This window comes from Scyliorhinus torazame, chromosome 12, assembly GCF_047496885.1.
Source record: "Scyliorhinus torazame isolate Kashiwa2021f chromosome 12, sScyTor2.1, whole genome shotgun sequence".
NCBI classification, from domain to species: domain Eukaryota; kingdom Metazoa; phylum Chordata; class Chondrichthyes; order Carcharhiniformes; family Scyliorhinidae; genus Scyliorhinus; species Scyliorhinus torazame.
The window spans coordinates 70,804,556-70,948,734 of record NC_092718.1 but is presented as its reverse complement, the minus strand read 5'-3'; the positions used below and the strand labels follow the sequence as shown (position 1 = coordinate 70,948,734).

General features: G+C 50.3%; 1 protein-coding gene across 2 annotated transcripts; it reads left to right on the top strand.

Moving 5' to 3' along the window:
* Positions 1-68,574: 68,574 nt before the first annotated feature.
* LOC140386471 (TYRO protein tyrosine kinase-binding protein-like) lies at positions 68,575-134,684 on the top strand. Of its 2 annotated transcripts, none has more exons than XM_072468843.1 (5): positions 68,575-68,734; positions 84,292-84,312; positions 89,680-89,811; positions 114,582-114,640; positions 134,592-134,684. In XM_072468843.1, exons 1-5 carry the CDS (start codon positions 68,668-68,670, stop codon positions 134,649-134,651), a joined length of 339 nt encoding a protein of 112 aa, XP_072324944.1. In that variant the 5' UTR covers positions 68,575-68,667; the 3' UTR covers positions 134,652-134,684. The 2 variants fall into 2 exon arrangements, with proteins under 2 accessions (XP_072324944.1, XP_072324945.1); XM_072468844.1 differs by lacking the exon at positions 134,592-134,684 and adding an exon at positions 123,267-130,439.
* The last annotated feature ends 9,495 nt before the right edge of the window (positions 134,685-144,179 follow it).

The following is a 144,179-nucleotide window of genomic DNA, read 5'->3' as shown; positions in this document are numbered from 1 at the left end:
CAGTTTTGCTAATAATAATAATCTTTATTGTCACAATTAGGCTTACATTAACACTGCAATGAAGTTACTGTGAAAAGCCCCTAGTCGCCACATTCCGGCACCTGTTCGGGTACACAGAGGGAGAATTCAGAATGTCCAGTTCACCGAACAGCACATCTTTCGGAATTTGTGGGTGGAAACCAGAGCACCCGGAGGAACCCACTCAGACACGGGGATTCCCGCTTGGGTCACTGTCTGCGGAGTCTGCACGTTCTCCCCGTGTCTGTATGGGTTTCCTCCGGGTGCTCCGGTTTTCTCCCACAAGTCCCGAAAGACGTTCTGTTAGGTGAATTGGACATTCTGAATTCTCCCTCAATGAATCCGAACAGGCGCCGGAATGTGGCGACTAGGGGCTTTTCACAATAACGACATTGCAGTGTTAAAGTAAGCCTACTTGTGACAATAATAAAGATTATTATTATTAGACTGCTAGGGCAGTAATTGGCTGGGCTGGATTTGCCCTGTTTCTTGTGCCCAGGACACACCTGGGCAATTTCCCACATTGCCGGGTGAATTCCAGTGTTGTAGCGGTGCTGGAACAGTTTTGCTAGGGGGGCAGCAGGTTCTGGAGCACAAGTTTTCAGTGATATTGCTGGAATATTGTCTAGGACAATATCCTTTGCAGCATCCAGCGCCTTCAGCCGTTTCTTGGTATCAGGTGGAGTAAATTGTATTGGCTGAATAGTGACATAGGTGATGATGGGGACCTCCGGAGGAGACCGAGATGGATCGTCCACTCGGCACTTCTGGATGAAGATTGTTGCAAACTCTTCAGCCTAGTCTTTTGCACGGACTGTGCATCAGTGTGTGCACCTGCGTATGTGTGTCTGCATCTGTGCATCTGTGATGAGTCTTTGGGAGCATCTGTGTATGAGTGTGCGTCCGCATATATGTGTGTGTGTATCTGCGTCTGTGTGTGTGCATCTGTGATGAGTCTTTGGGGGCATCTGTGTATGAGTGTGCGTCCGCATATATGTGTGTGTGTATCTGCGTCTGTGTGTGTGCATCTGTGTGTGGGAGTGTGTGTGCCTCACTCTGTGCTGAGTGAGTGCATGTTTGTGTGTACAACAATGTTTGCGTGTCCCTCAGTGTGAGTTTCCCTCAGTGTGCGTGTCGGTGAGTGTGCATGTGCATCAGGGTATGTGTCTCTCAGTATGTGTGTCCCTGAGAGTGTGCGTGTCCCTCAGTGTGCGTGTCCCTCAGTGTGCATGTCCCTCAGTGTGTGTGTCTCTCAGTGTGTGTCCCTCAGTGTGTGTCTCTCACTGTGTGTCCCTCAGTGTGTGACCCTTATCGTGTGTGTCTCTCAGTGTGTGTCTCTCAGTGTGGGAGTGTGTGTGCCTCACTCTGTGCTGAGTGAGTGCATGTTTGCGTGTACAACAATGTTTGCGTGTTCCCAGTGTGAGTTTCCCTCAGTGTGCGTGTCGGTGAGTGTGCGTGTGCATCAGGGTATGTGTCTCTCAGTATGTGTGTCCCTGAGAGTGTGCGTGTCCCTCAGTGTGCAAGTCCCTCAGTGTGCGTGTCTCTCAGTGTCTGTGTCCCTCAGTGTGTGACCCTTATCGTGTGTGTCTCTCAGTGTCCGGGGCCCTCAGTGTGTGTGTTCCCCAGTGTGTGTGCCCCTCCGTGTTCGGGTCCCCCAGTGTGCGTGTCTCTCACTATGCGTGTTCCTCAGTGTGCATGTCTCACAGTGTGTGTGTCTCTCAGTGTGTGTGTGTCTCAGTGTGTGTCCATCAGTGTGCATGTCTCTCAGTGTGTGTGTCTCTCAGTGTGTGTGTGTCTCAGTGTGTGTGTCTCAGTGTGTATCTCTCAGTGTGTGTCTCTCAGTGTGTGTCCCTCAGTGTGTGTCTCTCAGTGCATGTCCATCAATGTGCATGTCTCTCAGTGTGTGTGTCTCTCAGTGTGTGTGTGTCTCAGTGTGTGTCTCTCAGTGTGTGTCTCTCAGTGTGTGTGTCTCTCAGTGTGTGTCCATCAGTGTGCATGTCTCTCAGTGTGTGTGTCTCTCAGTGTGTGTGTGTCTCAGTGTGTGTGTCTCAGTGTGTGTGTCTCAGTGTGTGTCTCTCAGTGTGTGTGTCTCAGTGTGTGTCTCTCAGTGTGTGTCTCTCAGTGTGTGTGTGTCTCAGTGCGTGTCCCTCAGTGCGTGTCCCTCAGTGTGTGTCTCTCAGTGTGTGTGTCTCTCAGTGTGTGTGTCTCTCAGTGTGCGTGTGTCTCAGTATGTGTCTCTCAGTGAGTGTGTCTCTCAGTGTGTGTGTCTCAGTGTGTGTCTCTCAGTGTGTGTGTCTCAGTGTGTGTCTCTCAGTGTGTGTCTCTCAGTGTGTGTCTCTCAGTGTGTGTGTCTCAGTGTGTGTCTCTCAGTGTGTGTCACTCAGTGTGTGTGTCTCTCAGTGTGTGTCTCTCAGTGCGTGTCACTCAGTGTGTGTGTCTCTCAGTGTGTGTGTCTCTCGGTGTGTGTATCTCTCAGTGTGTGTCCCTCAGTGTGTGTGTCTCTCAGTGCGTGTCTCAGTGTGTCCCTCAGTGTGTGTCCCTCAGTGTGTGTGTCTCTCAGTGCGTGTCTCAGTGTGTCCCTCAGTGTGTGTCCATCAGTGTGTGTGTCTCTCAGTGCGTGTCTCAGTGTGTCTCTCAGTGTGTGTGTCCCTCAGTGTGTGTCCCTCAGTGTGTGTGTCTCTCAGTGTGTGTGTCCCTCAGTGCGTGTCTCTCAGTGCGTGTCCCACAGTGCGTGTCCCTCAGTGTGTGTGTCCCTCAGTGTGTGTCCCTCAGTGTGTGTGTCTCTCAGTGTGTGTGTCCCTCAGTGTGTGTCCCTCAGTGTGTGTGTCTCTCAGTGTGCGTGTCCCTCAGTGCGTGTCTCTCAGTGCGTGTCCCACAGTGTGTGTGTCTCTCAGTGTGTGTCTCTCAGTGTGTGTCCCTCAGTGTGTGTCTCTCACTGTGTGTCCCTCAGTGTGTGTGTCTCTCAGTGTGTGTCTCTCAGTGTGTGTCCCTCAGTGTGTGTGTCTCTCAGTGTGTGTCCCTCAGTGTGTGTCTCTCACTGTGTGTCCCTCAGTGTGTGACCCTTATCGTGTGTGTCTCTCAGTGTGTGTCCCTCAGTGTGCAAGTCCCTCAGTGTGCGTGTCTCTCAGTGTCTGTGTCCCTCAGTGTGTGACCCTTATCGTGTGTGTCTCTCAGTGTCCGGGGCCCTCAGTGTGTGTGTTCCCCAGTGTGTGTGCCCCTCCGTGTTCGGGTCCCCCAGTGTGCGTGTCTCTCACTATGCGTGTTCCTCAGTGTGCATGTCTCACAGTGTGTGTGTCTCTCAGTGTGTGTGTGTCTCAGTGTGTGTCCATCAGTGTGCATGTCTCTCAGTGTGTGTGTCTCTCAGTGTGTGTGTGTCTCAGTGTGTGTGTCTCAGTGTGTGTCTCTCAGTGTGTGTCCCTCAGTGTGTGTCTCTCAGTGCATGTCCATCAATGTGCATGTCTCTCAGTGTGTGTGTCTCTCAGTGTGTGTGTGTCTCAGTGTGTGTCTCTCAGTGTGTGTCTCTCAGTGTGTGTCTCTCAGTGTGTGTGTCTCTCAGTGTGTGTGTCTCTCAGTGCGTGTCTCTCAGTGTGTGTCCCTCAGTGTGCATGTCTCTCAGTGTGCGTGTCTCTCAGTGTGCGTGTCCCTCAGTGTGTGTGTCTCTCAGTGCGTGTCCCTCAGTGCGTGTCCCTCAGTGCGTGTCCCTCAGTGTGTGTCTCTCAGTGTGTGTGTCTCTCAGTGTGTGTGTCTCAGTGTGCGTGTCCCTCAGTGTGTGTCTCTCAGTGAGTGTGTCTCTCAGTGTGTGTGTCTCAGTGTGTGTCTCTCAGTGCGTGTCCCTCAGTGTGTGTGTCTCTCAGTGTGTGTGTCTCTCGGAGTGTGTATCTCTCAGTGTGTGTCCCTCAGTGTGTGTGTCTCTCAGTGCGTGTCTCAGTGTGTCCCTCAGTGTGTGTCCATCAGTGTGTGTGTCTCTCAGTGCGTGTCTCAGTGTGTCTCTCAGTGTGTGTGTCCCTCAGTGTGTGTCCCTCAGTGTGTGTGTCTCTCAGTGTGTGTGTCCCTCAGTGCGTGTCTCTCAGTGCGTGTCCCACAGTGTGTGTGTCTCTCAGTGTGTGTCTCTCAGTGTGTGTCCCTCAGTGTGTGTGTCTCTCAGTGTGTGTGTCCCTCAGTGTGTGTCTCTCAGTGCGTGTCCCACAGTGTGTGTGTCTCTCAGTGTGTGTCTCAGTGGGTGTCTCTCAGTGCGTGTCCCACAGTGTGTGTGTCTCTCAGAGTGTCTCTCAGTGTGTGTCTCAGTGTGTGTCTCAGTGTGTGTGTCTCAGTGTGTGTATCTCAGTGTGTGTCTCTCAGTGTGTCTCCCAGTGTGTGTGTCTCAGTGTGTGTCTCTCAGTGTGTATCTCAGTGTGTGTCTCTCAGTGTGTGTCTCTCAGTGTGTGTGTCTCTCAGTGTGTGTCTCTCAGTGCGTGTCCCTCAGTGTGTGTGTCTCTCAGTGCGTGTGTCTCTCAGTGGGTGTGTCTCAGTGTGTGTCCCTCAGTGCGTGTGTCTCTCAGTGTGTGTCTCTCAGTGCATGTCCCTCAGTGTGTGTGTCTCTCAGTGCGTGTGTCTCTCAGTGGGTGTGTCTCAGTGCGTGTCCCTCAGTGTGTGTGTCTCTCAGTGTGTGTGTCTCAGTGTGTGTCCCTCAGTGTGTGTGTCTCTCAGTGAGTGTGTCTCAGTACGTGTCCCTCAGTGGGTGTGTCTCTCAGTGGGTGTCTCTCAGTGTGTGTCTCTCAGTGTGTGTGTCACTCAGTGTGTGTCTCTCAGTGTGTGTCTCTCAGACTGCAAGTCTCTCAGTGTGTGTGTCTCTCAGTGTGTGTCTCTCAGTGTGTGTGTCCCTCAGTGTGTGTGTCTCTCAGTGCGTGTCCCTCAGTGTGTGTGTCTCTCAGTGCGAGTGTCTCAGTGTGTGTCTCTCAGTGTGTGTCTCTCAGTGTGTGTGTCACTCAGTGTGTGTCTCTCAGTGTGTGTCTCTCAGTCTGCATGTCTCTCAGTGTGTGTCTCTCAGTGTGTGTCCCTCAGTGTGTGTGTCTCTCAGTGCTTGTCCCTCAGTGTGTGTGTCTCTCAGTGCATGTCCCTAAGTGTGTGTGTCTCTCAGTGTGTGTGTCTCTCAGTGTGTGTCCCTAAGTGTGAGTGTCTCTCAGTGAGTGTGTCCCTTAGTGTGTGTGTCTCTCAGTGTGTGTGTCTCTCAGTGCGTGTCTCTCAGTGTGTGTGTCTCTCAGTGTGTGTGTGTCTCAGTGTGTGTGTCTCTCAGTGCGTGTCTCTGTGTGTGTGTGTGTCTCTCAGTGCGTGTCCCTCAGTGTGTGTGTCACTCAGTGTGTGTGTCTCTCAGTGTGTGTGTCCCTCAGTGTGTGTGTCTCTCAGTGTGTGTCTCTCAGTATGTGCGTCCCTCAGTGTTTGGGTCCCTAAGTTTGCGGGTCCCCCAGTGTGCATGTCTCTCAGTGTGTGTCTCAGTGTGTGTCCCTCTCGGTGTGTGTATCTCTCAGTGTGTGTCCCTCATGGTGCGTGTCTCTCAGTGTGTGTCTTAGTGTGTGACCCTTTCGGTGTTTGTATCTCTCAGTGTGTGTCCCTCAGTGTGTGTGTCTCTCAGTGTGCGTGTCTCTCAGTGTGTGTGTCTCTCAGTGTGTCCCTCAGTGTGTGTGTCCCTCAGTGTGTGTGTCTCTCTGTGCGTGTGTCTCTCTGTGCGTGTGTCCCTAAGTGTGAGAGTCCCTCAGTGTGCGAGTCCCTCAGTGTACGTGTCTCTCAGTGTGTGTGTCTCTCAGTGTGTGTCCCTCAGTGTGTTTCTCTCAGAGTGTGTGTCACTAAGTGTGGGTCTCCCTCAGTGTGTATCTCCCTCAGTGCGTGTGTCTCTCAGTGTGTGTGTCTCTCAATGCGTGTGTCTCTCTGTGCGTGTGTCTCTCAGTGTGTATTCCTCAGTCTGTGTCTCTCAGTGTGTGTCCATCAGTGTGTGTGTCTTTCAGTGTGTGTGTCTCAGTGTGTGTCTCTCAGTGTGTGTGTCTCTCAGTCTGTGCCTCTCAGTGCGTGTCCCTCAGTGTGTGTGTCTCTCAGTGTGTGTCTCTCAGTGTGTGTCTCTCAGTGTGTGTCTCTCTGTGCGTGTGTCTCTCAATGTGTGTGTTCCTCAGTCTGTCTCTCAGTGCGTGTTCCTCAGTGTGTGTGTCTCTCAGTGTGTGTGTCTCTCAGTGTGTGTGTCTCTCTGTGCGTGTGTCTCTCAGTGTGTGTTCCTCAGTCTGTGTCTCTCAGTGCGTGTTCCTCAGTGTGTGTGTCTCTCAGTGTGTGTGTCTCTCAGTGTGCATGTCTCTCAGTGTGTGTGTCCCTCAGTGTGTGTCCCTCAGTGTGTGTCTCTCAGTGCGTGTCCCACAGTGTGTGTGTCTCTCAGTGTGTGTCTCTCAGTGTGTGTCTCTCAGTGTGTGTGTCTCTCAGTGTGTGTGTCTCAGTGCGTGTCCCTCAGTGCGTGTCCCTCAGTGTGTGTCTCTCAGTGTGTGTGTCTCTCAGTGTGTGAGTCTCAGTGTGTGTGTCTCAGTGTGTGTGTCTCTCAGTGTGTGTGTCTCAGTGTGTGTCTCTCAGTGCGTGTCTCTCAGTGTGTGTCTCTCAGTGCGTGTCCCTCAGTGTGTGTGTCTCTCAGTGTGTGTGTCTCTCGGTGTGTGTATCTCTCAGTGTGTGTCCCTCAGTGTGTGTGTCTCTCAGTGCGTGTCTCAGTGTGTCTCTCAGTGTGTGTGTCCCTCAGTGTGTGTCCCTCAGTGTGTGTGTCTCTCAGTGCATGTCTCAGTGTGTCTCTCAGTGTGTATGTCCCTCAGTGTGTGTGTCCCTCAGTGTGTGTGTCTCTCAGTGTGTGTGTCCCTCAGTGTGTGTCTCTCAGTGCGTGTCCCACAGTGTGTGTGTCTCTCAGTGTGTGTCTCTCAGTGTGTGTCCCTCAGTGTGTGTGTCTCTCAGTGTGTGTGTCCCTCAGTGTGTGTCTCTCAGCGTGTGTCCCACAGTGTGTGTGTCTCTCAGTGTGTGTCTCAGTGTGTGTCTTTCAGTGCGTGTCCCACAGTGTGTGTGTCTCTCAGTGTGTGTCTCAGTGTGTGTCTCAGTGTGTGTCTCAGTGTGTGTGTCTCAGTGTGTGTATCTCAGTGTGTGTCTCTCAGTGTGTCTCCCAGTGTGTGTCTCTCAGTGCGTGTCCCTCAGTGTGTGTGTCTCTCAGTGCGTGTGTCTCTCAGTGGGTGTGTCTCAGTGTGTGTCCCTCAGTGCGTGTGTCTCTCAGTGTGTGTCTCTCAGTGCGTGTCCCTCAGTGTGTGTGTCTCTCAGTGCGTGTGTCTCTCAGTGGGTGTGTCTCAGTGCGTGTCCCTCAGTGTGTGTGTCTCTCAGTGTGTGTGTCTCAGTGTGTGTCCCTCAGTGTGTGTGTCTCTCAGTGTGTGTGTCTCAGTACGTGTCCCTCAGTGTGTGTGTCTGTCAGTGTGTGTCTCTCAGTGTGTGTGTCTCAGTGTGTGTCTCTCAGTGTGTGTGTCTCTCAGTGTGTGTGTCACTCAGTGTGTGTCTCTCAGTGTGTGTCTCTCAGTCTGCATGTCTCTCAGTGCGTGTGTCTCTCAGTGTGTGTCTCTCAGTGTGTGTGTCCCTCAGTGTGTGTGTCTCTCAGTGCGTGTCCCTCAGTGTCTGTGTCTCTCAGTGCGTGTGTCTCAGTGTGTGTCTCTCAGTGTGTGTCCCTCAGTGTGTGTGTCTCTCAGTGTGCGTGTCTCTCAGTGTGTGTGTCTCTCAGTGTGTCCCTCAGTGTGTGTGTGTCTCTGTGCGTGTGTCTCTCTGTGCGTGTGTCCCTAAGTGTGAGAGTCCCTCAGTGTGCGAGTCCCTCAGTGTACGTGTCTCTCAGTGTGTGTGTCTCTCAGTGTGTGTCCCTCAGTGTGTTTCTCTCAGTGTGTGTGTCACTAAGTGTGTGTCTCCCTCAGTGTGTATCTCCCTCAGTGCGTGTATCTCTCAGTGTGTGTGTCTCTCAATGTGTGTGTCTCTCTGTGCGTGTGTCTCTCAGTGTTTGTTCCTCAGTCTGTGTCTCTCAGTGTGTGTCCATCAGTGTGTGTGTCTTTCAGTGTGTGTGTCTCAGTGTGTGTCTCTCAGTGTGTGTGTCTCTCAGTGTGTGCCTCTCAGTGCGTGTCCCTCAGTGTGTGTGTCTCTCAGTGTGTGTCTCTCAGTGTGTGTCCCAGTGTGTGTCTCTCTGTGCGTGTGTCTCTCAATGTGTGTGTTCCTCAGTCTGTCTCTCAGTGCGTGTTCCTCAGTGTGTGTGTCTCTCAGTGTGTGTGTCTCTCAGTGTGTGTGTCTCTCTGTGCGTGTGTCTCTCAGTGTGTGTTCCTCAGTCTGTGTCTCTCAGTGCGTGTTCCTCAGTGTGTGTGTCTCTCAGTGTGTGTGTCTCTCAGTGTGCATGTCTCTCAGTGTGTGTGTCTCTCAGTGTGTGTCTCTCAGTGTGCGTGTCTCTCAGTGTGTGTGTCTCTCAGTGCGTGTGTCTCAGTGCGTGTCCCTCAGTGCGTGTCCCTCAGTGTGTGTCTCTCAGTGTGTGTGTCTCTCAGTGTGTGAGTCTCAGTGTGTGTGTCTCAGTGTGTGTGTCTCTCAGTGTGTGTGTCTCTCAGTGTGTGAGTCTCAGTGTGTGTGTCTCAGTGTGTGTGTCTCTCAGTGTGTGTCTCTCAGTGTGTGTCTCTCAGTGCGTGTCCCTCAGTGTGTGTGTCTCTCAGTGTGTGTGTCTCTCGGTGTGTGTATCTCTCAGTGTGTGTCCCTCAGTGTGTGTTTCTCTTAGTGCGTGTCTCAGTGTGTCTCTCAGTGTGTGTGTCCCTCAGTGTGTGTCCCTCAGTGTGTGTGTCTCTCAGTGCATGTCTCAGTGTGTCTCTCAGTGTGTATGTCCCTCAGTGTGTGTCCCTCAGTGTGTGTGTCTCTCAGTGCATGTCTCAGTGTGTCTCTCAGTGTGTATGTCCCTCAGTGTGTGTCCCTCAGTGTGTGTGTCTCTCAGTGTGTGTGTCCCTCAGTGTGTGTCCCTCAGTGTGTGTCTCCCAGTGCGTGTCCCACAGTGTGTGTGTCTCTCAGTGTGTGTCTCTCAGTGCGTGTCTCTCAGTGTGTGTCCCTCAGTGTGTGTGTCTCTCAGTGTGTGTGTCCCTCAGTGTGTGTCTCTCAGCGTGTGTCCCACAGTGTGTGTGTCTCTCAGTGTGTGTCTCAGTGTGTGTCTCTCAGTGCGTGTCCCACAGTGTGTGTGTCTCTCAGTGTGTCTCTCAGTGTGTGTCTCAGTGTGTGTCTCAGTGTGTGTGTCTCAGTGTGTGTATCTCAGTGTGTGTCTCTCAGTGTGTCTCCCTGTGTGTGTCTCTCAGTGCGTGTCCCTCAGTGTGTGTGTCCCTCAGTGTGTGTGTCTCTCAGTGCGTGTGTCTCTCAGTGGGTGTGTCTCAGTGTGTGTCCCTCAGTGCGCGTGTCTCTCAGTGTGTGTCTCTCAGTGCGTGTCCCTCAGTGTGTGTGTCTCTCAGTGCGTGTGTCTCTCAGTGGGTGTGTCTCAGTGCGTGTCCCTCAGTGTGTGTGTCTCTCAGTGTGTGTGTCTCAGTGTGTGTCCCTCAGTGTGTGTGTCTCTCAGTGTGTGTGTCTCAGTACGTGTCCCTCAGTGTGTGTGTCTCTCAGTGTGTGTCTCTCAGTGCGTGTTCCTCAGTGTGTGTGTCTCTCAGTGTGTGTGTCTCTCTGTGCGTGTGTCTCTCAGTGTGTGTTCCTCAGTCTGTGTCTCTCAGTGCGTGTTCCTCAGTGTGTGTGTCTCTCAGTGTGTGTGTCTCTCAGTGTGCATGTCTATCTGTGTGTGTGTCTCTCAGTGTGTGTGTGTCTCAGTGTGTGTCTCTCAGTGTGTGTCTCTCAGTGTGTGTATATCTCAGTGTGTGTGTCTTTCAGTGTGTGTGTCTCTCTGTGCGTGTGTCTCTCAGTGTGTGTTCCTCAGTCTGTGTCTCTCAGTGCGTGTTCCTCAGTGTGTGTGTCTCTCAATGTGTGTGTCTCTCAGTGTGCATGTCTCTCAGTGTGTGTGTCTCTCAGTGTGTGTGTGTCTCAGTGTGTGTCCATCAGTGTGCATGACTCTCAGTGTGTGTGTCTCTCAGTGTGTGTCTCTCAGTGTGTGTGTCTCTCAGTGCGTGTGTCTCAGTGCGTGTCCCTCAGTGCGTGTCCCTCAGTGTGTGTCTCTCAGTGTGTGTGTCTCACAGTGTGTGTGTCTCACAGTGTGTGAGTCTCAGTGTGTGTGTCTCTCAGTGTGTGTGTCTCAGTGTGTGTGTCTCTCAGTGTGTGTCTCTCAGTGCGTGTCCCTCAGTGTGTGTGTCTCTCAGTGTGTGTGTCTCTCGGTGTGTGTATCTCTCAGTGTGTGTCCCTCAGTGTGTGTGTCTCTCAGTGCGTGTCTCAGTGTGTCTCTCAGTGTGTGTGTCTCTCAGTGTGTGTGTGTCTCAGTGTGTGTCTCTCAGTGTGTGTATATCTCAGTGTGTGTGTCTTTCAGTGTGTGTGTCTCTCTGTGCGTGTGTCTCTCAGTGTGTGTTCCTCAGTGTGTGTGTCCCTCAGTGTGTGTCCCTCAGTGTGTGTGTCTCTCAGTGCATGTCTCAGTGTGTCTCTCAGTGTGTATGTCCCTCAGTGTGTGTCCCTCAGTGTGTGTGTCTCTCAGTGTGTGTGTCCCTAGTGTGTGTCTCTCAGTGCGTGTCCCACAGTGTGTGTGTCTCTCAGTGTGTGTCTCTCAGTGTGTGTCTCTCAGTGTGTGTCCCTCAGTGTGTGTGTCTCTCAGTGTTTGTGTCCCTCAGTGTGTGTCTCTCAGCGTGTGTCCCACAGTGTGTGTGTCTCTCAGTGTGTGTCTCAGTGTGTGTCTCTCAGTGCGTGTCCCAAAGTGTGTGTGTCTCTCAGTTTGTCTCTCAGTGTGTGTCTCAGTGTGTGTCTCAGTGTGTGTGTCTCAGTGTGTATATCACAGTGTGTGTCTCTCAGTGTGTCTCTTCCAGTGTGTGTCTCTCAGTGCGTGTCCCTCAGTGTGTGTGTCTCTCAGTGCGTGTGTCTCTCAGTGGGTGTGTCTCAGTGTGTGTCCCTCAGTGCGTGTGTCTCTCAGTGTGTGACTCTCAGTGCGTGTCCCTCAGTGTGTGTGTCTCTCAGTGCGTGTGTCTCTCAGTGGGTGTGTCTCAGTGCGTGTCCCTCAGTGTGTGTGTCTCTCAGTGTGTGTGTCTCAGTGTGTGTCCCTCAGTGTGTGTGTCTCTCAGTGTGTGTGTCTCAGTACGTGTCCCTCAGTGTGTGTGTCTCTCAGTGTGTGTCTCTCAGTGTGTGTGTCTCAGTGTGTGTCTTTCAGTGTGTGTCTCTCAGTGTGTGTGTCACTCAGTGTGTGTCTCTCAGTGTGTGTCTCTCAGTCTGCATGTCTCTCAGTGTGTGTGTCTCTCAGTGTGTGTCTCTCAGTGTGTGTGTCCCTCAGTGTGTGTGTCTCTCAGTGCATGTCCCTCAGTGTGTGTGTCTCTCAGTGCGTGTGTCTCAGTGTGTGTCTCTCAGTGTGTGTCTCTCAGTGTGTGTGTCTCTCAGTGTGTGTGTCTCAGTACGTGTCCCTCAGTGTGTGTGCCTCTCAGTGTGTGTCTCTCAGTGTGTGTGTCTCAGTGTGTGTCTTTCAGTGTGTGTCTCTCAGTGTGTGTCTCTCAGTCTGCATGTCTCTCAGTGTGTATCTCTCAGTCTGCATGTCTCTCAGTGTGTGTGTCTCTCAGTGTGTGTCTCTCAGTGTGTGTGTCCCTCAGTGTGTGTGTCTCTCAGTGCGTGTCCCTCAGTGTGTGTGTCTCTCAGTGCGTGTGTCTCAGTGTGTGTCTCTCAGTGTGTGTCTCTCAGTGTGTGTATATCTCAGTGTGTGTGTCTTTCAGTGTGTATATCTCTCAGTGTGTGTGTCAGTGTGTGTCCCTCAGTGTGTGTCTATCAGTGTGTGTGTCTCTCTGTGTGTGTGTCTCTCTGTGTGTGTGTCTCTCAGTGTGTGTGCCCCTCAGTGTGTGTGTCTCTCAGTGTGTGTGTCTCTCAGTGTGTGTGTATCTCTCAGTGTGTCTCTCAGTGTGTGTCCCTCAGTGTGTGTCGCTTAGTGTGTGTCTATCAGTGTGTGTGTCTCTGTGTGTGTGTGTCTCTCAGTGTGTGTGTCTCTCAGTGTGTGTCTCTCTGTGTCTCTCAGTGTGTGGCCCTCAGTGTTTGTCTCTCAGTGTGTGTGTCCCTCAGTGCGTGTCCCTCAGAGTGTGTCTCTCAGTATGCATGTCTCTCAGTGTGTCCCTCAGTGTGCCTGTCTCTCATTGTGTATGTCTCTCATTGTATATGTCTCTCAGTATGCGTGTCTCTCATCGTGTGTGTCTCCCAGTGTGTGCCTCCCAGTGTGTGTCTCCCAGTGTGTGTCTCTCAGTATGTGTGTCTCTCAGTATGTGTGTCTCTGTGTGCCTGTCTCTTTGTGTATGTCTTTCATTGTATATGTCTCTCAGTGTGTGTCTCTCAATGTGTGTCTCTCAGTTTGCGTGCCTCTGTGTGTGACTCTCAGTGTGTGTGTCCCTCAGTGTGTGTCCCTCAGAATGTGTCCCTCAGAGTGTGTCTCTCAGTGTGTGTGTCTCTCAGAGTGTGTCTCTCAGTGTGTGTGTCTCTCAGTTTGTGTCCCTCAGTGTGTGTGTCCCTCAATGTGTTTCCCTCAGTGTGTGTCTTTCAGTGTGCCTGTCTCTCATTGTGTGTCTCTCAGTATGCGTGTCTCTCAGTGTCCCTCAGTGTGCCTGTCTCTCATTGTGTATGTCTCATTGTGTATGTCTCTCAGTATGCGTGTCTCTCAGTGTGTGTCCCTCAGTGTGCCTGTCTCTCATTGTGTATGTCTCATTGTGTATGTCTCTCAGTATGCGTGTCTCTCAGTGTGTGTCCCTCAGTGTGCCTGTCTCTCATTGTGTATGTCTCATTGTGTATGTCTCTCAGTATGCGTGTCTCTCAGTGTGTGTCCCTCAGTGTGCCTGTCTCTCATTGTGAATGTCAATCAGTGTGTGTCCCTCAGTATGTGTGTCTCTCAGTTTGTGTGTCCCCTGTGTGTGTTTTCCTCTGTGCATGTCCCTCAATGTGCATGTCCCTCAGTGTGCATCTGTCAGTGTGTGAATCCCTCAGTGTGTGTGAGTCTGTGTGTCTCACTCTGTGTTTCTGTGCCACATGGGATTGTGTGTCAGTAGTTGTGTACAGTCCACACTGAGGTTAATAGAGAATGATACATCTTTCCCACCCCACCATTGTGGACGTGTTGTCAATCTGGATGCCTGGATTGCAATCTGGTAATTGGAGACAAGGGAAACACCAATGTTTGAGGAGACTCCTCATTGCATCCACACCTTCTGGCCTTTCCAATGAAACCTGTGAAGAGGGAAGAAAGAACATTCGGAGAATGTCATTCAGTCACGGAACTTGTCAACCATGCCAGGTTATTATTTGTGAAAGGGGATTGAATGCGCAAGAACGGTCCCTCAATACAATGAATGCTTGTTGACTTTCATCGCTCACCACCTGTGTGAACACCTTATAACAACATATTGATAGTTATCAAGATCTGAAATCTATTTATAACTGGATTCCATCACATGTCAACTCACAACTCATCACTGCCAGTTAACCCTCAGGTCAACGTTTCAGTGGCAAGGTTTCAACAGCATTCATAACACGCGGAAACAACCCCGATGGGCTGTGTAACTGCATAATTGCCAGGGTACACAAAACAGGGTTAGATACTGAACTCCCTCTACACTGTCCCCAGCAAAGAGTCCCAGGACAGGTACAGCACGGGGTTAGATACAGAGTAAAGCTCCCTCGACACTGTTCCCTTCAAAAACTCCCAGGGCAAGTACAGCACAGGGTTAGATACAGAGTAAAGCTCCCTCAACACTGTCCCCATCAAACACTCCCAGGACAGGTACAGCACGGGGATAGATACAGAGTAAAGCTCCCTCCACACTGTCCCCATCGAACACTCCCAGGACAGGTACAGCACGGGGTTAGATACAGAGTAAAGCTCCCTCTACACCATCCCCATCAAACACTCCCAGGACATGTACAGCACGGGGTTAGATACAGAGTAAAGCTCCCTCCACACTGTCCCTATCAAACACTCTCAGGACAGGTACAGCACAGGGCTAGATACAGAGTAAAGCTCCCTCTACACTGTCCCCATCAAACACTCCCAGGACAGGTACAGCACGGGGCTAGATACCGAGTAAAGCTCCCACCACACTGTCCCCACCTAACACTGGCAGGACAGGTACAGCACGGGACTAGATACAGAGTAAAGCTCCCTCTACACTGTCCCCACCTAACACTCCCAGGATAGGTACAGCACGGGGTTAGATACAGAGTAAAGCTCCCTCTACTCTGTCCCCACCTAACACTCCCAGGACAGGTACAGCACGGGGTTAGATACAGAGTAAAGCTCCTTCTGCACTGTCGCCATCAAACACTCCCAGGACAGGTACAGCACGGGGTTAGATACAGAGTAAAGCTCCCTCTACACTGTCCCCATTAAACTCTCCCAGGACAGGAACAGCACGGGGTTAGATACAGAGTAAAGCTCCCTCTACACTGTCCCCATTAAACTCTCCCAGGACAGGTACAGCACGGGGTTAGATACAGAGTAAAGCTCCCTCTACACTGTCGCCATCAAACACTCCCAGGACAGGTACAGCACGGGGTTAGATACAGAGTAAAGCTCCCTCTGCACTGTCGCCATCAAACACTCCCAGGACAGGTACAGCACGGGGTTAGATACAGAGTAAAGCTCCCTCCACACTGTCCCCATTAACACTCCCAGGACAGGTACAGCACGGGGTTAGATACAGAGTCACGCTCCCTCTACACTGTCCCCATCAAACACTCCCAGGACAGGTACAGCACGGGGTTAGATACAGAGTAAAGCTCCCTCTACACTGTCCCCATTAACACTCCCAGGACAGGTACAGCATGGGGCTAGATACAGAGTCACGCTCCCTCTACACAGTCCCCATCAAACACTCCCAGGACAGGTACAGCACGGGGCTAGATACCGAGTAAAGCTCCCACCACACTGTCCCCACCTAACACTGGCAGGACAGGTACAGCACGGGACTAGATACAGAGTAAAGCTCCCTCTACACTGTCCCCACCTAACACTCCCAGGATAGGTACAGCACGGGGTTAGATACAGAGTAAAGCTCCCTCTACTCTGTCCCCACCTAACACTCCCAGGACAGGTACAGCACGGGGTTAGATACAGAGTAAAGCTCCTTCTGCACTGTCGCCATCAAACACTCCCAGGACAGGTACAGCACGGGGTTAGATACAGAGTAAAGCTCCCTCTACACTGTCCCCATTAAACTCTCCCAGGACAGGAACAGCACGGGGTTAGATACAGAGTAAAGCTCCCTCTACACTGTCGCCATCAAACACTCCCAGGACAGGTACAGCACGGGGTTAGATACAGAGTAAAGCTCCCTCTGCACTGTCGCCATCAAACACTCCCAGGACAGGTACAGCACGGGGTTAGATACAGAGTAAAGCTCCCTCCACACTGTCCCCATTAACACTCCCAGGACAGGTACAGCACGGGGTTAGATACAGAGTCACGCTCCCTCTACACTGTCCCCATCAAACACTCCCAGGACAGGTACAGCACGGGGTTAGATACAGAGTAAAGCTCCCTCTACACTGTCCCCATTAACACTCCCAGGACAGGTACAGCATGGGGCTAGATACAGAGTCACGCTCCCTCTACACAGTCCCCATCAAACACTCCCAGGACAGGTACAGCACGGGGCTAGATACCGAGTAAAGCTCCCACCACACTGTCCCCACCTAACACTGGCAGGACAGGTACAGCACGGGACTAGATACAGAGTAAAGCTCCCTCTACACTGTCCCCACCTAACACTCCCAGGATAGGTACAGCACGGGGTTAGATACAGAGTAAAGCTCCCTCTACTCTGTCCCCACCTAACACTCCCAGGACAGGTACAGCACGGGGTTAGATACAGAGTAAAGCTCCTTCTGCACTGTCGCCATCAAACACTCCCAGGACAGGTACAGCACGGGGTTAGATACAGAGTAAAGCTCCCTCTACACTGTCCCCATTAAACTCTCCCAGGACAGGGACAGCACGGGGTTAGATACAGAGTAAAGCTCCCTCTACACTGTCCCCATTAAACTCTCCCAGGACAGGTACAGCACGGGGTTAGATACAGAGTAAAGCTCCCTCTACACTGTCGCCATCAAACACTCCCAGGACAGGTACAGCACGGGGTTAGATACAGAGTAAAGCTCCCTCTGCACTGTCGCCATCAAACACTCCCAGGACAGGTACAGCACGGGGTTAGATACAGAGTAAAGCTCCCTCCACACTGTCCCCATTAACACTCCCAGGACAGGTACAGCACGGGGTTAGATACAGAGTCACGCTCCCTCTACACTGTCCCCATCAAACACTCCCAGGACAGGTATAGCACGGGGTTAGATACAGAGTAAAGCTCCCTCTACACTGTCCCCATTAACACTCCCAGGACAGGTACAGCATGGGGCTAGATATAGAGTCACGCTCCCTCTACACAGTCCCCATCAAACACTCCCAGGGCAGGTACAGCACGGGGTTAGATACAGAGTAAAGCTCCCTCTACACTGTCCCCATCAAACACTCCCAGGACAGCTACAGCACGGGGTTAGATACAGAGTAAAGCTCCCTCTGCACTGTCCCCATCAAACACTCCCAGGACAGGTACAGCATGGGGTTAGATACAGAGTAAAGCTCCTTCTACACTGTCGCCATCAAACACTCCCAGGACAGGTACAGCACGGGGTTAGATACAGAGTAAAGCTCCCTCTACACTGCCCCCATCAAACTCTCCCAGGCAGGTACAGCACGGGGTTAGATACAGAGTAAAGCTCCCTCTGCACTGTCGCCATCAAACACTCCCAGGACAGGTACAGCACGGGGTTAGATACAGAGTAAAGCTCCTTCTACACTGTCGCCATCAAACACTCCCAGGACAGGTACAGCACGGGGTTAGATACAGAGTAAAGCTCCCTCAACACTGTCCCCATCAAACACTCCCAGGACAGGTACAGCACGGGGATAGATACAGAGTAAAGCTCCCTCAACACTGTCCCCATCAAACACTCCCAGGACAGGTACAGCACGGGGATAGATACAGAGTAAAGCTCCCTCCACACTGTCCCCATCGAACACTCCCAGGACAGGTACAGCACGGGGTTAGATACAGAGTAAAGCTCCCTCTACACCATCCCCATCAAACACTCCCAGGACATGTACAGCACGGGGTTAGATACAGAGTAAAGCTCCCTCCACACTGTCCCTATCAAACACTCTCAGGACAGGTACAGCACAGGGCTAGATACAGAGTAAAGCTCCCTCTACACTGTCCCCATCAAACACTCCCAGGACAGGTACAGCACGGGGCTAGATACCGAGTAAAGCTCCCACCACACTGTCCCCACCTAACACTGGCAGGACAGGTACAGCACGGGACTAGATACAGAGTAAAGCTCCCTCTACACTGTCCCCACCTAACACTCCCAGGATAGGTACAGCACGGGGTTAGATACAGAGTAAAGCTCCCTCTACTCTGTCCCCACCTAACACTCCCAGGACAGGTACAGCACGGGGTTAGATACAGAGTAAAGCTCCTTCTGCACTGTCGCCATCAAACACTCCCAGGACAGGTACAGCACGGGGTTAGATACAGAGTAAAGCTCCTTCTACACTGTCGCCATCAAACACTCCCAGGACAGGTACAGCACGGGGTTAGATACAGAGTAAAGCTCCCTCTACACTGTCCCCATCAAACACTCCCAGGACAGGTACAGCACGGGGTTAGATACAGAGTAAAGCTCCTTCTACACTGTCGCCATCAAACACTCCCAGGCAGGTACAGCACGGGGTTAGATACAGAGTAAAGCTCCCTCTACACTGTCCCCATCAAACACTCCCAGGACAGGTACAGCACGGGGTTAGATACAGAGTAAAGCTCCTTCTACACTGTCGCCATCAAACACTCCCAGGACAGGTACAGCACGGGGTTAGATACAGAGTAAAGCTCCCTCTGCACTGTCCCCATCAAACATTCCCAGGACAGGTACAGCATGGGGATGAAACCCCCTCTCCCCCTTTCTCCCGCTTTGCCTCTGGCTGTCCTGTGCACCCTGTCAGATGACCCCCGGAGGCCTCTCCGTGTTGACGTGGGTGTGTTGATTTGTTGGCGCCGGACACTGAGTCTGCGGAGGTCAGGTTGAGCACAGTCTGCCTGTTGGGTTTGACATGGAGAAATCAATGTGTTTATCTGAGGCGGGTTAGTTTTGGCCAATTTGACTGCCCTGATGACGCACCGGCTGGGCTCGCGGCTGAGCAACCCGGGAGTCAGTCAGCATTGCGGAGACAGCGCGCAGGCGCGTCACCTCTCCCGCCATTCCCCCCGACCCAGAGCACAGCTGCTGCTTAGCAACCAAGCACAGAGCGCAAGTCACCGTTTAGCTTCTCCTCGCCTGCAATGCGTACAACAGGTTTACCAGGCGGAGCAGGAAAATTTTAATTTTACACGGCGAGTTGTTGTGATTTGATCTCTCACTTGGCTGACGCTGCTGTTTCTCCGAAAGTAAAGTTTAAAATCTGACAGTTTGTTCAGGAGATGTCACTCCCCTCGCCACCGCCGCCCCACCTGCTGGGCCCAATCTCTCAGAAACTCCCCCAAACCCAGCCCAGAAGCCTCGACTGAGCCAACGTCCTCATCAATCACCTCGGTGGCTGCCTCGGGGGATGGGTACTGGGCCTCCGAGATCAAGAGGGCGTCAGTTCACACCTGAAAACTTGCACTTGAGCACAAGGCCCTTTGCAGGAATGTTAATCAGACAGAAACTGTCACTGAGTCGCATAGAATCATAGAAGTTGCAGTGCTGAAGGAGGCCATTCGGCCCATCGGGTCTGCACCGGCCTTTAAAAGAGCACCCTACTTATGCTTATGCACCACCCTATCCCTGCAGCCCAGTAACCCCACCTAACCTTTTTGGACATTACGAGGCAATTTAGCATGGCCAATCCACCTAACCTGCACATCTTTGGACTGTGGGAGGAAACTAGAGTACCCGGAGGAAACCCCACACAGGCACCCGAGGTCGGTATCAAACCTGAGTCTCTGGCGCTGTGAGGCAGCCGTGCTAACCACTGTGCCACCATGCAGCCCTCACATCAGGTGAAAGTCAAGGACTGGTGACCCAGGTCGAAGAGGTTGGGTTGAAGGAGCGCCTTGAAGAACGAAAACCAGAGGGAGACAGAGAGGGGACGAGGGCATTCGGGAAGGCACAGGTGACAGGGATAGGCAGGATTGTAGGGGCTGGAGGAGGTTACAGATATGGATGGTCTTAGGGGCTGGAGGAGGTTACAGAGATAGAGGGCTGTAGTAGTTGGAAGAAGTTACAGAGACAGGGAGGGTTGTAGGGGCTGGAGGAGGTTACAGAGATGGGGAGGTTTGTTGGGGTTGAGGAAGTAACACAGATAGGGAGGATTGTATGGCCTGGAGGAGGTTTCAGGGTTAGGGAGTGTTGAAGTCGCTGGAGAAGGTTACAGAGGTGGAGGCCGTTGTAGGGCTGGAGGAGGTTACAGAGATAGAGAGGGTTGTAGGCCCCCATCAAACACTCCCAGGACAGGTACAGCACAGGGTTAGATACAGAGTAAAGCTCCCTCTACACTGTCCCCATCAAACACTCCCAGGACAGGTACAGCACGGGGTTAGATACAGAGTAAAGTTCCCTCTACACTGTCCTCATCATACACTCCCAGGACAGGTACAGCACGGGGTTAGATACAGAGTAAAGCTCCCTCTACACTGTCCCCATTAACACTCCCAGGACAGGTACAGCACGGGGTTAGATACAGAGTCACGCTCCCTCTACACTGTCCCTATCAAACACTCCCAGGACAGGTACAGCACAGGGTTAGATACAGAGTAAAGCTCCTTCTACACTGTCGCCATCAAACACTCCCAGGACAGGTACAGCATGGGGTTAGATACAGAGTAAAGCTCCTTCTACACTGTCCCCATCAAACACTCCCAGGACAGGTACAGCACGGGGTTAGATACAGAGTAAAGCTCCCTCTGCACTGTCCCCATCAAACACTCCCAGGACAGGTACAGCATGGGGTTAGATACAGAGTAAAGCTCCTTCAACACTGTCGCCATCAAACACTCCCAGGACAGGTACAGCACGGGGTTAGATACAGAGTAAAGCTCCTTCTACACTGTCGCCATCAAACACTCCCAGGACAGGTACAGCATGGGGTTAGATACAGAGTAAAGCTCCTTCTACACTGTCGCCATCAAACACTCCCAGGCAGGTACAGCATGGGGATGAAACCCCCTCTCCCCCTTTCTCCCGCTTTGCCTGTGGCTGTCCTGTGCACCCTGTCAGATGACCCCCGGAGGCCTCTCTGTGTTGACGTGGGTGTGTTGATTTGTTGGCGCCGGACACTGAGTCTGCGGAGGTCAGGTTGAGCACAGTCTGCCTGTTGGGTTTGACATGGAGAAATCAATGTGTTTATCTGAGGCGGGTTAGTTTTGGCCAATTTGACTGCCCTGGTGACGCACCGGCTGGGCTCGCGGCTGAGCAACCCGGGAGTCAGTCAGCATTGCGGAGACAGCGCGCAGGCGCGTCACCTCTCCCGCCATTCCCCCCGACCCAGAGCACAGCTGCTGCTTAGCAACCAAGCACAGAGCGCAAGTCACCGTTTAGCTTCTCCTCGCCTGCAATGCGTACAACAGGTTTACCAGGCGGAGCAGGAAAATTTTAATTTTACACGGCGAGTTGTTGTGATTTGATCTCTCACTTGGCTGACGCTGCTATTTCTCCGAAAGTAAGGTTTAAAATCTGACAGTTTGTTCAGGAGATGTCACTCCCCTCGCCACCGCCGCCCCACCTGCTGGGTCCAATCTCTCAGAAACTCCCCCAAACCCAGCCCAGAAGCCTCGACTGAGCCAACGTCCTCATCAATCACCTCGGTGGCTGCCTCGGGGGATGGGTCCTGGGCCTCCGAGATCAAGAGGGCGTCAGTTCACACCTGAAAACTTGCACTTGAGCACAAGGCCCTTTGCAGGAATGTTAATCAGACAGAAACTGTCACTGAGTCGCATAGAATCATAGAAGTTGCAGTGCTGAAGGAGGCCATTCGGCCCATCGGGTCTGCACCGGCCTTTGGAAAGAGCACCCTACTTATGCTTATGCACCACCCTATCCCTGCAGCCCAGTAACCCCACCTAACCTTTTTGGACATTACGAGGCAATTTAGCATGGCCAATCCACCTAACCTGCACATCTTTGGACTGTGGGAGGAAACTAGAGTACCCGGAGGAAACCCCACACAGGCACCCGAGGTCGGTATCAAACCTGAGTCTCTGGCGCTGTGAGGCAGCCGTGCTAACCACTGTGCCACCATGCAGCCCTCACATCAGGTGAAAGTCAAGGACTGGTGACCCAGGTCGAAGAGGTTGGGTTGAAGGAGCGCCTTGAAGAATGAAAACCAGAGGGAGACAGAGAGGGGACGAGGGCATTCGGGAAGGCACAGGTGACAGGGATAGGCAGGATTGTAGGGGCTGGAGGAGGTTACAGATATGGATGGTCTTAGGGGCTGGAGGAGGTTACAGAGATAGAGGGCTGTAGTAGTTGGAAGAAGTTACAGAGACAGGGAGGGTTGTAGGGGCTGGAGGAGGTTACAGAGATGGGGAGGTTTGTTGGGGTTGAGGAAGTAACACAGATAGGGAGGATTGTATGGCCTGGAGGAGGTTTCAGGGTTAGGGAGTGTTGAAGGCGCTGGAGAAGGTTACAGAGGTGGAGGCCGTTGTAGGGCTGGAGGAGGTTACAGAGATAGAGAGGGTTGTAGGCCCCCATCAAACACTCCCAGGACAGGTACAGCACAGGGTTAGATACAGAGTCACGCTCCCTCTACACTGTCCCCATCAAACACTCCCAGGACAGGTACAGCACGGGGTTAGATACAGAGTAAAGCTCCCTCTACACTGTCCCCATTAACACTCCCAGGACAGGTACAGCACGGGGTTAGATACAGAGTCACGCTCCCTCTACACTGTCCCCATCAAACACTCCCAGGACAGGTATAGCACGGGGTTAGATACAGAGTAAAGCTCCCTCTACACTGTCCCCATTAACACTCCCAGGACAGGTACAGCACGGGGCTAGATACAGAGTCACGCTCCCTCTACACAGTCCCCATCAAACACTCCCAGGGCAGGTACAGCACGGGGTTAGATACAGAGTAAAGCTCCCTCTACACTGTCCCCATCAAACACACCCAGGACAGGTACAGCACGGGGTTAGATACTGAGTAAAGCTCCTTCTACACTGTCCCCATCAAACTCTCCCAGGCAGGTACAGCACAGGGTTAGATACAGAGTAAAGATCCCTCTACACTGTCCCCATCAAACACACCCAGGACAGGTACAGCACGGGGTTAGATACAGAGTAAAGCTCCTTCTACACTGTCCCCATCAAACACTCCCAGGCAGGTACAGCATGGGGATGAAACCCCCTCTCCCCCTTTCTCCCGCTTTGCCTCTGGCTGTCCTGTGCACCCTGTCAGATGACCCCCGGAGGCCTCTCTGTGTTGACGTGGGTGTGTTGATTTGTTGGCGCCGGACACTGAGTCTGCGGAGGTCAGGTTGAGCACAGTCTGCCTGTTGGGTTTGACATGGAGAAATCAATGTGTTTATCTGAGGCGGGTTAGTTTTGGCCAATTTGACTGCCCTGATGACGCACCGGCTGGGCTCGCGGCTGAGCAACCCGGGAGTCAGTCAGCATTGCGGAGACAGCGCGCAGGCGCATCACCTCTCCCGCCATTCCCCCCGACCCAGAGCACAGCTGCTGCTTAGCAACCAAGCACAGAGCGCAAGTCACCGTTTAGCTTCTCCTCGCCTGCAATGCGTACAACAGGTTTACCAGGCGGAGCAGGAAAATTTTAATTTTACACGGCGAGTTGTTGTGATTTGATCTCTCACTTGGCTGACGCTGCTGTTTCTCCGAAAGTAAAGTTTAAAATCTGACAGTTTGTTCAGGAGATGTCACTCCCCTCGCCACCGCCGCCCCACCTGCTGGGCCCAATCTCTCAGAAACTCCCCCAAACCCAGCCCAGAAGCCTCGACTGAGCCAACGTCCTCATCAATCACCTCGGTGGCTGCCTCGGGGGATGGGTCCTGGGCCTCCGAGATCAAGAGGGCTTCAGTTCACACTGAAAACTTGCACTTGAGCACAAGGCCCTTTGCAGGAATGTTAATCAGACAGAAACTGTCACTGAGTCGCATAGAATCATAGAAAAATAGGGAGAGATAGACAGAGAAGGGCGGAGAGGATTCGGGGCTGGAGGAGGCTACAGAGACAGGGAGGGTTGTAGGGTCTGGAGGAGGTTACACAGACAGGGAGGGTTGTAGGGTCTGGAGGAGGTTACACAGACAGGGAGGGTTGTAGGGTCTGGAGGAGTTTGCAGAGACGGAGGGTTGTAGGGTCTGGAGGAGGTTACACAGACAGGGAGGGTTGTAGGGTCTGGAGGAGGTTGCAGAGACGGAGGGTTGTAGGGTCTGGAGGAGTTTACACAGACAGGGAGGGTTGTAGGGTCTGGAGGAGTTTACACAGACAGGGAGGGTTGTAGGGTCTGGAGGAGTTTACACAGATAGGGAGGGTTGTAGGGTCTGGAGGCGGTTGCAGAGACAGGGAAGTTTGTAGGGGCTGGAGGATGTTACAGAGATAGGGAGGGTTGAAGGGACTAGAGGTGTTACAGAGATAGGAAGATTTGGAGGGGCCGGAGTAGGTTACAGAGATAGGGAGAGTTGTAGGCACTGGAGGAGGTTACAGAGATAGGGAGGGTTGTAGGGGTTGGAGGAGGTTACAGAGATGGGGAGGGTTGGAGGAGGTGACAGAGATAGGGAGGGTTGTAGGGATGGGGAGGTTACAGAGATAGGGAGGTTTGTTGGGGCTGGAGCAGGCTACAGAGATAGGGAGGGTTGTAGGGGCTGGAGGAGGTTAAGACGACTGAGGATTGTAGGGGCTGGTGGAGGTTTTAGAGATAGGGAGGGTTGTAGGGGCTGGAGGAGGTTACGGCGACAGGGAAGATTGTAGGGGCTGGAGGAGGTTACGGCGACCGGGTGGATTGTAGGGGCTGGAGGAGGTTTCAAAGATAGGGAGGGTTGTCGGGGCTGGAGTAGGTTACAGATATAGGGAGGGTTGTATGGGCTGGAGGCGGATGCAAAGATAGTGATACCAACCAAGGGGGAGTTGAAAACTGAGATAGAAGCGTTCATGGCCCGGAAATCAATGAAGGCTATTGAATGACAGGAGGTGGCGGGTGAAATTTATCAATCCGTTGAGTTCAGCGTTTCATCCCTCAATCAGAGTCTGTACAACCACAGAGAGATCGTGAAAATATAAGAATGATGTTTTGGTTTTAACGCAACTGTCAGGTGTCACTTTTTCTTGATTCATATGTGCGATGTGTGCATCACTGACTAGGCCCAGTATTTATTATTCATCCCTAATTGTCCCTCGAGAAGGTGGAGGGTGAGCGACCTTCTTGAACGGCTGAATTTCCCAGTGGCTGAGCCAGTTCAGTTTGTGGTCAATGGTAACCCCCTGGATGTGGATGGTGGGGAGATTCATAGATTCATAGAATTTACAGTGCAGAAGGAGGCCATTCAGCCCATCGAGTCTGCACCGGCTCTTGGAAAGAGCACCCTACCCAAAGTCAACACCTCCACCCTATCCCCATAACCCAGTAACCCCACCCAACACTAAGGGCAATTTTGGACACTAAGGGCAATTTATCACAGCCAATCCACCTAACCGGCACATCTTTGGACTGTGGGAGGAAACTGGAGCACCCGGAGGAAACCCACGCACACACGGGGAGGACGTGCAGACTCCGCACAGACAGTGACCCAAGCCGGGATCGAACCTGGGACCCTGGAGCTGTGAATCAATTGTGCTATCCACAATGCTACCATGCTGCCCTCGATTCAGCGATGGTAATGACATTGAATGTCAAGGGGCGATGGTTAGATCCCCTCATTTGCACAGATGTGCTGGGCTCCATCATTGAGGATGGGGATATTTGTGGAGCCTCCCCCTCCAGTGAGTTGTTTAATTGCCCACCACCATTGACAACTAGATGTGGCAGGACTGCAGAGCTTAGATCTGACGTGTTTGTTGTGGGATCACTTAGCTCTGTCTACTACTTGCTGCTTATGCTGTTTGACACACAATTAGTCCTGTGTTGAAGGCTCACCAGATTGGCTCTTCATTTTTTGCTTTGTTTGGTGCTGCTCCTGGCATGCCCTCCTGCACTCTTCATTGAAAGTGTGTTGTCTCTGTCATGCAGTCACTGGGCTAGCAGGCCAGAGTATAGTGGTCCAGAGCCTTTTGCCTGGGGACCCGGGTTCGAATCCCACCCCAGCAGGTGGTGCAATTTGAATTCAATCAAATCTGGAATGAAAAATCTAACGATGAGCATGCAACCATTGTCGATTGTCGTAAAAACCCACCTGCCAGCTGGTCTGGCCGATATGTTTATTAGCTGAGGCACAGCTGAGGAACAATGTGATAGCACTGGAAAGGGTGCAGGGGAGACTTACCAGAATGTTTTCTGGGCTGGAGAGTTTTAGTTATTGTTACGACACCCTTTCCATTCTAGCCCTCACTTGACCCGGATTCACAACACAGGTGAATTAACCAATAAATCTTCGAAAAATACCCAAAGTCTTTGGCCCCTTGGGTGCACATTAATTACAGTCACCAGGTTTGTAAAAGTAAACACAATTACCATTTATTTACTACAAGAACTACAATGAAATATACAGTAACTACTATAACATTTCTAGTTCCCCACTTTAACTCCCCCCCCCCTTACATTCACACACAACAGCTGAACACAGAGGGGGAAGAAAGGTGTAAAAAAAAACATAAGTAAAAGGGAAGGGTCTTTCCAGCACCTTACTCCTCTTCAAACATTGTTTTAAGTTCGAGGGTTTTAGATTCATTCAGGCCTTGGTAGTTTCAGAAGCACAGAACTCACAGCCTTTCTAGAAAGAGAGAGCAGGTTCTGGTCTTTGTTTGCAGTCTGGATTGGTTTTCCTGTAGATTCATTCATTCAGGTTCTCTACAACTTCAGAAATACAGGTTTTGAGGAGAAAACATGGAGTAGAGAGAGCAAGTGGGAGCTTTTTGCTGTGTGTCTAGGACTCAACTGCTCCCTCAGGTCTCGGAGAAGCATCACACTGGATCCAATCACCACCTGTTAGCGGGCAGAGCACAGCTTTTTGGTCAATTCATTGGCTACCTGCCAATCAATCAAACTGAGTCCCACCCCATCTCTCTCTCTGATGCCAAAAAGTCTGAAGCTCTTGGTCAAACTAGCAGAGACTAGCAGAGTGTTCTCTCCTGTAACTTCTGAATTCCTCATTCACTGTGCTGCTTGGCCTGACTTGGAGATACATGTCCATTAATCATGCGTGGATCAAAAATGATAATTGCAATAAATAAAAGAAAGGGGATAATGGAATTGACAGGAAGGATTCTTACATAGTGAAGAGAGATTTGATAGACTGGGATTGTTTTCCTTGGAGCAGAGGGTGGACATGATTGAGATGTATAAAATTATGAGGGACATTGATAGAGTTAACACGAAGAAACTCTTCCCCTTGGTGGTGGGGTCAATGACCAAAGGGCATAGATTTAAAGTGAGGGGCAGGGGGTGGAGAGGGGATGTTAAGAAAACATTTACACCCAGAGGATGGTGGGAGTTTGGAACTCGCTGCCTGAAAGGGAGGTGGAGGAAGAAACCCTCATAAAATGGAAGAAGTATTTAGATGTGCACTTGGCAATGCCAAGGCCTACAAGGCTATGGGCCAAGTGCTGGAAAATTAGATTAGAATAGTTAGGTGGTTGTTTATGACTGGCACAGATGTGATGGGCTGGAGGACCTTTTCTGTGCTGTAGACCTGGTTTAGCTCAGTGGGCTAGACAGCTGGTTTGTGATTCAGAACGAGGCCAGCAGCGTGGGTTCAATTCCCGTACCAGCTGAGAATTCTGAATTCTCCCTCCGTGTACCCGAACAGGCGCTGGATTGTGGCGACTAGGGGCTTTGCACAGTAACTTCATTGCAGTATTAATGTAAGCCGACTTGTGACAATAAAGGTTATTTATTTATTGATTTTACCTCTATGACTCTATTACACATGACTCCAAATCCCACAGTGCTGTGGCTGACTCCTCACAGCCCCTCTCTGAAATAGCCGAGCGAGACACTGAACATTTGTTGGCCCAGCCGGCGATACCCACTTCGAACGAATGATAAAGTCGGAGCTCTGATTGAAATCTGTCTTGGCTATCCTAATCTGTTTGACTTTGCATTGTAGGAACGAGGGGGGATAGTTACTGAACACAGGAGCACAGGACTTCAGTAATAGCTTTTTAAGATATGGACAATTTAAATGCTTATCCCAAAAAAGGAACACATGCAATTAGAAATACCTTACAAAATAACCCCAAAATACTTTATCAAAGGTAGACAATGGACACTCCCATGGCAACAGCCCATAAAGAGCCATCAAATATTAAACACAGGGAATAGTAACCAATAGCTATAAATATATTTTCCTTTCAAGAGACGTACAATCCACACTGTCCTGGAACGAATCTACGCTGACGTGGCTTTTCCAAAGGGAGATTTAAAGCACTTGTTTCTCTCAGGACAAATATTCTCCTGGTACCAAGCAGAGTTTCTGTTCATAGGCTTTCACAGCTTATTAACGGTCTCCAAAATCCAGGAGGTGTTTTTTAATGCGACCTCCCGCACAGCAACTCCCTACAACAGAAAATCTTCTTGCCAGAAATATCCTCCTCTCCCACTTCACTTTAATCTTCCATTGTCCTTCAAATATCCCCTTTTGAAAACTCAGGTTCCCAAACATTCATCTCTCTCATTTTCCCCATTTTGCCTCTATATTGGGTCAATAAAATGTTAAACTCCTGCCCCCTTTAACTCTCCTGAATCTCATGTACAACGCAAATATTATTGGTGTGATGAATGTTTGAAATTGGTGTAGTATTTTATATCTGTTGCAATACTGTTAAAGAACCTAGCTTAAGGTATCCAGACTGTGTCTGTTAAAGATGTAATTAAGAGTTCATAAAGGTTGAGGTCGCGATTAATTTTAACCATTTACTTGGCTACAAAGAGATGCCGAATGGAACTTTGTTCAGATTCTGGAAATTTACATGGGCGGCACGGTGATGCAGTGGATAGCACTGCTGCCTCCTGGGGCCAAGGACCCGGGTTCGATCCTGGCCATGAGTCACTATCCGTGTGGAGTTTGCACATTCTCCCCATGTCTGCATCGGTCTCACCCCCACAATCCAAAGATGTGCAGGGTAGGTGGATTTGCCACACATATTGCTATTTTTTTTAAAATCTGGAATTTTACTGGAGAGCAGATAATTTCAGACATTGTGTTTAGTCCCAGCTAAGCAGTCATGCAACATAGTGGGATACAGCTGAGAGGAGCCAGGTCTGTAGCAAGCAGTTTTGGCTGTAGTATTCTTTTAGTCTGACAGGGACAGAAGGATTTGCAGGCTGTTCCTGGAAAGTTGTCTCTCTACTCTGCTGAAAGAAAATCTCTACACAATAGTACAGTAAATATCCCTGTGTGTGCTAACTTTATTTACCAGTGCCTTTTGACCTATAATGGGCTTTGATTGGAAATAGAGAAGGAAGATGGTAGTGGCTAAAGGGAGGGATTCTCCGGTCACACAGCAGCGTGTTTCTCAGCTGCGCGCCATTCGTTGCCGGCGGGATTCTTGCTTCCCACTGCTTATCAATAGGATTTCCCATTGTAGCCATCCCACGCTGTCGGGAAACCCAAGGGCGGGGGTGCGCTGGCGGCAGGAACAGAGATCCCGAACGGCTGGACAATTCCAGCCAAAATGTTTTCCTTTTTTTAAAGAACTTATTAATGTTAATTGTAGACCTGTTTTTCTGCGATGTTAATGTGGCTACTCCTGTGTTAATAATAAGATCTGTTTTAATATCAAAGAACCCAATACACCCGGGCGAAGAATCTTGGGTGGGATTCGCCGACCCCCCCGCCGGGTCGGAGAATCGGCGGGGGGCGGCGTGAATCCCGCCCCCGCTGGCTGCCGAATTCTCCAGTGCCGGGGCTTTGGCGGGGGCGGGAATCACGCTGCGCCAGTCGGCAGCTGCTGGCAGCCGCGCACCCGGCGATTCTCCGGCCCGTGATGGGCCGAGTGGCCGTCCGTTTTAGGCCGGTCCTGCCGGTGTAAATTAGACCTGGTACCTACCGGCGGGACCTAGCTCTGCGGGTGGTCTCCGGGGTCCTTGGGGGGTTGCAGGGGGATCTGGCCCTGGGGGGTGGCCCCACGGTGGCCTGGCCCGCGATCGGGGCCTACCGATCCGCGGGCAGGCCTGTGCCGTGGGGGCACTCTTTCCCTCCGCACTGGCTGCTGTGGACCTCCGTCTTGGCCGGTGCGGCGACGAACCCCCCTACGCATCTGCTGGGACGACGCCAGCACACGCTGGCGCTCCCGTGCATCCGCCAACTCGCACCGGCCGGCGGAGGCCCTTTGGCGCCGGTTGGCGTGGCGCCAAGCCCCTTCCGCACCAGTTTGCGCGGCGCCAACCCCGCCGCCGGCAGCCTAGCCCCTGAAGGTGTGGAGGATTCCGCACCTTCCGGGCGGCCCGAAGCCGGAGTGGTTCACGCCACACCTCGGCGCCGGGACCGCCCGCCTCGCCGGGTAGGGGAGAATCCCGCCCCCTGTTCTAAAAGTTTTACAAATTGAAAAAATGTCAGGGTCCAGTCCAGCTCCAAACATAAACTGGAGTCTCGTACGAGTATCGTAACATTTGTCAACTTTCACCTCCCTTGAGATGAAACAGCTACATTTTGATTTAAAATATTCTCCCCAAAGACAAATTGCCACTGTGTTTACTTGTCAGTTAAAACCCACCATAGAGGGATATCTAAGCCAGAGATCGGAGAGTACTATATTTAGCTTTCGCATTTCTATTAGAAATCTAGTGCTAGGAAACAGATAGTTAACAGTAACTTTGAAATTTAAAAAAAAATATTCAAAAAAAACCAAAACATTTTAATTTTAATTTGAATGAATTGACGCAATGTGAGTTAGAGGGGTGCTGTGCTCGGACTGTGAGATGTGGCAGGTCCGGGAGGCTTCCAGCGTCCCGGATGGCTTCATCTGCAGAAAGTGCACCCAACTGGAGCTCCGCACAGACCGCATGGTTCGGTTGGAGCAGCAATTGGATGCACTTAGGAGCATGCAGGTGGCGGAAAGCGTCATAGATCGCAGTTATGTAAATCTGGTCACACCCAAGGTGCAGGCAGAGAAATGGGTGACCACCAGAAAGGGCAGGCAGTCAGTGCAGGAATCCCCTGTGGTTGTCCCCCTCTCGAACAGATATACCCCTTTGGATACTGTCGGGGGGGGATAGCCTATCAGGGGAAAACAGCAGCAGCCAGAGCAGTGGCACCACGGCTGGCTCTGATGTTCAGAAGGGAGGGTCAAAGCGCAGAAGAGTAATAGTAATAGGGGACTCTATAGTCAGGGGCACAGATAGGCGCTTCTGTGGACGTGAAAGAGACTCCAGGATGGTATGTTGCCTCCCTGGTGCCAGGGTCCAGGATGTCTCCGAACGGGTAGAGGGCATCCTGAGGGGGGAGGGCAAACAGGCAGAGGTCGTTGTACATATTGGTACTAACGACATAGGCAGGAAGGGGCATGAGGTCCTGCAGCAGGAGTTCAGGGAGCTAGGCAGAAAGTTAAAAGACAGGACCTCGAGGGTCGTAATCTCGGGATTACTCCCTGTGCCACGTGCCAGTGAGGCTAGAAATAGGAAGATAGAGCAGCTAAACACGTGGCTAAACAGCTGGTGTAGGAGGGAGGGTTTCCATTATCTGGACCACTGGGAGCTCTTCCGGGGCAGGTGTGACCTGTATAAGAAGGACGGGTTGCATCTAAACCGGAGAGGCATAAATATCCTGGCCGCGAGGTTTGCTAGTGTCACACGGGAGGGTTTAAACTAGTATGGCAGGGGGGTGGGCACGGGAGCAATAGGTCAGAAGGTGAGAGCATTGAGGGAGAACTAGGGAATAGGGACAGTGTGGCTCTGAGGCAGAGCAGACAGGGAGAAGTTGCTGAACACAGCGGGTCTGGTGGCCTGAAGTGCATATGTTTTAATGCAAGAAGTATTACGAGTAAGGCAGATGAACTTAGAGCTTGGATTAGTACTTGGAACTATGATGTTGTTGCCATTACAGAGACCTGGTTGAGGGAAGGGCAGGATTGGCAGCTAAACGTTCCAGGATTTAGATGTTTCAGGCGGGATAGAGGGGGATGTAAAAGGGGAGGCGGAGTTGTGCTACTGGTTCGGGAGAATATCACAGCTGTACTGCGAGAGGACACCTCAGAGGGCAGTGAGGCTATATGGGTAGAGATCAGGAATAAGAAGGGTGCAGTCACAATGTTGGGGGTTTACTACAGGCCTCCCAACAGCCAGCGGGAGATAGAGGAGCAGATAGGTAGACAGATTTTGGAAAAGAGTAAAAACAACAGGGTTGTGGTGATGGGAGACTTCAACTTCCCCAATATTGACTGGGACTCACTTAGTGCCAGGGGCTTAGACAGGGCGGAGTTTGTAAGGAGCATCCAGGAGGGCTTCTTAAAACAATATGTAGACAGTCCAACTAGGGAAGGGGCGGTACTGTACCTGGTATTGGGGAATGAGCCCGGCCAGGTGGTAGATGTTTCAGTAGGGGAGCATTTTGGTAACAGTGACCACAATTCAGTAAGTTTTAAAGTACTGGTGGACAAGGATAAGAGTGGTCCTAGGATGAATGTGCTAAATTGGGGCAAGGCTAATTATAACAATATTAGGCGGGAACTGAAGAACATAGATTGGGGGCGGATGTTTGAGGGCAAATCAACATCTGACATGTGGGAGGCTTTCAAGTGGCAGTTGACAGGAATTCAGGACCGGCATGTTCCTGTGAGGAAGAAGGATAAATACGGCAATTTTCAGGAACCTTGGATGACGAGAGATATTGTAGGCCTCGTCAAAAAGAAAAAGGAGGCATTTGTCAGGGCTAAAAGGCTGGGAACAGACGAAGCCTGCGTGGAATATAAGGAAAGTAGGAAGGAACTTAAGCAAGGAGTCAGGAGGGCTAGAAGGGGTCACGAAAAGTCATTGGCAAATAGGGTTAAGGAAAATCCCAAGGCTTTTTACACGTACATAAAAAGCAAGAGGGTAGCCAGGGAAAGGGTTGGCCCACTGAAGGATAGGCAAGGGAATCTATATGTGGAGCCAGAGGAAATGGGCGAGGTACTAAATGAATACTTTGCATCAGTATTCACCAAAGAGAAGAAATTGGTAGATGTTGAGTCTGGAGAAGGGTGTGTAGATAGCCTGGGTCACATTGAGATCCAAAAAGACGAGGTGTTGGGTGTCTTAAAAAATATTAAGGTAGATAAGTCCCCAGGGTCTGATGGGATCTACCCCAGAATACTGAAGGAGGCTGGAGAGGAAATTGCTGAGGCCTTGACAGAAATCTTTGGATCCTCGCTGTCTTCACGGAATGTCCCGGAGGACTGGAGAATAGCCAATGTTGTTCCTCTGTTTAAGAAGGGTAGCAAGGATAATCCCGGGAACTACAGGCCGGTGAGCCTTACTTCAGTGGTAGGGAAATTACTGGAGAGAATTCTTCGAGACAGGATCTACTCCCATTTGGAAGCAAATGGACGTATTAGTGAGAGGCAGCACGGTTTTGTGACGGGGAGGTCGTGTCTCACTAACTTGATAGAGTTTTTCGAGGAGGTCACTAAGATGATTGATGCAGGTAGGGCAGTGGATGTTATCTATATGGACTTCAGTAAGGCCTTTGACAAGGTCTCTCATGGTAGACTAGTACAAAAGGTGAAGTCACACAGGATCAGGGGTGAGCTGGCAAGGTGGATACAGAACTGGCTAGGCCATAGATGGCAGAGAGTAGCAATGGAAGGATGCTTTTCTCATTGGAGGGCTGTGACCAGTGGTGTTCCACAGGGATCAGTGCTGGGACCTTTGCTCTTTGTAGTATATATAAATGATTTGGAGGAAAATGTAACTGGTCTGATTAGTAAGTTTGCAGACGACACAAAGGTTGGTGGAATTGCGGATAACGATGAGGACTGTCGGAGGATACAGCAGGATTTAGATTGTTTGGAGACTTGGGCGGAGAGATGGCAGATGGAGTTTAATCCGGACAAATGTGAGGTAATGCATTTTGGAAGGTCTAATGCAGGTAGGGAATATACAGTGAATGGTAGAACCCTCAAGAGTATTGAAAGCCAAAGAGATCTAGGAGTACAGGTCCACAGGTCATTGAAAGGGGCAACACAGGTGGAGAAGGTAGTCAAGAAGGCATACGGCATGCTTGCCTTCATTGGCCGGGGCATTGAGTATAAGAATTGGCAAGTCATGTTGCAGCTGTATAGAACCTTAGTTAGGCCACACTTGGAGTATAGTGTTCAATTCTGGTCGCCACACTACCAGAAGGATGTGGAGGCTTTAGAGAGGGTGCAGAAGAGATTTACCAGAATGTTGCCTGGTATGGAGGGCATTAGCTATGAGGAGCGGTTGAATAAACTCGGTTTGTTCTCACTGGAACGAAGGAGGTTGAGGGGAGACCTGATAGAGGTATACAAAATTATGAGGGGCATAGACAGAGTGGATAGTCAGAGGCTTTTCCCCAGGGTAGAGGGGTCAATTACTAGGGGGCATAGGTTTAAGGTGCGAGGGGCAAGGTTTAGAGTAGATGTACGAGGCAAGTTTTTTACGCAGAGGGTAGTGGGTGCCTGGAACTCGCTACTGGAGGAGGTAGTGGAAGCAGGGACGATAGTGACATTTAAGGGGCATCTTGACAAATACATGAATAGGATGGGAATAGAGGGATACGGACCCAGGAAGTGTAGAAGATTGTAGTTTAGTCGGGCAGCATGGTCGGCACGGGCTTGGAGGGCCGAAGGGCCTGTTCCTGTGCTGTACATTTCTTTGTTCTTTGTTGTAGGGCCTCATTGCAAAATGCAAGAAGATTACACATCTGGCCTTTCACCTCCAGCCTTTCACCTCAAGCCATTCATCCTTTAGATTCCACAGACTATCTGACTCCAAGAACCTGTCCTTTTATGAACACACACACACACAAATCTTCACCCTGAGCGACACAGAACAAGTACCTAAAAATTACTCCAGAAAAATGAATCCAGAGCCACTCTGGATATGATTCATTTGAAATTACAGGAAAGACAGGTTGGGTTGGAGGATGAGAAACAGAGGGGGAGGTACAGAGGGTTAGGCAACATTCATCTGAAACTGACATTCTCTCTGATTGTGGGAATCTGTCAGGTCACACTGACCCACCTCAGGCAAAAATAAAATTGTTGTCCTGAAGGCAGAGGCTCAGCGGGTAGGTCCTCTATCACGGTCTGGGCAGCACGGTAGCACAGTGGTTGGCACTTTTGCTTCACAGGGCCAGGTGCAATTCCCGGCTTGGGTCACTGTCTGTGTGGAGTCTGCACATTCTCCCCGTGCCTGCGTGGGTTTCCTCCGGGGGCTCCGTATTCCTCCCACAAGTCCCCCAAAACGTTGTGTTGTTAGGTAATTCGGACATTCTGAATTCTCCCTCTGTGTACCCAAACAGGAGCCAGAATTGGCGACTTGGGGATTTTTACAATAACTTAATTGTAGTGTTAATGTAAGCCTACTTGTGGCAATAATAAAGATTATTATATTATAAAGCAAACGATCACCAGTCAGAGTCCAGGGTGTAGAGAAACCAACTGATTCTCAACTGAAAATATACTGCTGGGGGACCTCACTGTCAGAGGGTCAGAGCTGAGTGAGTGCTGAAATGTCAGAGGGTCAGTACTGAGGGAGTGCTGCACTGTCAGAGGGTCAGTACTGAGGGAGTGCTGAAATGTCAGAGGGTCAGTACTGAGGGAGTGCTGCAGTGTCGGAGGGTCAGTACTGAGGGAGTGCTGCACTGTCAGAGGGTCAGTACTGAGGGAGCGCTGCACTGTCTGAGGGTCAGCACCGAGGAAGTGCTGTACTGTCAGAAGGTAAGTACTGATGTATTGCTGCACTGTCAGGGGCAGTACTGTGGGCGTGCTGCACTGTTGGAGGGTTAGTACTGAGGGAGCGGTCCATTATCAGAGGGTCAGTATTAAGGGAGTGCTGCACTCAGAGGGTCAGTACTGAGTGCTGCATGGTCAGAGGGTCAGTACTGAGGGAGCGCTGCCCTGTTAGAGGGGCAGTACTGAGGGAGTGCTGCACTGTCAGAGTGTCAGTACTGAGGGAGTGCTGCACTCTCAGAGGGTCAGTACTGAGGGAATGTTGCACTTTTGGAGGGTCAGTACTGAGGGAATGTTGCACTTTTGGAGGGTCAGTACTGAGGGAGTGCTGCACTGTTGGAAGGTCAGTACTGAGGGAGTGCTGCACTGTTGGAGGGTCAGTACTGAGGGCGTGCTGTTCTGTTGGAGGGTCAGTATTGAGGGAGTGCTGCACTGTTGGAGGGTCAGTACTGAGGGAGTGCTGCACTGTCAGAGGGTCAGTACTGAGGGCGTGCTGTTCTGTTGGAGGGTCAGTACTGAGGGAGTGCTGCACTGTTGGAGGGTCAGTACTGAGGGCGTGCTGTTCTGTTGGAGGGTCAGTATTGAGGGAGTGCTGCACTGTTGGAGGGTCAGTACTGAGGGAGTGCCGCACTGTCAGAGGGTCAGTACTGAGGGAGTGCTGCACTGTTGGAGGGTCAGTACTGAGGGAGTGCTGCACTGTTGGAGGGTCAGTACTGAGGGAGCGCTGCACTGTCAGAGGGTCAGTACTGAGGGAGTGCTGTACTGTTAGAGTGTCAGTACTGAGGGAGTGCTGCACTGTTGGAGGGTCAGTACTGAGGGAGCGCTGCACTGTCAGAGGGTCAGTACTGAGGGAGTGCTGCACTGTCAGAGGGTCAGTACTGAGGGAGCGCTGCACTGTCAGAGGGTCAGTACTGAGGGAGTGCTGCACTGTGAGAGGGTCAGTACTGAGGGAGCGCTGCACTGTCAGAGGGTCAGTACTGAGGGAGTGCTGCACTGTCAGAGGGTCAGTACTGAGGGAGTGCTGCACTGTTGGAGAGTGTACTTAAAGCACCGTACCGCCTGGCGCCTGAATTTTAAGATTTTAAGTTTGTTTTGGTTTCCATTCTCTATCCAGCCAGGAGTGCAGTGTCTTGAAGTGAATGAACATTACTTTGAACCTGGCATCATGTGGATCTGAGCAAAGCTGACCTCATAGAATCAAAGAATTTACAGTGTAGGAGAAGGCAATTCGGCCCATCAAGTCTGCACCGGTCCTTGGAAAGAGCACCCTACTTAAGCCCACGCCTCCACCCTATTCCCGTAATCCAGTAACCCCATCCAACTGTTTGAACATTAAGGGGCAATTTAGCGTGGCAAATCCACCTAACCTGCACATCTTTGGACTTTGGCATGTAGGAGACAATCAGAGCACCCGGAATAAACCCACACAGACATGGGGAGAAAGTACAAACTCCACATAGATAGTCACTCTCATCGGTTGTGGCAAAGCTTAAACGACATAATGGGCTACAAACCAAAGCTGAGTAGAATCTCCAGCAGCAGCGCACCCCTCCCCAATGAACTCAATGCATTCTATGCTCAGTTCGAGCAGGAAACCATCAACCCATTGTCAACTGCCCCAGCAGCCTCGGACATACCCATATCTACCGTCACAACCTCTGAAGTCAGATCGGCCTTCTTGAGAGTGAACCCTCGGAAAGCGATGGGACCTGATGGGGTCCCTGGTCGTGCACTCAAGATCTGCGTGGACCATCTGGCGGGTGTGTACACGGATATCTCCAACCTCTCTCTACTCCGTTCCGAAGTTTCTACCTGCCTCAGGAATACCACCATCATAACAGTGCCAAAGAAGAACTAGGCAACGTACCTCAATGACTACCATCTGGTGGCCTTGACATCTATCATTATGAAGTGCTTTGAGAAGTTGGTTATGAGACACATCAACTGCATACTCCCAGAATGCCTTAATCCACTGCAATTCGCATACCGCCACAACCAATCCACAGACGCAATCTCCCTGGCCCTGCACTCATCCCTGGAGCATCTCGACAACAAAGGATCCTACGTCAGTCTCCTATTCATTGACTACAGCTCTGCCTTCAACACCATAATCCCAGCCAAGCTCATATCCAAACTCCAAAACATAAGACTCAGCTCCTCATAGAATTTACAGTGCAGAAGGAGGCCATTAGGCCCATCGAGTCTGCACCGGCTCTTGGAAAGAACACCCTTCCCAACCGCACACCCTACCCCCATAACCCAGTTACCCCACCCAAGACTAAGGGCAATTTTGGGCACTGGGGCAATTTAGCATGGCCAGTCCACCTAACCTGCACATCTTTGGACTGTGGGAGGAAACCGGAGCACCCGGAGGAAACCCACGCACACACGGGGAGAACGTGCAGACTCCGTACAGACAGTGACTGTGAAGCAATTGTGCTAATCACTATGCTACCGTGCTACCGTGCTCCTCGACTTCCTGATCCATAGACCGTAATCAGCAAGGATAAATGATAGACCTCAATACTGGGATCCAGCAAGCCCCTTAGTATGTTTCTATACATACACGACTTTGTCAAAATTTGGCTCCAACTCTATCGACAAGTTCTGATGACATGACCATAGTAGGTTGGATCTCAAACAATGATGAGTCAGAATATAGTAGGGAGATAGAGAATCTAGTGGAGTGGGGTAAAGACAACAATGTCTCTCTCAAGGGGCGGCATGGTTGGGCAGTGGTTAGCACTTCTGCCTCACGGCACCAAGGACCCGGGTTTGATCCCGGCCCCGGGTCACTGTCCGTGTGGAGTTGGCAAATCCTCCTGTGTCAGCATGGATCTCACCCCCACAACAAAAGGAGATTACAATGGGATGAGAGAAAAAGGTTGACTGGGAGCAAAGACTTTATGATGAAACAGTTGAGGAACAGTGGAGAACCTTCCAAGTGATTTTTCACAGTGCTCAGCAAAGGTTTATACCAACAAAAAGGAAGGACGGTAGAAAGAGGGAAAATCGACCGTGGATATCTAAGGAAATAAGGGAGAGTATCAAATTGAAGGAAAAAGCATACAAAGTGGCAAAGATTAGTGGGAGACTAGAGGACTGGGAAATCTTTAGGGGCAACAGAAAGCTACTAAAATAGCTATAAAGAAGAGTAAGATAGATTATGAGAGTAAACTTGCTCAGAATATAAAAACAGACAGTAAAAGTTTCTACAAATATATAAAACAAAAAAGAGTGGCTAAGGTAAATATTGGCCCTTTAGAGGATGAGAAAGGAGATTTAATAATGGGAGATGAGGAAATAGCTGAGGAACTGAACAGGTTTTTTGGGTCGGTCTTCACAGTGGAACACACAAATAACATGCCAGTGACTAATGGAAATGAGGCTATGACAGCTGAGGACCTTGAGATGTTTGTTATCACTAAGGAAGTAGTGATGGGTAAGCTAATGGGGCTAAAGGTAGACAAGTCTCCTGGCCCTGATGGAATGCATCCCAGAGTGCTCAAAGAGATGGCTAGGGAAATTGCAAATGCACTAGTGATAATTTACCAAAATGCACTACACTCTGGGGTGGTCCCGGCAGATTGGAAATTAGCAAACGTGACACCACTGTTTAAAAAAGGAGGTCGGCAGAAACTATAGGCCAGTTATCTTGACTTCGGCAGTAGGGAAGATGCTGGAATCTATCATCAAGGAAGAAATAGCGAGGCATCTGGATGGAAATTGTCCCATCGGGCAGACGCAGCATGGGTTCATAAAGGGCAGGTCGTCCCTAACTAATTTAGTGGAATTTTTTGAGGGCATTACCAGTGTGGTAGATAACGGGGAGCCAATGGATGTGGTATATCTGGATTTCCAGAAAGCTTTTGACAAGGTGCCACACAAAAGATTGCTGCATAAGATAAAGATGCATGGCATTAAGGGTAAAGTAGTAGCATGGACAGAGGATTGGTTAATTAATAGAAAGCAAAGAGTGGGGATTAATATTGTTTCTCTGGTTGGCATTCAATAGCTAGTGGTGTCCCTCAGGGTTCAGTGTTGGGCCCACAATTGTTCACAATTTACATAGATGATTTGGAGTTGGGGACCAAGTGCAATGTGTCCAAGTTTGCAGACGACATTAAGATGAGTGGTAAAGCAAAAAGTGCAGACGATACCAGAAGTCTGCAGAGGGATTTAGACAGGTTAAGTGAATGGGCTAGGGTCTGGCAGATGGAATACAATGTTGACAAATGTGAGGTTATCCATTTTGGTTGGAATAATAGCACAAGGGATTATTATTTAAATGATAAAATATTAAAACATGCCGCTGTGCAGAGAGACCTGGGTGTGCTAGTGCATGAGTCGCAAAAAATTAGTTTATCGGTGCAACAGGTGATTAAGAAGGCAAATGGAATTTTGTCCTTCATTGCTAGACGGATGGAGTTTAAGACTAGGGAGGTTATGCTACAATTGTATAAGGTGTTAATGAGGCCACACCTGGAGTATTGTGTTCAGTTTTGGTCTCCTTACCTGAGAAAGGGCATACTGGCACTGGAGGGTGTGCAGAGGAGATTCACTAGGTTAATCCCAGAGTTGAAGGGGTTGGATTATGAGGAGAGGTTGAGTAGATTGGGACTGTACTCATTGGAATTTAGAAGGATGCGGGGAGATCTTATAGAAACTTATAAAATTATGAAGGAAATAGATAGGATAGATGTGGGCAGCTGTTCCCACTGGCGGGTGAAAGCAGAACTAGGGGACATAGCCTCAAAATAAGGGGAAGTAGATTTAGGACTGAGCTTAGGAGGAACTTCTTCACCCAAAGGGTTGTGAATCTATGGAATTCCTTGCCCATGAAGCAGTTGAGGCTCCTTCATTAAATGTTTTAAAGATAAAGATAGATAGTTTTTTGAAGAATAAAGGGATTAAGGGTTATGGAGTTTGGGCTGGAAAGTGGACCTGAGTCCAAAAAAGATCAGCCATGATCTCATTGAATGGCGGAGCAGGCTCGAGGGGCTTGATGGCCTACTGCTCCTAGTTCTTATGTTCTAACCCAAAGATGTGCAGGGTAGGTGGATTGGCCATGCTAAATTGCCCCTTAATTGGAAAAAAAAGTGAACCGGGTACTCTAAATTTATTTAAAAAAACAATCTCTTAATGTCAGCAAAACTAAGGAGCTTGTCGTTGACTTGAGGAAGCAAAGTATTGTACACACCCCTGTCAGCATCAACGGGGCCGGGGTGGAGATGGTTAGCAGTTTCAATCACCACCAATCTGTCCTGGTCCACCCACGTTGACGCCACGACCAAATAAATCACAACAGCGCCTACACCTCCTCAGGAAACTAAGAAAATTCGGCATGTCCCCATTGACTCTTACCAACTTTTACAGATGCACCATAGAAAGCATCCTATCAGGCTGCATCACAGCCTGGTATGGCAACTGCTCGGCCGAAGAACGTAAGAAACTACAGAGAGTTGTGAACACAGCCCAGTCCATCACACGAACCTGCCTCCCATCCATTGACTCAGTCTACACCTCCCGCTGCTTTTGGAAAGCGGGCAGCATAATCAAAGATCCCACCCACCTGGCTTATTCGCTCTTCCAACTTCTTCCATTGGGCAGGAGATACAAAAGCCTGAGAACATGCACTAACAGATTCAAAAACAGCTTCTTCCCTGCTTTTATCATACTTCTGAATGACCCTCTGATGGACTGATCTGATCCCGTCACACATCTTCTCTACTGAGTACATAGAACATACAGTACAGAAGGAGGCCATTCGGCCCATTGAGTCTGCACCGACCCACTTAAGCCCTCACTTCCACCCTACCCCCGTAATCCAATAACCCCTCCTAACCTTTTTGGACACTGAGGGCAATTTATCACGGCCAATCCACCTAACCTGCACGTCTTTGGACTGTGGGAGGAAACCGGAGCACCCGGAGGAAACCCACGCCGACACGGGGAGAACGTGCAAACTCCACACAGACAGTGACCCAGCGGGGAATCGAACCTGGGACCCTGGCGCTGTGAAGCCACAGTGCTAACCACTATGCTACTATGATGCCCAAAATCAGTAGTACTACACTCCTGTATTGTTCACCCGATGCCCATGTCTATGTTTTAACGTTGTGTTTTCATGTGTGGAACTAACAGCCTGGACTGTAGGCAGAACAATACTTTTAACTGTACATGTGACAATAAACCAATGCAATCCAATCCACCCGAGGTCAGAATTGAACTCGGGAGCTGTGAGGCAGCAGTGGTAACCATTGTGCCACCGTGACACCCAGAAGTGCTGAAAATTTCTGACACACTGGGCAGGAACATAGATGCTCCTATTTTGACTCGGCACAGGCATTAACAGTTCGGTCAATGTCGACAAATGCAGATCAGAGGCTGGGAATCCTGCAGCGAGTAACTCACCTCCTGACTCCACAAAACCTGCCCACCATCTACAAGGCACAAGTCAGGATTGTGATGGAATACCCACTTGCCTGGATGGGTGCAGGAACTCACTAAAGGCATCTTAGACAGCATCTTCCAAACCCAAGAGCCCGAGACCCTGGAAGTTTCCTCCCAAGCCACACGCCGTCCTGGCTCGGAAATATATTGGCTGTTCCTTCACTGTCACTGGGACAAAATCCTGGAATTCCCACCTTAGCAGCGCTGTGGGTGTACCTACACCAATGGATTGCAGTGGTTCAAGAAGGGAGATCACCACCACCTTCTATTTTGCTAATAGCTATGGGCAATAAATGCTGGAGCAGCACGGTAGCACAAGTGGATAGCACTGTGGCTTCACAGCGCCAGGGTCCCAGGTTCGATTCCCCGTTGGGTCACTGTCTGTGTGGAGTTTGCACGTTCTCCCCATGTCTGCGTGGGTTTCTTCCGGGTGCTCCGGTTTCCTCCCACAGTCCAAAGACGTGCAGGTTAGGTGGATTGGCCATGATAAATTGCCCTTAGTGACCAAAGAGGGGTTATTGGGTTACGGGGACAGGGTGGAAGTGAGGGCTTAAGTGGGTCGGTGCAGACTCGATGGGCCGAATGGCCTCCTGACAGCTGCCTGAATCCACAATCATAGGGTCACATGAATGAGTGAATAGAGATAAGTAAATGTCCACTTCAAGCTTTTTGAAAATGTTTCGATTTTCTCGCGAACATATTGCTTCCCTGCAGTGTGAGCTCAGGTCCTCAAACCAAACCCAATATGAACCAATCCCGTCGTCTGGACCACAAAGAACTGAACAAAACCTGTCCATTGGTCAATAAGGAATAACATCAAAGGGCTCGGTGGGGATTTGTACCCGGGACGTCTCACAAATTCAGGAAGCACAAACTCCAAAGCGAGAATCCTACCCCAGACCAACGAGCCAGCGCAAGGAAAGGTTTGAAACAAAATATATTTTCATTGCCACCCAAAGCCGATAGGTGTCTGAGGGATAAGTGGAAAATGCTGGGAAAACTCAGGAAGTTAGGCAGCATTTGTGGACAGGGAAACAAAGCTAAACTTTCACCTCCGTGGCCTTCCATTGGAGCCGGGAAAGGTTGGAAATGCAGAAAATTAGAAGCAAGTGAAATCCTGGAGTGGGAAACATTACAACGGGAAAGGGCTCTAATAGGGTGGAAGTCAGGAGAGATTAAATGTGGAAAGACTTTACGGTTTTCGGCCTCAGAGAGAGATTAACATCAAATCAGAGAGTGATTACACCACAGAATGAGGCCATTCGGACCGTCCTGTCTATGCCAGCTCTCGATAAGAGCAATGGAAGAAAGAAAGAAACAAAAGCTGAGTCTGGAGGAGTTGTCAATGGCAGATTGATCGACAACTGCCGCTCAAAAACAAAGAATAAATGGAAACAAGATTCAAACCCAAATCTGCGATGAAAAGGGAAACAAAATGGGGGCAGCATTTACAATGTGAAACTGTTGAACTCAATCTGAAAGCTGCAAAGGACACAGTGGAAAGATGCGCTGCTGTTCCTCGAGCGTATGCTGAATGTGGTAGTCACCACTGTTGTATGTATCACATACAAGCTGTAATACGGTAAGGCTCCTGTACTACAGATACGGGGGTAGATCCCTGCCTGCTGGCTCCGCCCAGTAGGCGGAGTATAAATGTGTGTGCTCACAGAGTTGCAGCCATTTCGGCAGCAGCTGCAGGAGGCAACACATCTCTGCTTAACAAAGCCTCGATTACTCTCTACTCTCATCTCGTCGTAATTAATAGTGCATCAATTTATTAAGCAGAGATTTTACAACGATTGACCTCCGCATCAAGCCGGATCGCCTGCAGCTGCACCCTCGAGCAGACAACGCCAAGTCGGCCTTCGCACATTGGCTGGCTTGCTTTGAAGCCTACATTGGATCTGCGACAGAACCACCCTCAGAGGCACAGAAGCTCCAGATCCTGTATACGCGGCTGAGCTCCGATATCTTTCCCCTCATCCCGGACGCGCCTCCCTATGCCGAGGCCATGGCGCTACTGAAAGAGAACTACGTCAGGCACCTCCTGTCCAAATGGGATCACCTCCCCGGTGAGGCTGTGGAAGATTTCTGGGGTGCCCTGCACGCCCTGGCGAGGGACTGCGATTGCCAAGCCGTTTCGGCCGTTGAACATTCCGAACTCCTAACTAGGGACGCTTTCGTTACGGGCGTACATCTGCCAGTGCCTCTTAGAAGGGGCTACCCTCGACCTCGCGGCAACCAGGAAACTCGCGATCTCACTAACGGTCGCCTCCCGTAATGTACAAGCGTACGCCCCTGACAGCTCGGCGGACCCCCTCCTGGACATCGTGGACCCCACCAGCGAACACCCCATCGTGGACCCCACCAGCGACCGTCCCCAGCCAACCCCAAGCCTGCGCTGCGCGGCAGGCAGCCAACCCCGGGGGACCCAAGTGCTATTTCTGCGGACAGACAAAGCACCCCCGGCAGCGCTGCCCGGCGCGGAGGGCACTCTGCAAGGCCTGCGGGAAGAAAGGACATTTCGCTGCTGTGTGTCAGGCCCGCTCGATCGCCGCTGTAACCAGGACCATTGTTCCTGCACCCACCACATGCGACCCGTGGGCGCCGCCATTTTCACCCCCGCAACCCACCTGCGGTCCGTGGGAGCTGCCATCTTCCTCGCCTCAGACCACGTGCAGCCCGTGGGTGCCGCCATCTTCCTTGCCTCAGACCACGTGCAGCCCGTGGGCGCCGCCATCTTGCTTGCCTCAGGGCACATGCGGTCCATGGGCTCCGCCATCTTCCCCCCATCAGGCCTCGTGCGGCCCGTGGGCGCCGCCATCTTTAACGGCGCCTGCCATGTGCGCCCCGTGGGCGCCGCCATCTTCCCCGCCTCAGGACCCCTGCTCGTCGGGCACCTCATCGGGCCGCTCATCGCCTGCCGACCAGCCAACACCAGGTACAGCTCGCCTCCATCACGATCGACCAGTCCCGGCCGCACAACCTCGCAACCGCGACAACGACGGTGAAGGTCGATGGGCACAAGACATCATGCCTTCTTGACTCCGGGAGCACAGAGAGCTTCATCCACCCCGATACGGTAAGGTGCTGTTCCCTCGCGGTACACCCCATTAACCAGAGAATCTCCCTGGCCTCCGGATCCCACTCCGTGGCGATCCGGGGGTATTGCACAGCCACCCTCACCATCCAGGGCGTAGAGTTCAGCGGCTTCCGGCTCTACGTCCTCCCCAACCTCTGCGCTGCCTTGCTACTCGGCCTGGACTTCCAGTGCAACCTCCAAAGTCTAACCCTGAAATTTGGCGGACCCCTACCACCCCTTACTGTGTGCGGCCTCGCGACCCTTAAGGTCGACTCGCCTTCTCTGTTGGCAAACCTCATCCCGGATTGCAAACCCGTCGCCACCAGGAGCAGACAGTATAGTGCCCAGGACAGGACCTTCATCAGATCCGAGGTCCAGCGGCTGCTGCGGGAAGGCATTATCGAAGCCAGCAACAGCCTCTGGAGAGCCCAAGTGGTAGTTGTGAAAACCGGGGAGAAAAACAGGATGGTCGATGACTACAGTCAGACCATCAATCGGTACACACAGCTCGACGCGTTACCCCCTCCCACGTATATCCGATATGGTCAATTAGATTGCACAGTACCGGGTCTTCTCGACAGTAGACCTGAAATCTGCCTACCACCAGCTCCCCATTCGCAAGGCCGCCCATACACCGCGTTTGAAGCGGACGGCCCCCCTTTACCACTTCCTTAGGGTTCCCTTCGGTGTCACTAATGGGGTCTCGGTCTTCCAACGGGAGATGGACTGAATGGTTGACCGGTACGGACTGCGGGCCACCTTCCCGTACCTGGATAACATCACCATCTGTGTCCATGACCAGCAGGACCACAACGCTAACATTTCCAAATTCCTCCACACCGCCAAACTCCTCAACCTAACCTACAACAAAGAGAAGTGCGTGTTCAGCACCAACCGCTTAGCCATCCTCGGCTATGTGGTGCAAAATGGAGTTCTTGGGCCCGACCCCGATCGCATGCGCCCCCTCATGGAACTCCCCCTCCCCCACTTCCCCAAGGCCCTCAACCATGCCTGGGGTTCTTCTCATACTACGCCCACTGGGTCCCTAACTATGCGGACAAGGCCCGCCCACTCTTTCACTCCACTGTTTTCCCCCTGACGGCCGAGGCTCACCAGGCCTTCAACCGTATCAAGGCCGACATCGCCAAGGCCGCGATGCACGCGGTCGATGAGACGCTCCCCTTCCAAGTCGAGAGCGATGCATCAGACGTCGCTCTGGCCGCCACCCTCAACCAGGCAGGCAGGCCCGTGGCATTCTTTTCACGCACCCTCCATGCCTCCGAAATTCGGCACTCCTCCATCGAGAAGGAGGTGCAAGCCATTGTGGGAGCTGTGTAGTATTGGAGGCATTACCTGGCTGGCAGGAGATTCACTCTCCTCACTGACCAACGGTCGGTTGCCTTGATGTTTAATAACACACAGCGGGGCAAGATCAAAAATGATAAAATCTTGAGGTGGAGGATCGAGCTCTCCACCTACAATTACGAGATTTTGTATCGCCTCGGTAAGCTCAACGAGCCCCCCGATGTCCTATCCCGAGGTACGTGTGCCAGCGCACAAGTGGACCGACTCTGGACCCTACACGACGCTCTCTGTCACCCAGCGGTCATCAGGTTCCTACAATTCATAAAGACCTGCAATCTGCCCTACTCCATTGAGGCGGTCAGGGCTATCACCAGAGACTGCCAGGTCTGCGCGGAGTGCAAACCGCACTTCTACCGGCCAGACCGTGCGCATCTAGTGAAGGCCTCCCACCCCTTTGAACGCCCCAGCATGGATTTCAAAGGGCCCCTCCCCTCCACAGACTGAAACACGTACTTCTTTAACGTGGTTGACGAATACTCCAGATTCCCCTTCGCCGTCCAATGCCCCGATATGATGTCTGCCACAAGGCGGACCCGTTGGCTGAGAGGGTACAGCTACTCCATGCAAACCCACAGTACGCCTACGTGGCATAACCTGACGGCCGCCAAGACACAGTCTCCCTCAGGGACCTGGCACCAGCTGGGTCTCCCCCCCACCCCCCCCCCCCCCTCTGCCCCGGCACCACCCTTCCTCCCCCGAGCTCCAGCCCCCGCTCCAGGATGATGCATCCTCCCATTGGTTCCACCCGGGGATGAAGATGAGGTCTACACGCTCCCGGAGTCACCGGCGACTGAGCCGACGCCTGCATCGCCACTGGGACTGTGGCGCTCACAACAGAGGATCAAGGCACCCGATCCGCTGAATTTGTGAACTTTCCCCACAATATTAACCTTAAAATGCATGTAAATAGTTTTCCACCACCCCCGCTGGACTCTTTTTCAACAGGGGGTGAATGTGGTAGTCACCACTGTTTTATATATCACATACAAGATGTAATACAGTAAGGCTCCTGTAATACAGGTAAGGGGGTAGATATCTTGCCTGCTGGCTCTGCCCAGTAGGTGGAGTATAAATGTGTGTGCTCACCGAGCTGCAGCCATTTTGGCAGCAGCTGCAGGAGGCTACACATCTCTGCTCAATAAAGCCTTGATTACACTCTACTCTCGTCTCGTCGTAATTTGGGGCAGCACGGTAGCATTGTGGATAGCACAGTTGCTTCACCGCTCCAGGGTCCCAGGTTCGATTCCGGCTTGGGTCACTGTCTGTGCGGAGTCTGCACATCCTCCCCGTGTTTGCGTGGGTTTCCTCCGGGTGCTCCGGTTTCCTCCCACAGTCCAAAGATGTGCAGGTTAGGTGGATTGGCCATGATAAATTGCCCTTAGTGTCCAAAATTGCCATTATTGTTGGGTGGAGGTGTTGACCTTGGGTAGGGTGCTCCTTCCAAGAGCCAGTGCAGACTCAATGGGCCGAATGGCCTCCTTCTGCACTGTAAATTCTATGATTCTATGATAATTGATAGTGCATCACTGAGCTTCCTTCGAACACTGCAGGAGGCCAAGGGCCGGGAGTTCAGTGTTCAGATCCAGCTCTCCAGTCAGTTCAATTCTCCACTTTGGATCAGGATAATCAATTCCATCCCAACAATCTCCTGCTCAGACGCTATCTGTCTGAATACATTTTAACTCATCAAAGTCTCTGGCACTTTGACACTTGCTGCCCAGCAATTGGTTTCAGTCCTGTCTGACATTCCTGAGCCTTTCATTCCCTATTCAGTAGAATGTCAAAGTGCAGGAAATGACTCACACTCTGCTAATTGTAACTCCTGGTATACGAGTAAATGGGAAGGAAAGTGAAGTTTTCCAGCTGTCAGCCCTCTTGCTGTCTCAGGCAGGATTAAAATTGTTTTTTGGAGATCAATCATCTCAGCTTCAGGACATCACTGCAGGAGTTCCTCAGGGTAGTGTCCTGGGCCCAGCCAACTGCCGCTGCTTCATCAATGACCTCCTTCCATCATCAGGTCAGAAGTATGGATGGTCTCTGATGACTGCACAATATTCAGCATCATTCGTGACTCCACAGGTACTGAAACAGCCCATGTCGGAATGCAGCATGACATGGAGAATGTTGAGGCTTGGGCAGACAAGAGGCAAGTAACATTCACACCACACAAGTGTCAGGCAATGAGCAACTCAAACAAGAGAAAATGTAACCACCACCCTTTGACATTCAATGTCATGACAATCGCTGAACCCCCCCCACTATCAACATGCTGGGAGTTACCATTGACCAGAAACTGAATTGGACTAGTCATAAAACCCTGTGGCTACAAGAGTGGGTCAGAGGCCTGGAATTCTGTGACAAGAAACATGGGGCTAAGTGGTGACGCCGTCGTAAACGGCAGAGCGTTTTACAATGGCGTCATCTGGCCGCTAGGAGCAGCGATCCCCCAACCCACAGGGGGCCAGCTCCATCTGCCGATACGTGCCCCAGCATTGCTGGCGTGGGTCCGCGCATGCTCGCCACGGCCGGAGCATGCGTGTGGGTTGCCGTTTCCGCGCCGTCCCCCACGCAACATGATGGAGCCCTACATGGGCCCGGCACGGAGGAACATAGCACCCCGCCCCCCTCCCGGAATTAACCGCTGATTTGTTATGTTGTAGGTGTAACATAAGCGGCTTCCTTGTGGTGCATTTGACAAAGGAAGGTTCAGACGTGGAGATAACTTCAACACATTTATTAAACTATTTACACTTCTATTACTCGGGTTCAACACTACTGCTAATCCTACTATAGCTACCCAGACTGACTAACCAGTTGCTGCAATCCACGTGGTGGGTGTAATATTGAATCAACTCTGTCTCTGTACTCACTGACTGTCTCCACTGGAAAGACGCAGATCATGTGTGTGGTGTCCTTTATATATGGGCTGGTGTAATGCCCCCCTGTGGTCGTGTCACCTCTGTGTGTATTGTGAATGTCTATTGGTCGTGTCCTAGCTACTTGATCTAATAGTTGAGTGTGTGCGTGTGATGTTTCTAGTGCTCCCTCTAATGTCTAGCTAGCCTACATGTATTTACAGTGATGCACATCACCACAACTGCCTGCCGATCGGTAGCCCCCAATCGCGGGCCTGGCCACCGTGGAGGCCCCCCCTGAAGTTGGATCCCCCCTCCCCCCACCAGGACGGCCCCTGCAGCCAGAATGCCAAGGTCCCGCCGGGTAGGACCACACGCGGACGACGTCGGCAGGACTCGGCCGAACTCGGCGGGCACTCGGCCCATCGAGCACGGAGAATCGCCGGCGAGGGGGGCCGCGTTCAGTGGCCCCTGACCGGCGCCAACGCGACCACGGGCGCGCCATTGGCACCGATTCTCCGGCGAGAATCGACAGCCCGGCATCGGAGCGGCGCCGTGGGATTTGCACCCCCCCCCTCCCCCCGACGATTCTCCGACCCGATGCGGGATCAGAGAATCCTGCCCCCTATCTCCTGGCTCCCCAAAGCCTGTCCACCATCTACAAGGAGAGTGTGATGAAATACCTAGCAGTTGTCTGGGTGAGTACAGCTCCAACAATACTCAAGAAGCTCGACTGATTTGCACCCGTTCCACAAGCATTCCCTTATTCCACCAGCGACACACAGTCGCAAAAGTGTGAATCATTGACAAACTGTACTGCAGGAACTTACCAAGACTCCTTCGACAAAAGCTTCCTCACCCAAGACCAATACATTATCAATTGAAAGTTTCCCTCCAAGTATCTCACCACACTGACTTGGAAATATATCGGCGTCCCTTCACTGTCGCTGGGTCAAAATCCTGGAGCCCCAACAGGGCTGTGAGTGCATCTGCGCCAAAAGGACTGACGAGTTTGAAGAAGGCAGGTCACCACCATCTTCTCAAGGGCAATTAGTGATGGACTATAAATGTTGGCCTAGCCAGCGACGTCCACATCCCATGAATGAATAAAATGAAACACACAACCATCTGCCTGGACCTGCAAACGTGGAAACTCCTGAATTAGTGAATCGGGATGAAGTGGACATCCTCTTTCATAGTCAATACTTCTAAAAATGACTCGGTTTTTCAGCGAGCATGATGTGCTAGTAGATTCCCTGCAGGATGAGCTCAGGTTCTCAAACCAAACGGCACGTGAACCAATCCCGTAATCGGCACCGGAAAGAAATGAACAAAAATTGTTGCTTGACCAACAAGTCTAGTTCCGTGCAGCTTGGGAGGATTCCAGTGGTTTACCACACTTCCTGGTTCTAATTCAGTTGATCTGAACATAGATTTTAAGACCAGTTCCCTTTTAGACAAAAACAGAACCAAGCCATTCTTAAACTAGGGGAAGGGCCATGTGTACTTGGGACATTCATCCGGTCTCTCTCTCTCTCTCACTTCCAATGGACTATATAGGTTTTTACCTACAATTTGCCTTGTGCCATGGTCACCCGTTACGCAGAGTAGTTTAATAATTCCGGATTTTACTAATTTGATTTGAACTCCACCAGATATCGTGGTGGGGATTTGGACCCCAGTCCCCAGATCACTAACCGGGCCCACTGGATGGCTGACCCAGTGAGAACACCCCTGCACCAATATCTCCCCGTGTGTCAGGCAGAGGTACCAGCTCAATATTGTCAGTAAATAGATTTTATGCTGGTCTGACCCCGAGGCTGGGTGACGGTTCACCTTCCTCACTGTTGATCCAAACGCAAATCCGCTGCTGATTGGAATTTCTCCATGAATCAGTCCAGCCCCGGTGGTGACAGCACTCCCACCCTCATCCGAATGGAATTACATGACATGCGGTGTGAGGAGTTGCAATAATTATCCACATTGTGGGAATGTGCGACATGTGGTTAAGCTCAGGGGTGATGGTGTTCCAGCTAGAATAAAAGGTCATGTGTCAGCCCCTACACCCCTCCCTATCGCCGAGACCTGCTCAAGCCCCTATACCCCTCTCTATCTCTGTAATCTCCTCCAGCCCCTATGACCCTCCCTATCTCTGTAATGTCCTCCAGCCCCATAACCCTCCCTATCTCTAACCTCCTCCAGCCTCTACACCCCCCTATCTCTGTAACCTCCTCCAGCCCCCATAACCCTCCCTATCTCTGTAACGTCCTCTAGCCCCTACAACCCTCCCTATCTCTGTAACGTCCTCTAGCCCCTACAACCCTCCCTATCTCTCTAACCTCCTCCAGCCTCTACACCCCCCCTATCTCTGTAACGTCCTCTAGCCTCTACAACCCTCCCTATCTCTCTAACCTCCTCCAGCCTCTACACCCCCCCTATCTCTGTAACGTCCTCTAGCCCCTACAACCCTCCCTATCTCTCTAACCTCCTCCAGCCTCTACAACCCCCCCTATCTCGGTAACCTCCTCCAGCCTCTACAACCCTCCCTATCTCTGTAACCTCCTCCAGCCTCCTATAACCCTCCCTATCTCTGTAACCTCCTCCAGCCTCTACAACCTTCCCTATCTCTGTAATCTCATCCAGCTCCTTACACCCCTCCCTGCCTCTGTAACCGAACAGTTTGAGAACAGACCAGTCCGCCAGATTAATGAGCCCCCCCCCCCACCCCCACCCCCCCCCTACCGCTGGATTGTAATTTTTATAGTCTTGACAGGGCTGGATGTGTTTCCTCTTTATAATGATAATAATCTTTATTGTCACAAGAAGGCTTACATTAACACTGCAATGAAGTTAATGAGAAAAGCCTCAGTCGCCACACTCCGGCACCTGTTCGGGTACGCAGAGGGAGAATTCAGAATGTCCAAATTACCTACCAGCATGTCTTTTGGGACTTGTGGGAGGAAACTCACGCAGACACAGGGAGAACATGCAGACTCCGCACAGACAGTGACCCAAGCCGGGAATCGAACCTGGGATCCTGGCGCTGTGAAGCAACAGTGGTAACCACTGTGCTATCGTGATGCCCTTCTTGCAAGGGAAGCTAGAACTAGGGGCTCACTGTTTAAAAATAAGGGGTTGTGAGTCCATAGAATTAACCATAGATTTCCTACAATGCAGAAGGAGGCTATTCGGCCCATCGCCTCTGCACCGACCCTCTGAAAGAGCGTCCATTCCCCCGTCCTATTCCCATAACCCCATAGATATCTCTGGAACTCTCTTCATCAAAAGGCAGTGGAAGCAGAGTCTGTGAGTATTTTTAAGGCTGAGCTGGATAGATTCTTGATTGGCGAGGGGGGCGGGAATGAAAGGTGATCGGGAGAAGGCAGGAACGCAGAGTTGGGTTACAATCAGGTCAGCCAATGACCTTATTGAATGGGGGAGACAGAAGTGAGGCCCCTCCTGCTCCTAATTCATATGTCCGCATACCTCGTCAGCGTGCCTGATTCACGGAATTGTGGCGGGGCAGGAGGAGGCCATTCGGCCCTTTATCTCTGACATTGTGCCGTTCCCAGCCTTATCCCCCCGTACCCCTGCACATTGTTCCTATTGAATGTCCTCTCGAATGTCTCGATTGAAATGGCCTCCACCACACCCCCAGGTCTAGTGTTTCAGACCCCAACCACTCGCTGTGTGAAAAGGTTTATTCCCACATCACATTTGCTTCTTTTAAGAATCATTTTAAATCGGTGCCCTCTCGTCCTTGATCCTTTGAACATCTTTATCGAATCCCCTCTCAGCCTCCTTCTCTCCAAGGAGGACACAACCAACCTCTCCAATCTATCTTCATAACTGAAGTTTCTCATTTCCGGAACCATTCTTGTAAACCTACTCTGAACTCTCCCCAATGTGTACACATCCTTTCTAGAGTGTGGAGCCCAGAACTGTGCACAATATTCCAGCTGAGGTCTAACTAGTGTCTTGTATAAACTCAGCGTAATCTCCTTGCTCCTGTACCAATCCTATTAACTCACATGACCCTGGCTTTATCCTACTCCAAACCCATTGAGGCAGCATTGCCCAGGCTCTGGCCGACGTGCCACTGACCCAGAGGGGGGTGATGCAGTCACTGGCTGTTGTGGCATCGACCCAGACGGAGATGGCACAGTCACAAGGTGATGTTGCACAGTCCCAGAGAGAGGTAGTCCACTTCCTGTGCTCTACTGACGCGAGCATTGAGACCTTGGTCGAGACGGGAGCGGCCTCCAGGACTGGCAGCACCAGGTGGTGGGGGAGCCTCAGAGGTTAGCCCCGCTTGCACCCCCAACCCATGGAATAGCTTGGGGGCCATTGGGCACCTTGAGCGAGCAGGAGGTGACGGGGCCTGAGTCAGTGACTCCCGTAGGCAAGATGTATCTGATAGCATGCAGAACTGGGTCGCGCCACGCCACCTGGGACACCTGAGCATCAGTGGGGCTCATCCAGGCCCGTCCACACCAGAAGAAAGGGCCAAAGGGGACCCAGGTCACAGAATGGGAATTGCAGCAGGCCGCCTCCACACCTGATGTACCGTCTGGAGTTCCACCCAGACGTAGCATTAGGGCCTCTAAGATTAGAATGATTAGACATCAGTTAAGTTGGCATGGGTGCAGCACACAGTATAGTGTTAGGGGCTAGGGGACAAACCTGGAAATATGTTCACCATTGCACAATAAACACCTGTTCACAATATTTCAACCTGCCCCGATGCTCTGTCAAAAGGGTGTGAGGGATGGGCTGGGCTGGGATGGCTGCAGAGGGCGCGTTGGGGGCGGGAGGGAGATGGACAGATGTTGGGGGTGGACATGGGCCTGAGACACCAGTTCAGCCAGCGCACACTGGTCCGGTGCCCCACCACCATCCATCTCCACCCCGCCACCCCCCCTTCACTGTCCCTACCTTTGCCACCCGAAGGGCTTGATGGGGCAGTGTGATGGAATGGCCAGATCCCATGCAGGGATTACTCAGGTGTACGGTGGCAAGTGCTACCGTGTCAGCAGTCAGACATTGTCAAATGGTTCGTAGCACCAGAGCTCATCGCAGAGCGGGCTGTCTTCATCCCACGGACCACACACTCTGTTACTGCCAACCCAGGGCCCACACTCTGTAGTGAGGCAGGTAGGTAGGAATCATGGAGAGGGTAGCAAGGGGGGAGGGGTGGCACAAGGAGGGTAATCAAGGTAGGTGGTGGTTACCTAGGGTGGGGTGTTGGGGGTGGATGCCTGTACCAGGAGGGGGAGTGGCGGAGGTGGCACAGGGAGGGTGTTCATGGGAGGGTGTATATGGCTGGAGGGGGGAGGGGGGATGAGTTATCCATGCCATTGGCCACCCCCGTAGTTGGTGAACCTGAAGGTGATTTGAGTGTCCCGTACACGTCGACCCTGGCGCACACTTTGTGCACCCTTCTGTGCCTGCCCTGGCCCCATGCCCTGCCCATCCTCACCCTCTTCCATGTCCTCCTCAACAGACGAGGCCTGGCGTTCATCCGCCTCCTCCAGCCCGTCATCCCTCTGCTGTGTGAAGTTGTGTAGGACGGAGCAGGACACCACTATACTGGAGGGCACCTCCAGAGCGGCCCAGACACCTGAAGATGTCAGGAACTGCCAAGTGTGCCAGGATGAAGGCATTGTGCACACTGCCTGGGTATCGGGTGCAGGCGTGCATGATGTGCATCTCATGGTCACACACCAGCTGCACATTCATAGACTGAAATCTCTTTTGGTTTGTGAAGACCGGCCTGTCAGGGGCCATTGCTCGTAGGGTGACATGAATCCTGTTGATCACCTGGTACATCTCAGCGATGATGGGGAACCCCGCTGTCAGGGCTTCCTGTTAGTCTCGGTCCACATCGAATTTGGTGAACTGTGCCGCCCAGGCGTCTAGGGCCTCTGTGATGGCACAGATGCACCTGTGCAACGATGTCTGTGAGATCCCAGCCGGGTACCCACGAAGCGCCTGGAAGGACCCCCTGGCATAAAAGCTCAGGGTGACGTCACTTTGATGGTCACCGTGAACGGGTATCCTCCTCCATATGCCCACAGTGCCAGGTGCGCCATGATCCGGCAGATATGCCGCACTGTCCTCCTGATCAGCTGGAGTCTTTGATGGTATGCCCGGTCCGGCAGGTCCTTGAATGACAGGCGCTGATGGTACACTCGGGGCCTCATGCGGTGCCTCATTCCCACCACCTCCTCGGCCTTTTAGGCAGCTGGCTCTCCATCCTCACCGGCTGCCTCCAGTTCCTCTGGGACAGGCTCCACTGTGGCAGGTTCATGTTTTTTAAGGGGGAGGTGTGATGAAATTTCAGATGTATATTATCATAGGTATTTGCTGCTGTAAGTGTTAAAAGCCTGGGCTAGTGAGTGTGTGACACTGCTGCAATCATATGTTTGCCCATGTTTGAAACAATTCCTAGTTTGAAAGGCAAGTGTATTTTGGGAGTGAGGGGAGCAATTAAACCTCATAAAAAACTTAGGCTAATGCAAGTTTTTTTGATTAAGGGAATTGGATTAAGGTGCTTCCCTGTGGAGTTGATTAGATTTCAACTTGGAAGAATGATGACATTGCTGGGTGAAGCTAAGGCATCACGCATTTTTGCAGAACGCACTTTAGCTCTGATCTGAATGCAGTTGTGACCAGGGGCGTCATTCTCCGACCCCCCGCCGGGTCGGAGAATGGCCGTTGGCCGCCGTGAATCCCGCCCCCGCCGAAGTCTCCGCTCCCGGAGATTGGGCGGGGGCGGGAATCCGGCCGCGCCGGTTGGCGGGACCCCCTGCTGGATTCTCCGGCCCGGATGGGCCGAAGTCCCTCCCAGGAATTGCCTGTCCCGCCGACGTAAATCAAACCTGGTATTTACTGGCGGGACCAGGCGGCGTGGGCGGGCTCCGGGGTCCTGGGGGGGGGGGCGGGGCGACCTGACCCCGGGGGGTGCCCCCACGGTGGCCTGGCCCGCGATCGGGGCCCACCGATCCGCGGGCGGGCCTGTGCCGTGGGGGCACACTTTCCCTTCCGCCTCCGCCACGGCCTCCACCATGGCGGAGGCGGAAGAGACTCTCCCCACTGCGCATGCGCGGGAAACTGACTGCGGCTGCTGACGCTCCCGCGCATGCGCTGGGAAACTGACAGCGGCTGCGGCCGCTCCCGCGCATGCGCCGCATTTCCGCGCCAGCTGGCGGGGAAACAAACGCCATTTCCGCCAGCTGGCGGGGCGGAAATCCCTCCGGCGTCGGCCTAGCCCCTCAATGTTGGGTCTAGGCCGCCAAAGATGCGGAGCCTTCCGCACCTTTGGGCCAGCGCGATGCCCGTCTGATTGGCGCCGGCTTTGGCGCCAGTCGGCGGGCATCCTGCCGTTGGGGGAGAATTTCGCCCCAGAAGTCAAGCAGTTTTCTCTCAGTGCAGTTCAGTTAGAGGAGATTAACATACTTTAGAGCAGTGTAGAATTGTCTGAGAACCAGGGGAGCTGAGACAAGATGAAAAACATTTTCTGAAGAAATACAAGCAGAGTTTATTCTTGGGTCTGGCAGGGGTCAGATCTTGTCTTCAAAGCCATGTCAAAAAATCTTTGTCTCAGGCAAGTATGTCTGAGTGCCAATGGTTTAATAGTGAATTGAGAGCTGAGGTGATTTTTTTCCCCTAGTTGTTTGAGTGGGGATAAAGGCACCATTAAATGTTATTGTGTCACTGTATTGATAAGCATTGTTTAATCGGTAATTGTCAGCTATTTTCTGGTGTGATGATAAAAATATATTAATACTGTGTGAGTAATAAAGTTTGTTTTAATAAACCATATCCCTATTTCTTCATGAAATTACTCCTGAAGCGAGGTATCCTTTCCTCGATGTCTTGCAAAATTAAAATAATATATTGGGGTTTCTGTCTGGTATCCAAGTCACTGTTGGGCTCTGGTCCGGAATCATAATACGAGAGATAGAGAGAGAGCAAGTGGGAGGGTAGGAGGGTAGACAGAGAGGGAGACAGAAAGGGAGACAGAGAGGGAGGCAGAGAGGGAGGCAGAGAAGGAGGGACAAAGCAGTAAGTGGACAGGTTTAGAGAAAGGCAGGGAGAAATAGTAATTAAGAAAGAGATAGAGAAACAAAATGAGGGACAGAGAGGAACAATGAGAGTCAAATTCACAGCAACTCGATTTCCTCAGAGTGTCTCTGTCGCTGTCGTTGTGTCTCGGAGTCTTAGTGCCAGTGTCTCAGTGGCTCGGTGTTTTGGTGTCTTGGTGTACAATTGGCTCGGTATTCCCTGTGTCTTGGTGTATCCTGTGTCTTGGTGTACATTTGTCTCAGTGTTCCCTGCGTCTTGGTGTACAATTGTCTCGGTGTTCCCTGTGTCTTGGTGTACAATTGTCTCGGTGTTCCCTGTGTCTTGGCATTCCCTGTGTCTTGGTGTACTCTGTTTCTTGGTGTACAATTGTCTCGGTGTTCCCTATGTCTTGGTGTACCCTGTGTCTTGGTCTACAATTGTCTTGGTGTTCCCTGTGTCTTGGTGTTCCCTGTGTCTTGGTGTTCCCTGTGTCTCGGTGTTCCCTGTGTCTCGGTGTCTCTGGTGTACCCCGTGTCTCGGTGTCTCGGTGTCCTGGTGTATCCCATGTCTCGGTGTCCTGGTATACCCCATGTCTCGGTGTCCTGGTGTACCCCGTGTCTCGGTGACTCGATGTCCTGGTGTACCCCGTGTCTCGGTGTCCTGGTGTACCCCGTGTCTCAGTGTCTCGGTGTCCTGGTGTACCTGTGTCTCAGTGTCTCGGTGTCCTGGTGTACCCCATATCTCAGTGTCCTGGTGTACCCCATATCTCAGTGTCCTGGTGTACCCCGTGTCTCGGTGTCTCGATGTCCTGGTGTACCCCGTGTCTCGGTGTCCTGGTGTACCTGTGTCTCAGTGTCTCGGTGTCCTGGTGTACCCCGTGTCTCGGTGTTTCGATGTCCTGGTGTACCCCGTGTCTCGGTGTCCTGGTGTACCTGTGTCTCGGTGTCTCGATGTCCTGGCGTACCCCATGTCTCAGTGTCTCGGTGTCCTGGTGTACCTGTGTCTCGGCGTCTCGGTGTCCTGGCGTACCCCATGTCTCGGTGTCTCAGTGTCCTGGTGTACCCCATGTCTCGGTGTCTCGGTGTCCTGGTGTACCCCATGTCTCGGTGTCCTGGTGTACCCCGTATCTCGGTGTCCTGGTGTACCCTATGTCCCTGTGTCTCGGTGTCCTGGTGTATCTGTATCTCGGTATCTCGACGTCCTGCTATACCCAGTGTCTCAGTGTCCTGGTGTACCCTATGTTTCAGTGTCTCGGTGTCCTGGTGTAACCCGTGTTTCAGTGTCTCAGTGTCCTGGTGTACCCCGTGTCTCGGTGTCTCGGTGTCCTGGTGTACCCCATGTCTCGGTGTCCTGGCGTACCCCATATCTCGGTGTCCTGGTGTACCCTATGTCCCTGTGTCTCGGTGTCCTGGTGTATCTGTATCTCGGTATCTCGATGTCCGGCTATACCCAGTGTCTCAGTGTCCTGGTGTACCCTATGTTTCAGTGTCTCGGTGTCCTGGTGTAACCCGTGTTTCAGTGTCTCAGTGTCCTGGTGTACCCCGTGTCTCGGTGTCTCGGTGTCCTGGTGTACGACGTGTCTCGGTGTCTCGGTGTCCTGGTGTACCTGTGTCTCAGTGTCTCGGTGTCCTGGTGTACCCCGTGTCTCAGTGTCCTGGTGTACCCCGTGTCTCGGTGTCTCGGTGTCCTGGTGTACCCTGTGTCCCAGTGTCTCGGTGTCCTGGTGTACCTGTGTCTCAGTGTCTCGGTGTCCTGGTGTACCCCGTGTCTCAGTGTCCTGGTGTACCCCGTGTCTCGGTGTCTCGGTGTCCTGGTGTACCCCGTGTCTCGGTGTCCTGGTGTACCCCATGTCTCAGTGTCTCGGTGTCCTGGTGTACCCCGTGTCTCAGTGTCCTGGTGTACCCCGTGTCTCGGTGTCTCGGTGTCCTGGTGTACCCCGTGTCTCGGTGTCCTGGTGTACCCCATGTCTCAGTGTCTCGGTGTCCTGGTGTACGCCGTGTCTCGGTGTCCTGGTGTACCCCGTGTCTCGGTGTCCTGGTGTACCCCGTGTCTCAGTGTCCTGGTGTACCCCATGTCTCAGTGTCTCAGTGTCCTGATGTACCCCGTGTCTCAGTGTCCTGTTGTACCTGTATCTCGGTGTCTCGGTGTCCTGGTGTACCGAGTGTCTCGGTGTCCTGGTGTACCCCGTGTCTCGGTTTCCTGGTGTACCTGTATCTCGATGTCTCGGTGTCCTGGTGTACCCAATGTCTCGGTGTCCTGGTGTACCCCGTGTCTCAGTGTCCTGGTGTACCTGTATCTCGGTGTCCTGGTGTACCCAGTGTCTCGGTGTCCTGGTGTACCTGTATCTCGGTGTCTCTGTGTCCTGGTGTACCTGTATCTTGGTGTCTCAGTGTCCTGGTGTAACCTTTGACTCTGTCTCTCTGTTTCTCAGTTGTATTATTACTCTCATTTTGTTTTCCCTGCACTCTGGACACTTGACCACAAACACTTCTGCCGGAATGGGTAAGGCTGCGTCAATAATACTTTCTGATAGTGAGGAACTTCCTCATGTCAGTGACTCAGTTCGAGTTTCAGACCGGAGCCTCACAGAACTCAGATAAAACATTGCTCTCTCCTGCTTCCCGTTTCCCCACCAGACTCACTTCCAAATAATCTCAGGGGTTTCAGGACCCCGGCGTCACATATCTCAGATCGAATAGCATGATGCAGATGTTTGGACATCCCACTGTGCTGACCCTCTCCCTGTTTCTCTTCAGTATGCTGTTGGGTAAGTAATCATTTTAAAATTCTGATCGGTCCTTGATCTCGCCCAGCACCCTCCTCCAGCCCCTACAATCTTCCCTATCTCTGTAACCTCCTCCAGCCCCGAGAACCGTCCCTGTCTCTGTAACCTCCTCCAGCCCGTACAACCGTCCCTAGCTCTGTAACCTCCTCCAGCCCGTACACCCGTCCCTATCTCTGTAACCTCCTCCAGCCCGTACACCCGTCCTTAGCTCTGTAACCTCCTCCAGCCCGTACAACCGTCCCTATCTCTGTAACCTCCTCCAGCACGTACAACCGCCCCTATCTCTGTAACCTCCTCCAGCCCGTACACCCGTCCCTATCTTTGTAACCTGCTCCAGCCCGTACACCCGTCCCTATCTCTGTAACCTCCTCCAGCCCGTACACCCGTCCCTATCTCTGTAACCTCCTCCAGCCCGTACACCCGTCCCTATCTCTGTAACCTCCTCCAGCCCGTACACCCGTCCTAATCTCTGTAACCTCCTCCAGCCCGTACAACCGTCCCTATCTCTGTAACCTCCTCCAGCCCAAACAACCCACACTATCTCTGTAACTCCTCCAACCCCGAGAACGCTCCCTATCTCTGTAACCTCCTCGAGCCCCATGAAACCTCCCTATCTCTGTAACCTCCTCCAAACACAAGAATCCTCCTTATCTCTGTAATTCCCTCAAGCCCCAAGAACCCTCCCTATCTCTGTAACCCCCTCAAGCCCCGAGAAGCCTCCCTATCTCTGTAATCTCCTCCAACCCCCACATTGTTCCCGATCTCTGTAAGCTGCAGTCCTTAACTAACTCTATAACCTATTCCAGCCCCGACAATCCTCCTTATATCTGTAACCTCCTCCAGCCCCTTCAACTCTCCCTATCTCTGTAACCTCCTCCAGCCCCGACAACCCTCCCTATCTCTATAACATCCTCCAGCCCCAACAACCCTCCCTATCTCTGTAACCTCCCCCAGCCTTGACAACACTCCCTATCTCTGTAACCTACTTCAGCCCCAATGACCCTCCCTATCTCTGTAACCGCCTCCAGCCCCCACATCCCTCCCTATCTTTGTAACCTCCTACCCGGCCAACGCTCCCTATCTCTGTAACGTCCACCAGCCCCGCCGACCTTCCCTGTCTCTGTAACCTCCTCCAGTCCTGACCACCCTCCCTATCTCTATAACCTCCCCCAGCCCCGACGACCCTCCCTATCTCTGTAACATCTTCCAGCCCCGACAACCCTCCCTATCTTTGTAACCTCCTCCAGCCCCGACAACCCTCCCTATCTCTATAACCTACCCCAGCCCCGACGACCCTCCCTATCTCTGTAACCTCCTCCAGCCCCGACAACCCTCCCTATCTTTGTAACCTCCTCCAGCCCCAACAACCCTCCCTATCTCTGTAACCTCCTCCAGCCCCTACATTGCTGCCTATCTCTCTAAGCTCCAGTCCCTCACTACCTCTATAACCTATTCAGCCCCGACAATCCTCCGTTTATCTGTAACCTCCTCCAGCCCCAACAAACCTCCTTATCTCTGTAACCTTCTCCAGCTCCCACATCCCTCCCTATCATTGTAGCCTCCTCCTGCCCTGACAACCCTACCTATCTCTGTAACGTCCTCCAGCCCCGACAACCCTCCCTATCTCTGTATCCTCCTCCACCCACCACATTCCTCCCTATCTCTGTAACCTCCTCGTACCCTGTCAACCCTCGTATCTTTGTAACCTCCCCCAGCACCGACAACCCTCCCTATCTCTGTAACGTCCACCAGCCCCGACGGCCTTCCCTATCTCTGTAACCTCCTCCAGCCCTGACTACACTCCTAAACTCTGTAACCTCCTCCAGACCCGACAACCCCAATTTCTGTAATCTCCTCCAGCCCCTTCAACTCTCCCTATCTAAGAACCATCAACACCAACAAACCTCCCTATCTCTGTAACCTCCTCCACCGCCTACACCTCTCCCTGTCTCTGCAACCTCCTCCAACCCCGACAATCACCTTATCTCTGTAACCTACTTCAGCCTCCACATCCCTCCCTATCTCTGTAACGTACTCCAGCCCCGACGACCGTTCCTATCTTTGTAACCTCCCCCAGCCTCGACAACCCTCCCTATCTCCGTAACCTCCTCCAGCCCCGAGAACTCTTCAATCTCTGTGACCTCCCCCAGCCTCGACAACATTCCCTATCTCCGTAACCTCCTCCAGGCCCGAGAACCCTTCAATCTCTGTAACTTCCCCCAGCCTTGACAACTCTCCCTATCTCTGTAACCTACTTCAGCCCCAATGACCTTCCCTACGTCTGTAACCTCCTCCAAACCCTACAACGCTCCCTATCTCAATAACCTCCTCCAGCCCTGAGATCCCTTCAATCTCTGTAACCTCCTCCAGCCCCGACTGATTTGTTATGTTGTAGGTGTAACATATGCGGCTTCCTTGTGATGCACTTGACAAAGGAAGGTTCAGACGTGGAGATAACTTCAACACGTTTATTAAACTATTTACACTTCTATTACTCGGGTTCGACGCTACTGCTAATCCTACTATAGCTACCCAGACTGACTAACCAGTTGATGCAATCCACGTGGTGGGTGTAATATTGAATCAACCCTGTGTCTGTACTCACTGACTGTCTCCACTGGAAAGAGGCAGATCATGTGTGGTGTCCTTTATATATGGGTTGGTGTAATGCCCTCCTGTGGTGGTGTCACCTCCTTGTGTATTATGAATGTCCAATGGTCGTGTCCTATCTAAATGATCTATTGGTTGAGTGTGTGTGATGTCACTGGTGCTCCCTCTAGTGTCTAGCTAGCCTACATGCATTTACATTGATGCACATTACCACATCCCCCCTTTTTTATATGTTACATATTTTCTGTACACTTTGAGAAAATTGAACAAAGAACAGGTAGATAAGGTAAGGTATATACAAGTCATGGGAACAATGATTAAACCATAAGTCCAAATCATTCGTGTGAGTCCAAAAACCATCAATCATCATGGTCAAATGTCTCTCTTGGTTATGAACGCCATCAACGTCCCTGTGTCTTGGTGTACTCTGTTTCTTGGTGTACAATTGTCTCGGTGTTCCCTATGTCTTGGTGTACCCTGTGTCTTGGTCTACAATTGTCTTGGTGTTCCCTGTGTCTTGGTGTACAATTGTCTCGGAGTTCCCTGTGTCTTGGTATACCCTGTGTCTTGGTGTACAATTGTCTTGGTGTTCCCTGTGTCTTGGTATACCCTGTGTCTTGGTGTACAATTGTCTTGGTGTTCCCTGTGTCTCGGTGTTCCCTGTGTCTCGGTGTCTCAGTATCTCAGTGTCCTGGTGTACCCCGTGTCTCGGTGTCCTGGTGTACCCCATGACTCGGTGTCCTGGTGTACCTCATGTCTCGGTGTCCTGGTGTACCCCATATCTCGGTGTCCTGGTGTACCCCGTGTCTCGGTGTCTCGATGTCCTGGTGTAACCCGTGTTTCAGTGACTCGGTGTCCTGGTGTACCCCGTGTCTCGGTGTCCTGGTGTACCCCGTGTCTCGGTGTCCTGGTGTACCCCGTGTCTCAGTGTCCTGGTGTAACCCGTGTCTCGGTGTCCTGGTGTACCCCATGTCTCGGTGTCCTGGCGTACCCCATATCTCGGTGTCCTGGTGTACCCCATGTCTCGGTGTCCTGGCGTACCCCATATCTCGGTGTCCTGGTGTACCCCATGTCTCGGTGTCCTGGCGTACCCCATATCTCGGTGTCCTGGTGTACCCCATGTCCCTGTGTCTCGGTGTCCTGGTGTATCTGTATCTCGGTATCTCAATGTCCTGATATACCCAGTGTCTCAGTGTCCTGGTGTACCCCGTGTCTCGGTGTCTCGGTGTCCTGGTGTACCCTGTGTCTCAGTGTCTCGGTGTCCTGGTGTACAATTGTCTTGGTGTTCCCTGTGTCTCGGTGTTCCCTGTGTCTCGGTGTCTCAGTGTCTCAGTGTCCTGGTGTACCCCGTGTCTCGGTTTCCTGGTGTACCTGTATCTCGGTGTCTCGGTGTCCTGGTGTACCCCGTGTCTCGGTGTCCTGGTGTACCTGTATCTCGGTGTCCTGGTGTACCTGTATCTCGGTGTCTCGGTGTCCTGGTGTACCCAGTGTCTCGGTGTCCTGGTGTACCCCGTGTCTCGGTTTCCTGGTGTACCTGTATCTCGGTGTCTCGGTGTCCTGGTGTACCCCGAGTCTCGGTGTCCTGGTGTACCCCGTGTCTCGGTGTCCTGGTGTACCCAGTGTCTCGGTGTCCTGGTGTACCCAGTGTCTCGGTGTCCTGGTGTACCCCGTGTCTCGGTGTCCTGGTGTACCTGTATCTCGGTGTCCTGGTGTACTCCGTGTCTCGGTGTCCTGGTGTACCTGTATATCGGTGTCTCAGTGTTCTGGTGTACCCAGTGTCTCGATGTCCTGGTGTACCCCGTGTCTCGATGTCCTGGTGTACCCCGTGTCTCGGTGTCCTGGTGTACCTGTATCTCGGTGTCTCTGTGTCCTGGTGTACCTGTATCTTGGTGTCTCAGTGTCCTGGTGTAACCTTTGACTCTGTCTCTCTGTTTCTCAGTTGTATTATTACTCTCATTTTGTTTCACTGCACTCTGGACACTTGACCACAAACACTTCTGCCGGAATGGGTAAGGCTTCGTCAATAATACTTTCTGATAGTGAGGAACTTCCTCATGTCAGTGACTCAGTTCGAGTTTCAGAACGGAGCCTCACAGAACTCAGATAAAACATTGCTCTCTCCTGCTTCCCGTTTCCCCACCAGACTCACTTCCAAATAATCTCAGGGGTTTCAGGACCCCGGCGTCACATATCTCAGATCGAATAGCATGATGCAGATGTTTGGACATCCCACTGTGCTGACCCTCTCCCTGTTTCTCTTCAGTCTGCTGTTGGGTAAGTAATCATTTTAAAATTCTGATCGGTCCTTGATCTCGCCCAGCACCCTCCTCCAGCCCGTACAACCGTCCCTATCTCTGTAACCTCCTCCAGCGCGTACACCCGTCCCTATCTCTGTAACCTCCTCCAGCCCGTACACCCGTCCTTAGCTCTGTAACCTCCTCCAGCACGTACACCCGTCCCTATCTCTGTAACCTCCTCCAGCCCAAACAACCGTCCCTATCTCTGTAACCTCCTCCAGCTCGTACACCCGTCCCTATCTCTGTGACATCCTCCAGCCCAAACAACCGCCCCTATCTCTGTAACCTCCTCCAGCCCGTACACCCGTCCCTATCTCTGTAACCTCCTCCAGCCCAAACAACCCACACTATCTCTGTAACTCCTCCAACCCCGAGAACCCTCCCTATCACTGTAACCCCCTCGAGCCCCATGAAGCCTCCCTATCTCTGTAACCTCCTCCAAACACAAGAATCCTCCTTATCTCTGTAATTCCCTCAAGCCCCAAGAACCCTCCCTATCTCTGTAACCCCCTCAAGCCCCGATAAGCCTCCCTATCTCTGTAATCTCCTCCAACCCCCACATTGTTCCCGATCTCTGAAAGCTGCAGTCCTTAACTAACTCTATAACCTATTCCAGCCCCGACAATCCTCCGTTTATCTGTAACCTCCTCCAGCCCCAACAAACCTCCTTATCTCTGTAACCTTCTCCAGCTCCCACATCCCTCCCTATCATTGTAGCCTCCTCCTGCCCTGACAACCCTACCTATCTCTGTAACGTCCTCCAGCCCCGACAACCCTCCCTATCTCTGTATCCTCCTCCACCCACCACATTCCTCCCTATCTCTGTAACCTCCTCGTACCCTGTCAACCCTCGTATCTTTGTAACCTCCCCCAGCACCGACAACCCTCCCTATCTCTGTAACGTCCACCAGCCCCGACGGCCTTCCCTATCTCTGTAACCTCCTCCAGCCCTGACTACACTCCTAAACTCTGTAACCTCCTCCAGACCCGACAACCCCAATTTCTGTAATCTCCTCCAGCCCCTTCAACTCTCCCTATCTAAGAACCATCAACACCAACAAACCTCCCTATCTCTGTAACCTCCTCCACCGCCTACACCTCTCCCTGTCTCTGCAACCTCCTCCAACCCCGACAATCACCTTATCTCTGTAACCTACTTCAGCCTCCACATCCCTCCCTATCTCTGTAACGTACTCCAGCCCCGACGACCGTTCCTATCTTTGTAACCTCCCCCAGCCTCGACAACCCTCCCTATCTCCGTAACCTCCTCCAGCCCCGAGAACTCTTCAATCTCTGTGACCTCCCCCAGCCTCGACAACATTCCCTATCTCCGTAACCTCCTCCAGGCCCGAGAACCCTTCAATCTCTGTAACTTCCCCCAGCCTTGACAACTCTCCCTATCTCTGTAACCTACTTCAGCCCCAATGACCTTCCCTACGTCTGTAACCTCCTCCAAACCCTACAACGCTCCCTATCTCAATAACCTCCTCCAGCCCTGAGATCCCTTCAATCTCTGTAACCTCCTCCAGCCCCGACTGATTTGTTATGTTGTAGGTGTAACATATGCGGCTTCCTTGTGATGCACTTGACAAAGGAAGGTTCAGACGTGGAGATAACTTCAACACGTTTATTAAACTATTTACACTTCTATTACTCGGGTTCGACGCTACTGCTAATCCTACTATAGCTACCCAGACTGACTAACCAGTTGATGCAATCCACGTGGTGGGTGTAATATTGAATCAACCCTGTGTCTGTACTCACTGACTGTCTCCACTGGAAAGAGGCAGATCATGTGTGGTGTCCTTTATATATGGGTTGGTGTAATGCCCTCCTGTGGTGGTGTCACCTCCTTGTGTATTATGAATGTCCAATGGTCGTGTCCTATCTAAATGATCTATTGGTTGAGTGTGTGTGATGTCACTGGTGCTCCCTCTAGTGTCTAGCTAGCCTACATGCATTTACATTGATGCACATTACCACATCCCCCCTTTTTTATATGTTACATATTTTCTGTACACTTTGAGAAAATTGAACAAAGAACAGGTAGATAAGGTAAGGTATATACAAGTCATGGGAACAATGATTAAACCATAAGTCCAAATCATTCGTGTGAGTCCAAAAACCATCAATCATCATGGTCAAATGTCTCTCTTGGTTATGAACGCCATCAACGTCCCTGTGTCTTGGTGTACTCTGTTTCTTGGTGTACAATTGTCTCGGTGTTCCCTATGTCTTGGTGTACCCTGTGTCTTGGTCTACAATTGTCTTGGTGTTCCCTGTGTCTTGGTGTACAATTGTCTCGGAGTTCCCTGTGTCTTGGTATACCCTGTGTCTTGGTGTACAATTGTCTTGGTGTTCCCTGTGTCTTGGTATACCCTGTGTCTTGGTGTACAATTGTCTTGGTGTTCCCTGTGTCTCGGTGTTCCCTGTGTCTCGGTGTCTCAGTATCTCAGTGTCCTGGTGTACCCCGTGTCTCGGTGTCCTGGTGTACCCCATGACTCGGTGTCCTGGTGTACCTCATGTCTCGGTGTCCTGGTGTACCCCATATCTCGGTGTCCTGGTGTACCCCGTGTCTCGGTGTCTCGATGTCCTGGTGTAACCCGTGTTTCAGTGACTCGGTGTCCTGGTGTACCCCGTGTCTCGGTGTCCTGGTGTACCCCGTGTCTCGGTGTCCTGGTGTACCCCGTGTCTCAGTGTCCTGGTGTAACCCGTGTCTCGGTGTCCTGGTGTACCCCATGTCTCGGTGTCCTGGCGTACCCCATATCTCGGTGTCCTGGTGTACCCCATGTCTCGGTGTCCTGGCGTACCCCATATCTCGGTGTCCTGGTGTACCCCATGTCTCGGTGTCCTGGCGTACCCCATATCTCGGTGTCCTGGTGTACCCCATGTCCCTGTGTCTCGGTGTCCTGGTGTATCTGTATCTCGGTATCTCAATGTCCTGATATACCCAGTGTCTCAGTGTCCTGGTGTACCCCGTGTCTCGGTGTCTCGGTGTCCTGGTGTACCCTGTGTCTCAGTGTCTCGGTGTCCTGGTGTACCTGTGTCTCAGTGTCTCGGTGTCCTGGTGTACAATTGTCTTGGTGTTCCCTGTGTCTCGGTGTTCCCTGTGTCTCGGTGTCTCAGTGTCTCAGTGTCCTGGTGTACCCCGTGTCTCGGTTTCCTGGTGTACCTGTATCTCGGTGTCTCGGTGTCCTGGTGTACCCCGTGTCTCGGTGTCCTGGTGTACCTGTATCTCGGTGTCCTGGTGTACCTGTATCTCGGTGTCTCGGTGTCCTGGTGTACCCAGTGTCTCGGTGTCCTGGTGTACCCCGTGTCTCGGTTTCCTGGTGTACCTGTATCTCGGTGTCTCGGTGTCCTGGTGTACCCCGTGTCTCGGTGTCCTGGTGTACCCAGTGTCTCGGTGTCCTGGTGTACCCCGTGTCTCGGTGTCCTGGTGTACCTGTATCTCGGTGTCCTGGTGTACTCCGTGTCTCGGTGTCCTGGTGTACCTGTATATCGGTGTCTCAGTGTTCTGGTGTACCCAGTGTCTCGATGTCCTGGTGTACCCCGTGTCTCGGTGTCCTGGTGTACCTGTATCTCGGTGTCTCGGTGTCCTGGTGTACCTGTATCTTGGTGTCTCAGTGTCCTGGTGTAACCTTTGACTCTGTCTCTCTGTTTCTCAGTTGTATTATTACTCTCATTTTGTTTCACTGCACTCTGGACACTTGACCACAAACACTTCTGCCGGAATGGGTAAGGCTGCGTCAATAATACTTTCTGATAGTGAGGAACTTCCTCATGTCAGTGACTCAGTTCGAGTTTCAGACCGGAGCCTCACAGAACTCAGATAAAACATTGCTCTCTCCTGCTTCCCGTTTCCCCACCAGACTCACTTCCAAATAATCTCAGGGGTTTCAGGACCCCGGCGTCACATATCTCAGATCGAATAGCATGATGCAGATGTTTGGACATCCCACTGTGCTGACCCTCTCCCTGTTTCTCTTCAGTCTGCTGTTGGGTAAGTAATCATTTTAAAATTCTGATCGGTCCTTGATCTCGCCCAGCACCCTCCTCCAGCCCGTACAACCGTCCCTATCTCTGTAACCTCCTCCAGCGCGTACACCCGTCCCTATCTCTGTAACCTCCTCCAGCCCGTACACCCGTCCTTAGCTCTGTAACCTCCTCCAGCACGTACACCCGTCCCTATCTCTGTAACCTCCTCCAGCCCAAACAACCGTCCCTATCTCTGTAACCTCCTCCAGCTCGTACACCCGTCCCTATCTCTGTGACATCCTCCAGCCCAAACAACCGCCCCTATCTCTGTAACCTCCTCCAGCCCGTACACCCGTCCCTATCTCTGTAACCTCCTCCAGCCCAAACAACCCACACTATCTCTGTAACTCCTCCAACCCCGAGAACCCTCCCTATCACTGTAACCCCCTCGAGCCCCATGAAGCCTCCCTATCTCTGTAACCTCCTCCAAACACAAGAATCCTCCTTATCTCTGTAATTCCCTCAAGCCCCAAGAACCCTCCCTATCTCTGTAACCCCCTCAAGCCCCGATAAGCCTCCCTATCTCTGTAATCTCCTCCAACCCCCACATTGTTCCCGATCTCTGAAAGCTGCAGTCCTTAACTAACTCTATAACCTATTCCAGCCCCGACAATCCTCCTTATATCTGTAACCTCCTCCAGCCCCTTCAACACTCCCTATCTCTGTAACCTCCTCCAGCCCGTACAACCGTCCCTGTCTCTGTAACCTCCTCCAGCCCCGAGAACCGTCCCTGTCTCTGTAACCTCCTCCAGCCCGTACAACCGTCCCTATCTCTGTAACCTCCTCCAGCCCCAACAACCCTCCCTATCTCTGTAACCGCCTCCAGCCCCCACATCCCTCCCTATCTTTGTAACCTCCTCCTACCCGGCCAACGCTCCCTATCTCTGTAACGTCCATCAGCCCCGACGTCCTTCCCTGTCTCTGTAACCTCCTCCAGCCCTTACAACCCTCCTTGGATAGAGTGGATAGCCCGAGACTTTTCCCCAGGGTGGAAATGGCTGTCACGAGGGGACATCATTTTAAGGTGATTGGAGGAAGGTATAGGGGAGATGTCAGAGGTAGGTTCTTTACACAGAGAGTGGTGGGTGAGTGGAATGCACTGCCAGCATAGGTGGTGGAGTCAGAGTCATTAGGGACATTTAAGCGACTCTTAGACAGGAACATGGACAGCAGTAAATTGAAGGGGTGTAGGTTAGGTTGATCTTAGACTCCCTATCTCCGTAACCTCCTCCAGGCCCGAGAACCCTTCAATCTCTGTAACCTCCCCCAGCCTTGACAACACTCCCTATCTCTGTAACCTACTTCAGCCCCAATGACCCTCCCTATCTCTGTAACCGCCTCCAGCCCCCACATCCCTCCCTATCTTTGTAACCTCCTACCCGGCCAACGCTCCCTATCTCTGTAACGTCCACCAGCCCCGCCGACCTTCCCTGTCTCTGTAACCTCCTCCAGTCCTGACCACCCTCCCTATCTCTATAACCTCCCCCAGCCCCGACGACCCTCCCTATCTCTGTAACATCTTCCAGCCCCGACAACCCTCCCTATCTTTGTAACCTCCTCCAGCCCCGACAACCCTCCCTATCTCTATAATCTACCCCAGCCCCGACGACCCTCCCTATCTCTGTAACCTCCTCCAGCCCCAACAACCCTCCCTATCTCTGTAACCTCCTCCAGCCCCTACATTGCTGTCTATCTCTCTAAGCTCCAGTCCCTCACTACCTCTATAACCTATTCAGCCCCGACAATCCTCCGTTTATCTGTAACCTCCTCCAGCCCCAACAAACCTCCTTATCTCTGTAACCTTCTCCAGCTCCCACATCCCTCCCTATCATTGTAGCCTCCTCCTGCCCTGACAACCCTACCTATCTCTGTAACGTCCTCCAGCCCCGACAACCCTCCCTATCTCTGTAACCTCCTCCACCCACCACATTCCTCCCTATCTTTGTAACCTCCTCGTACCCTGTCAACCCTCGTATCTTTGTAACCTCCCCCAGCACCGACAACCCTCCCTATCTCTGTAACGTCCACCAGCCCCGACGGCCTTCCCTATCTCTGTAACCTCCTCCAGCCTTGTAACTGTCCCAATCTCTATAATGTCCACCAGCCCCCTACACCTCTCCCTATCTCTATAACCTCTTCCAGCCCTGACTACACTCCTAAACTCTGTAACCTCCTCCAGACCCGACAACCCCAATTTCTGTAACCTCCTCCAGCCCCTTCAACTCTCCCTATCTAAGAACCATCAACACCAACAAACCTCCCTATCTCTGTAACCTCCTCCACAACCTACACATCTCCCTGTCTCTGCAACCTCCTCCAACCCCGACAATCACCTTATCTCTGTAACCTACTTCAGCCTCCACATCCCTCCCTATCTCTGTAACCTCCTCCAGCCCCGACGACCGTTCCTATCTTTGTAACCTCCCCTAGCCTCGACAACCCTCCCTATCTCCGTAACCTCCTCCAGCCCCGAGAACCCTTCAATCTCTGTAACCTCCCCCAGCCTCGACAACATTCCCTACCTCCGTAACCTCCTCCAGGCCTGAGAACCCTTCAATCTCTGTAACCTCCCCCAGCCTTGACAACACTCCCTATCTCTGTAACCTACTTCAGCCCCAATGATCCTCCCTATCTCTGTAACCGCCTCCAGCCCCCACATCCCTCCCTATCTTTGTAACCTCCTACCCGGCCAACGCTCCCTATCTCTGTAACGTCCACCAGCCCCGCCGACCTTCCCTGTCTCTGTAACCTCCTCCAGTCCTGACCACCCTCCCTATCTCTGTAACCTCCTCCAGCCCCTACAACCCTCCTTGGATAGAGTGGATAGCCCGAGACTTTTCCCCAGGGTGGAAATGGCTGTCATGAGGGGACATCATTTTAAGGTGATTGGAGGAAGGTATAGGGGAGATGTCAGAGGTAGGTTCTTTACACAGAGAGTGGTGGGTGAGTGGAATGCACTGCCAGCAGAGGTGGTGGAGTCAGAGTCATTGGGGACATTTAAGCGACTCTTCGACAGGCACATGGACAGCAGTAAATTGAAGGGGTGTAGGTTAGGTTGATCTGAGATTAGGATAAATGGTCGGCACAACATCGTGGGCTGAAGGGCCTGTACTGTGCTGTACTGTTCTATGTTCTATGTTCTATCTCTGTAATCTCCTCCAGTGCCAAAAGCCCTCCCTATCTTTGTAACCTCCTCCAGCCCCAACAAACCTCCCTATCTCTGTAATCTCCTCCAGCCCCCACATCCCTCCCTATCTTTGTAACATCCTCCTGCCCTGACAGCCCTCCCTATATCTGTAACCTCCTCCAGCCCCTACATTGCTGCCTATCTCTCTAAGCTCCAGTCCCTCACTACCTCTATCACCTATTCAGCCCCGACAATCCTCCGTTTATCTGTAACCTCCTCCAGATCCAACAAACCTCCTTATCTCCTGTAACCTTCTCCAGCCCCCACATCCCTCCCTATCATTGTAACCTCCTCCTGCCCTGACAACCCTACCTATCTCTGTAACGTCCTCCAGCCCCGACAACCCTCCCTATCTCTGTAACCTCCTCCACCCAACACATTCCTCCCTATCTTTGTAACCTCCTCGTACCCTGTCAACCCTCGTATCTTTGTAACCTCCCCCAGCACCGACAACCCTCCCTATCTCTGTAACGTCCACCAGCCCCGACGACCTTCCCTATCTCTGTAACCTCCTCTAGCCTTTGTAACTGTCCCAATCTCTATAATGTCCACCAGCCCCCTACACCTCTCCCTATCTCTATAACCTTTCCAGCCCTGACTACACTCCTAAACTCTGTAACCTCCTCCAGACCCGACAACCCCAATTTCTGTAATCTCCTCCAGCCCCTTCAACTCTCCCTATCTAAGAACCACCAACACCAACAAACCTCCCTATCTCTGTAACCTCCTCCACCGCCTACACCTCTCCCTGTCTCTGCAACCTCCTCCAACCCCGACAATCACCTTATCTCTGTAACCTACTTCAGCCTCCACATCCCTCCCTATCTCTGTAACGTACTCCAGCCCCGACGACCGTTCCTATCTTTGTAACCTCCCCTAGCCTCGACAACCCTCCCTATCTCCGTAACCTCCTCCAGCCCCGAGAACCCTTCAATCTCTGTAACCTCCCCCAGCCTCGACAACCCTCCCTCTCTCCGTAACCTCCTCCAGGTCCGAGAACCCTTCAATCTCTGTAACTTCCCCCAGCCTTGACAACTCTCCCTATCTCTGTAACCTACTTCAGCCCCAATGACCTTCCTTACGTCTGTAACCTCCTCCAAACCCTACAACGCTCCCTATCTCAATAACCTCCTCCAGCCCTGAGAACCCTTCAATCTCTGTAACCTCCTCCAGCCCCGACTGATTTGTTATGTTGTAGGTGTAACATATGCGGCTTCCTTGTGATGCACTTGACAAAGGAAGGTTCAGACGTGGAGATAACTTCAACACGTTTATTAAACTATTTACACTTCTATTACTCGGGTTCGACGCTACTGCTAATCCTACTATAGCTACCCAGACTGACTAACCAGTTGATGCAATCCACGAGTTGGGTGTAATATTGAATCATCCCTGTGTCTGTACTCACTGACTGCCTCCCCTGGAAAGAGGCAGATCATGTGTGGTGTCCTTTATATATGGGTTGGTGTAATGCCCTCCTGTGGTGGTGTCACCTCCTTGTGTATCATGAATGTCCAACGGTCGTGTCCTATCTAACTGATCTATTTGTTGAGTGTGTGTGTGTGATGTCACTGGTGCTCCCTCTAGTTTCTAGCTAGCCTACATGCATTTACATTGATGCACATTACCACATCCCCCCTTTTTTATAAGTTACATATTTTCTGTACACTTTGAGAAAATTGAACAAAGAACAGGTAGATAAGGTAAGGTATATACAAGTCATGGGAACAATGATTAAACAATAAGTCCAAATCATTCGTGTGAGTCCAAAAACCATCAATCATCATGGTCAAATGTCTCTCTTGGTTATGAACGCCATCAACGTCCCTGTGCCACAGGAACCAAGAAGTTGTCAAATCACTTCGCTGTCTGATTTGGAGTCCCTTTCTTTTTTCGATGTATGTGAAGATGCTGTCGGATGGCATCTTGTAGCTGATAAGGTGTTGATGTTGGAGAGGTACCATCAACAGTATCATTCGAGGTCATGGATGTGCCATATGTTGAAGTTGGATAAGACTGTACATACTGGTTCTGGCCACGTGCTGTGCAGGAAGGATGATCCTGCTGAGAAGCGTTGAAGCTTGTCGAATTGGAAACAGAGTTGCTGCTCGCATAAATACCTGGTGATGGTGTGAAACTAGAACCTTGCATCTGATAGGAATATGCTGTCTGGCGAGGCTGTGGTGCAGCAAATCCTGGGCAGTAACTAAGGCATCCAGTCTGTGGTGCAGATTGCGCTTGCGGTAGTCCTCCTTCGGTCTTGATTCCATTAGTGGGCAATCCGTAGTGCTGGCCTGTTTGAGAATATGCTGCATAGACTGCTGGCTGCTGCATGCCTGGATATTGGGTTTGTCCAGCATGAGCTGTCATTGGCTGCACTGCTGGTGTGGAAACAATGTGTGGATATAGCTGTGGTGAATATTGGTGTATTCCTCTTGGACTGTAGCCGCTGCTTATTATTACTGACCCAGTGTAATTGTTAAGTGATCCATCTCCTGTCGTTGTGGCATTTGCTGTCACCCTGAGCGTACCATCACTGAGGTTGCGGCACTCCCTGTCTGGAGTAAAGTCCGGCTTACGTGAATCAGAGTCGGCGTTTGGTTGCTCCCCATCTGGAGTCTGGTCTGTTTTTATTGAGTCAGTGTTGGTTTGTTGATGCTCCCCGTCCGGAGTCTTAGCAGGTTCACTGGAGTCAGCTGAGATTTCTTGAAGCTGCACGTCTGGAGTCGGAACATGCAGGAATGCATTGACTTGTGGAGAGGTTCGAGCGAATGAGAGTGGAAGTATCGTGGTGTCACCGGAGTCACCAGTGGTCTCACAGTGATCGCCGAGTGCCTCTGTACACACTAGCTGAGTTCTGTCACTTTGCACATCTTGCATGGGAAGTGGGATGCTGTCGTCACTCGTCTTACATACCGTGGGTAGATCCTCAGTAGCTGCTTGTGTTCACTTGAGTTGGTGAAATTGTCAGAGTCTTCATCTGGTGGTGCAAACAATGTGGGTGGACTGTCATTGTCTTGCTGTTGTCATAGATTATCATAGAATTTACAGTGCAGAAGGAGGCCATTCGGCCCATCGAGTCTGCACCGGCTCTTGGAAAGAGCACCCTACCCAAGGTCAACACCTCCACCCTATCCCCATAACCCAGTAACCCCACCCAACACTAAGGCCTTAATTTGGGCTTGGCCTCATCGTCGCTTTGTTCTTCACTGTAGCATGATAGACCATCATGGTCGTCCTGCTGTGCACTGGAGCGTGGTAGACTGTCATAGTCTTCTGGCTGTTTAGTTGAGCATGGCAGAATCGCATCGTCTGCCGCTAGTTGGTCAGAGGAGGTTGCTAGACCCTCATGGTATTGTTCCTGCAAGGACTGCGCGTCGGAGTCTTGCGTTGCTTCTATCGTGGTGGCTGTCCACGAGCTTGCTGTGGAGGCTTGTGACACTGGAGTCACGTCTTGTGTGTGCAAGGACTGCGGTGTGGAATCTTGCGTGTCTTCTTTCATAGAGTCGGGAACCCTGAGCAGTACGTGGACCACGCTCTGTGTGGCAGCAGGCCGCTCTCTGTGGGCTTGTACCGCTCTCTGTCTCTTGGTTTCAGGCTGCAGCATCATCCTGCACTCACGAGTTGGGACGTCATATCTGCTGGGCTGAAGATCCTCAAATCCGAAGAACGAATCCGCGTCTGCGTCGGATTCAATACGGGGGTCGCCAACGTGCAACACGTCTAGTTGCGGTTCGGATTGAGTACTGGGGTAGCCTCCCAAGGTGAAAGGTTTGTCTGTGTCGTTGTCTTCTAGGACCATATCATCACTGTTTGCGCCGGAGCTGGCATTGGGCTCGCGAGGTCCAGAGAAAATGTAAAGGTCGGTATCGAAGTATTCAAGGTCGGAATCATCGGTTTGGGCGTAGGTAACTGCTTGTTGCAGGGTTCTTCGGAGGTTAATTTCATTTCCGGGTTCAATTTGAGGCATTGTGCTGCTCCCATTGCTCCACCATTGGCAGCCGTGCCTTCAGCAGCATGGCGGGGCCTCGAGTTCTGGAATTCCCTCCCTAAACATTTCCATCTCTCTCTCTCTCTCGCTCCTCCCTTGAGGTGCTCTATAAAATCTTGACTGAACATTACCTTAATAGTCATGCTGAGACAGATGCGCAATCATTGTACTGTTGTTTAGACTGGAACGTATCTAGTTTCCGATCAGCAGCAAGGGGGGGGTTATCACTTTTGGTCAATAAATCTGTTCCCTTCAAGGTGGAGAATTGTGGGAAGGACAAGGCAGGTAGATACGCAATTATTAGGAGGCTTGTAAGCGGAGAATCTGTCTCAATAATGAATGTGTATGGCCTTCCAAGTCACTCCCCGGAGATGGTTATTAAAGTCTTCATGGACTTTTGTGGGTGGGGGAACTTTAATTGTCATTTGAATTCCTTGATGGGAAAGCTCCCAGTAATCGGAAATCCCCACCCCCACCCGCACCCTACAGGCAAGGGCGCTGACGTTAGTTTGTGAGGAGTTTGGATACCCAGACGTGCGGGGGTCTCTACATCCTAGAGATAAAGAGTTACAGTTTTCTCAGCCCCTCAGCAGGGGCACACTAGAATTGACTGTTCCTTTGCGCTGGGGCAATCCTACATTTGGTATTGTCCTACTCCATTGGCAGCATGGTTATCTCTGACCATGCTCCTGTCTTCCTTTCACTCGAGGACCTGATAATTGTAAAGCGATTTATTTGATGTCAATGTGGTTGATTCTGCGTTTCCATTAAAGTTTGTTTTAACATGCAGGATACCAATTGGTCAGAGTCATCACTCCTGGGGTGATGTACCTTTCTCTCACAGTTTCATAAACAGGAAAATTGCGTGGGGTTCTCATCTGTTTTCCTAACAGATGATGAGGTCTGGTCCAGTATACTAACACATATTGGGATTGGTCCAGTATACTAACACATATTGGGATTGGTCCAGTATACTAACACATATTGGGATCTGGTCCAGTATACTAACAAATGTTGGGATTTGGTCCAGTATACTAACAAATGTTGGGATCTGGTCCAGTATCCTAACACATATTGGGATTTGGTCCGGTATTCTAACAAATGTTGGGGTTTGGTCCGGGATCCTAACAAAAGTTGGGATTTGATCCGGGATCCTAACAAATGTTGGGGTCTGATCCGGGATCCTAACAAATGTTGGGGTGTTGTCCGGGATCCTAACAAAAGTTGGGATTTGGTCCGGGATCCTAACAAATGTTGGGGTCTGGTCCGGGATCCTAACAAAAGTTGGGATTTGGTCCGGGATCCTTACAAATGTTGGGGTCTGGTCCGGGATCCTAACAAATGTTGGGGTCTGGTCCGGGATCCTAACAAAGTTGGGATTTGGTCCGGGATCCTAACAAATGTTGGGGTCTGGTCCGGGATCCTAACAAAGTTGGGATTTGGTCCGGGATCCTAACAAATGTTGGAGTCTGGTCCAGTATCCTAATAAATGTTGGGATTTAGTCCAGGATCCTAATAAATGTTTAGGTCTGGTCCAGGATCCTAACAAATGTTGGGATCTGGTCTGTGATATGGACCAGGGCTTAGTGTATTATGAAGTTCACCTGACCTATAACCTTTATGATGAATTTGGCTAGGACGAGCATAAAAACCTTCACTTCAGGTGTGATTCATCAGACTTCCTAGGTGCTTTCATCAAAACAAGGTTTATTCTAAGTATGTAGTTAACATAAACATATATAAAAAACACAAGATTATCAATTACAAACATAAAGACAACACAACAGCTACACTAATCTATGTACATAACACTTAATGAATCCCCCCTTAACTGTTCCAATTCAATAACAAAATCCTATAAACCAAAATCTCTTTAAAGGGCGTGGCCCAGCGCGCTGTATTCTCACTTGAATGGGATTGGTCCTTTCCCTGAGATTCTGATCCAGTTCCAACCAGCAGATTCAAACTCCTTCCGGAAAGCAACACTATCTTTAAAGTTACCAAGGCAGTTTGACACACCCAATGTGCTTTTTCACTGGAGCAGCTTTTAAAATGAAAACACAAAAAACAGGGAAACATTTCTTTTTCCATCTGCAGTCCAAAGCAACAAAATCGAAACTGAAACCCAAACACTAAAAACCCCTCTAACCTGACATCACAGCCCAGCTCCAACCACAAATGACATCACTGAAGCCATGCTATAAGTCACATGGTAAGAGAACAAATCTTTTTTAAAGGGACACCCACATGGCAGTCTGGTGTCCCAACACATGTTGGTCTCTGGTCTGGGATCCTAACAAATGTTGGGGTCTAGTCCAGGATCCAAACAAATGTTGGGATCTGGTCTGGGATCCTAACAAATGTTGGGATCTGGTCCAGGATCCTAACAAATGTTGGGGCCTGGTCAAGTATTCTAACAAATGCTGGGGCCTGGTCTAGTATTCTTTTTTAAAATAAATTTATTGGAGATAGCGCAGGTGTCGAGTTCAACAACAAGGTGTGTGATAAATAATGTCAAGAAAAATTTTGCGTGACAAGGCATTCCGGATGTGGTCATGACCGATACTGGTCCTTGCGTTGACTGTTATGAATGGATGGAATTTGCGCGCCAGTATGATTTCCAACATGTTACTTCTAGCCCGCATTGCCCACAGTTGAATGGCAAGGCTGAAAAGGAAACCCATATTGTCAAATAACTCTGAAAGAAAGCACTCGACAGTCAAGATGATGCATATCTTGCGCTACTCAGCTATTGTTCGGCATCGCTAGTCAATGGCTTCTCGCCTGCTCAACTGCTAATGATCAGTCAGCTATGCGCGACTCTACCTCGTCTTCCTACAGAGCCCATGAACCGCTCATTAGCAAGACAATTGGCCTCTCACAAAAAGGCAGAAGGAGTTCTATGATAGGTCTGCCAAAAGACTTCAATCTCTGCAGCTGGAGGATACAGTGAGAGTAGAAGACTACAAAGAGAATGGATGGTTTAAACAGGCAAAGGTAGTGCAGCCAGCAGGTCCAAACTCATATCTGGTTATGACGGATGAATGTGCTGTTTTGAGATAGAATAGGAGAGCTCACATCAAAGTACGGCAACCGTTTGTGATGCGACCACCAGAGCAAGAATACAACAGTCATAGATTATCATAGAATTTACAGTGCAGAAGGAGGCCATTCAGCCCATCGAGTCCGCACCGGCTCTTGGAAAGAGCACCCTACCCAAGGTCAACACCTCCACCCTATCCCCATAACCCAGTAACCCCACCCAACACTAAGGGCAATTTTGGACACTAAGGGCAATTTTAGCATGGCCAATCCACCTAACCTGCACATCTTTGGACTGTGGGAGGAAACCAGAGCACCCAGAGGAAACCCACGCACACACGGGGAGGATGTGCAGACTCCGTGCAGACAGTGACCCAAGCCGGAATCGAACCTGGGACCCTGGAGCTGTGAAGAAATTGTGCTATCCACAATGCTACCGTGCTGCCCATATCTGTCCTCAAACATCTCAGGAAAACACGAAACCAACACAAGGAGAGGTGGAACCAACACAGCAAGAGGTGGAACCGACACAACAAGAGGTGGAACCAACACAACAGGAGGAGGAAGCAACACAACAAGAGGATGATACACATATGAACAACATCAAAATCAAACACAAAATATTAAAGAGCCTGTGCCAGTTTAGCAAACACTAAGAAGATCCACAAGAATACGGCGCAAGCCAGAAAGACTGAATTTGTAACTGACTGAAGTAAAACAAAAGGTATTTGGACATGTATATATTGATGCATATCATGATGTAATGTCAAAAGTAATCTAATGCTTGTAAATATCTTTCTTTTCCAAAGGAAAGGGGATGTGATGATATGCATAATATACGTTTGTACATAATGTTGTGCACAACCTCTGACCACGAGATGTGATTGTAAACCCATATGATCTGGGAGTTGGGAGTTGGTCGTGCTGGGAGACAGACATGTTTTCAGTAGTTCCACAAGAGTTGTTTAGTGTTAGTTGTTTGTTAGCTAATTTATCCTAGTTATCTTTACACAGATGGTTCTACAATAAATTATTTTAAACTACATGTTCTGTAGAACCTCTTTCACCAGTACCGGCCAGTCTACAGAACATGACAGCAGCAGACAGCAGACACAGAGCAGGCTGAGATAACCAACAGGATATATTAACAAGCTGACCGAGGGAGCGAGGGAGACACTGCAGCCTCTGCTTTGCCGAGAGATTTCCTCATTTTCAATCGGAATTGCAGGAAGCTGATTCCAATTACCGACAGATTCAAATTCATTTCATCCTCCACTCTCCAGTCACTCGCTGCAACACAAAGATTTTAAACTTCTCAAACTTATTTTTAAAACCCATACATCCCTCCCTATCTCTGTAACTTCCTAAGCCCCAACAACACCTCCCTCTTTCCGTAACCATCTCCAGACCCTACAATTCTCCCGATCTATGTAACCTCCTCCAGCCACTACAGCCATCCCCATCTCTGTCCTGGGAGTGTTGAATCGGGACACTGTAGAAGGAGCTATACTCTGAATCTGACACAATGCTGTACTTGTCCTGGGAGTGTTTGTTGGGGACAGTGTAGGGGGAGCTTTACTCTGTATCTAACCCCGTGCTGCACCTGTCCTGGGAGTGTTTGATGGGGACAGTGTAGAGGGAGCTTTACTCTGTATCTAACCCCGTGCTGTACCTGTCCTGGGAGTGTTTGTTGGGGACAGTGTAGGGGGAGCTTTACTCTGTATCTAACCCCGTGCTGCACCTGTCCTGGGAGTGTTTGATGGGGACAGTGTAGAGGGAGCTTTACTCTGTATCTAACCCCGTGCTGTACCTGCCCTGGGAGTGTTTGATGGGGACAGTGTAGGGGGAGCTTTACTCTGTATCTAACCCCGTGCTGCACCTGTCCTGGCAGTGTTTGATGGGGACAGTGTAGGGGGAGCTTTACTCTGTATCTAACCCCGTGCTGCACCTGTCCTGGGAGTGTTTGATGGGGACAGTGTAGAGGGAGCTTTACTCTGTATCTAACCCCGTGCTGTACCTGCCCTGGGAGTGTTTGATGGGGACAGTGTACAGGGAGCTTAACTCTGTATCTAACTCCGTGTTGTACCTGCCCTGGGAGTGTTTGATGGAGACAGTGGAGACGGAGCTTTACTCTGTATCTAACCCCGCACTGTACCTGTCCTGGGGATGTTTGATGGAGACAGTGTAGACGGAACTTTACTCTGTATCTAACCCCACGCTGTACCTGTCCTGGGAGTGTTTGATGGGGACAGTGCAGAGGGAGCTTTATTCTGTATCTAGCCCTATGCTATACCTGTGCTGGGAGTGTTTGATGGGGCATTGTAGACCTTTACTCTGTATCTAACCCTGTGCTGTACCTGTCCTGGGAGTGTTTGATTGGGACAGTGTTGAGAGATTTCCTCTGTGTCTAACCCCATGCTGTACCTGAGTGTTTGATGGGGACAGTGTCGAGGAAGCTTTACTCTGTATCTAACTGTCCTGGGAGTGTTTGATGGGGGCAGTGTAGAGGAAGCTTTACTCTGTATCTAACCCCGTGCTGTATCTGTCCTGGGAGTGTTTGATGGGGACAGTGTAGAGGAAGGTTTATTCTGTATCTAACTCCGTGTTGTACCTGCCCTGGGAGTGTTTGATGGAGACAGTGGAGACGGAGCTTTACTCTGTATCTAACCCCGCACTGTACCTGTCCTGGGGATGTTTGATGGAGACAGTGTAGACGGAGCTTTACTCTGTATCTAACCCCACGCTGTACCTGTCCTGGGAGTGTTTGATGGGGACAGTGCAGAGGGAGCTTTATTCTGTATCTAGCCCTATGCTATACCTGTGCTGGGAGTGTTTGATGGGGCATTGTAGACCTTTACTCTGTATCTAACCCTGTGCTGTACCTGTCCTGGGAGTGTTTGATTGGGACAGTGTTGAGAGATTTCCTCTGTGTCTAACCCCATGCTGTACCTGAGTGTTTGATGGGGACAGTGTCGAGGAAGCTTTACTCTGTATCTAACTGTCCTGGGAGTGTTTGATGGGGGCAGTGTAGAGGAAGCTTTACTCTGTATCTAACCCCGTGCTGTATCTGTCCTGGGAGTGTTTGATGGGGACAGTGTAGAGGAAGGTTTATTCTGTATCTAACCCCGTGCTGTACCTGTCCTGGAAGTGTTTGATGGGGGCAGTACAGAAGGAACTTTACTCTGTATCTAACCCCGTGTTGTACCTGTCCTGGGAGTGTTTGATGGGGACAGTGTAGAGGGAACTTTACTCTGTATCTAACCCCGTGTTGTATCTGTCCTGGGAGTGTTTGATGGGGACAGTGCAGAGGGATCTTTACTCTGTATCTAGCCCTGTGCAGTTCCTATTCTGGGAGTGTTTGATGGGGCATTGTAGACCTTTACTCTGTATCTAACCCTGTGCTGTACCTGTCCTGGGAGTGTTTGATTGGGACAGTGTTGAGAGATTTCCTCTGTGTCTAACCCCATGCTGTACCTGAGTGTTTGATGGGGACAGTGTCGAGGAAGCTTTACTCTGTATCTAACTGTCCTGGGAGTGTTTGATGGGGGCAGTGTAGAGGAAGCTTTACTCTGTATCTAACCCCGTGCTGTATCTGTCCTGGGAGTGTTTGATGGGGACAGTGTAGAGGAAGGTTTATTCTGTATCTAACCCCGTGCTGTACCTGTCCTGGAAGTGTTTGATGGGGGCAGTACAGAAGGAACTTTACTCTGTATCTAACCCCGTGTTGTACCTGTCCTGGGAGTGTTTGATGGGGACAGTGTAGAGGGAACTTTACTCTGTATCTAACCCCGTGTTGTATCTGTCCTGGGAGTGTTTGATGGGGACAGTGCAGAGGGATCTTTACTCTGTATCTAGCCCTGTGCAGTTCCTATTCTGGGAGTGTTTGATGGGGCATTGTAGACCTTTACTCTGTATCTAACCCTGTGCTGTACCTGTCCTGGGAGTGTTTGATGGGGACAGTGTTGAGAGATTTCCTCTGTGTCTAACCCCATGCTGTACCTGTCCTGGGAGTGTTTGATGGGTACAGTGTAGAGGAAGCTTTACTCTGTATCTAACCCTGTGCTGTACCTGTCCTGGGAGTGTTTGATGGGGGCAGTATAGAAGGAACTTTACTCTGTATCTAACCCCGTGTTGTACCTATCCTTGGAGTGTTTGATGGGGACAGTGTAGAGGGACCTTTACTCTGTATCTAACCCCGTGTTGTACCTGTCCTGGGAGTGTTTGATGGGAACAGTGCAGAGGGATCGTTACTCTGTATCTACCCTGTGCAGTTCCTGTTCTGGGAGTGTTTGATGGGGGCAGTGTAGATGAGGGAGGCAGACCCTTCAAATGGGAGCCAGGACGTTTTGGGGGTGGATGTCAGGAAGTGCTTACTCACAGAAAGGGGATGAGGAAATCTGGAACGTTCTCTCCCAAAATAAGCTGTCGAGATGTTTGGGGATAATAGGAAATTTCCAAATTGAGTGATAGGTTTCTGAGGACAAACTTACCTGGACTTGATAGGTTATGTCTGTCCTGTGGTGATGTGCATCACTGTAAATACATGTAAGCTAGACAGACACTAGAGGGAGCACCAGAAACATCACACACACACACACACACTCAACCAATAGCTAAGTTAGGTGGGAGGCGACCAATGGACATTCACGATACACAAGGAGGTGACACGACCACAGGGGGGCATTACACCAACCCATACATAAAGGACACCACACACATGATCAGCCCCTTCGGCCAGTGGAGACAGTCAGTGAGGACAGACACGGGGTTGATTCATTATCACACCCACCATGTGGAAGACAGCAGCTGGTTAGTCAGTTTAGGTAGCTATAATAGGATTAGCAGTAGTGTCGAACTCAAGTTATAAAAGTGTACATAGTGTAAATAAATGAGTTGAAGTTATTTACACGTCTCGACCTTCCTTGACAAATGCAACACAAGGAAGCCGCTTATGTTACATGGAAACATAACAAAACATGTCCCTCTCTCCAAAGAAACATCCGGACTCGCTGAGATTATCCATTATCTATTTTTGAGCTTCAATCTCGGCTGAATTTTGCTTTTTGTGTTAAATTTTTTGTTGGGTTAGGGATTAAGAGTTACAGAAGCAAGGCTGGTCGAAGGAGCTAAGATCAAATAAAACACAATCCAATTGAATGGTGGGGCAGGCTGAATGGGTCTCCTCCTGTTCCCGTGTAACAGGCTCAAGGGGGGCAGAATCGGCCTCCTTCTTCTCCTGTGTCAGTCTATGTCTCTATCTGATGAATTTGTTATTAATTCATGTTCTTTGATTGTCTCACAGGTGCAGCGAATGGACAGAACGGTGAGTGTCGATATTACTGTTATCAACCCTTTATCATTGGGAATGGCTCACAGCCTGGTCTCTTTTACACTGCCTTCTCTGATCAGGAGCTGGTCATTTGGCCCATCTGCCCCACGCTGGTGTTTCTGCTCCACATCACCCTGCTTCCACGAACCTCCCCGACTCCCCCCATCACTTCACCACCACCACCCCCGAACCCCCATCACATCAGTGATAATCCTCAGGGGGTCCACGGGGGATAACAAATCGATTTCCCCGTGGAGCTCATGGACACAGGTTCCTGCTGGCGGACCCACCCACCTGAGACTTGTTAGTGAGCCCTTTAAGTGCTGCCTCCAGAGCGGGAATCCCAGCCCCGGACATTAGTGTTGTATGCTGAAATGGTGGGTTTATCCTTTGTGCTAAAATAAGCATGTCCAGCCTTCTTCGTGTGCCCCAGATTACTACCATTTCCTTGTATTTCCCTCTCCCTCATGTATTTAGACATTTTCCTTCTTAAATACGCCAACACGATTCACCTTAACCACTCCCTGAGGGAGCAAGTCCCACATTTCCCCACTCCCTGCGGAGTGAGTCCCACATTCTCCCGACTCCCTGAGGAAGCAAGTCCCACATTCTCACCACTCCCGGTGGGAGTGAGTCCCAAATTCTCCCGACTCCCTGAGGGAGCAAGTCCCACATTCTCCCCACTCCCTGTGGCAGAGAGTCCCACGTTCGACCCACTCCCTGAAGGAGCAAGTCCTATGTTCTCCCCATCCCACATTGTTCTCATCCCTATGGGAGTGAGTACCACATTCTCCCCACTCCCTTTGGGAGCGGGTCCCACGTTGTCCACACTTCCTGAGGGAGCAAGTCCCACATTGTCCCCACTCCCTGAGGGAGCAAGTCCCACATTCTCCCCACTTCAAGCTCGATTCCCAGCTTGGGTCACTGTCTGTGCAGAGTCTGCATGTTCTCCCTGTGTCTGCGTGGGTTTCCTCCGGGTGCTTCAGTTTCCTCCCACATGTCCCAAAAGACATGCTGCTATATGAATTGCTCATTCTGAATTCTCCCTCGGTGTACCCGAACAGGCGCCGTAGTGTGGCGACGAGGGGATTTTCACATTAGCTTCATTGCAGTATTAATGTAAGCCTACTTGTGACACTAATAAAGATCATCCCTATGGGAGTGTGTCGCACATTCTTCCCACTCTCTGTGGGAATGAATCCCACATTCTCCCCACTCCCTGTGGAAGCAAGTTCCACATTCACCGCGCTTCAAAGGCTATGGGCCCTGACAATATTCCAGCAATAGTACTGAAGACTTCTGCTCCAGACCTTGCTGCGCCCCGAACCAACCTGTTCCAGTACAACCTTTGTGGAAGCCTTCTTAGAGCAGAAGGCAGTGTGTCAGTCTTATAATCTTATGGTCCTGAGTTCAATCCTCAGAGAGGGCAGATTTTAGGGCAGCACGGTAGCACAAGTGATTAGCACTGTGGCTTCACAGCGCCAGGGTCCCAGGTTCGATTCCCCGCTGGGTCACTGTCTGTGCGGAGTTTGCACGTTCTCCCCGTGTGTGCGTGGGTTTCCTCCGGGTGCTCCGGTTTCCTCCCACAGTCCAAAGACGTGCAGGTTAGGTGGATTGGCCATGCTAAATTACCCGTAGTGTCCATAAGGGTTGGGAGGGGTTTTTGGGTTGCGGGGATAAGGTGGAAGTGAGGGATTAATGTGGGTCGGTGCAGACTCGATGGGCCGAATGGCCTCCTTCTGCACTGTATGTTCTATGTAATCTATGTAACTACAACATTGGCATTCCCCCGGCAATGTGTAAAATTGCCCAGGTGTATCCTGTACTCAAAAACAGGACAAATCCAGCCTTGGTTCAAACATGGTTAAAAGAGCTGAATGCCAGAGGTAAGAGTGACTGCCCTTGACATAAAAACAACATTTGACTGTGCATGGCATTAAGGAGCCCCAACAACATTGGAGTCAATGGGAATCGGGGGAAAACTCTCCACTGGTTGGAGTCAAACCTGGCACAAAGGAAGAGGGTTGTGGTGGTTTGAGGTCAATCATCTCAGCTGTGGAACATCACTTCAGGAGTTCCTCAGGGTAGTGTCCTTGACCCAACCACCTTCAGCTGCTTCATCAATACCCTTCCTTCCACCATAAGGTCAGATGTGGGGATGTTCGTTGATGATTGCACAATGTTCAGCACCATTCGCGACTCCTCAGACACTGAATCTGTCCATGTCCAAATGCAGCAAGACCTGGACAATATCCTTTTTAAAAAATTCATTCACGGGATGTGGGCGTCGCTGGTTAAGCCCTAGTTGCCCTTCAGAAGGTGGTGGTGAGTTGCCTTCTTGAACCACTGCTTTCTTTCGGGTGTCAGTACACCCACTGTGCTGTTAGGGAGGGAGTTCCAGAATTTTGGCCCAGTGACAGCGAAGGAACGGCCGATATATTTCCAAGTCAGGGTGGTGAGTGACTTGGAGGGAAACCTTCAGATGATGGACTGACAAGTGGCAAGTTACAGTCGCACCACACAAGTGCCAGGAAACGTCCATCTCCAACAGGAGAGAATCTAATCTTCACCCCTTGACATTCAATGGCATTACCATCACTGAATCCCCCACAATCAACATCCTAGGGGTGACCATTGACCAGAAACTGAACTGGACCAGCCATATTAAAACTGTGGCTAGAAGAGCAGGTCAGAGGCTGGGAATCCTGTGGTGAGTAACTCACCTCCTGACTCCCCAAAGTCTGTCCACCTTCTACAAGGCACAAGCTAGGAGTGTGATCGAATATAAATTAGAAAGATCATATTGGCAGAGGTAGCAGGTAGCCATGAGGAAGAATTTATCAAGTGTTTCCGGGACAATTTCCTGGAACAATATGTTGTGGATCCAACCAGGGGTCAGGTTATTTTGGATTTGGTAATGTGTAATGAGGCAGGTTTAGTGAACAATCTCAGAGTAAAAGATCCCTGAGGAAACCGTGACCATAACATGGTGGAATTTAGCATTAAATTTGAGAGTGAGAAACCTGGGTCAGAAACAACTGTGCTGCATATAAATACAGTAGGAAGTCTTACAACACCAGGTTAAAGTCCAACTGATTTGTTTCAAGCACTAGCTTTCGGCTGGAGTGGACTGGGAAATCTTTGAAATGCGATGAACAGGTGCAGAAAATAATCAGCAAGGCTAATGGAATGCTGGCCTTTATACCTAGAGGATTGGAGTATAAAGACACAGGGGTTATGCTGCAGCTTTACAAAACCCTGGTTAGACCCCACTTAGAGTCACTGTGAGCAGTTATGGCACCACACCTTTGGAAGGATATTTTGGCCTTGGAGGGAGTGCCAAAAAGGATGACTAAAATGATATCTGGACTATAGGGGTTAAATTACAAAGAGAGATTACACAAATTAGGCCTGTTTTCTATAGAATTTAGGAGGTTAAGGGGTGATCTGATCGAAGTCTTCAATATATTAATTGGAAAAGACTAGGTAGATAAAGATAAACTATTTTTACTGGTTAGAGATTCTAAAACTAGGGGGCATAGTCTAAACATTAGGACCAGACCATTCCGGAGATGTTAGGAAGCACATATATGCAGGTATATGGAGTTAGGTCACAGATCAGCCATGATCTCATTGAATGGCAGGACAGGCTCAAGGGGGTGAATGGCCGACTCCTGTTCCTATGTTCCTATACAGAGAGGTGAGGAGAGTGGGAAAAAACTTGGCAGCTGGAATATAATGTGGGAAAATGTGAAGTTATGCACTTTGGTAGGAGGAATAAAAGAGTTGAATATTATTTAAATGGAGAAAGACTGCAGAAAGCTGCAGATCAGAGGGATTATGGGTCCTCGTGCATACATCACAAAAAGCTAGCATGCAAGTTCAGCAGGTCATAGGCAAGGCAAATAGAATGTTAGTCTTTTCTTTTCTTCAAAGTGAATGGAGTATAAAAATCTTGCTAAAACTACACAAGGTACCAGTTAGATCACACCTGGAATATAGTGAACAGTTTTGGTCCCCTTACCTTAGGAAGGATATACTGGCGTTGGAGGCAGTCCAGAGAAGGTTCACTAGGTTGATCCTGCGTCTTATGGTCTTATGGAATACTCTCCACTTGCCTGGGTGAGAGCAGCTCCAATAGCACTCAAGAAGCTCAACACCATTAAGGACAAAGCAGCCACTCTTGATTGGCACCCCTTCCACAAACATTCACTCCCTCCACAACCGACGTTCAATGTCAGCCATGTGTACCATCTGCAAGATCCACTGCAGGAACTCACCAAGGCTTCAAAACCCACGACCACCACCATCTAGAAGTACAAGAGTAGCAGATACCTGGGAACCCCACCACCTGGGGGTTTCCTTCCAAATCATTCACCATCCTGACTTGGAAATATATCGACTGTTCCTTCATGGTGGCAGGGTCAAAATCCCAGAAATCCCTCCCGAACATCACAGTGGGTGTACCTAAACCGCACCGAATGTAGCGGTTCAAGAAGGCAGCTCCCCACCACCTTCTGAAGGGCAACAAGGGATTGGGATAAATGCTGGACCCAGCCAGGAATGCTCACATCCCATAAAAATAAATAATAAAAACAGAAAAGAGGCCCGGTTTGTTCGGCCTTGCATGATTGTCATAACTTTTCAAAGAACAAAGAAAAAAGAAAAGTACAGCACAGGAACAGGCCCTTCGGCCCTCCAAACCTGTGCCGACCGTGTTGCCCGTCTAAACTAAAATCTTCTACACTTCCTGGGTCCTTATCTCTCTATTCCCACCCTATTCATGTATTTGTCAAGATGCCCCTTAAATGTCACTATCGTCCCTGCTTCCACCACCTCCTCCGGTAGCGAGTTCCAGGCACCCACTACCCTCTGTGTAAAAAAACTTGCCTCGTTCATCTCCACTAAACCTTGCTTCTCGCACCTTAAACCTATGCCCCCTAGTAATTGACCCCTCTACCCTGGGAAAAAAGCTCAGACGATCGACCCTGTCTATGCCCCACATAATTTTGTAGACCTCTATCAGGTCTCCCCTCAACCTCTGTCGTTCCAGTGAGAACAAACCAAGTTTATTCAACCGCTCCTCACAGCTAATACCCTCCATACCAGGCAACATTCTGGTAAATCTCTTCTGCACCCTCTCTAAAGCCTCCACATCCTTCTGGTAGTGTGGCAACCAGAATTGAACACTATACTCCAAGTGTGGCCTAACTAAGGTTCTACACTGTTGTATTATCCCTCTGAAGAGCTTTTGTTGCTGTTAATGTTGGTTCTGGAGCTGCAAACTGTAAGTTTTATTGGTCTGTCCCAGGAGGATGGTTACGCACTGAGCTCTAACCTCGTCTTGTCATCATCTCCCAGGGTGTGAAGATTGCTACCGGATCGACGGTGGAGTTATCGCTGGAATAATTATTGGTGATGTCATCATTACCATCATGATCGCCATGACAATCTACTACTTTGCCAGAAGGGGTGTGAATAATGCAAAGAATGGTTTGAACCCATTTCATAAATTCTTAATCCTTCAGCCACTAATCCGAGGTCCCTGTCTCCTCAAACACCGTTCACTCCCACTGTACACAATCCCGATGGACGCAAACCCCTTCCCGTTCACTCCCACTGTACACATTCCCAATGGATTCAAACCACTTCGCGTTCACTCCCACTGTACGCAATCCCAATGGATCCAAACCCCTTCCCGTTCACTCCCACTGTACACAATCCCAATGGATCCAAAACCCTTCCCGTTCACTCCCACTGTACACAATCCCAATGGATCCAAAACCCTTTCCCGTTCACTCCCACTGTACACAATCCCAATGGACCTAAACCCTTTCCCGTTCACTCCCACTGTACACAATCCCATTCGATCCAAACCCTGACCGTTCACTTCCACTGTACACAATCCAAATGGACCCAAACCCCTTACCGCTCACTCCCACTCTACACAATGGCAATCGACTCAAACCCCTTACCGTTGACTCCCACTATACACAATCCCAATGGACCCAAACCCCTTACCGTTCACTCCCACTATACACAATCCCAATGGACCAAAACCCCTCACCGTTCACGCCCACTGTACACAATTCCAATGGACCAAAACCCCTCACCGTTCACTCCCACTGTACACAATCCCAATGGACCGAAACCCCTCACCGTTCACTCGCACTGTACACAATAACAATGCACCCAAAACACTTCCCGATCACTCCCACTGTACGCAATCCCAATGCACCTAAACCTCTTCCCGTTTCCTCCCACTGTACACAATCCAAATGAACCCAAACCCCTTCCCGTTCACTCCCACTGTTCACAATCCCAATGGACACAAACACCTTACCTCTCACTCCCACTGTAGACAATCCCAATGGACTCAAACCCCTGACCGCTCACCCCAGCTCTACCTAATCCCAATTGAAACAAACCCTTACCGTTCAATTCCACTGTACACATTCCCAATGGACCCAAACCCCTTACCGTCCACTTCCACTGTACACAATCCCAATAGACCCAAATGTTTACCATTAACATCCACTGTACACAATCCCAATTGACCCAAACCCCTTCCTGTTCACTCCTACTCTACACAAGCCCAATGGACCCAAACCCATTGACGTTCACTCCCACTGTACACAATCCCATTCGACCCAGACCCTTACCGTTCACTTCAACTGTACACAATCCCAATGGACCCAAACCCCATCATGTACACTCCCACTGTACACAATCCCAATGAACCCAAACCCCTTACCGTTCACTCCCACTGTACACAATGCCAATGGGACCAACCCCTTCCCATTCACTCCCACTGTACACAGTCCCAATGGACCCAAACCACATCATGTACACTCCCACTGTACACAATCCCAATGGGACCAACCCCTTCCCATTCACTCCCACTGTACACAATCCCAATGGACCCAAACCCCTCACCGTTCACTCCCACTGTACACAATCCCAATGGACCCAAACCCCTTTTCGTTCACGCCCACTGTACACAATCCCAATTGACCTAAAAAACTTACCATTCACTCCCACTGTACACAATCCCAATGGACCCAAACCTTTACCGTTCACTCCCACTGTACACAATCCCAAAGGACCCAAACGTTTACCATTAACTTCCACTGTACACAATCCCAATGGACCCAAACACCTTCCTGTTCACTCCCACTGTACACAATCCCAATGGACCCAAACCCCTTCCCGTTCACTCCCAATGTACACAATCACATTCGACCCAGACCCTTACCGTTCACTTCAACTGTACACAATCCCAATGGACCCAAACCCCTTACCACTCACTCCCACTGTACACAATACCAATGGACCCAAACTCCTTACCGTTCACTCCCACTGTACACAGTCCCAATGGACCCAAACCCCATCCTGTACACTCCCACTGTACACAATCCCAATGGACCCAAACCCCTCACCGTTCACTCCCACTGTACACAATCCCAATGAACCCAAACCCCTTTTCGTTCACGCCCACTGTACACAATCCTAATTGACCTAAAAAACTTACCATTCACTCCCACTGTACACAATCCCAATGGACCCAAACCCTTGCTGTTCACTCCCACTGTACACAATCCAAATGGCCCCACAACCCTTACCATTAACTCCCACTGTACACAATCCCAATGGCCCCACAACCCTTACCATTAACTCCCACTGTACACAATCCCAATGGACCCAAACTCCATCCTGTACACTCCCACTGTACACAATCCCAATGGACCCAAACCCCTCACCGTTCACTCCCACTGTACACAATCCCAATGGACCCAAAAACCTTCCCGTTCACTCTCACTGTACACAATCCCAATTCGGTCAAACCCCTTCCCATTCACTCACACTGTAGACAATCCCAACGGACCCAAACCCATTCCGTTCGCTCTCACTGTACACAATCCGAATGGATCCAAACCCCTTCCCATTTGCTCCTACTGTACACAAAGCCAATGGACCAAAGCACCTTCCCATTCGTTCCCACTGTACACAATCCCAAGGGACAAGTAGTCCTTCCCACCTCACTGCCCACTGTACCCTATCCCAATGGATGCAAATCCCTTCTTGTTCGCTCCCATTGTACACTATCCCAATGGACCCAAACCCCTAACCATTCACTCCCACTGTACACACTCCCAATGGATGCAAATCCCTCCCATTAACTTCCACTGTATACAATCCCATTGGACCCAAATGCCTTACCGCTCACTCCCATTCTACACAATCCCAATCGATCCAAACCACTGACTGTTCACTCCCACTACACACAATCCCATTCGACCCAAACCCTTACCGTTCACTCCAACTGTACACAATCCCAATGGACCCTCACCCTTACTGTTCACTCTCACTGTACACAATCCCAATGGACCAAAACCCCTTCCCGTTCACTCCCACTGCACACAATCCCAATGGACACAAACCCTTACCGTTCACTCCCACTGTACACAATTCCAATGGACTCAACCCCCTTACCGCTCACTCCAACTCTACACAATCCCAACAGACACAAACCCTTACCGTTCACTTCCACTGTATACAAGCCCAATGGACCCAAACCCTTAACGTTATCTTCCACTGTACACAATCCCAATGGACCCAAACCCTTAATGTTCAGTCCCAATGTACACAATCGCAATGGACCCAATCCCCATTCTGTTCACTCCCACTGTACACAACCCAAATGGACCCAAAACCCTTCCAGTTCACACCCACTGTACACAATCCAAATGGACCCAAACCCCTTACCGTTCACTCCCACTGTACACAATCCCAATGGACACACAACCCTTACCATTCACTCCCACTGTGCGCAATCCCAATGGACCCAAACCCCTTCCCATTCACTCACACTGTAGACAATCCCAACGGACCCAAACCCATTCCATTCGCTCTCACTGTACACAATCCCAATGGGTCCAAGCCCCTTCCCATTTGCTCCAACTGTACACAAAGCCAATGGACCAAAACACCTTCCCATTCATTCCCACTGTACACAATCCCAATTGACAAGTAGTCCTTCCCACCTCACTGCCCACTGTACCCTATCCCAATGGATGCAAACCCCTTCTTGTTCGCTCCCATTGTACACTATCCCAATGGACCCAAACTCCTTCCTGTTCACTCCCACTGTTCCCAATCCTAATGGATACGTAGCGCTTCCCACCACACTCCCCACTGTATGCAGTCCCAATAGACACAAACCCCTTCCTGTTCAATCCCACTGTACACAATCCCATTGGACCCAAACCCTTACCGTTAACTTCCACTGTATACAATCCCAATGGACCCAAACGCCTTATCGCTCACTCCCATTCTACACAATCCCAATCGACCCAAACCACTTACCGTTAACTCCCACTATATACAATCCCATTGGACCCAAACCCTTACCGTTAACTTCCACTGTATACAATCCCAATGGACCCAAACGCCTTATCGCTCACTCCCATTCTACACAATCCCAATCGACCCAAACCACTTACCATTAACTCCCACTATACACAATCCCATTCGACCCAAACACTTACCGTTCACTCCAACTGTACACAATCCTAATGGACCCTCACCCCTTACTGTTCACTCTCACTGTACACAATCCCAATGGACTCAAACCCCTTGCCGCTCACTCCAACTCGACACAATCCCAATTGACACAAACCCTTACCGTTAACTTCCACTGTACACAATCCCAATGGACCCAAACCCTTACCGTTATCTTCCACTGTACACAATCCCAATCGACCCAAACCCCTTTGTGTTCACTCCCACTCTACACAATCCCAATGGACCCAAACCCCTTACCGTTCACTTCCACTGTACACAATCCAATTCGACCTAAACCCTTATCGTTCACTTCCACTGTACACAATCCGAATGGACCCAAACCCCTTACCGTTCACTCCCACTGTACACAATCCGAATGGACCCAAACGCCTTACCGCTCACTCCCACTCTAACAATCCCAATCGACCCAAATCCCTTACCGTTCACTCCCACTGTACACAATCCGAATGGACCCAAACGCCTTACCGCTCACTCCCACTCTAACAATCCCAATCGACCCAAAACCCTTACCGTTCACTCCCACTATACACAATCCCAATGGACCAAAACCCCTTACCGTTCACTCTCACTGTACACAATTCCAATGGACCCAAACCCCATCCTGTACACTCCCACTATACACCCAATGGACCCAAACCCCTTCCCGTTCACTCCCACTGCACACAATGCCAATGGAGCCAAACCCCTTACCGTTCACTCCCACTGCACAAATCCCAATGGACCCAAACCCCTTCCCATTCACTACCACTGCACACAATCCCAATGGACCCAAACCCTTACCGTTCACTCCCACTGTACACAATCCCAATGGAGCCAAACCCCTTCCCATTCACTCCCACTGCACACAATCCCAATGGACCCAAACCCTTACCGTTCACTCCCACTGTACACAATCCCAATGGACCCAAACCCCTTCCCGTTCACTCCCACTGGACACAATCCCAAAGGTCCCAAACCCTTTGCATTAACTTCCACTGCACACAATCCCAATGACACAAACGCCTTACCGCTCACTCCCACTCTACACAATCCCAATCGACCCAAAACCCTTACCGTTCACTCCCACTATACACAATCCCAATGGACGAATACCCCTTACCGTTCACTCCCATTGTACACAATCCCAATGGACCCAAACCCCATCCTGTACACTCCCACTGTACACCCAATGGACCCAAACCCCTTCCCGTTCACTCCCACTGCACACAATGCCAATGGAGCCAAACCCCTTACCGTTCACTCCCACTGTACACAATCCCAATGGACCCAAACCCCATCCTGTACACTCCCACTGTACACATTCCCAATGGACCCAAACCCCTTACCGTTCACTCTCACTGTACACAATCCCAATGGACCCAAACCCCATCCTGTACACTCCCACTGTACACATTCCCAATGGACCCAAACCCCTTACCGTTCACTCCTACTGTACACAACCCCAATGGACCCAAACCCCTTCCCGTTCACTACCACTGCACACAATCCCAATGGACCCAAACCCTTACCGTTCACTCCCACTGTACACAATCCCAATGGACCCAAACCCCGTCCCGTTCACTCCCACTGCACACAATCTCAATGGACCCAAACCCTTACCGTTCACTCCCACTGTACACAATCCCAATGGACCCAAACCCCTTACCGTTCACTCCCACTGTACACAATCCCAATGGACCCAAACGCCTTACCGCTCACTCCCACTCTAACAATCCCAATCGACCCAAAACCCTTACCGTTCACTCCCACTATACACAATCCCAATGGACCAAAACCCCTTACCGTTCACTCTCACTGTACACAATTCCAATGGACCCAAACCCCATCCTGTACACTCCCACTATACACCCAATGGACCCAAACCCCTTCCCGTTCACTCCCACTGCACACAATGCCAATGGAGCCAAACCCCTTACCGTTCACTCCCACTGCACAAATCCCAATGGACCCAAACCCCTTCCCATTCACTACCACTGCACACAATCCCAATGGACCCAAACCCTTACCGTTCACTCCCACTGTACACAATCCCAATGGAGCCAAACCCCTTCCCATTCACTCCCACTGCACACAATCCCAATGGACCCAAACCCTTACCGTTCACTCCCACTGTACACAATCCCAATGGACCCAAACCCCTTCCCGTTCACTCCCACTGGACACAATCCCAAAGGTCCCAAACCCTTTGCATTAACTTCCACTGCACACAATCCCAATGACACAAACGCCTTACCGCTCACTCCCACTCTACACAATCCCAATCGACCCAAAACCCTTACCGTTCACTCCCACTATACACAATCCCAATGGACGAATACCCCTTACCGTTCACTCCCATTGTACACAATCCCAATGGACCCAAACCCCATCCTGTACACTCCCACTGTACACCCAATGGACCCAAACCCCTTCCCGTTCACTCCCACTGCACACAATGCCAATGGAGCCAAACCCCTTACCGTTCACTCCCACTGTACACAACCCCAATGGACCCAAACCCCATCCTGTACACTCCCACTGTACACATTCCCAATGGACCCAAACCCCTTACCGTTCACTCTCACTGTACACAATCCCAATGGACCCAAACCCCATCCTGTACACTCCCACTGTACACATTCCCAATGGACCCAAACCCCTTACCGTTCACTCCTACTGTACACAACCCCAATGGACCCAAACCCCTTCCCGTTCACTACCACTGCACACAATCCCAATGGACCCAAACCCTTACCGTTCACTCCCACTGTACACAATCCCAATGGACCCAAACCCCGTCCCGTTCACTCCCACTGCACACAATCTCAATGGACCCAAACCCTTACCGTTCACTCCCACTGTACACAATCCCAATGGACCCAAACCCCTTACCGTTCACTCCCACTGTACACAATCCCAATGGACCCAAACGCCTTACCGCTCACTCCCACTCTAACAATCCCAATCGACCCAAAACCCTTACCGTTCACTCCCACTATACACAATCCCAATGGACCAAAACCCCTTACCGTTCACTCTCACTGTACACAATTCCAATGGACCCAAACCCCATCCTGTACACTCCCACTATACACCCAATGGACCCAAACCCCTTCCCGTTCACTCCCACTGCACACAATGCCAATGGAGCCAAACCCCTTACCGTTCACTCCCACTGCACAAAATCCCAATGGACCCAAACCCCTTCCCATTCACTCCCACTGTACACAATCCCAATGGACCCAAACCCCTTCCCGTTTACTCCCACTGCACAAAATCCCAATTGACCCAAACCCCTTACCGTTCACTCCTACTGTACACAACCCCAATGGACCCAAACCCCTTCCCGTTCACTACCACTGCACACAATCCCAATGGACCCAAACCCCTTCCTGTTCACTCCCACTGCACACAATCCCAATGGACCCAAACCCTTACCGTTCACTCCCACTGTACACAATCCCAATGGACCCAAACCCCTTCCCGTTCACTCCCACTGGACACAATCCCAAAGGTCCCAAACCCTTTGCATTAACTTCCACTGCACACAATCCCAATGACACAAACGCCTTACCGCTCACTCCCACTCTACACAATCCCAATCGACCCAAAACCCTTACCGTTCACTCCCCCTATACACAATCCCAATGGACCAAAACCCCTTACCGTTCACTCCCATTGTACACCATCCCAATGGACCCAAACCCCATCCTGTACACTCCCACTGTACACCCAATGGACCCAAACCCCTTCCCGTTCACTCCCACTGCACACAATGCCAATGGAGCCAAACCCCTTACCGTTCACTCCCACTGTACACAATCCCAATGGACCCAAACCCCATCCTGTACACTCCCACTGTACACATTCCCAATGGACCCAAACCCCTTACCGTTCACTCTCACTGTACACAATCCCAATGGACCCAAACCCCATCTTGTACACTCCCACTGTACACATTCCCAATGGACCCAAACCCCTTACCGTTCACTCCTACTGTACACAACCCCAATGGACCCAAACCCCTTCCCGTTCACTACCACTGCACACAATCCCAATGGACCCAAACCCTTACCGTTCACTCCCACTGCACACAATCCCAATGGACCCAAACCCCTTCCCGTTCACTCCCACTGCACACAATCCCAATGGACCCAAACCCTTACCGTTCACTCCCACTGTACACAATCCCAATGGACCCAAACCCCTTCCCGTTCACTCCCACTTGACACAATCCCAAAGGTCCCAAACCCTTTGCATTAACTTCCACTGCACACAATCCCAATGACACAAACGCCTTACCGCTCACTCCCACTCTACACAATCCCAATCTACCCAAAACCCTTACCATTCACTCCCACTATACACAATCCCAATGGACCCAAACCCCATCCTGTACACTCCCACTGTACACCCAATGGACCCAAACCCCTTCCCGTTCACTCCCACTGCACACAATGCCAATGGAGCCAAACCCCTTACCGTTCACTCCCACTGTACACAATCCCAATGGACCCAAACCCCATCCTGTACACTCCCACTGTACACATTCCCAATGGACCCAAACCCCTTACCGTTCACTCTCACTGTACACAATCCCAATGGACCCAAACCTCATCCTGTACACTCCCACTGTACACATTCCCAATGGACCCAAACCCCTTCCCATTCACTCCCATTGCTCACAATGCCAATGGACCCAAACCCCTTCCTGTTCACTCCCACTGTACACAATTCCAATGGACCCTAACCCCATCCCGTTCGCTCCCACTGCACACAATCCCATTGGACCCTCACCCCTTACCTTTCACTCCCACTGTACATAATCCCAATGGATCAAAACCCCTTACCGTTCACTCCCACTGTACACAATCACAATGGACCCAAACCCCTTACGGTTCACTCCCACTGTACACAATCCCAATGGTGCCAAACCGTTACGGTACACTCACACTGTACACAATCCCAATGGACCCAAACCCTTAACGTTCACTCCCACTGTACACAATCCCAATGGACTCAAACCCCTTCCCGTTCACTCCCACTGTGCACAACTCCAATGGACCCAAACCCTTACCGTTCACTCCCAATGTACACAATCCCAATGGACCCACACCCCTTACCGTTCACTCCCACTGTACACAATCCCAATGTACCCAAACCCCTTCCCGTTCACTCCCACTGTACACAATCCCAATAGGGTGAAACCCCTTCCCATTCACTCACACTGTAGAAAATTCCAATGGACCCAATCCCCTTCCATTCACTCTCACTGTACACAATCCCAATGGGTCCAAACCCTTTCCCATTGGCTCCTACAGTACACTAAGCCAATGGATCAAAACACCTTCCCATTCATTCGCACTGTACACAATCCCAATGGACAAGTAGCCCTTCCCACCTCACTCCCCACTGCACCCTTTCCCAATGGATGCAAACCCCTTCTTGTTCGCTCCCATTGTACAGTATCCCAATGGACCCAAATTCCTTCCTGTTCACTCCCACTGTTCACAATCCTAATGGATACGTAACCCTTCCCGCCTCACTCCCCACTGTACTTTTGCTCTTATTAGCCTTAGTTTTATTAGCTCTAATTCTGTCACCTTTGCTCACGAGTTGCCAGGTATCTTTCTGATACCGCCACGTGGTTCAAGCTCTAGTTATGATTAATAAGACAGCACACCGCTTAGTAAGATTAAATCAACGGTCATTTATTATGTACAGCAATAAATACTTACACAATAATCCTACTTTCTATATCACTACCTACCACTACTGGCCAATACTTAACTTTTGGGAATGGCCCACCAGGTCAGGGAAACGAATGGCTTATCGAATTGGGTCTGACCTGCGGGATTCAAAGGCTGATACAGGTCGATGGCTAGGAGTCTCTATCGGGTAGCGATCGCTGGAGTCAAACTTACGGTTGCTGGTCGATGGTTCTTGCGAAGGTTGCGAGCAGGAGAAGAAGGGAGAGAAAGGTCGATCTGAACTTGGCCCCTATTTTTATAGTTCCCGGGGCCTCTCGGGGCAGACCATGACCCTGGTCCCAAGAGATTGGACTTGTTCCCAATCACTGGGTTTGATGTACTCCAATAATGGGGCGATTCCTTGATCGGGGGGTGGTCGTTCATCTTTCTTTGTCTCGGCCACTGCTGGCGCCGAGAGGTCTGGATCGGCTTTCAATTGCTAATTTGTTGTAATTGTTCCCGGGGAAAGCCGATTAAACTGCAGATGTCTGTGTTGATGTGCTGCTAATGGCCGCAGGTATCGATCTGGGCCGACTTCCCCAGAGCCGAATACACTGTTCTGTCTGCAGCTGTCCATTTGTGCCCTGTTGGCTGCTTTTCCCATCAGACTTTTCGGTTAACCATTTTACATCGGGGTTTGGCCAAATTAACCGGGAATCAGCCATTATAGGTGGCTACAATCCCTACTTGTGATCCTAACGCGAAGCGTGAAGGATCACCTAAATTTTGTCCTTTCCGTTCCCTGACCGGGGGGGGGGGGGGGGGGGGGGACACCTCCTACATGGCCACTATTCTGACCCTAGCTATGCACAAAATGTTTTTACCTAAACAATTCTAAGGGCGCTATGTCAGGCAGGGGCATGCATTTACAAAGTAAAAACTTGGAACCTCTAATTTTTACCTAAATACACTGTACGCATCAAACATTGCATTATCCTATCTTCCTAAAACATACAACAATCATATCATTCAATATACTCTTTCCTGGCTTGGCAGTCAAGCTCAGGATCATACATTTGTTTGTATATGGAGGTTTTGTACATCTTTTATTTACAGAAAAACGCAAGTGCATGTTCTTTATTATTGTGTTATAGGTCGCGGGGGTCGGGGGTCTGGTCATACCCGAATATAGGGGATCGGACCCGATATACCGGGGTTCGAGCGCGGTACGCTCTCCTTCTCCATTTGCGGAGGCGCATAGTCTGCACTGCACAGCAGAGTATCGCCAACGCTAACAGTGCTTCAATTACGTAAGACCTGGAGTACCAGGTTATGAACCTGTCACACCAGGAAGATGCAGTGTTGCTGGTGACTGGGCTTTGGGTACTGCGGGGCAGTGAAAGATTAACGGCAGGGGGGTTTGGAGTAATGGAGTCCGCGTTCCCGCGCAACCAAATGTCCAAAAAAAAGATGTTGAACACGATGAAAGAAGTCCTCATGGCTGTCCTCTTTCTTTTTCTTTCTTTGTGTTCTCTGTTTTCTCCGGTCCTGGAGCTTCTGGAGTCCTGTAAAACAAGCATAGTATCTGTAACTACCTTGGTATAATATCCGGTATGTTAGTGTGTCTGTCCTTTTTGGGGCTAATTATACCCTTATAATTGGTCACCATGTGTGACTCCCTCATTTTTTTTCAAAACAAATTTTAGGACACGGCACACTTCCCAGTGAGGGGCCAGTGCTGATTTACCATCCCAATGTTCTAGGATGTAAATAGCATATGGCAGCAACCTAAACGTCGCCAAAAAATAAATAAAACTTTTTGAAATGAAAATGCCAAATGAGGTGTGTATGGGCCGCGACGGATAAGATTTGGATGGAGTCCCCGGGTTGGACGGCTACCAATGCCGTATCTCCCCTACCCGAGCGTGTTTGACCAACGGGGGTTCCCCAGGCAGGGCGGGTCTCACGCCGTTTCTCCACTGCCTGAGCAACCGACAAGAACGGGCAAAAATGTAGTCATCAGGGTGAGGTTGCTGCTGTGATTCTACCCTCAAATCAGAACGGGCGTCTGATACCCGAACCAGTACCAGCTGAAAAGCTAGTTCCTCTGAACGAGCTTCTGGTCTGTTGACCAGGTATCTGCAGATAAGCTAGTTCCATTGAACAAGCGTCTGGTCTGTTGACCAGGTATCTGTGGACAAGTTGGTACCGCTGAACAAGCGGGTGGAAAAATTCTCCTATCGGACGAACAACACTTAAACAAACGTACGAACAACATAAAACATCCTGCAGGTTCCATCAGGAAGGACAACACTTCTCCCAAGTGTCTCCTTTAAATCATCATGTGGACACCTCAGTTCTCTGTTGCGAACAGGGTCGCAAAGGGGTTGGCGGATTGGGGGTCCGACTCGAGGTCGTCCCCTTCTCCCGGGTGCCAAACTCTGGAGTGAATTAATGTTGAGAGGGCTGCGTGGTGTGAGTTGGGGTTGCTTTCGTCGTTGCGGACGAGTCTGCAGGAGTTGTCGCGGTGCCAATGAGTTTCGTCGAGTTGTGTGGGGACAAAGTCGGGGTCGTCCGTGTGGTTCGGTGGGTGGTGGTGTGGTTTGTTTAGAAAAGTGATCATGAAGGGATCACTGGAGTTGAAATCGGAGTCGCTGGGTGTGGGTCCGGTTGTATTGGGATAGTAGGGAGGTGTGCTGTGGCTATCGTCCGAGTCACAGTCGCTGTCTCTGCTGCTGCAGTCTGTGGACATACCGGGGCGGAGTGTAGATTTCGGGGGTGGAGTCGAGGTCGAGTCCGTGTCTGGGCTGGACGTGGTGGGGGTTGGTCTGGTTACGTTGGCTGTGGGCGGGGTGTGGTCTGCTGCGTCAAGCATGACGTGGTGGGCGTGGTTTGACTGTGCTCCATAAACCTTTAACTGGTTTATATGAAACCACACAGTCTTACCATTTGGGTGTTTGATTTTAAATACCGATGGGCTTACTTTATCCGTAATGGAGTACGGACCCGAGTATTTCGGAGACAGGAATGTGCTGGGGTTATACACAGACAACATCACTTGTTGTCCTATATCATACTCCTTTGCATGTACTGCCTTATCAAAACAGGCCTTGCTCTGTTTCCTTTTGGTGCCCAATTTAACTGCGGCTGCTAACTGGGCCGTTTTTATATCCGCAACTGATTGCTTAACGGCTTTCTCGTGGGTGAGGGCCGTAACCTCAGGGCTGGTCAGGTCTAAACCTAACAAGTATTCTGTCCCTTTCATGGGCCGTCCGGTCATGAGGGTGTGTGGAGTGTAACCTGTGGAGGTGGAAACAGTGTTACGCAAAAACATCAGCGCAAAGGGGAGGACAGAATCCCAAGTGGTGTTGTTTTGCTGGACCATTTTTCGGTGGTTTTTAGGGTCCGATTCATGCGCTCAACTATACCACTCGACTGTGGGTGGTACGCAATGTGAAATTTTTCGGTTATGCCAAATATCGTGAGGACGTTCTGCATGACCCGTCCCGTAAAGAGAGAACCTTGGTCCGATTCAATACTGCGGGGGAGTCCCCATCTTGTAAAGATGTGGTGGGTTAGGATTTTGGCTGTGGTTTTTGCGGTGTTGGTGCGAGCTGGAAATGCTTCCACCCACTTTGTAAAAGTGTCCATGACCGCCAGAACATATTTATAGCCATTCCCGCAAGGGGGCAATGGACCTATAAAATCGATCTGGAGGTTAGTCCAGGGGCCGTTAACGGGTCGGGTGTGGCTGAGTTGTGCCTTTTTGGCATATCTATCTGGGTTGTTCTGTGCGCAGATGAGGCAATTCTCAATGTAATGGGATACATCTTCCTTGAGATTTGACCACCAACAAAGCTGTTTGAGGTGGGCTGTGGTGGGACCGATTCCCTGGTGTCCATGACCATCATGGAATAAACAGATTAATTGGTTCCTATCCTGCTCAGGAACTACATAAAGGTGTCCTTTAACACCACACCGTCATGTGTGGTTATCATATTTCTGTACCTCTCGTAGGAGGCTGGAAACTTCCCTTTCACGATCTCAGTGAGAGCGATATCCTGCTTCTGGGCCTCTACTAGATCTTCGATCCTAGTCTGCCTGACCTGAACTGCACTCACTGGCACGCTTTCGGGGGGCTTCCAAAAGTGCCCATGCCTGGATCCTGCCTTAGCCAGTGCGTCGGCTTTTACATTTCCAGGGGGGGAGGAACGATGGTGGCTGCGGACTTTTATAATGCCAAAAGTCCTGTCCTTGGCTTTTTGCAAAATATGGCGGAGTAATGGGGCTGAGGGGAGGGGTTTCCCATCCGCGGAAACAAATCCACTTGTTTCCCAGAGGGGCAGAAATTTGATGAGGCTGTTGCAGACGTATAGGCTGTCTGAATATATGTCTGCCGGGCTGGGGAAGGAATCTGGGTGGTCTACAATATAGGCGATGGCCGCAAGCTCTGCTGCCTGCGCGCCTAAGTGTCCGGGTAATTTTAATGCGATTTCCTCGAGGGCGCGTCCCTGCGCGTCCTCCACATAAATCCCACAAGCTGTTGTGCGTTGCCCATCCAAGACTGTGGAAGATCCGTCCACATAGATCCTAATGGGGTCACACGTGTCCGGGTGAGGGGGGTGTGGTGTTGGGTGCTCTGATGCACAGATGAACCAACACAGTTGTATTTGGTACAACTCTATTTTATTTCAACTTCTATATACAATTCGGTCTGGATACTCTGCACGTTGTGTCTCCCTGAGTGTGTAGTGTAACAGGTCTGTCCTTGTCCTGGTCTCCAGCTAATACTGGCCACCAGGTGTCGTGTTTGTCCTTTTATACTGTCCCTGTCCTTGTCTGTGATTGGTTGTGGTGTTGCGTGTTCTGATTTGTCTGTTGGTGTGTCTATCATGACGTGTGTGTTTGAATATCATGACAGGGGGCTCTGAGATGGAGTGGCTAGTTTTCTGGGGGGTGTTCTGGCTATAAAGGGGCCTGTATTATGGTGGGCGAGATGATTTCACACTCATGGGGGATTCCGGGGTACTGTAAATTGTCCGCTAAGTATGTGTGAGTCTTTGTCCGTTTGACTGTGATGTCCCGTCCTTGTAAGAGAAGGGTCCACCTAGCAGCGCGGATTTGGCTGACGGTACCATCTTTAAGTCGTCCGTCTAGTAAAAGTTGGGTGGGGGTGTGTTCGGTCAAGATGGTGATGGGGTTCAGTCCGGTAATGTATGAAAAGTACTGGACTGCCCAGAAAACTGCGGGCAGGTGCCTCTCACAGGCTGAAAATCCCTGCTCCACAGCATCTAAAATTCGGGAGGCATAAGCCACGGGTCTTAGCTGGTCGTGCCGTTCCTGGAGGAGCACGGCTGAAAGGGTGCGGTCTGTGGTCGCTACCTCTATGGCGTAAGGGGAAAGCGGGTCTGGAACTTGTAGTGCGGGGGCGGCTATGAGCGCCTGTTTTAATGATTCCACAGCATCCGTATGCTGCGGAAGCCACTCCCAGGGGACTCCTTTCTTTAGGAGGTCTGAGAGGGGCGCTGCCTTGCTGGCGAAACTGTCAATGTGGTTTCGGCAGTAGCCAACCAGTCCTAAAAACGACCGGAGGGCTGAAACGTTCTGGGGAAGGGGCAATTTAGCGATCGAGCCAATTCTTTTGTGCTCGATCTAGCGTTTGCCGTGTGTGATAATAGTACCCAAATATACCACTTTCTCTTCCAATATCTGGGCCTTTTTGGGGTTGACTTTACATCCAATGGAATGTAATAATTCCAGGACTTCGGACAGAAGCTCAATGTGCTCTTCCTTGGTGTCTGTCTGCAGCAGTAGATCATCTACACACTGTACCAGACATTCGGGGCGAGAAAATTTCGCTAGTCCATTTGCCAGCTGTCGGTGGAAAATGGAGGGGGAGTTGTGGAAGCCTTGTGGCAGGCATGTCCACGTGTACTGCTGAGCTCGGAAAGTGAAGGCAAATTTATACTGGCACGCCTTTGCCAATGGAATGGACCAGAATCCATTACTGACGTCCAAAACCGTGAAATATCGGGCATGGAGTCCCTGTTTGAGCATGGTCTCGGGACTTGTTGCTACGGTGGGGGCTGCTGCGGGGGTGACTATTGAGTTCCCGATAATCAATGGTCAAGCGCCATGATCCGTCGGGCTTTCTTACTGGCCAAATCGGGGCATTATTAGTTGAGGCTACCGATCTTAGGACGCCCTGCTCTAATAAGCTCTCTATAACCTTTAGGATTTCTCCCTCTGCTTCTAGGGGGAATCCGTACTGCTTTTGGGGCCGAGGGTCCGGTCCTGTTATTTGTACGGAGCCAGTCATCCATCCACAGTCGTGCTTGTGGGTCGCGAATGCTGCCCTGTTTTTTGCAGGACTGCCCTAACCTGTCGGTCCGTGCTGAGTGTGGTGGGGTTGAACCAAAACTCGCCTACTGCGCTAGTTTTGTTCATGTAGTCCCCTATGGTGAGCTTTGCGGGGGCTCTAGCGGATTTCGCCATCTTCCAGACACACTGGTTGACTGGATCGAAAGATAGGTGGTGGGAACTCATGAAGTCGATTCCTAAGATGTGTTCTGCTGTTTGGGGCAGGTCGACTAAAACTACGGGGTGTTTTGTGTTAATGGTTCCGATTTGGATGGGTACAGGGGCTGTGATGTGTCCCTGCTGTGAGTGGCTTGTGAAGCCACTGAGGGTGATAGTGGCTGTAGTGGGCCACGTGTCCTGACCAAGGGTGGAGGAATTTAAGGTGGTGCGGGACCCTCCTGTGTCCCAGAGAAGCTCGATAGGCTGTCCCCGAATTTTCGCTGCGACTACGGGTCGTCCTGACCTATCCCAAAGGGTATCACAGACCCAACTGGGGGAGCCTGTACACCGTCAGTCCGTTCCGGTCAAGTCTGTCTGATCCGATCGGGCGCTAACGCTATGTATGGGCTCTGCCTTTTTCTTACTGAGAGTGCCTGTCTGTTGGGCTCTCTGTGGCTTTTTAGGGGCATTGCACTCTTTGGCAAAATGTCCCAACTGTCCGCAGTTGTAACATTCTTGCGGTTTTGCTGGGGGGCTGCTCTTTCCCTCGTTTACCCAGGCGGGGTTGTGAAGAGTGGTTCTTACTGCCTGCACGTCTGCGGCGGCTTGCTTTTACTCGGGGGTTTTAGCGGCAGGTTTATTGTGAGCAGACTGTTCCCAAACGCGGGGCAATCTTTTTACCATCCACTTCTCATTATGAGCCTCCTCCGAGGGGTCATAATTACTACAGGCATTCTGTCCTGCTTCTGTGGCATGGGAGATAAGGGTGCGGGTCCAGTTGGCCATATTATCTGGGGACAAATGGGCACGGTCTACGTTTCCGAAAACGGCTTCAAAGTGAATCCACAAGCGTCCTGCGAAAGCTGTGGGGTGTTCAGACTTCTTCTGTCTGCACTTATTTAGGCCATCCACGGGATCACCCCCGTTATACCCGATCGCATCCAGGATCGCGGTATGCATTTCTGCAAGGGTGCCTCCTCCTACGTTCTGTGGGTCGGGAAGGGCTGCTGCTACCGATGGGTCTAAGCTGAGGACCGTGAGCTTTACCTGCTCTTTCTCATCCAGGCCGTACAAGGTCGCCTGGTGTTTGACGGTGGCAAAGAAATGGTGTGGGTCTGAAGCGGGGAGGAACGGTGTGATTTTCGCACACGCGTCCCGTAGTTGAGTTACTGTGAGGGGGGTGGAATATAGGAATTCCGCCTCGTCTGATGTGGCTGTGCGGTGGGTTGTTACAGGGTTCATCGGAGCCTGAACTACCTGCTGTGTGGGGGGTGGGGGTGCCGTTCTCCTTTGGGGCTTTCCCTGCGCACATGTTCCCTGAACATATCTCTGCGCTGTCTCCTGCAATTCTTCCCAATCAGGGCCGTCTTCCTGTTCTAAACTTTCCCCAAAGGTTTCTTGGAATTCCTTTTGGACAGAAAGCAGTGATTGCAGGTCTGCAATTTGCTTCCGGCACTTCGCATGGTCTATGGTACTCTGCCTTTGTTCTGTGGTTGCAGCGTGGAGCGTTCTCAAGGCTGCCTTGAGATCATTACATTGCTTCTGTAGCGTCTCCACCTGCTTCTCTGTCTCTTTCTTTACCAGGACTGCACGCTGCGTGTCCTGATAAGCCTTCTCATACTGGGACTGGAAACTACTCAAATGCGCCAGACAAGACTGGTGACCCCGTTTGGCGTCAGCCACCTCTTCGTCCTTTGCCACTAATTTCCGCCTTAACTCCAGATTCTCTTTCTCCACCTCGCATACATCGACTTTGCTCATACGATGTATGCCCTCTACCTCTTTATGGAGCATCCTGAAGACCTCCTCTGTGCCTCGCAATTGTGCCAGACAGGACATAATTGCCATCGGCTTGCGCGCTTTTGCTAAGCTCTTCTTATGGATTTCACTCATGTTCTCCCACCAAGTATGCCCTATACTTCTGGAACCTGAGTCGTCATTACTGCAGAAATCATCCCACATGGGCCATCCTTTGCCCTTGAGATATTTCCGAATCGTCCCCTCCCAAATGGGACACTGTCCCACTCTACTGCTGCTGGTCGCTGCGACCGCAAATTCTTCGGGATTCATGAGGCATTGCATTAGCGACATGGCCATCTCTCTTATCTGCTTGCTTCAGTCGAATTTGGAACAGGGAGCTAAGGTGGTGTCGTAGATGTGGGTACGGCTTGCGCTAATTTCCAAAAATACCGGCTTCCGACAGTTTTGACACGACAAAATCTGTCAGTTTTACCTTATAGCCGTGTTAGTTACGCATGCATACACACACTTCTGAATTGTGAATTATTAACCAGAACCGCTTGAACACTTGTGGTTTTGTTTTGTTTCCAATTGGATCCTATTCAAATTTCTTGGGTTCTCCTGGAGTGGTTTTCCACTTCTATATCGGGTCCCACCAGAGTCGCCAATTTTTTGCTCTTATTAGCCTTAGTTTTATTAGCTCTAATTCTGTCACCTTTGCTCACGAGTTGCCAGGTATCTTTCTGATACCGCCACGTGGTTCAAGCTCTAGTTATGATTAATAAGACAGCACACCGCTTAGTAAGATTAAAATCAACGGTCATTTATTATGTACAGCAATAAATACTTACACAATAATCCTACTTTCTATATCACTACCTACCACTACTGGCCAATACTTAACTTTTGGGAATGGCCCACCAGGTCAGGGAAACGAATGGCTTATCGAACTGGGTCTGGCCTGCGGGATTCAAAGGCTGATACAGGTCGATGGCTAGGAGTCTCTATCGAGTAGCGATCGCTGGAGTCAAACTTACGGTTGCTGGTCGATGGTTCTTGCGAAGGTTGCGAGCAGGAGAAGAAGGGAGAGAAGGGTCGATCTGAACTTGGCCCCTATTTTTATAGTTCCCGGGGGCTTCCTGCCTCTCGGGGCGGACCTTGACCCTGGTCCCAAGTGATTGGACTTGTTCCCAATCACTGGGTTTGATGTACTCCAATAATGGGGCGATTCCTTGATCGGGGTGTGTACTCCCACTGTACACAATCCCAATAGGGACAAACCCCTTCACATTCACTGACACTGTAGACAATCCCAACGGACCCAAACCCCTTCCATTCACTCTCACTGTACACAATCCCAATGGGTCCAAACCCCTTCCCATTTGCTCCCACTGTACACAAAGCCAATGGACGAAAACACCTTCCCATTCATTTCCACTGTACACAATCGCAATGGACAAGTAGCCCTTCCCACCTCACTCCCCACTGTACCCTATCCTAATGGATGCAAATCCCTTCTTGTTCGCTCCCATTGTACACTATCCCAATGGACCCAAACTCCTTCCTGTTCACTCCCACTGTTCACAATCCTAATGGATACGTAGCGCTCCCCACCTCACTCCCCACTGTACACAGTCCCAATGGACACAAACCCCTTCCTGTTCACTCCCACTGTACACAGTCCCATTGGACCCAAACCTTTACCGTTCACTTAGAACATAGAACATAGAACGATACAGCGCAGTACAGGCCCTTCGGCCCACGATGTTGCACCGAAACAAAAGCCATCTAACCTACACTATGCCATTATCATCCACATGCTTATCCAATAAACTTTTAAATGCCCTCAATGTTGGCGAGTTCACTACTGTTGCAGGTAGGGCATTCCACGGCCTCACCACTCTTTGCGTAAAGAACCTACCTCTAACCTCTGTCCTATATCTATTACCCCTCAGTTTAAAGCTATGTCCCCTCGTGCCAGCCATTTCCATCCGCGGGAGAAGGCTCTCACTGTCCACCCTATCTAACCCCCTGATCATTTTGTATGCCTCTATTAAGTCTCCTCTTAACCTTCTTCTCTCCAACGAAAACAACCTCAAGTCCATCAGCCTTTCCTCATAAGATTTTCCCTCCATACCAGGCAACATCCTGGTAAATCTCCTCTGCACCCGCTCCAAAGCCTCCACGTCCTTCCTATAATGCGGTGACCAGAACTGTACGCAATACTCCAAATGCGGCCGTACCAGAGTTTTGTACAGCTGCAACATGACCTCCTGACTCCGGAACTCAATCCCTCTACCAATAAAGGCCAACACTCCATAGGCCTTCTTCACAACCCTATCAACCTGGGTGGCAACTTTCAGGGATCTATGTACATGGACACCTAGATCCCTCTGCTCATCCACACTTCCAAGAACTTTACCATTAGCCAAATATTCCGCATTCCTGTTATTCCTTCCAAAGTGAATCACCTCACACTTCTCTACATTAAACTCCATTTGCCACCTCTCAGCCCAGCTCTGCAGCTTATCTATGTCCCTCTGTAACCTGCTACATCCTTCCACACTGTCGACAACACCACCGACTTTAGTGTCGTCTGCAAATTTACTCACCCACCCTTCTGCGCCTTCCTCCAGGTCATTGATAAAAATGACAAACAGCAACGGCCCCAGAACACATCCTTGTGGTACGCCACTTGTAACTGAACTCCATTCTGAACATTTCCCATCAACCACCACCCTCTGTCTTCTTTCAGCTAGCCAATTTCTGATCCACATCTCTAAATCACCCTCAATCCCCAGCCTCCGCATTTTCTGCAATAGCCTACCGTGGGAACCTTATCAAACGCTTTACTGAAATCCATATACACCACATCAACTGCTCTACCCTCGTCTACCTGTTCAGTCACCTTCTCAAAGAACTCGATAAGGTTTGTGAGGCATGACCTACCCTTCACAAAGCCATGCTGACTATCCCTGATCATATTATTCCTATCTAGATGATTATAAATCTTGTCTCTTATAATCCCCTCCAAGACTTTACCCACTACAGACGTGAGGCTCACCGGTCTATAGTTGCCGGGGTTGTCTTTGCTCCCCTTTTTGAACAAAGGGACCACATTTGCTATCCTCCAGTCCTCTGGCACTATTCCTGTAGCCAATGATGACATAAAAATCAAAGCCAAAGGTCCAGCAATCTCTTCCCTGGCCTCCCAGAGAATCCTAGGATAAATCCCATCAGGCCCCGGGGACTTATCTATTTTCAGCCTGTCCAGAATTGCCAACACCTCTTCCCTACATACCTCAATGCCATCTATTCTAATAGCCTGGGTCTCAGCATTCTCCTCCACAACATTATCTTTTTCCTGAGTGAATACTGACAAAAAATATTCAATTAGTATCTCGCCTATCTCTTCAGACTCCATACACAACTTCCCATCCCTGTCCTTGACTGGTCCTACTCTTACCCTAGTCATTCACTTATTCCTGACATACCTATAGAAAGCTTTTGGGTTTTCCTTGATCCTTCCTGCCAAATACTTATCATGTCCCCTCCTTGCTCGTCTTAGCTCTCTCTTTAGACCCTTCCTCGCTACCTTGTAACTATCCATCGCCCCAACTGAAACTTCACACCTCATCTTCACATAGGCCTCCTTCTTCCTCTTAACAAGAGATTCCACTTCTTTGGTAAACCACGGTTCCCTCGCTCAACGCCTTCCTCCCTGCCTGACCGGTACGTACTTAACAAGAACACACAGTAGCTGATCCTTGAACAAGCTCCACTTATCCAGTGTGCCCAACACTTGCAGCCTACTTCTCCAACTACTTCCACTGTACACAATCCCAATGGACAAAAACCCCTTACCATTCACACCCACTGTACACAATCCCAATGGACCCAAACGCCTTACCACTCACTCCCACTGTACACAATCCCAATCGACCCAAACCCCTTACCGTTCACTCCCACTGTACACAATCCCAATGGACCCAAACCCCTTACCGTTCACTCCCACTGTACACAATCCCAATGGACCCAAACCTTTAGCGTTCTCTCTCACTGTATACAATCCCAATGGACAAAAACCCCATCCCGTTCATTCCCACTGTACACAATCCCAATGGACCCAAACCTTCCCGTTCACTCCCACTGTACACAATCCCGATGGACCCAAACCCCTTACCGTTCACTTCCCCTGTACACAATCCCAATGGATCCAAACCTCTTACCATTCACTCCCACTGTAAACCATCGCAATGGACCCAAACCCTTACCGTTCACTCCCACTGTCCACAATCACAATGGACACAAACCCCTTTTTGTTCACTCCCACTGTACACATTGCCAATGAACCCAAACCCTTACCGTTCACTCCCACTGTACACAATCCCAATAGGGTCAAACCCCTTCCCATTCACTGACACTGTAGACAATCGCAACGGACCCAAACCCCTTCCATTCACCCTCACTGTACACAATCCCAATGGGTCCAAACCCCTTCCCATTTGCTCCCACTGTACACAAAGCCAATGGACAAAAGCACCTTCCCATTCATTCCCACTGTACACAATCCCAATGGACAAGTAGCCCTTCCCACCTCACTCCCCAATGTACCCTATCCCAATGGATGCAAACCCCTTCTTGTTCGCTCCAATTGTACACTATCCCAATGGACCCAAACTCCTTCCTGTTCACTCCCCCTGTTCACAATCCTAATGGACACGTAGCCCTTCCCACCTGACTCCCACTGTGCACTAACCCAATGGATGCAAATCCCTTTTCGTTTGCTCCCATTGTACACTATCCCAGTGGATGCAAACCCCTTCTCCTTCACACACCACTGTTCACAATCCCAATGGACCCAAACCTCTTCCTGCTTACTCCCACTGTACGCAGTCCCAATGGACACAAATCCCTTCCCGTTCACTCCCACTGTACACAGTCTCAATGGACACAAACCCCTTCCCGTTTACTCCCACTGTTCACAGTCCCAATGGACACAAGCGCCTTCCCGTTCACTCCCACTGTTCACAGTCCCAATGGACCCAAACCCCTTCCTGTTCACTCCCACTGTACACAATACCAATGCCCCCAAAACCCTTCTTGTTCACTCGCACTGTACACAATCCCAATGGACACAAATCCCTTCCTGTTCACTCCCACTGTGCAGAATCCCAATGTACACAAATCTCTTCCCGTTCGCTTTCACTGTTCAAAATCCCAATGGCCACAAACCCCTTCCCGTTCACTCCCACCGTTCAAACTCCCAATGGACCCAAACCCCTTCCCGTTCACTCCCACTGTTCACAGTCCCAATGGACACAAACCCCTTCCTGTTCACTCCCACTGTACACAATCCCAATGGACACAACTCTCTTCCCGTTCGCTTGCACTGTTCAAAATCCCAATGGCCACAAACCCCTTCCCGTTCACTCCCACCGTTCAAAATCCCAATGGACCCAAACCCCTTCCCGTTCACTCCCACTGTTCACAGTCCCAATGGACACAAACCCCTTCCCGTTCACTCCCACTGTACACAGTCCCAAAGGACCCAAACCCCTTCCTGTTCACTCCCACTGTACACAATCCCAATGGACACAAATCTCTTCCCGTTCGCTTGCACTGTTCAAAATCCCAATGGACACAAACCCCTTCCCGTTCACTCCCACCGTTCAAAATCCCAATGGACCCAAACCCCTTCCCGTTCATTCCCACTGCACACAATCCCAATGGACTCAACCCCTTTCCACTCACTCCCACTCTACACAATCCCAATCGACCCAAACCCCTTACCGTTCACTCCCACTCTACACAATCCCAATCGACCCAAACCCTTACCGTTCACTCCCACTGTACACAATCCCAATGGACTCAAACCCCTTACCGCTCACTCCCACTCTACACAATCTCAATCGACCCACACCCCTTACTGTTCACTGCCACTGTACACAATCCCAATGGACCCAAACCCCTTCCCGTTCCCTCCCACTGTACACAATCCCATTGGACCCAAACCCTTACCGTTCACTTCCACTGTACACAATCCCAATGGACCCAAACCCTTACCAATCACTTCCACTGTGCACAATCCCAATGGACACAAACCTCTTCCCGTTCGCTTGCACTGTTCAAAATCCCAATGGACACGAACCCCTTCCCGTTCACTCCCACTGTACACAATCCCAATGCACCCAAACCCCTTCCTGCTTGCTCCCACTGTACACCATCCCAATGGACCCAAATCTCTTCCCGTTCACTCCCAATGAACATCACAACTTACTCATGTGATTTTTAATATTCTCCCAGCCCTAATGAAGGAAAACATGTGGGAGGGATAGTTGCAGAAGAAAGTTAGAATTGGAAAGAGAGAGAGGTGGGGAGAGGCAGAGATGTGAAGGATAGAAGCTGAAAGTGGGACAAAGTGAGAAGGACAGAATAAGTGTTAGGGATGGAAAATATTGAATAGAGAGGGATGGGGGAGTGGGTTTGGGTATATTAGACATTGAGCAACAAGAAGAAGCAGAGAGTGTCAATGTGGGGGAGAGGAACTTACAGAGAGTAATCGAGTAAGGAACAGAGACAAAGTGAGATAGATATGACAAAAGAGAGGGAGACAGAATGCAAATAGAGAGTGAGAGAAAGTGAGTGACAGAAAATGAGAGAGTGACAGGCTCAGGAAGAGTAGGATAGAGTGAAGGATGAAGAATCACGAAGGAGAGTGCGAGGACTAATCTAATTTCTGTTTTGCAGCTAAAAAGTTACAAATCTCAGACAACAAATCAAAACTGGAGCCAGAGTCACCCTATGAGGTTGGTATTGAGATGGTAGTTGTACCTTTTCACCATTATGCACAACCCCCCTTGCTATCTCTGTACCTTCCTCGATGTACCTTCCTCTAACCCCATCACCACTCCCTCTCTCTGTAACACCCCCAGCCCCGACAACCCTCCCTAACTCTGTAACCTCCAACAGCCCCTACAACCCATGTAAAAGCCATGTAAAATTGTCGGCTCCAACGCTTCCCTCCCTGATGAGCTCAACGCATTCTATGCCCGCTTTGAGCAAAAGGTCAGCGAGAGCGAGCCCTCCATCCCAGAAGCCACCGATGAACTTGTATCTGAGATCACCACTGCAGACGTCAGAGCAGCCTTCTCGAAGGTCAACCTACGGAAAGCCACTTGCCCAGATGGGGTACCCGGACGAGCACTCAGGCCTTCTCCGATCAGCTGGCGGGGGTATTCGCAGTAATCTTCAACCTCTCTTTACAACAATCTGAGGTCCCTATCTGCTTCAAGAAGACAACCATCATCCTTGTACCAAAGAAAAGCCAAGCAGCGTGCTTTAATGCCTATCGTCCAGTGGCCCTGGCATCCATCATCATGAAGTGCTTTGAAAGGTTAGTCATGGCACAAATCAATTCCAGTCTCCCGGATTGCCGTGATCCACTACAGTTCGCCTACCGCTGCAACAGGTCCACAGCAGACGCCATCTCCATGGCCCTGCACTCTACCCTGGAACACCCAGATAACAAAGACACCTATGTCAGACTCCTATTTATCGACTACAGCTCAGCCTTCAACACCATCATTCAATGAAACTCATCTCCAAACTCCGTGGCCTTGGCCTCGGCTCCTCCCTCTGCGACTGGATCCTGAACTTCCTAACCCACAGACCACAATCAGTAAGGATAGGCAACAACACGGGATCTTGATCAATTAGGCCAGTGGGCCGACGAATGGTAGATGGAGTTTAATTTAGATAAATGTGAGGTGATGCATTTTGGCAGATCGAATCAGGCCAGGACCTACTCAGTTAATGGTATGGCGTTGGGGAGAGTTATAGAACAAAGAGATCTAGGAGTACAGGTTCATAGCTCCTTGAAGGTGGAGTCGCAGGTGGACAGGGTGGTGAAGAAGGCATTCGGCATGCTTGGTTTCATTGGTCAGAACATTGAATACAGGAGTTGGGACGTCTTGTTGAAATTGTACAAGACATTGGTACGGCCACACTTGGAATACTGTGTGCAGTTCTGGTCACCCTATTATAGAAAGGATATTATTGAACTAGAAAGAGTGCAGAAAAGATTTACTAGGATGTTACCGGGACTTGATGGTTTGAGTTATAAGAAGAGGCTGGATAGACTGGGACTTTTTTCCCTGGAGCGTAGGAGGCTTAGGGGTGATCTTATAGAGGTCTATAAAATAATGAGGGGCATAGATAAGGTAGATAGTCAACATCTTTTCCCAAAGGTAGGGGAGTCTAAAACTAGAGGGCATAGGTTTAAGGTGAGAGGGGAGAGATTCAGAAGGGCCCAGAGGGGCAATTTCTTCACTCAGAGGGTAGTGAGTGTCTGGAATGTGCTGCCGGAGGTAGTAGTAGAGGCGGGTACAATTGTGTCTTTTAAAAAGCATTTGGATAGTTACATGGGTAAGATGGGTATAGAGGGTTATGGGCCAAGTGCGGGCAACTGGGACTAGCTTAATGGTAAAAACTGGGCGGCATGGACTGGTTGGGCCGAAGGGCCTGTTTCCATGCTGTAAACTTCTATGATTCTATGATTCTAACACCTCCTCCACGATCATCCTCAACACCATTGCCCCACAAGGCTGTGTCCTCAGCCCCCTACTATACTCCTTATACACCTATGACTGTGTGGCCAAATTCCCCTCCAACTCGATTTTCAAATTTGCTGATGACACCACCGTAGTGGGTCGGATTTCAAACAATGACGAGACAGAGTACAGTAATGAGATAGAGAATCTGGTGAACTGGTGCGACGACAATAATCTCTACCTCAATGTCAACAAAACAAAGGAGATTATCATCGACTTCAGGAAGCGTAGTGGAGAACATGCCCCTGTCTACATCAATGGGAACGAAGTAGAAAGGGTCGAGAGCTTCTAGTTTTTCGGTGTACAGATCACAGTGTCCTCCCATGCCGACACTATAGTTAAGAAAGCCCACCAACGACTCTACTTTCTCAGAAGACTGAGGAAATTTGGCATGTCAGCTACAACCCTGACTAACTTCTACAGATGCACCATAGAAAGCATTCTTTCTGGTTGTATCACAGCTTGGTATGGAGCCTGCTCTGCCCAAGACCACAGAAAACTACAAAAGGTTGTGAATGTAGCCCAGTCCATCACGCAAACCAGCTTCCCATCCATTGACTCTATTTATAATTCCCGCTGCCTCAGAAAGGCAGCCAGCATAATTGAGGACCCCACGCACCCCGGACATACTCTCTTCCACCTCCTTCCGTCAGGAAAAATATACCAAAGTTTGAGGTCACGTACCAACCAACTCAAGAACAGCTTCTTCCCTACTGCCATCAGACTTTTGAATGGACATACCTCGTATTAAGTTGATCTTTTCTCTACACCCTAGCTATGACTGTAACATTATATTCTGCAGTCTCTCCTTCCCTATGTCCGGTATGCATTGTTTGTATAGCATGCAAGAAACAATACTTTTCACTGTGTACTAATACATGTGACAATAATAAATCAAATCAAATCAAATCAAACCCTCCCTACCTCTGTAACCTCAAACAGCCCTACAAACCTCCCTCTCTCTGTAACCTCCTCCAGTCCTACAACCCTCCCTCTCTCTCTAACACCCCCAGCCCCAACAATCCTCCCTAACTCAGTAACCTCCAACAGCCCTACAAGCCACCCTACCTCTGTAACCTCCAGCAGCCCTACAAACCTCCCTCTCCCTGTAACCTCCTCCAGCACCATCACCACTCCCTCTCTCTGTAACATCCCTCAGCCCCTACAACCTTCCCTAACTTTGTAACCTCCTCCAGCCCAACAACCCTCACTATCTATGTAATCTCCTCCAGGCCAACACCACTCCCTATCTCTGTAACCTCCTCCAGCCCCAACACCACTTCCTATCGCTGTAACCTCCTCCAGCTCTTACAACCCTCCTTATCTCCTGGGTAGCTCGGTAGCGCAGTGGTTAGCACTGTTGCTTCACAGTGCCAGGGTCCCAGGTTCAATTCCCAGCTTGGGTCACTGTCTGTGCGGAGTCTACACGTTCTCCCTGTGTCTGCATGGGTTTCCTCCGGGTGCTCCGGATTCCTCCCACAAGTCCCCAAAGATGTGCTGTTAGGTGAATTGGACATTCTGAATTCTCCCTCTGTGTATCTGAACAGGCACTGGAATGTGGCAACTAGGGGCTTTTCACAGTAACTTCTTTGCAGTGTTTATGTAAGCCTACTTGTGACAATAGAAAAAAGATTATTATTTAGATTATCTTTGTCACCTCCTCCAGCCCCAACACCACTCCCTCTCTCTGTAACCTCTTCCAGCTCCTACAACCCTCCCTCTCTCTGTCACCTCCTCCAGATCCTACAACCCTCCCTATCTCTGTAACCTCCTCCAGCTCCTACAACCCTCCCTATCTCTTGTCATGTCTGACCAACTTGATTGAATTTTTTGAAGAGGTGACCAGGTGTGTAGATGAGGGCAATATACTTGACATTGTCTACTTGGACTTCAGCAAAGCTCATGATCAGGTCCCACATGGGAGACTGATGGCGAAGGTAAGAGCCCAAGGGATCCAAGGAAATTTGGCAAATTGGATCCAGAATTGGCTGAGTGGCAGGAAGCAGAGGGTGATGGTTGAGGGCGGGTTTCTGACTGGAATCCTGCGTCCAGTGGAGTCCCGCAGGGATCAGTATTGGGGCCATAAACCATAAAGTTTATGGTTTATATAAATGATTTGGACATGAATGTAGGAGGGTTGATCAGTAAGTTAGAACATAGAACATAGAACATTACAGCGCAGTACAGGCCCTTCGGCCCTCGATGTTGCGCCGACATGTGAAACCACTCTAAAGCCCATCTACACTATTCCCTTATTGTCCATATGTCTATCCAATGACCATTTGAATGTCCTTAGTGTTGGCGAGTCCACTACTGTTGCAGGCAGGGCATTCCACGCCCTTGCTACTCTCTGAGTAAAGAACCTACCTCTGATATCTGTCTTATATCTATCTCCCCTCAATTTAAAGGTATGTCCCCTCGTGCTAGACATCACCATCCGAGGAAAAAGGCTCTCACTGTCCACCCTATCCAATCCTCTGATCATCTTGTATGCCTCAATTAAGTCACCTCTTGACCTACTTCTCTCTAACGAAAACAGCCTCAAGTCCCTCAGCCTTTCCTCATAAGATCTTCCCTCCATACCAGGCAACATTCTGGTAAATCTCCTCTGCACCCTTTCCAATGCTTCCACATCCTTCCTATAATGCGGAGACCAGAATTGCACGCAATACTCCAAATGCGGCCGCACCAGAGTGTTGTATAGCTGCAACATGACCTCATGGCTCCGAAACTCAATCCCTCTACCAATAAAAGCTAACACACCGTACGCCTTCTTAACAACCCTCTGAACCTGGGTGGCAACTTTCAGGGATCTATGTACATGGACACCGAGATCTCTCTGCTCATCCACACTGCCAAGAATCTTACCATTAGCCCAGTACTCAGTCTTCCTGTTATTCCTTCCAAAATGAATCACCTCACACTTTTCTGCATTGAACGCCATTTGCCACCTCTCAGCCCAGCGCTGCAGCTTATCTATGTCCCTCTGTAACTTGTAACATCCTTCCGCACTGTCCACAACTCTACCGACTTTAGTGTCATCTGCAAATTTACTCACCCATCCTTCTACGTCCTCCTCCAGGTCATTTATAAAAATGACAAACAGCAGTGGCCCCAAAACAGATCCTGTGGTACACCACTAGTAACTGGACACCAGTCTGAATATTTCCCATCAACCACCACCCTTTGTCTTCTTCCAGCTAGCCAATTTCTGATCCAAACTGCTAAATCACCCTGAATCCCATGCCTCTGTATTTTCTGCAGTAGCCTACCATGGGGAACCTTATCAAATGCTTTACTGAAATCCATATACACCACATCAACTGCTTTACCCTCATCCACCTGTTTGGTCACCTTCTCAAAGAACTCTATAAGGTTTGTGAGGCACGACCTACCCTTCACAAAACCGTGTTGACTATCTCTAATCAAATTATTCCTTTCCAGATGATTATACATCCTATCTCTTATAAACCTTTCCAAGATTTTTCCCACAACAGAAGTAAGGCTCACTGGTCTATAGTTACCGGGGTTATCTCTACTCCCCTTCTTGAACAAGGGGACAACATTTGCTATCCTCCAGTCTTCTGGCACTATTCCTGTAGACAAAGATGACTTAAAGATCAAAGCCAAAGGCTCAGCAATCTCCTCCCTAGCTTCCCAGAGAATCCGAGGATAAATCCCATCCGGCCCAGGTGACTTATCTATTTTCACACTTTCCAGAATTGCTAACACCTCCTCCTTATGAACCTCAAGCCCTTCTAGTCTAGTAGCCTGAATCTCATTCTCCTCGACAACATTGTCTTTTTCCTGTGTGAATACTGACAAAAAATATTCATTTAGCACCTCTCCTATCTCCTCGGACACCAAGCACAACTTCCCACTACTGTCCTTGACTGGCCCTACTCTTACCCTAGTCATTCTTTTATTCCTGACATATCTATAGAAAGCTTTAGGGTTATCCTTGATCCTACCTGCCAAAGACTTTTCATGTCACCTCCTGGCTCTTCTTAGCTCTCTCTTTAGGTCCTTCCTAGCTAACTTATAACTCTTGAGCACCCTAACTGAACCTTCATGTCTCATCTTTACATAAGTCTCCTTCTTCCTCTTGACAAGTGTTTCGACTGCTTTAGTAAACCACGGTTCCCTCACTCGACCACTTCCTCCCTGCCTGACAGGTACATACTTATCAAGGACACGCAGTAGCTGTGCCTTGAACAAGCTCCACATTTCCATTGTGCCCAATCCCTGCAGTTTTCTTCTCCATCCGATGTATCCTAAGTCTTGCCTCATCGCATCATAATTGCCTTTCCCCCAGATATAACTCTTGCCCTGCGGTATATACCTATCCCTTTCCATCACTAAAATGAACGTAATCGAATTGTGGTCACTATCATCAAAGTGCTCACCTACCTCCAAATCTAACACCTGTCCTGGTTCATTACCCAGTACCAAATCCAATATGGCCTCGCCTCTTGTTGGGCTATCTACATACTGTGCCAGGAAACCCTCCTGCACACATTGGACAAAAACGGACCCATCTAATGTACTCGAACTATAGCATTTCCAGTCAATATTTTGAAAGTTAAAGTCCCCAATAACAACTACCCTGTTGCTTTCGCTCCTATTCAGAATCATCTTTGCAATCCTCTCCTCTACATCTCTGGAACTTTTTGGAGGCCTATAGAAAACTCCTAACAGGGTGACCTCTCCTTTCCTGTTTCTAACCTCAGCCCATACTACTTCAGTAGACAAGTCCTCATCAAACGTCCTTTCTGCATATATAAGTTTGCAAAACACGAGAATTGGGGTAGTAAATAAAGAGGAGGACAGCCTCAGATTACAGGAGGATGTAGAGGGGCTGGTCAGGTAGCTGATCAGTGGCAAATGGCATTCAATCCGGATAAGTGAGAGGTGATGTAGTTGGGCAGGACAAACAAGGCACAGGAATACATGATAAATGGCAGGACGCTGGGAAGCACCGAGGGTCAGAGGGACCTTGGTGTGCACATACACCTGTCCCTTAAGGTAGCAGGGAAAGTGGATACAGTAGTTAAGAAGTCATATGGTACACTTGTCTTTATTGGCCAAGGCATAGAGTTCAAGAGCAAGGAGATTATGCTGGAAATGTGTAAAATGTTGTTTAGACCAAAGCTAGAGTATTCCGTCCAGTTCTGGAATCCGGATGTGATAGCACTCAAAATGGTGCAGAGGAGGTTTACCAGAATGTTGCTTGGGCTGGAGAGGTTTAGCTATAAAGAGAAATTGGACAGACTGGGGTTGTTTTCCTTGCACTGTGGAGGGTCAGTACTGAGGGAGTGCTGCACTGTCAGAGGGTCAGTGCTGAGGGAGTGATGCACTGTCAGAGGTTCAGTACTGAGGGAGTGCTGCACTGTCAGCGGGTCAGTAGTGAGGGAGTGCTGTACTGTCAGAGAATCAGTACTGAGGGAGTGCTGCACTGTCAGAGGGTCAGTACTGAGGGAGTGCTGCACTGTCAGAGGGTCAGTACTGAGTGAGTGCTGCACTGTTGGAGGGTCAGTACTGAGGGAGAGCTGCACTGTCAGAGCGTCAGTACTGAGGGAGTGCTGCACTGTTGGAGTGTCAGAACTGAGGAAGTGCTGCACTGTCAGAGGGTCAGTTCTGAGGGAATGCTGCACTGTCAGAGGGTCAGTACTGATGGAGCGCTGCACTGTCAGAGGGTCAGTACTGAGGGAGTGCTGCACTGTCAGAGGGTCAGTACTGAGGGAGCGCTGCACTGTCAGAGGGTCAGCACTGAGGGAGCTTTGCACTGTCAGAGGGTCAGTACTGAGGGAGTGCTGCACAGTCAGAGGGTCAGTACTGAGGGAGTGCTGCACTGTCAGAGGGTCAGTACTGAGCGAGTGCTGCACTGTCAGAGGGTCAGTACTGAGGGAGTTCTGCATTGTCAGAGGGTCAGTACTGAGGGAGTGCTGCACTGTCAGAGGGTCAGTACTGAGGGAGTGCTGCACTGTCAGAGGGTCAGTACTGAGCGAGTGCTGCACTGTCAGAGGGTCAGTACTGAGTGAGTGCTGCACTGTCAGAGGGTCAGTACTAAGGGAGTGCTGCACTGTCGGAGGGTCAGTACTGAGGGAGTGCTGCACTGTTGGAGGGTCAGTACTGAGGGAGAGCTGCACTGTCAGAGCGTCAGTACTGAGGGAGTGCTGCACTGTTGGAGTGTCAGAACTGAGGAAGTGCTGCACTGTCAGAGGGTCAGTTCTGAGGGAATGCTGCACTGTCAGAGGGTCAGTACTGATGGAGCGCTGCACTGTCAGAGGGTCAGTACTGAGGGAGTGCTGCACTGTCAGAGGGTCAGTACTGAGGGAGCGCTGCACTGTCAGAGGGTCAGCACTGAGGGAGCTTTGCACTGTCAGAGGGTCAGTACTGAGGGAGTGCTGCACAGTCAGAGGGTCAGTACTGAGGGAGTGCTGCACTGTCAGAGGGTCAGTACTGAGCGAGTGCTGCACTGTCAGAGGGTCAGTACTGAGGGAGTTCTGCATTGTCAGAGGGTCAGTACTGAGGGAGTGCTGCACTGTCAGAGGGTCAGTACTGAGGGAGTGCTGCACTGTCAGAGGGTCAGTACTGAGCGAGTGCTGCACTGTCAGAGGGTCAGTACTGAGTGAGTGCTGCACTGTCAGAGGGTCAGTACTGAGGGAGTGCTGCACTGTCGGAGGGCCTGTGCCGTGGCGGGCTGGTGGTATAGTGGTTGTTTCTGTGGTCCAGTAATCCATGGAGGAATGCAAGCTGGTTTTGAATTACGATGGGTGGCTGGAACTTTGCAGTGCTTTATCCACTATCTCCATTCCCACAGGAACTGCAGGGTCCAGACCGTGGTTTCTACAGCGAGTTAAGGCTCAACCGCAAATAAGACAAACCCTCTGATATCCCTGCTGGAGTCCGGTCCACACTCATCAGAACCCAGTTAAGGGCAACTCTCCTTCCATCTCACCCTGCAGCCCACCTGCTGATGGCACGTTATCCTGTGTATATCTCACTCTCAGTGACGTGCTATTCTGTGTATGAAGCACTTCCAGGAGCACGTTTTTCTGTGTACATCTCAATCGGAGTGATGCTTTATTCTGTGTATAACTCACTCCCAGTGAGGTGTTGCATGTATATCTCAATCGAGTGACGCATTAATCTGTGTATAACTCACTCGCAGTGACCCGTCATTCTGTGTATAACTCACTCCCAGTGACACATTATTTTGTGCATAACTCAATTTCAGTGATACATTGTTTTGTGTATAACTCACTCCCAGTGGTGTGTTATGCTGTGTGCAACTCACTCCCAAGGATGTGTTATCCTGTGTGCAACTCACTCCAAGTGATGTGTTATTCTGTGTGTAACTCACTCCCAGTGATGTGTTACTGTGTGTGTAACTCACAAACAGTGACGTGTTATCCTGTGTGTAAATCACTCCCAGTGATGTGTTTTCCTGTATGTAACTCACTCCCAGTGATGTGTTTTCCTGTGTGTAACTCACTCCACATGATGTGTTATCCTGTGTAACTCATTCACAGGAATGTGTTATCCTGCGTAACTCACTCCCAGTGATGCGTTATCCTGTGTAACTCACTCCCAGTGATGTGTTTTCCTGTATGTAACTCACTCCCAGTGATATGTTTTCCTGTGTGTAACTCACTCCCAGTGATGTGTTATCCTGTGTGCAACTCACTCCACATGATGTGTTATCCTGGATAACTCATTCCCAGTAATGTGTTATCCTGCATAACTCACTCCCAGTGACGCGTTAGCCTGTGTAACTCACTCCCAGTGATGTGTTTTCCTGTATGTAACTCACTCCTAGTGATGTGTTTTCCTGTGTGTAACTCACTCCCAGTGTCGCGTTATCCTGCGTAACTCACTCCCAGTGATGTGGTATCCTGTGTGTAACTCGCTCCCAGCGATATGTTATCCTGTGTGTAACTCACTCCCAGCGATATGTTATCCTGTGTGTAACTCACACCCAGTGATGTGTTATCCTGTGTGTAACTCACACCCAGTGATGTGTTATCCTGTGTGTAACTCACACCCAGTGATGTGTTATCCTGTGTGTAACTCACACCCAGTGATGTGTTATCCTGTGTGTAACTCACACCCAGTGATGTGTTATCCTGTGTGTAACTCACACCCAGTGTTGTGTTATCCTGTGTGTAACTCGCTCCCAGTGATGTGTTATCCTGAGTGTAACTCGCTCACAGTGAAGGGTTATCCTGTGTGCAACTCACTCCCAGTGATGTGTTATCCTGTGTAACTCACTCCCAGTGATGTGTTATCCTGTGTGTAACTCATTCCCAGTGATGTGTTATCCTGTGGGCAACACACTCCCAGTGATGTGTTATCTTGTGTGTAACTCACTCCCAGTCATGCATTATTCTGTGTGTAATTGACTCCCAGTGATGCGTTATTCTGTGTGTAACTCACACCCAGTGATGTGTTATCCTGTGTGTAACCCACTCCGAGTGATGTGTTATCCTGTGTGTAACTCACTCCCAGTGATGAGTTATTCTGTGTAACTCACTCCCAGTGATGTGTTTTCCTGTGTGTAACTGACTCCCAGTGATGTGTTATCCTATGTGTAATTTACTCCCAGTGATGTGTTATCCTGTGCTTAACTCATTCCCAGTGATGTGTTATCCTATGTGTAATTTACTCCCAGTGATGTGTTATCCTGTGTGTAACGCACTCTCAGTGATGTGTTATCCTGTGTCTAACTCATTCCCAGTGATGTGTATCCTTTGTAACTCACTCCCAGTGATGTGTTATCCTGTGTGCAACTCACTCCCAGTGATGTGATATCCTGTGTGCAACTCACCCCCAGTGATGTGTTATCCAGTGTAACTCATTCCCAGTGATGTGTTATCCTGTGTGAAACTCATTCCCAGTGATGTGTTATCCTGTGTGTAACCCGCTCCCAGTGATGTGTTATCCTGTGTGTAACTCGCTCCCAGTGATGTGTTATCCTGTGTATAACTCACTCCCAGTGAAGGGTTATCCTGTGTGCAACTCACTCCCAGTGATATGTTATCCTGTGTAACTCACTCCCAGTGCGGTGTTATCCTGTGTGTAACTCACTCCCAGCGATATGTTATCCTGTGTGTAACTCGCTCCCAGTGAAGGGTTATCCTGTGTGCAACTCACTCCCAGTGATGTGTTCTCCTGTGTAACTCACTCCCAGTGATGTGTTATCTTGTGTGTAACTCACTCCCAGCGATATGTTATCCTGTGTGTAACTCGCTCCCAGTGAAGGGTTATCCTGTGTGCAACTCACTCCCAGTGATGTGTTATCCAGTGTAACTCATTCCCAGTGATGTGTTATCCTGTGTAACTCACTCCCAGTGATGTGTTATCCTGTGTGTAACTCATTCCCAGTGATGTGTTATCCTGTGTGCAACTCACTCCCAGTGATGTGTTATCTTGTGTGTAACTCACTCCCAGTGATGCATTATTCTGTGTGTAATTGACTCCCAGTGATGCGTTATTCTGTGTGTAACTCACTCCCAATGATGCGTTATTCTGTGTATAACTCACTCCCAGTGATGTGTTATCCTGTGTGTAACTCACACCCAGTGATGTGTTATCCTGTGTGTAACCCACTCCGAGTGATGTGTTATCCTGTGTGTAACTCACTCCCAGTGATGAGTTATTCTGTGTAACTCACTCCCAGTGATGTGTTTTCCTGTGTGTAACTGACTCCCAGTGATGTGTTATCCTATGTGTAATTTACTCCCAGTGATGTGTTATCCTGTGCGTAACTCATTCCCAGTGATGTGTTATCCTATGTGTAATTTACTCCCAGTGATGTGTTATCCTGTGTGTAACTCACTCTCAGTGATGTGTTATCCTGTGTGTAACTCACTCCCAGTGATGCGTTATTCTGTGTATAACTCACTCCCAGTGACACATTATTCTGTGTATATCTTATTCCAAATGACGCATTATTCTGTGTGTAACTCACTCCCAGTGTTGTGTTATCCTGTGTGTAACTCACTCCCAGTGATGTGTTATCCGGTGTATAACTCATTCCCAGTGATGTCTTATCCTGTGTGTAACTCACACCCAGTGATGTGTTATCCTGTGTGTAACCCACTCCCAGTGATGTGTTATCCTGTGTGTAACTCACTCCCAGTGATGTGTTATCCTGTGTGTAACTCACTCCCAGTGATGTGTTATCCTGTGTGTAACTCACACCCAGTGATGTGTTATCCTGTGTGTAACCCACTCCCAGTGATGTGTTATCCTGTGTGTTACTCACTCCCAGTGATGTGTTATCCTGTGTGTAACTCACACCCAGTGATGTGTTATCCTGTGTGTAACCCACACCCAGTGATGTGTCATCCTGTGTGTAACTCACTCCCAGTGATGTGTTATCCTGTGTGTAACTCACTCCCAGTGATGTGTTATCCTGTGTGTAACTCACTCCCAGTGATATGTTATCCTGTGTAACTCACTCCCAGTGCTGTGTTATCCTGTGTGTAACTCACTCCCAGCGATATGTTATCCGGTGTGTAACTCGCTCCCAGTGAAAGTTTATCCTGTGTGCAACTCACTCCCAGTGATGTGTTATCCTGTGTAACTCACTCCCAGTAATGTGTTATCCTGTGTGTAACTCACTCCCAGTGATATGTTATCCTGTGTGTAACTCGCTCCCAGTGAAGGGTTATCCTGTGTGCAACTCACTCCCAGTGATGTGTTATCCTGTGTAACTCACACCCAGTGATGTGTTATCCTGTGTAACTCATTCCCAGTGATATGTTATCCTGTGTAACTCACTCCCAGTGATGTGTTATCCTGTGTGTAACTCATTCCCAGTGATGTGTTATCCTGTGTGCAACTCACTCCCAGTGATGCATTATTCTGTGTGTAATTGACTCCCAGTGATGTGTTATTCTGTGTATAACTCACTCCCAGTGACACATTATTCTGTGTATATCTCATTCCAAATGACGCATTATTCTGTGTATAACTCACACCCAGTGATGTGTTATCCTGTGTGTAACTCACTCCCAGTGATGTGTTATCCTGTGTGTAACTCACTCCCAGTGACACATTATTCTGTGTATATCTCATTCCAAATGACGCATTATTCTGTGTATAACTCACACCCAGTGATGTGTTATCCTGTGTGTAACTCACTCCCAGTGATGCGTTATTCTGTGTATAACTCACTCCCAGTGACACATTATTCTGTGTATATCTCATTCCAAATGACGCATTATTCTGTGTGTAACTCACTCCCAGTGTTGTGTTATCCTGTGTGTAACTCACTCCCAGTGATGTGTTATCCGGTGTATAACTCATTCCCAGTGATGTCTTATCCTGTGTGTAACTCACTCCCAGTGATGTGTTATCCTGTGTGTAACTCACACCCAGTGATGTGTTATCCTGTGTGTAACCCACTCCCAGTGATGTGTTATCCTGTGTGTTACTCACTCCCAGTGATGTGTTATCCTGTGTGTAACTCACACCCAGTGATGTGTTACCTGTGTGTAACTCACTCCCAGTGATGTGTTATCCTGTGTGTAACTCACACCCAGTGATGTGTTATCCTGTGTGTAACCCACTCCCAGTGATGTGTTATCCTGTGTGTAACTCACTCCCAGTGATGTGTTATCCTGTGTGTAACTCAATCCCAGTGATGTGTTATCCTGTGTGTAACCCATACCCAGTGATGTGTTATCCTGTGTGTAACTCACTCCCAGTGATGCATTATTCTGTGTGTAATTGACTCCCAGTGATGCGTTAATCTGTGTATATCTCACTCCCAGTGACGTGTTATTCTGTGTATAACTCACTCCCAGTGACACATTATTCTGTGTATATCTCATTCCAAATGACGCATTATTGTGTATAACTCACACCGTGATGTGTTATCCTGTGTGTAACTCACTCCCAGTGTTGTGTTATCCTGTGTGTAACTCACTCCCAGTGATGTGTTATCCTGGGTGTAACTCACTCCCAGTGATGTGTTATCCTGTGTGTAACTCACATCCAGTGATGTGTTATCCTGTGTGTAACCCACTCCCAGTGATGTGTTATCCTGTGTGTAACTCACACCCAGTGATGTGTTATCCTGTGTGTAACCCACTCCCAGTGATGTGTTATCCTGTGTGTAACTCACATCCAGTGATGTGTTATCCTGTGTGTAACTCACACCCAGTGATGTGTTATCCTGTGTGTAACCCACTCCCAGTGATGTGTTATCCTGTGTGTAACTCACACCCAGTGATGTGGTATCCTGTGTGTAACCCACTCCCAGTGATGTGTTATCCTGTGTGTAACTCACACCCAGTGATGTGTTATCCTGTGTGTAACTCACTCCCAGTGATGTGTTATCCTGTGTGTAACTCACACCCAGTGATGTGTTATCCTGTGTGTAACCCACTCCCAGTGATGTGTTATCCTGTGTGTAACTCACACCCAGTGATGTGTTATCCTGTGTGTAACTCACTCCCAGTGATGTGTTATCCTGTGTGTAACTCACTCCCAGTGATGTGTTATCCTGTGTGTAACTCACACCCAGTGATGTGTTATCCTGTGTGTAACTCACTCCCAGTGATGTGTTATCCTGTGTGTAACTCACTCCCAGTGATATGTTATCCTGTGTGTAACTCACTCCCAGTGATGTGTTATCCTGTGTGTAACTCACTCCCAGTGATGTGTTATCCTGTGTGTAACTCACTCCCAGTGATGTGTTATCCTGTGTGTAACTCACACCCAGTGATGTGTTATCCTGTGTGTAACTCACTCCCAGTGATGTGTTATCCTGTGTGTAACTCACTCCCAGTGATGTGTTATCCTGTGTGTAACTCACACCCAGTGATGTGTTATCCTGTGTGTAACTCACTCCCAGTGATGTGTTATCCTGTGTGTAACTCACACCCAGTGATGTGTTATCCTGTGTGTAACTCACTCCCAGTGATGTGTTATCCTGTGTGTAACTCACACCCAGTGATGTGTTATCCTGTGTGTAACTCACTCCCAGTGATGTGTTATCCTGTGTGTAATTCACTCCCAGCGATGTGTTATCCTGTGTGTAACTCACTCCCAGTGATGTGTTATCCTGTGTGTAACTCACTCCCAGCGATGTGTTATCCTGTGTGTAACTCACACCCAGTGATGTGTTATCCTGTGTGTAACTCACTCCCAGCGATGTGTTATCCTGTGTGTAACTCACACCCAGTGATGTGTTATCCTGTGTGTAACTCACTCCCAGCGATGTGTTATCCTGTGTGTAACTCACACCCAGTGATGTGTTATCCTGTGTGTAACTCACTCCCAGCGATGTGTTATCCTGTGTGTAACTCACACCCAGTGATGTGTTATCCTGTGTGTAACTCACTCCCAGCGATGTGTTATCCTGTGTGTAACTCACTCCCAGTGATGTGTTATCCTGTGTGTAACTCACACCCAGCGATGTGTTATCCTGTGTGTAACTCACTCCCAGTGATGTGTTATCCTGTGTGTAACTCACACCCAGTGATGTGTTATCCTGTGTGTAACTCACTCCCAGTGATGTGTTATCCTGTGTGTAACTCACACCCAGTGATGTGTTATCCTGTGTGTAACTCACTCCCAGTGATGTACTGGGGCTGGTTTAGCACAGGGCTAAAGAGTTGGCTTTTAAAGCAGACCAAGTCAGGCCAACAGCATGGTAGAATTCCCATACCAGCCTCCCCAAACAGGCGCCGCAATGTGGCGACTAGGGGCTTTTCACAGTGTCTTCATTTGAAGCCTACTTGTGACAAAAAGTGATTTTCAATTTCATTTTCGTGTTATCCTGTGAGTAACGCACTATGAGTTTATCAATATGTTATTAAGCAGTGTGTGTCTCAATGACCTTGAAAGGGATCCGTGAGTTAAAAATGTAACATTGATCAATCTATACATACAGACCGCTTGCAACACTTTGGGGCAAAAGCTTCTTGTGGGTTCGTTGCAAAAGGAAGTGACTTACAATAAATTTTGCTTGAACTTAAAAGACCTGACTGGATTGATTCTTCCGCCGTAGTCCCTGGTTGCAAGTATCACCAATGATGCGTTATCCTGTGACGATGATGCTCCTCATTTTCCTTCCTACCACATTGGGGCTGGTTTAGCACAAGGCTAAAGTGTTGGCTTTTGAAAGTAGACCAAGGCAGGCCAGCAGCACGGTTCAATTCCCATACCAGCCTCCCCGAACAGGCGCCGGAATGTGGTGACTAGGGGCTTTTCACAGTAGCTTCATTTGAAGCCTACTTGTGACAATAAGCGATTTTCATTTTCTTGATGCATCGGAGATCTCACAACCTTCAAATGGTTCCATCTTCCCTATTTTCAGTAAACCATGCTGAATCTCAACTTATTTGCCTGTAATTTTTATTTATGTATTGTTAATGCCATTCCTTCTCTGCCTCTCTCTGTCAGTCTCCCCCCTGCCCTATCTCTCTCTATATATTATGCTGTCAGTTTTAAAATTTATTTCACAGGATATAGGTGTCGCTGGCTGAGCACAGCATTTATTGCCCATCTCTAATTGCCCCTAGAGAAGGTGGTGGGTGAGCTGCCTTCTTGAACCGCTGCAGTCCCGTTGGGTGTAAGTACGCCCACAGTGCTGTTAGGGTGGGAGTACCAGGATTTTGACCCAGCGACAGTGAAGGAACGGCCGGTAGATTTCCAAGTCGGAGTAGTGAGTGACTTGGAGGGGAACATCCATGCCGTTCCCAGGTACCTGTTGCTCTTGTCCTTCTAGATGGTAGTGGCCGTGGGTTTGGAAGGTGCTGCCTAAGCAGCCTCAGTGAGTTCCTGCAGTGCATCTTGTAGATGGTACACACGGCTGCCACTGTTAGTCGATGGTGGAGGGAGTGAATGTTTCTGGATTGGGTGCTAATCAAGCGGGGCTTCTTTGTCCTGGATGGTGTTGACCTTCTTGAGTGTTGCTCGAGCTGCACTCATCCAGGCAAGTGGAGAGTATTCCATCACACTCCTGCCTTGTGTCCTTGTGGATGGTGGACAGGCTTTGGGGGGTCAGGAGGTGAGTTACTCACCTGCTCTTGTAGCCACAGTATTTATATGGCTGGGTCCAGTTCAGTTTCTAGAATGTTGACTGTGGGGGATTCAGTAATGGTAATGCCATTGAACGTTAAGGGGTGATGGTTAGATCCTCTCTTGTCGGAGACAGTCATTGCCTGGCACTTGTGTAGCACGAATGTAACTTGCCACTTGTCAGCCCAAGCCTGGATATTGTCCAGGTCTTGCTGCATTTAGACATGGACTGCTTCATTTTCTGAGGAGTCGCGAATGGTGCTGAACATTGTGCAGTCATCCGTCAACATCCCCGTTTCTGACCTGAGGATGGAAGGGAGGTCATTGATGAAGCAGCTGAAGATGGTTGGGCCTAGGACACTACCCTGAGGAACTCCTGCAGTGATGCCCTGCAGTTGAGATAATTGACCTCCAGCCACCACAACCATCTTACTTTGTGCCAGATATGATTCCAACCAATGGAGAGTGTTCCCTCTGATTCCCATTGACTCCAGTTTAGCAAGGACTCCTTGATGCCATACTTGATCAAATGCTGCCTTGATGTCAAGGGCAGTCACTCTCCCCTCACCTCTGGAGTTCAGCTTTTTTGCCCATGTTGGAGAAAAGTTGTAATGAGGTCAGGCACTGAGTGAACCTGGTGGAACCCAAACTGAGCGCCCGTGAGCAGATTATTGCTCAGTAAGTGTTGCTTGATCGCACTGTTGCGAACTCCTTCCATCACTTTGCTGATGATGGAGAGTAGACTGATAGGGCAGTAAGGGCAGTAATTGGCTGAGTTGGATTTGTCCTGCTTTTTATGTACAGGACACACCTGGGCAATTTTTCACTTTGCCGGGTAGATGCCAATGTTGTAGCTGTACTGGAACAGCTTGGCTCGGGGCGCGGTTAGTTCAGGAGCACAAGTCCTCAGCACTTGATAGTCTCGGAGTTTAGAAGAACATGAGACGGTTTCATTGAAATGTCGAAAATTCTCAGATTTTGGCGGGCTTGATGGTGAGACACGATTTTTCCCATTCCCCATTCTAGAGAGTTTGTATGTGGGGAGGTGGGGAGGGGGGGGGGCGGGGGGGAAACGGGTTGCAGTCCCATGCTCCGGAGTCGGATATTTTTGATTGAGTGAAGGGGAAATGTTTTCGTTCTAAGGATGGTGAATCTTTGGAATTCTCCAGCGGGGAGGGGAGGCATCGCTGAGTGTACACCGGGCCGGGAGATCGATGGATTGTTGGGCATTGAGGGAGTGAGGATTGAGGTAGATGGTCAACCACAGCCATATTGAATGGGGGGGGGGGGGGGGGGGGGGGGAGCTGGATTGAGGGCTGTTCCTCGATGTTCTATTTTTCTGTCTCCCCCTCTACCTCTGTCTTTCTCTCTTCTCTCTTTCTTTACCTGTACATTTCCCTCCTTCTCCCTCTCCCCCTCTCTCGCTCTCGATCTCTCTGCCTGCCCTGTGGCGAACTGTAAATGTGAACACGCTCGGACTGTGAACTGCTGTTATTTCCTGCGGTCATAATGGGCACTCGTTTCCTGGAAATACGACTTCACACCTACACACGTGACCCAATTAGAAACATTCTGCCGACATAGGTCTGACATTTAACCTTTCTGTAAATTCCACGCTCGGAGATCAGCAGTGACCGCACTGCAGAGGCGGCTTAGTTTAGTGATGGGGAGAATAATCCCACCCCTCCCTTTACCCAGTCTGCAGCAAGGAGTGGTGGGCCTGTCCCAGGAACACCCAGCCCACAGTCCAGCTTGCAGAGGGGCAGGAAGCCTGGTCGTTCTGGAGGGTTGGCTGACAGGAACACTCACTCTGGGGAAATTGCAAAACTCAAGAACCTGAGACAACAATTAGCCAACACACTGCATTCCTGATCTAACCACATGACTGCCGGCTCACACACACACACACAACAGCGTGGGTTGGATTAATGCCCACAGAAAGGGTTTGCCAGTGACACCCACAAATTAAATAAACTCCCCACACACGTCGAGAGTGAATACACACAAAAATGATGGAACTGCCTGGCCATCATGTGTACATGTTGGGCCCCATTCTCCAGAAAGAATTCTATTTTTTTAAAAATGTAGAGTATCCAATTAAGGGGAAATTTAGCGTGGCCAATTCACATCTTTTTGGGTTGTGGGGGTGAGACCCACGCAGACACGTGGAGAATGTGCAGAAATAATTCTAAGTGTGGTAGCAAGCGGGAACTGCCACGGACTTCTCGGAAGCTCGGTCTGGTCAGGCCAGCAGCACGGTGAAACGTTAATTGGTCCACTTAACGAAGCCCCATGGGCTTCACGCCGCAAATGAAGGCTCACCATTCAATTCGCCGGGACCGCGCTCGCCAACCCCCTGCTAACAAGGTCGAGCAGCACTTAAACAGCACTTGCACAGCCAACCCCATTCAGCTCGCAGCCACCGTGCCGAGACATCCAGCCCCAAGATTTGGGGATGCAGACCTAGGGAGGCTCCTAGATGCAGTTGAGGCCTGGAGGGATGTACTTTTCCCCCAAGGGTCCCGGAGCCACAGGGTAGCCAGTGCCGCCTGGGATGAAGTGGCAGTGGCGGTCAGCTCAGGCACTGACCAAGAGGACTGGTCCAAAGAGGATTGGTCCCACAGTGCAAAGATGCGCAGGTTAGGTGGATAGGACATAATAAATAGCCTTTAGTGTCCAAAAAGGTTGGGTGGGGTGCTCTTTCCAAGGGCCGGTGCAGACTCGATGGGCCAAATGGCCTCCTTCTGCACTGTAAATTCTTTTTTTTCTTTAAAAATAAAATAAATTTAGAATACTCAATTCATTTTTTCCAATTAATGGGCAATTTAACGTGTCCAATCCACCAATCTTTGGGTTGGGGGGGGGGGGGCGAAACCCACGCAAACACGGGGAGAATGTGCAAACTCCACACGGACAGTGACCCAGAGCCAGGATCGAACCTGGCACCTTGGCGCCGTGAGACAGCAGGGCTCACCCACTGCGCCACCATGGTGTCTCCCTGCACTGTAATTTCTATGAGATAATTCTATAACCCTTCCTTCACCACCACCCCCCCCCACCACTGTGAACCACGCGTGGGGCTAACGATGCTCTCTGTGTGTCTCCGCAGGAGAAGCTCTCTCACAATCGCGGGAGAGGGCCCAGACCGGTGGAGGGGTGCCGGACATAAGAATACTCATGACCTTTAAGATACGGGCCCTGGGAGGTGGCAGGGTGGCCGAGGACAAAGTGGTCACCAATGCAGAGGTTGGCGCATGTGGTGTTGGGTGTTCTAACACACAGAAGAGCCAACACAGTTGCATATGGTACAACACTTGTTTATTTAAACTCACTATTTACAACTTGGTCTTTGCACTCTGCACGTGGGGGGCTCCCTGCTTGTGGTGTTTCAACAGCTCTTTCATGCTTCCTTCTCCCCAGACCTACTGACCTCCAGGTGTCGTGCTCGTGCTTTTTATGTGGTTGGTGTTCTTGTCTGTGATTGGTTGTGGTGTTGTGTACTCTGATTTGCCTGTTAGTGTGTCCATCATGATGTGTGTGTTTGAATATCATGACATCCCCCCTTTTTACAAAGATATGTGCCTACGTGGTAATAAATATGATCGTGACGTGAGTGCATCTAAGAGTGTGTGTGTGTCGTGTGCAGCATGTGTCTATGACGGAACTATGTACATGGGGCGATGTCGAGTGCGTCACATGAATCCAGTTGTACCATAACATAACAGAAATGCGAACGAGAGAAGAAGAAAAAAAATTTTGAACAGTTGTCCAGTCAGACGACATCTGGAACGATAAACAACAACAGGTTATCATGTAAAATTGTCCAACTTATTAAACATATGAACTGTATTATAAGTCCATTCTAATGGGTTTGCGACGAATTCGGGTTGACCGCCTTAAGGGTGGATCAAGAACCACCGGCTGCTGTGCAGGCATGGCCATGGGTGGCGATGGAAAGGGCGTGATGTGCGGCAGCTCCACAAAGTCATCCTCGGAAGCCTGTTGAGGATCTGGCGTGTTGTGTGGCTGTGAACGTGGAAGTCGGCGAAGGGCGCGCCGATTGCGGCGACGCACGGAACCATCCGGCATGCGAACCAGGAACGAGCGGGGAGCCACTTGTCGGAGGACTTCGGCCGGTGCTGACCAGCCACCATACGGTTGATGGACGCGTACTTTGTCTCCGGAGGACAGGGGGGGCAGGTCCGTCGCTCGTGTGTCGTACCGACCTTTCTGGCGATCACGCTGCAGTTGCATGTCCCGAAGAACCGCCTCATGGTCTGTTGTCGGTGCCAGGACGGAAGGTACCGTCGTCCTGAGGGAGCGACCCATTAGTAGCTGCGCTGGCGAGAGGCCCGTGGATAACGGGGCCGATCGATAGGCCAGCAAGGCAAGGTTAAAGTCCGATCCGGCATCAGCCGCCTTGCACAGGAGCCGCTTTGCGATGTGGACACCCTTTTCAGCCTTCCCGTTCGATTGTGGATGCAGAGGGCTGGATGTCACATGAGTGAAACCATATGCTGCGGCAAAGGACGACCATTCACGGCTGGCAAAACAAGGTCCATTGTCTGACATGACAGTCCTTGGAATGCCATGGCGAGCAAACGTTTCCTTGCAGGCCCCAATGACTGCGGACGACGTCAGATCATGGAGAGGCATGACTTCCGGGTAGTTTGAGAAGTAGTCTATAATAACAATGTAATCTCTGCCGAGCGCGTGAAATAGGTCAACACCCACCTTCGCCCAGGGGGACGTCACCATCTCGTGTGGTAGAAGTGTTTCCGGAGGTTGCGCCGGCTGAAACCTCTGACAGGTTGTGCAGTTGAGCACCATGTTGGCTATGTCTTCATTAATACCCGGCCAATATACCGCCGCCCGGGCCCTTCGTCTGCATTTTTCGACACCCAAGTGGCCTTCGTGTAGTTGACGAAGAATCATCTGGCGCACACTGTGTGGAATGACGATCCTATGCGATTTCATAAGGACCCCGTCTATATTGGTGAGATCATCTCGCACATTGTAAAACTGGGGGCACTGCCCTTTTAGCCACCCTTCCGTCATGTGGCGCATCACTCGCTGCAGCAGAGGGTCAGTCGCCGTCTCTGCGCGTATGTGGGCCAGACAAGGATCATCAGCTGGCATATTTGCTGCTGTCAGAGTCACGTGTGCCTCAATTTGACGCACGAACCCCTCCGCATCTGGTGGTGTGCTCACTGCTCGGGAAAGAGTGTCCGCCACTATGAGTTCCTTCCCCGGAGTGTAGATCAGTTCAAAATCGTACCTCCTGAGTTTGAGTAAGATGCGCTGGAGGCGAGGAGTCATGTCGTTCAGGTCTTTGTTAATGATGTTGACCAGGGGGCGGTGGTCAGTTTCGACCGTGAATCGTGGCAGGCCATACACATAGTCGTGGAACTTGTCCAGTCCAGTTAACAAGCCCAGGCATTCTTTTTCGATTTGCGCGTAGCGCTGTTCGGTAGGGGTCATGGCTCGTGAGGCATACGCAACCGGGGCCCATGATGACGTGCTGTCTTTTTGCAGGAGTACCGCTCCAATACCAGATTGGCTGGCGTCTGTTGAGATCTTTGTAGGGCGAGTCGCGTCAAAGAAGGCCAGCACTGGTGCCGTGACCAGTTTGTGCTTGAGCTCCTCCCATTCCTGCTGATGCGACTGGTGCCAGTTGAATTCCGTCGATTTTTTTACGAGATGGCGCATGTTTGTTGTATGAGAAGCCAGGTTGGGAATGAACTTCCCAAGGAAGTTGACCATGCCCAGGAATCTTAAGACAGCCTTCTTGTCAGCCGGTCGTGGCATGGCTGTGATGGCGCTAACCTTGTCTGCATCGGGACGGACCCCGGACCTTGAGATGTGGTCCCCGAGGAATTTCAGCTCCGTCTGGCCGAAAGCACACTTCGCACGGTTGAGACGCAGGCCATTTTGCCGTATGCGGGTGAAGACACGTCGAAGACGATGCATGTGTTCCTGCGGAGTGGTGGACCAAATGATGATATCGTCCACATATACACGTACCCCTTCGATGCCTTCCATCATCTGCTCCATAATGCGGTGGAATACTTCAGATGCCGAAATGATGCCGAATGGCATCCGGTTGTAGCAGAATCTGCCAAAAGGGGTGTTGAATGTGCATAGTCTTCGGCTGGCCGGGTCCAGTTGGATCTGCCAGAATCCTTTGGACGCATCCAATTTAGTGAATATGTTGGCTCGCGCCATCTCGCTGGTGAGGTCTTCTCGTTTTGGGATGGGATAGTGTTCCCGCATGATGTTGTTGTTCAGATCTTTTGGATCTATACATATACGGAGCTCGCCAGAGGGCTTCTTTACACAGACCATGGAGCTGACCCATGGCGTGGGCTCCGTGACCTTGGATAGGACCCCTTGGTCCTGAAGAATCTGCAGTTGTGCCTTGAGGCGGTCTTTGAGAGGCGCAGGAACCCTGCGAGGTGCGTGAACGACAGGGATGGCGTCCGGTCTGAGTCGAATCTTGTACGTGTGTGGCAATGTCCCCATGCCTTCAAAAACCTCCTGGTTGTGAGCGAGGAGGGAATGGAGATTCGCGTGGAACTCAGCATCCGGGAAGTCGGATATCTCATCTGGAGAGAGAGACATGATGCGCTGTACCAGGTGAAGGACCTTACACGCTTGTGCGCCCAGTAACGAGTCCTTTGATGAGCCCACAACTTCGAAGGGGAGTGTGGCCGTGTACCCCTTGTGAGTCACCTGTAGCTGGCAAGATCCTACGGACGGGATAACGTTCCCGTTATAGTCAACCATCTTAAGCCGGGATGGTGTGATGAGTGGTTTGACCTTCATGGCCTGGACTGCAGAGTAAGCAATCAGGTTGGCGGATGCGCCGGTGTCCAGACGGAAGGCGACGCGCGATCGGTTGACCGTCAGGGTGGCACACCACTCATCGTCTGGATTGATGGCATTGACCTTGTTGACATCAATGACGGCAACTCTGAAGTCATCCTGGTCATCTGCATCACTTAACTGGAAGTCTTGATGCGTGGGCTGGACGGTCCTGACTCGTGTGCGAGGTTGTCGAGGATGCGCCGGATCCATGGGTTGAGCCGCACGACAGCGGGCTGCGTAGTGGCCTATCATGGCACATCTGTTGCACTGTTGGTATTTTGCAGGACATTGCCCTTTTAAGTGTAGACCTCCACACTTGCTGCACGTCATGACGTCACGGCGTTCGTTGCGCCACTGCGCATGCGCAGTGCGATCTTGCGGTGGGCGCGCCTGCGCAGTGCGTCCCTCGTTGTGGCCGTTATTCTTGGCGCGCACCTGCGCGGGAGACCGCGAAAAGCGCGGGAAGCGGCCGCTGTCGTCCGGGCCGTGGGGCGGGAAGAAATCGACGGCCTGGATGCGTTCAACGTCGTGGGCGGCCTGGCTTGCCGATTCGACGGCTGGGGACCCCCTCCGTGCCAACTCGGACGCCTGAAATCGGGCAAAACGGCAGGTCGCATTTTCATGGAGGACACAGGCTTCCACAGCAGACGCTAAGGTGAGGCTCTTTATTTTAAGAAGCTGCTGGCGTAGGCCACTGGAGGCAACGCCAAAAACAATCTGGTCCCTGATCATGGACTCTGTGGTGGTGCCGTAACCGCAGGACTGCGCTAGAATCCGGAGGTGCGTCAAAAAGGGTTGAAAAAGCTCCTCCTTACCTTGCAGGCGTTGCTGAAAGATGTATCTTTCGAAAGTTTCGTTTACTTCAGTTTGAAAGTGCTGGTCCATTTTGAGGATGACCGTGTCATATTTGGCCTGGTTTTCGCCTTCCTCGAACACCAGTGAATTAAAGACATCATTTGGGTGGGGGCCTGCGTAGAAGAGGAGCATTGCAATCTTCGAATCATCCGAGACATTCTGTTTTTCGGTGGCACGGATGTACAGGTCAAATCGCTGCCTGTAGAGCTTCCAGTTGGTGCCTAGGTTCCCCGTGACTTGCATCGGCTGCGGTTTGCCGGTGTGGTCCATGTCCAGAATGGCAGGTTGGTAGGCAGGTATCGATCCACTCCTGTACCATGTGGTGTTGGGTGTTCTAACACACAGAAGAGCCAACACAGTTGCATATGGTACAACACTTGTTTATTTAAACTCACTATTTACAACTTGGTCTTTGCACTCTGCACGTGGGGGGCTCCCTGCTTGTGGTGTTTCAACAGCTCTTTCATGCTTCCTTCTCCCCAGACCTACTGACCTCCAGGTGTCGTGCTCGTGCTTTTTATGTGGTTGGTGTTCTTGTCTGTGATTGGTTGTGGTGTTGTGTACTCTGATTTGCCTGTTAGTGTGTCCATCATGATGTGTGTGTTTGAATATCATGACAGCGCACGCTGTAGAGGTAAGGATCCACCAGGCCCCACCGGAGGACCTGTCAAACGTAAATTGTTAATGTCTTACTGACTGACCCATCTCTCTCCCACTGACCACATGCCCATTCTCCTGCAGCTTCTCAAGCCGACGGCTCCGGCCCATCCAGGGTGGCCCCAGCCTCGGCTTCCCAGGAGACCACCTCGGAGGAGAGCCTCTAGGAAGCCACAATCGATGTGTCACAGCTGTCACCCCTATCCTCCACCAACGCAGAGGCACAGGGCGTGACCTTCCTGCCTCGTTACACTCACGCTCAAGTGTAACAAGGCTGGTGAATAGTGGGAGAGGCCAAAAACGAGAACTGCACCAGGCACCAAACAGTTTGCAATGCAACTGGCCCGCTTCCCATAGGCAAAATCGGGATCTCGCCGTAGCGTGGCGAGAAACCATTATCACTACTTAAGCCCAATTTCCATACAATCGATGAAGGCAATCGCTAATAGGGAATTGGCAACCGTGGTTAAGTGAGCACTTGACACATGCCAAGTGGATTCCCGTGGGTAGGCGGGCCATGTAGCATGTGCGAGTCAGTGCCTAACATTCCAATCGCACCTTAATGCCTGGACAGTGTACCTGAACACTGTGGGAGGCAACACCACACACGCAGCAGCGAACATACAAACACCCAGGGGATGGGACACAGCTCCTGGACATGACCACAGCCGGAACATGGGTGGGTGCCACAGGGAGGGGGGGTTGCCTGGAGAGATGTGCAAAGGGACCGGGGGTCAGCCCGCATTGCGGAAGAAAGTGACAGAGGCATCATAATGATTGTGCAAAAAGTTGTTTAATGTGCTGTACAATACCCCACTCCCGGTAGTGCCGCCCCCCCCCCCCCCCCCCCCCCCCAACCCCCAACCTAACATTAGGGAGTGGCCGGGACATTCAGAGGGAGATGTCAGCGACAGTCCAGCAGGTCTATAGCTGATTGGAGGAGTCCCAGAGGCTATGGGCACAGGAGATGTCGGCGGCAATGAGTGGCACCGAGGCCAACACTGCTAGGATGGTGACCGCAGTGGAGAGCCTGGTGAAAAGCATTGCGCAGTCGGTGACGGCCATGGCTGAGGGTCTCAGCAGAATGTCCTGCTCACTGGGGGATGTTACCCAGTGCCAGGGCAACCTTGATGAATTTCTGTGGGATATGTCCCGCTCTCAGATGGGAATGGCCGAGGCGCTGCAGAGCATGGCCCAATCACTGAGGAGCATCGCTGAGGGCATTGGCAAACTGGAGCAGACATTGGGGAGCCGCCAGGGCTGGCAGAGCAAGATGATGCAGGGGCAGCCGAGGCTCGAACCAGCTGCCACTCCGTTCCAAGGTGAATCCCATGGACCTATGGACACCGACCGGGAGGAGGGGGCGCTGGGTGCCAACCTGGACCCATCCCATGGAGTGGGGATACTGGCCACCAGCTCTCATGAGTTCCACCCCTCTGATGAGGCAGTGTCTTGCAGTGATCTCTAGACGGCAGCACTAGAAAGGGGTATATAAGACAGACTCAATCCGAGTTCCCGCCTCTTCGTGTGTATTGTGACCAGTGACAAGAGGTAGATAAAGTTAGCTCAGAGTGCAAGTGTAGTTAATCAGTTATTCTTATTCAATCTTGTCTATTTGATATCTAGTAAAAGTATTAGAAAGAGAACAAACTCACAGTTTATTTGTTTAAGTTACTCAATTAATAATTTGCTTTCATTGGAAGACTATGCGTATTAATCAACGAGCTTAAGAGCATCTCGGTCAGAAGCAAATGGATAACTTTTATTACAGCAAGTAATATAACATGGTGCCAGGGAATTGAATTCAAGAAAGCTTTCTAGATAGATTAGATAAGAATTAGCAAGAAAAAAAAGAGAAATTTTGTACCGACTATTCGGCTTTGAAAGGCTTTGCAGCATTCAGATCCCTCGAAGAACAATCGACTCGATGGACCATATTCAAGCTCCACATCAACTAAAAACTACCGGTAATCTTAACTCAAATTGGAAATTTTTCAAACAGTAATTCCAAATTTACCTTGCGGCACATGATTTGACCACCGCTTCTGAAGCTAGAAAAATAGCACTGCTATTATCCATGGCTGGATAGCGGGCTATTGAAATATACAACTCTTTCATTTTCTCTGAAGGGAAGGACAAAAGCAAATTTAGTTTGATAGTCGCAAAACTTGACGACCACTGCAAAACACAGATAGGGGAGATCTTGGAAAGATTTAGATTTCACAAAAGGCTGCAGAAACATGGCAAACCGATCACCAAATTTGTCACCGACCTAAAATTGCTAGCACAGACATGTGACTACGTAGATTTGCATGATTCGCTGACAAGGGATCAAATTGTATATGGCCTATGTGATGAAAGATTAAGGGAAGCATTATTAAGGCAAAACAATTTAACGCTGAAAATCGCGTTTGAGAAATGTATATCTCACGAACAAAGCAAGAATCAATATCTAGAATTTTATCACCGTGAAAAGGGCGTGAAAGTCAACCACGAGGTCGAGAATGTTAAAATGGTGTCACAGGGCAGCACGGTGGCACAGTGGTTAGCACTGCAGTCTCACGGTGCCGAGGTCCCAGGTTCGATCCCGGCTCTGGGTCACTGTCCATGTGGAGTTTGCACATTCTCCCCGTGTTTGTGTGGGTTTCGCCCCCAACACAAAGATATGCAGGGTAGATGAATCGAACACGCTAAAAATTGCCATTTAAAGGTAGCAAATAAGACGGTCAAGAAGGCACTATGGGTTGAGATCGTCGACAACCAGAAATCTTCACTGTTAGGTGCTCAGGCCTGCAAGAACTTGCGGCTTGTTCAGAGAATTTTTATGAATACTCAGGATATATCACACGCATGGCAGATGAGATCCAGCAGATACTTCAAGAATACGCTGACGTATTTGGAGGTATGGGTACTTTACCTAACCAACATAAGATTTTGCTGAAAAAAGATGCAAAAGTTCCAGCTCCTTTGCGCAAGAGGCTAAAATTAGAGCTAGAAAGGCTACAGTCACAAGGGATCATATCCAGGTTCACGCAACTGACTGACTGGGTCAGTTCAATCGTTTTGTGTTAAGAAACCATATGGACATCTCAGAATCTGTTTAGATCCAAAGGATCTGAACAAAAATATTTGTACGGAAAATTAACCTATCCCTGAGCATGAAGAGATAACGTGCGAGATGGCGAATGCTCGCATTGTTACTAAACTCGACGCTTCGCAAGGATTCTGGCAGATGCAGCTTGATGATTCAAGTAAATTGCTTTGCACGTTCAACACTCCATTTGGACGCTTCTGTTTTAACCACATGCCTTTTGGGATCATCTCCACTTCAGAAATTTTCCACAGAATAATGGAGCAGATGGCTGAGGGTATTGATGGTGTAAGAGTCGATGTCGATGACACAATAAGATGGTCACCAACAGGTGACCATGAAAAAGGTGTTTCAAAGAATCCACCAGTATGGATTGAAACTAAACCACTCTAAGTGCACGTTTGCACAAACATCTTTAAACTTCTTGGGAGATGCAATATCACCTCAAGGTGTCGGACCAGATGATGCTAAAATTTCTGCAATCCAGAACATGAAACAACCACAGGATAAAAAGGCTGTGTTCAGATTTCTGGGCTTCGTAAACTTCATGGGAAAGTTCTGTATCCAACCTGTCGACGAGGACGTCAGCTTTACACAATTTGATAAGGAAGACCACTGAATTCGAAGGAAACAGCATCACCAAGATGAATGGGTGCATCCAAGTGACAGCTCCAATTCTTACTTTCTTTGACCCAACTAGAAGTACCAGGATCTCCACCGACGCCAGTCAAGACGGGATAGGTGCAATGCTTCTTCAACAAAATGATCAATCAGATTGGGTTCCAGTTGCATATGCATCAAGAGCAATGACTACCACGGAGTGCAGGTTTGCACAGGTCGAAAAGGAATGACTGGGACTGCTCACAGGAATAATGAAATTCCATGACTATGTGTATGGGCTTCCTATATTTATAATGGAAACAGATCACAGACCATTAGTTCACATAATAGATACGAATCTGAATGATATGACTCCTCGCCTACAATGCATAATGATGAAGTTAAGGAGGTATGACTTCACCTTGGTCTACATTCCAGGAAAGGAACTCATCATAGCTGATACGTTATCAAGATCAATTGACACTGCAAGTTCACCACCAGAGTATATTGGACACATCGAGGCTCAAACGCAGTTATGCATGGAGAATCTTCTCACCATCTGATGAGAAGCTACAACTGATTCGTCAAGAAACAAAGAAAGATGCAACTTTGCTAAGAGTGATGCGC

Coding starts and splice junctions, on each gene's coding strand:
- LOC140386471 (XM_072468843.1), top strand. CDS start 68,668: ATGATGCAGATGTTTGGACATCCCACTGTGCTGACCCTCTCCCTGTTT. Junction 84,313..89,679: donor TGCAGCGAATGGACAGAACG/GTGAGTGTCGAT, acceptor ATCATCTCCCAG/GGTGTGAAGATTGCTACCGG. Junction 114,641..134,591: donor AGCCAGAGTCACCCTATGAG/GTTGGTATTGAG, acceptor GTGTCTCCGCAG/GAGAAGCTCTCTCACAATCG.